At 44.2% G+C, this 144,179-nt stretch overlaps 8 protein-coding genes, 1 long non-coding RNA gene, 1 other non-coding gene and 2 pseudogenes across 20 annotated transcripts; 7 read left to right on the forward strand and 5 right to left on the reverse strand.

The window, feature by feature from the left end:
* Positions 1–1,393: 1,393 nt before the first annotated feature.
* Positions 1,394–4,814, reverse strand: LOC127310889 (disease resistance protein PIK6-NP-like; annotated as a pseudogene).
* Positions 4,815–10,978: 6,164 nt separating this feature from the next.
* LOC127308977 (dihydrolipoyllysine-residue acetyltransferase component 2 of pyruvate dehydrogenase complex, mitochondrial) lies at positions 10,979–17,091 on the forward strand. The gene is made up of 19 exons (XM_051339936.2): positions 10,979–11,124; positions 11,787–11,880; positions 12,333–12,406; positions 12,482–12,579; positions 12,844–12,884; positions 13,263–13,318; positions 13,429–13,503; positions 13,606–13,698; positions 13,820–14,068; positions 14,157–14,229; positions 14,890–14,975; positions 15,065–15,150; positions 15,236–15,311; positions 15,438–15,505; positions 15,588–15,654; positions 15,728–15,823; positions 15,904–16,006; positions 16,478–16,573; positions 16,658–17,091. The coding sequence occupies exons 1-19, from the start codon at positions 11,089–11,091 to the stop codon at positions 16,726–16,728; spliced, it is 1,638 nt and encodes a 545-aa protein (XP_051195896.1). The 5' UTR covers positions 10,979–11,088; the 3' UTR covers positions 16,729–17,091.
* Positions 17,092–17,233: 142 nt separating this feature from the next.
* LOC127308976 (uncharacterized) lies at positions 17,234–23,144 on the forward strand. Of its 3 annotated transcripts, none has more exons than XM_071821372.1 (4): positions 17,234–18,891; positions 18,990–19,103; positions 19,438–22,466; positions 22,616–23,144. In XM_071821372.1, exons 2-4 carry the CDS (start codon positions 19,092–19,094, stop codon positions 22,617–22,619), a joined length of 3,045 nt encoding a protein of 1,014 aa, XP_071677473.1. In that variant the 5' UTR covers positions 17,234–18,891; positions 18,990–19,091; the 3' UTR covers positions 22,620–23,144. The 3 variants fall into 3 exon arrangements, with proteins under 3 accessions (XP_071677473.1, XP_051195894.1, XP_071677474.1); XM_051339934.2 differs by having other exon boundaries at positions 18,999–19,103; XM_071821373.1 differs by lacking the exon at positions 22,616–23,144 and having other exon boundaries at positions 18,999–19,103; positions 19,438–22,470.
* A 5,824-nt stretch (positions 23,145–28,968) lies between these two features.
* On the forward strand, positions 28,969–35,803 carry LOC127308978 (uncharacterized). 4 transcript variants are annotated; one of them, XM_071821374.1, is made up of 5 exons: positions 28,969–29,180; positions 30,290–30,480; positions 30,585–30,728; positions 31,574–34,545; positions 35,169–35,803. In XM_071821374.1, exons 3-4 carry the CDS (start codon positions 30,717–30,719, stop codon positions 32,867–32,869), a joined length of 1,308 nt encoding a protein of 435 aa, XP_071677475.1. In that variant the 5' UTR covers positions 28,969–29,180; positions 30,290–30,480; positions 30,585–30,716; the 3' UTR covers positions 32,870–34,545; positions 35,169–35,803. The 4 variants fall into 4 exon arrangements, with proteins under 4 accessions (XP_071677475.1, XP_051195897.1, XP_051195898.1 ...); XM_051339937.2 differs by having other exon boundaries at positions 28,969–30,480; XM_051339938.2 differs by having other exon boundaries at positions 28,969–30,480; positions 30,589–30,728.
* LOC127308979 (uncharacterized) lies at positions 32,869–34,549 on the forward strand. The gene is made up of 3 exons (XM_071821994.1): positions 32,869–33,695; positions 34,115–34,330; positions 34,372–34,549. Exons 1-3 carry the CDS (start codon positions 32,869–32,871, stop codon positions 34,547–34,549), a joined length of 1,221 nt encoding a protein of 406 aa, XP_071678095.1.
* Positions 35,804–45,679: 9,876 nt separating the features above from the next.
* On the forward strand, positions 45,680–50,963 carry LOC127310834 (uncharacterized). Its single transcript, XR_011746410.1, has 3 exons — positions 45,680–47,460; positions 47,563–47,667; positions 47,989–50,963. It is a non-coding gene; the product is annotated as an uncharacterized protein (transcript).
* A 5,752-nt stretch (positions 50,964–56,715) lies between these two features.
* On the reverse strand, positions 56,716–60,230 carry LOC127308975 (uncharacterized). Its single transcript, XR_007856901.2, has 4 exons — positions 60,091–60,230; positions 59,762–60,011; positions 58,016–58,075; positions 56,716–56,920 (listed from the first exon to the last, which is right to left on the reverse strand). It is a non-coding gene; the product is annotated as an uncharacterized lncRNA (long non-coding RNA).
* Positions 60,231–81,893: 21,663 nt separating this feature from the next.
* Positions 81,894–82,815, reverse strand: LOC127308974 (RING-H2 finger protein ATL79). Its single transcript, XM_051339930.2, has one exon. It carries the CDS (start codon positions 82,624–82,626, stop codon positions 82,084–82,086), a length of 543 nt encoding a protein of 180 aa, XP_051195890.1. The 5' UTR covers positions 82,627–82,815; the 3' UTR covers positions 81,894–82,083.
* Positions 82,816–85,620: 2,805 nt separating this feature from the next.
* On the forward strand, positions 85,621–93,858 carry LOC127308971 (putative pentatricopeptide repeat-containing protein At1g68930). 6 transcript variants are annotated; one of them, XM_051339925.2, is made up of 7 exons: positions 85,621–88,143; positions 88,227–88,357; positions 88,569–88,778; positions 88,861–88,997; positions 89,351–90,065; positions 92,009–92,885; positions 93,520–93,858. In XM_051339925.2, exon 1 carries the CDS (start codon positions 85,680–85,682, stop codon positions 87,945–87,947), a length of 2,268 nt encoding a protein of 755 aa, XP_051195885.1. In that variant the 5' UTR covers positions 85,621–85,679; the 3' UTR covers positions 87,948–88,143; positions 88,227–88,357; positions 88,569–88,778; positions 88,861–88,997; positions 89,351–90,065; positions 92,009–92,885; positions 93,520–93,858. The 6 variants fall into 6 exon arrangements, with proteins under 6 accessions (XP_051195885.1, XP_051195884.1, XP_071677476.1 ...); XM_051339924.2 differs by having other exon boundaries at positions 88,245–88,357; positions 88,569–88,784; XM_071821375.1 differs by having other exon boundaries at positions 88,245–88,357.
* Positions 89,132–92,498, reverse strand: LOC127308972 (sucrose:sucrose 1-fructosyltransferase). Its single transcript, XM_051339929.2, has 3 exons — positions 92,042–92,498; positions 91,025–91,908; positions 89,132–90,043 (listed from the first exon to the last, which is right to left on the reverse strand). Exons 1-3 carry the CDS (start codon positions 92,496–92,498, stop codon positions 89,345–89,347), a joined length of 2,040 nt encoding a protein of 679 aa, XP_051195889.1. The 3' UTR covers positions 89,132–89,344.
* A 7,309-nt stretch (positions 93,859–101,167) lies between the features above and the next one.
* LOC127308973 (sucrose:sucrose 1-fructosyltransferase-like) lies at positions 101,168–104,608 on the reverse strand (annotated as a pseudogene).
* A 34,737-nt stretch (positions 104,609–139,345) lies between these two features.
* Positions 139,346–140,779, forward strand: LOC139832275 (uncharacterized). The gene is made up of 2 exons (XM_071821995.1): positions 139,346–140,055; positions 140,151–140,779. The coding sequence occupies exons 1-2, from the start codon at positions 140,007–140,009 to the stop codon at positions 140,777–140,779; spliced, it is 678 nt and encodes a 225-aa protein (XP_071678096.1). The 5' UTR covers positions 139,346–140,006.
* The last annotated feature ends 3,400 nt before the right edge of the window (positions 140,780–144,179 follow it).

The following is a 144,179-nucleotide window of genomic DNA, read 5'->3' on the forward strand; positions in this document are numbered from 1 at the left end:
TGTAAATAAAATAAAGTAAGTAAATAAAATAAGCAAGCAAGATAAAGACAATAAAAAGGATAGTTGTTTTTTGTGTTTGTGGCTGCATCTTGCCGGTGCTTGGGATCCGTCGCATCAACTGAAGATTCCATGAACTCCCTCCACCAGCTTCTAGAACTAGCAGAAGTCGAGATTCGATCTCCATCTCCCTCGCCACCATGGCTGGCCATGAGAAGAGGACAGACAGGAAAACCACATACTAGAAGCAAGCAACACTTATTGACCGAGCCCACCTCGAAATCCTTCTATGTATTCTCCCTTCTCGGAAGCACAAAAGAGAAGGTGGACGGCGACAGCGTGTTGCCGCGCCAGAGCACCAGGACGCAGAAGCTCCATCCCATAGCCTTATCGATGGAAATCCCCGGGATGTTCTTCTCCAACCCCAAGCGTGCTCGCCACCAGCACGCCGCGGAGGAGAGGAACAACCACATGACCCACCAGCTCTGGCCGGGACGATCTCGTGCCCTACTCCCATGCTCCATATAGGACCAAACTGACCTAGATCTACACCTACTATGTACACTACAAGGGTCGGCACCTCTCCTTGGCCCATCTCCGGTGGCATCACCGCCGAGAAGAGCCTTGGATCGGCCCGAGAGAGAGGAGAGATCTCCCAAGCTATTGTAGCGATGTGAGAGAAGAAAAGGGGGGAATGGGTCCCACACACTCTCTTCCAACCTCCATCTAACACAAACCACGAGGCTCTAACTTGCTATGCTTTTGCCTAATTCGATATACTGATCAACACTTGCATATACAGTTGATCAGCTGCTACTCACCGATGTTGCATGAGCTCTTCTGCAAATGATAGTGAACACGAATTTGGGGCACAAAACATAAAAGCAACTTATTTGTAACTTGTAAGCTGCTTTGTCTACAGTACTTGTTCGGTTCAGCTTTTTTTTTTATGGTCACCGGGGGAGCTTAAAATTTTGTATATATTTGATAGACCCCCAAACGGCCTAATGTTTTTTACAAGGAAGCAGGACGGGGGGGGGGGGGGGGGGGGCAGGACATCAGAGGGCCCTGGTCCAGGCAGCGCAGGCAGGCTGCCTCAGCAAGTTCCTGGTGGGGCAGGCCTGCTGCTCCCTAGAGGCACCACATAATCTAATAACTTCATAAGTTAGTTTAATAATCTAAACCAAACACGCCCCTCATTAACCAAAACTTCATGCTGCAGATACTTAAATGTGTTTATGGCAATATTCTCAATGTATGATAAAAATCTGACGTCAGCATATTATAATGTACTAAACTACTAATGAAGGCTATGAAGATTACAGATTAAATATTGAACATGTTGCACTAATGAAGATCTGGCTTGGAATAAAGGGAAACTGCAATAATCCACGCATACATAAATAACAATCTGATACACTGGGTGTTCTTTAACATCAAATGTCTCACTTATTTAAGTTACAACAAATCAAATCATGAAACGCTGGGAAGAGAAATGAACAAAAACATTAAAAGTTACATAAATAACAATCTGATGCATTCAGCTTTAATTTGAAACGAACAAATGGAAGCAAACATCGGAGGTAAACACAAACGCACAATGCAATCCAGTGATTCCTTAATAGCTGTCTTGTCCAAGAATTGCGCAACTGGCTTTAATTATCTTCGCCAGAACCATTTATTTCTTGTCCATTGTGAGTTATGACAGGTTGGTTTGGATGTGTGGAGAGTTCTTCTTTGATAGCACTTGGGTCGCAGTTGCCAATCAGCTCAAGCTGGTTGAGGCTTGGAAGGCGGCCGATTCCTTGAATTGATCTCATATCTGTGAATTTCCATACTACCTTCTCAATCTTAGGGGTCTTGTTGAAGCTGATGCCAGTAATGTTGGAACATTCAATACGAATAAATACTAGACTCTGGAATTCTTCCTCCTGAAGTGTCAACTTGGTTTCGTCATACGACCAGTGCAGCAGCCTGAGGCAGCGCAATCCACTAAGCTTGCCAAGAACTTTTATGTCCTCTTCTGTCAAACGAGTCTGACGCAGAGTTAACTTTGCAAGTAAGTGGTGCTCCTTGATCCAGCGAGGCAACCCTCTGGTGATGCCACATATGTTTAGACTCTGAAGAAACTTTGGTGGAGAGAATGCTGCAGGCTCTGCTGTGTTAATGTCAGTAGACTCGTGGCCATCTGTTATTTCAACATGGATTGAGAGAGAGAGGAGGCTTTTGTTCAGTTTCTCAATTGCCTGGAGCAAATGCTTGAAGTTGCTTTTCCTACTTCGGAATACAACACCCAACTTTCTAAGCTGTTGTAGTTTCCCAATCTCAATCAGATGATCTTCTTTGCTGGAAACATCAACATGGCAGAGTATCTGCAGATTTGTCATCCTCCCGGTTCCATCAGGCAAGCAAACTGTGGAAACTAATTCCGTGTCCTCATTTGAGCTTTGGGTGCACCCAGCAAGCATATGCTTAAGCATTGGAAGCACTACAGCTTTTGTGGCGAATGAGCTTACCGTGGTCTCCCTTATATCCAGTGTTTCCAACTGTTGAAGATTCTCAAGATGCCTGGGCAGTTTGGTAATCTTAGTTCTCCGAAGGTTCAAATATCTTAGTTGAAACATCTTACAGATGTTGTTCAGATGATTATTCTTCAAACCATCATAGCCTTCAAGATCAAGAACTCTGATCAATCCCAGTCGAGCGAAAGCAGGCAGGTTTTCAAAGAACTTCGTAAGCTCATCCAACCTTTGACCATCTTGATTTTCAGTTGACTGCTTTTGTATGTTCCAACATGAATAGTTCTGACGGGATACCCGACTTGTCGCCAAAACTTGCTGAAGTTGACTTCTATTGTGAACAGAAATCCGGCTGCCCAAATCTGGATGAAGTTCTGCATCCACAAACTTCTTCTCTCTGGCAATGTCACAAATGAAGTTTGAAATTAAACCATTTACTTTGCAACTCTTGACTTTACCAGACGCACTGATGTCGCTATGAAGAAGGAAATTTGCTGCAAGAAGCACATTGAAGCAGCTCTCAGCTTCATCCAGTGCAGATGAACCGTTTCTTCCTGTGATCAGGTTATCAGCTGTCCATCTTCTTACTAGACTTGTTCTCCTGATAATGGTACCATCTTTGGGGAAGATAGATAGATATATCAAGCAGTTCTTATAACGGAGAGGGAGGCTGTTATACCATAACAATGAGAGCTGTCGAATATTTTCGGAAGATTCACTAGAATGGATATTGAACTCAGAATTTTCCATCTTACTTGGATCAACATAGAGGACATGTAGGAAAACCTTCAGGCAAAACATGTCGGGCGCACATTTTGATAGAGCGTTCCTAATAAGCTCTGGTCTCTTAGTATCATGCCCGGGTTTACCTTGAAGAAGGGAAACCGCCTTAGCAAAGAAAAAGTCGATAAGGGGATCCAGAGGTGGGAAGACTTTATATGGAGAAAAGGAATTTGCTAGAGCATATGTCCTCGTGGTCACCAGTACAACAGAGTGACCACCACCAGCAGCAGCACCGGGGAGAGCAGATATTATTCTACTGAGCAGGGATTGATCAGAGACATCATCAAGAACAATTAGATAGTTGCAACCTTCCAGAAAATGTTGCATCTTCACTTTAATAGGCAAACTTTGGTCGCACTTTTTCAACACATCCTCCTTCATTTTTCCTCCATCCTGTAGCAAGATGGCATTTACTATGATGTCCTGAAATACCCAGTCGGGATGAGTACTTTGCCCAACACTAACCCATCACCTTATACCGAAGGACTGCCTTATAATGCTGTGGTCATACACTTTTTTTGCATGATTCAGATTGTCACCCGATCGTTGTTGGACAAGCGAGATGACCCTGGGCGGTGTTTTCTTGTTCGAATTTCCTTGCCCCGTCTTCCACTCCAGCCGCAGATCCTGCTGTGTCTGCGGTGCCTGGTTTCCTGGCTCAATCCACTCCAGTCGTAACTCTTGCTGCGGTACCTCGTTTCCGAGCTCGGCCTTCCACTCCAGGCACAATATCTGCTGCTGCTGCTGCGTCTCCTCTTGCGGCTCAGTCAGCTGCTCCGGCGGCCTATACCACGAAGGTATCTCGTCTCCTTCCTCCGTCACCAGATCCAGTAGCGGAACGCTGCTTTGTCGTGGCATCATCTCGTGTTTCGGCCAAGTCAACTGCTCTAACGGTGGCGTGTCTCCTGGTTCTGGCTCAGTCAACCACCGCACCAGCAGATCCGTGTCACCCTCCAGGATCTCCGATAGGGGTTCTTCTTCCCGGACTAGGAAACGGCGTTTCCTGTGGCATTCCTTCTCGTATGCATCGACTCCACCAGCTTCAGGAAACAGCGTCTCCGCGTGTGGCATTGACATTCCATCTCTTGATCTTGGGTTCTCGATGCCATACCTAGACCGCCGCTCGCTCACCTGTTGTGCCCTCGACCTGAGCTCCTGGAACTGTATGGCCAGATCGCGGCGTGCGGGCAGCGTCTGGATCTGCCACAACCACGACGAAGGGCCTCTGTCGCGGGCGCCACGGGCGAGCTTGTTCAAATATGTATCCATGCAGTTCTCGGAGTCGCGAGCGAGGTCTCTGATCTGCTTCACCCACACCTCCCCCCGACCATCCATAGAAAAACTGAAACTCACGTCCTTGAGAAAGCCAAACATTGTCTCCATCTCATCCTTAATGAACAGCACGTCTCCCTGCACTCCGAACAGTAGCTTCGCCTCGTCCTCAAGAATCCTGGTGAAGCGTCCCACAAGCGAGTCCGCAGCACTGTACGCTGAGCTGACAATCAAGTCGGCCATCTGTCTCCTCCAGCTGCACGTATAGATCGACAAGGAGCAAGAGTGGATATTAACAACACAAGTTACACAACGAGAGTAGTAAGTAAGACCGACGAAAGATGCATGCATGCGACAAGGACCGAGCGCGTTTCGTATCGTACCTCGCCGCCGGCCGTAAGACGATGTGTTCGCAAGGATGAAGTATCTCCCTATTTGCCTTCTACGGTCACCATGCTCATCGAAAATGCCTCTCCAACATTGATGCAAGGAAAATCAGATCTGGGTGAAACGCAGTGTTGGGGTCCGTAAGACCGAGGCTAAACTAAAGCTCTGTGAAGAAGACGTCAACTAGAATAATGACAAGCCACCTAGAAATTTGGTATGAACCTAGACTAGCAATTATTGTTCTACTAAATCTTTTCTGGCGGAACCGGTTCCTACCGGTGTCCCGTCCACCAATCAGCATGCACCACCTCCTCAGGTATCCGAGACGTATTCCCTCGTATCGGTTCATTTTCTATCATTTGATGCCTTGTTCTTTGGCCTGGGCCCACCCACGTTCGTTCTGCCTCTGCTAGCAATAACTGTTCTCAACCCACCTCAGCCCCGCACAGAGATCCTTTCTTTTCGGCAGCAGAGACGGCCTCATGATTTTTAAAAGCGCAAGTTTCTGTAGTTTTCCAATCACGATTTTGAAACCTCGCTGGTTTGAAAATAAGAACAAATATTTCAATCAAATATATGGGACACTTGGATAATTTTGCAAGTTTTCCATTTTTTTTTGTCATTCACATATGTTTAATTTATTTGCTTTGTTTTCAAATTGTTCCAGTTATTTTTTTTGAAAAACAATCAAAATGTTTATTTTTTTTATCTGCGAGCTAATTCCATAACACAAACAGAGATGTTTCAAGTATGGGTTCACTAACATTTTGGTATAGAAGAAATATGACATATTTCATATAAGGGTCATACATAATTTTCCAAGTTTTTTCACAAAAATATTTGTCATTCAAATATGTTTCAATTATAGCTTTGTTTTCAAAAAAAAATCAGTTAATTTTTTAAGACAATCAAAATATTTTGTTAATATGTGAGCTAATTCCATAAAACAAACAAGAAATGTTTCAAGTATGGGTTCACTAACATTTTGGTATAAAAGAGATCTGACATATTTAATATAAGGGTTAGTGAACCCATATATGTTCCTTTTTATGTTTAAGAATGGGTACACTTGATATGATTTTCCAAACTTTCCATAAAAAGATTATTTGCCATTCAAATATGTTTCAATTTTTATTGCTTTGTTTTCAAATTGATTCAGTTCATTTTTCGGAAAACAATCAAAATATTTTTATTTTTTATCTATGAGCTAATATTCCATAAAAGGAACAAAAATGTTTCAAGTATGGGTTCAATAACATTTTGGTATAAAACAGATCTGACATATTTCATACCAAACAAGAGCCAGTATTATATCAACAAAATATAGCATACAACATTGACATTTGAAACATTTGTTTACCAATAGTATTATACTGTATCAACAAAATATTCTCTCATTCTGGATTTTTTTAATGGATTTTGACAAGGATTTCTCAATCCGGGCTATTACACAAAAATATCAGAAAATAAAATTACAGAGCTTTGCATGATGTAGACATCACACGGAATACAAGACTTGAATTTCAGATCAGACAAAAAATAGCAACCACCTATGTAGTAAACAATTCCTACATAGAGGAAACGAATCCCAAACCTAGCCCGCACATGAACAAGATGGCGGCGGCCGCCTCGTCTTCCTCCGGTGGCTCTCATCGAGGAGGCCGAGGGCGCTGCGCTGCAGGTCAAAGCTCCAGAGTAATCCCTTGCTCATGCACGGCGCGGCCATCCTGGCCGCTATCTCGCCGTCTCGCTACAGTTTGGCGTCCGCCTCACCGCAGGTCTCGCTCCGCCGCAGCCGCCGCTTTTATTTTGGATCGATCTTGAGAGAAAGATTGGAAAGGGAGACACGGACTCACGGTGGGGGCGGCCTGATATTACTCTCTTGCTCCGTACGTATGTACCGCGTAGACTACCAACGTAGGTACCTCTCGCAATCAATACCAATAAAAAACTGCGTATACACTAAAGACGTACACGAATCTCTACGGAAAATCGGACGGCAGTTGGAGCACCGGTAGGAACCGGTTCCGCCAGAAAATCCGCGTCCCGCGGCATCCAGCGAGTATCTCATGTGCCCAACGTCATGAATCAAGACTATGTGCCCTGGTAATCATGTCCACGCGGTCTTCTGCGTTTGGAGAAGTGCCCATTTTCTTCGAAATGGAGGTTCTACTCCAGCCTCTACATTAAAATGATGTACACAAATCTCGAACAAGTGGGAGCGGAATCTTCCCGAGGTATAAAAACACCGCTCAGCCGCATCGCCTCTTCGTATCTGCCATTTCACCCCCAAATCTCGAAAGAAAACCCTACCCCGCATCGACGTCTCTGCTTATGGCCGCCCACCTCCGTCGGTACCGCCGCACAATCTGGTGCGAATCGACGGATCGAGCATTGGAGGACGAATTGGAGAAGCATGCACCGACCATTGGTGGCGATGTCGATGCAGCTGCGGTCGGAGGCACCGTGGTTGGTACGGCGCCCCCTGCTCCGATCACCGTCGCAACGGTGGTCAATCCTATTGCCGATGAGGAGGAGTAGGAGGGGGAGGAGGATGGGGTCTTCGCCCTCGATTCGGAGGCGGATCTGCTGCAGCATTTGAAGGCGAAGACTCTTAAGACGTTCTTTGCCGCCGACCCCAAGCTGCAGCCGGTCACAATAGTCTCAGAGGTCTCTTGCATCGTTCCCGACAATGATTGCGGAGACGTCGACTTGGAAGCGGATCTACGGCTGAAACTCACGGCAGAGAAGGTGACAATCACTGGTGTCGTCACCCCTTGCAGCTGCCGATTGAAGAGGTGCGTGAGGCTCGGTGGGAGGTCTACGACAGAATGTCATGATGGAGAAGGTGACGATCACCGCTGTTGTTGCCCCCTTGCAGTTGTCGGTCGACGAGGTGCCCGAGGGATCCTACCACCTTCCTGGCAACGACATGAAGCATGTACATCTCATCTTGCATGTATTTGTGTAATTTTTATTTCTAGGGTTTGATTACTAGTGTTCCATTCCTAGGGTTAGTTCACATATGTGTATGAGCAGCTGCTCAATATGCACCAATTAATTGTTAATTTATACCTAGGGTTAGTTCTCGTACTAGATTTTATGACAGTACATTCAGTGAGAGAAGCATCAAAACAAACTGGATTCTATTTATGGTATGACAGTAGATTCCTAGAAGATATTTTGATCATAAACATATGCTTTTGTGGTATGAGATTTTACAAATTGCCCAGACCCTTCTTCATTTTACTGAAGAGGATGATAATCTTTTATGTAAGCTTGAACCAAATGGCATATATAATGTGAAATCCCTATATACAGTGGTCAATTTTAGGGGGATTTTATTTGTATATATACAAAATGTGTGGAAAATAAAAACCACCACATGTTCATTTCTTCCTATGGTTGTTGTCTCATAATAGAATTCTCACTAGAGATAATTTAGTTAAGAGACAAAATATGGATGATCTGGCCTGTGTTTTTTTACAATGAACCTGAAACAAGTACACATTTGTTTTTTGAGTGTGTGATTGCTAGAGTTATATGGCATGAGATTTTGCACTTGACTAGGTTGGAATCTTCCCAGGTTTCACTAGAATCCTTGGCTGCATTTTGGGAGCAGAATAAAACTTACAAAGTGCTTAATATGATTAATGCTGCAGTATTATGGGTTATCTGGATCATTAGGAATGATTTGTGCCTCAATCTAACCTCATGGACCAGTTTACAGGTCGTATGACGCAAGACGGCTTACTTGCTTGCTCGATGGAGCATTCTGCTGGGGGGGGGGGGGGGGGGCAAAAAATGAAATAAGATTTAGCTCATGCTCCACCACCACTGTTGTGGCTAGATCCTGGCTGGTTCTGGTGAAGAAGATGATGACATCTACTGAAGTGGAGTTGATGAATCAACGATGTTCTAGGGACGAGGATATCAAGATTACATCCGCTGATACATCGAGGATTCTGGCTGCCAATGCCTTGATGCTAGTGGGTGATGGGGAGTACTTCAAGGTCATGGAAAAGGTTTAAGTCCCCCCAATCGTCACAAAAGCTTTTTGTAGTAGTTGCTTGATGGCCAGGAAATGTAATCGGTGTTTGTCAAGTGGTGGCGTGTGTGCCTTCCCTTGAAGCTACATTATGAGTTTCCCTCTGGGTAAAGTGGGTGTGTGTCTGTAAAAACCTGAATGTTGTGGTATGGTTTCATGCAATGCAGCCGGAGCGAGGCCCTTTTTATCAATAAATAGTGCTGAGACAGTTGAGGTGGCATAGCTGCATGTTTAGCGAAATATATAAGTGAGGATAAACTACTTAGTTATCTAGGATTCGTCATTTGATTGATCAAGATCATGACATTTTTTGTTGATTTTCCTATATAAGTGTTGGGTGCCAACCTGAAAAGGCATGTATACGATGTAAAATACCTGTAATTCAATTTTGTTTGTTGTCATGAGAAATATGTGCTATGCTTTGTGCGATGTCCTTGTGTAATTTTTCAAGTAACGTGAGACCTTTTCGTTAGAGTTCGACTGAGTCCTTGCCGGCCGCCACGAACGCCACGAACGGTACATCTACAGGGTAAAATACATTTGATGAGAATTTTATGATGTGCCGCCAAAAAATCCACCAATTACGAGGAGCCTTTTTTTTAGTGTTTTTGATAGTTTAGGTTATACAATTTGTGATCCTACCATTGAACCTCCGATCCGATTCAGAATCATGATTTTGAGTACCTTGTTTATACTGTTTGGAACTTACTTTCATTACACTAAAATCTAATTGAGTGTATTTTTATTAATTTGCTAGCATTAACCACGATAATTATGTTGTTGAAATATTAATATAATATTCTTGTGTCCATTTGTGATGTAATTGGTTGATTTTTTTTGCTTGCTTAACTTAAAGTATATGTTGTCACGTAAATTCTTGATTTAATATTTTCACAATTGCATAAATTATATAACACTATTGAGCAGCCAGGGCGCAGAAAAGTTAGTTTGCATTTTATGATGATTCATAAAATTATGCTTTTATATGCAATAATTACATTCATATTGCTCACAACAAGAAAATCGACATAAAAACACACTATATAAGTCATTATAATGTTAACAAAACCAAAAATACGTAGTTTACGTCTTACTTTTGTATGTCATGTAAAAAAAATGCCACGTCTATTTTTTTCCTTATATTCTTCTCGAGTTTCGAAGAAAAAAAAATGTGACGTAAAAATTATGTACCGTTGGAAAGAAATAGAGCATTAAATCACACGATGTAAAAGTCATATACCGCTAATCAAATAGCACAACATATGTATATATGTACGTATATTTGCATACATGTTAGTAGCCTTAAAAATCGTGGCGGAGATCTCTAAGACATATAAGACATAGGATCTAATACACTCAGTAGTGATTTCTGGTGTATTATTAAGTAATCAATAGAAAATTAGCTTTGTAAGTTTTCACGAAACACGTAACGAGTTCCAACGTATTGTATCTATTTTCAACACCCATACATAGCCGCCCAAAAAGCATCTCGCTTTCACCTAAAACATCAAAATTTGGTGGGACGGAGAGAGGTCAGGGCTGAGGTTAACATGATGGACAAAGCGTCGAGAGGACACGAAACAAGTGCCTACTGGTTTCCACTTTATCACACTCGTCCCATTTCGGAGAGAAATCGGAACTCCGCCGTGGAACACGGTGGCTGCATCTGCATAGCTGGATAGGAGTTACCAGGTGAATTCTAGAAATTTCAGGACAACAATTGTGCATTTCCAGTTGTGTGACTCTAAGGTGGTTAGACTCGTAGCAACAATGGCATTGTCGCATCTTGAGTTTGAATAATTTTTGATGGCCAAGAAAAAGTTTGAACATCTTTTGGAGAAGTCGTCGGTAGCATTTCCAATTTCCAAGGGGCAAAGCCGAAGCCAAAGGCAACCCTCCTACCTTGGGCTGGGCTAGCTGACGTGGACCGCATCGCCGTACATAACACAACACAACACAACAGCGACCCACACCCATCTCCATCTCCATCTCCATCCTCCATCTTCCTCACCCAACGGCCAAACCCTAGGCCGCGCCACCACCCGCCGCCGATCCCGCCTCGCCGCCGTCCGCCCGCCCGCCATGTCCGCCGCGCACCTCCTCCGCCACTCCCGCAAGGTCCGTCCCCTCCTCCCCCTCCCCTCCCCGATCCGATCCCCGTTACGTGATTGCGGCGCCCGCAATGCCGAATCCCTGCCGGATTTTGCCGGCTCTCCACGCCAGCGGGCGGCAGCAGCAGTCATACGTAGGCGAAGCTCAGATCGGAAGGGAGATCGACGCCCTAGCAGCTCGGGTACCCCGCGCCATGGGAGGAGAGGGCCTGGCGAATTGGGGCGAGAGAGTTTTCGTTTCTGCTCCGTGCGTTCGTTCGCGCGATTCCGCAAGCGTAGATCGGGCAGCTCATTTCCAGCCGTAGGGCCAGACGCGTTTACACCTCTCGCTCCACAGCGTGGCTTATTTCCTTCCCAACTGCCTGCCGACTACTACTCCGAGTCCTGACTCCTGACTAGCACTTTCGGACTCACGGTTGCTTCCCTGTTCCGTATCACTTCAGAATTCTGTTTCTGCTCATGCGAAATCGCCTTTGTCTCTGTGGGCCGGTTCACCGCGCACACCTGAACCGGTCGATGCCCCTGTGACATGTTAGCCAGTGCCTGCTTCTAATTATCGGGATACATCCCCTTGCATCTGATTATCTCTTGCTACTTGCTACATTGAGTTACGGTGTTACCTCATCGGCTGGCTCACCATGGCTCTGCCATCTGCTCTTGCTTCTGCAGCTGCGGAGCTTGCGGAACGCTATAGACTGCGAGCGCTCCGGCCTGGCGCGCTGCTTCTCCACCGGTTCCGGATCCTTCGCCGTCAAGGAAAACGGTACGCCCGTCCTTCTTTGCCGTTTTATTTCCATGGATATTTCTCGATGTGATTACAGTGCATCTGTTATCCATTTTTTTAGAATCAAGTTGGAGATGCCCTGTCTTAGGGCTTACAGATGCTGTGTTTAATGGTTAAATTATGTTGTTTAGAAGACCATCATCTATTGATACGCTTACAAACAGAAGATGGCAAAGTAGGTTAATTAAATGTGTCATTTGTTTCCAGTCATCTCACCCTCCTCTGCACTCTCCTTCTACTCCCACCAAGCGTGTTTCAGCTTACTGAGTCGACCCTGTTATTTCTATGTCAAGATGTGATGTATCATCTATCTAGTTTAGACGTGCCCCTACTGATCGAGTGCAGGAAGGAGCCACTTTTACTTCCTTTAGACTTACATACATAGAGAGAAGTATATGTCACGAAGATATAATTCAGTGCCTCTTCCTCAGGTGTTGAGAAAAGAATTGGAGGTGCCAGATTTTCTCAGTACAAGCAATCTGGGAAAAACCTTGAGACCTGCAAGGTTACGTCCTTGTAAAATGTGCTCCTTAATTGATGTCTTGTCATGATTTTCTTATTTCTTGTTTTGCCTTTTCAGGTGTCAGTAGGAGGAGTAAATGGAAGCTCCGCTTTCAGAGGAACACTCACCAACCGTATCTCAAGTGGTGTTACTGGCCTCAATGGTCCGCTGTCATGGTATAGTGTGACTTCACTGTTGTGACTTATGATGGTGCTACCTTATGTTTCTGTGTGGTAATGCATGCAAGGAGCTAGGAATATTTGCTAATTAAATCCCTCGCCAATGACTAATATAAACCATGAAAGACCCATTGCATCCTGCGAAGGTCCCTTGAACTATTCCTTGCCACTTTTCAGTTGTTCGATGGCTTTACTCTTTCTTCCAGTTACGAGAATAATGATCTGAAGGTGATTAACCTCTTCTTTGTCTTTTTTTTTCAGTGTGCGGGTAGCCTCAGCAAGGTCTTTCTCAAGTAGTGCAGGTACTCACGCGGTTGAATGTTTGTATATACCCTTGAATAGAAGGACTTCATTTGACAACCAGAAATTGTAAATCTTGTAAAACAGCTTGGTTCTTTTTGGGTAACTATTGTGCAAGGATGGTTCCCTCCATTCATATCTAAGCATTGCAACATACTAGGATTTTTGTCCACATATATTTCTATGTAAACTGCCAGGGTAGTTTTTTTGGTTCCATATTCAGGCATTCTTTTGCTACAGAAGTTTTAGTATCTTGAAATCTGGCCCCTATATCTCAACCATCGTTTTGGTTCCTGTTTTAAAATTCTCTGAGCACTCCAGTGAGTATAGCACAAGCAATGTACCACGTTAGATGTCTTAACGCACTGCACTTATTACAGACCTACCACCACATCAGGAAATTGGGATGCCATCACTTTCTCCTACGATGACTGAGGTGCTTGTTACCCAAAGTTATTAGTATGAAATAGAATAATTGGAGAACTGCAGTTTGTCTTTATTCTTTAAAATCTCACATATACAACCTGATACTTATATTGTCTGCAGGGAAACATTGCCAAGTGGGTGAAGAAGGAAGGGGACCAAGTCTCACCTGGTGAAGTTCTGTGCGAGGTTGAGACGGTAAGGTTTCATCTGTAATGTTAGCTTTGATATTTTTACTAAGTATTTTCTCACAACTGCAGCAGAAGGTAAATAACATCTGGATGCATTTCTTCTGATTAGGATAAAGCCACGGTAGAGATGGAGTGCATGGAAGAGGGCTATCTTGCTAAGATTGTTCAGGGTGATGGTGCCAAGGAGATTAAAGTTGGCGAGGTAAGTATTTTACTGTCCAAAGAATCTATATTTTTTTTACATATTAATTCATATTGTTATCCTGATGCTTGTATGTTTTACTGACATAATCTTGGTTGTATGGCTGATGCTGCTCCCTTAGATCATCTGTGTGACCGTCGAAGAAGAGGGTGACATCGAGAAGTTTAAAGATTATAAACCGTCATCTTCTGATGCACCTGTAGCTCCTTCTGAATCAAAGGCTAAAGCTGAACCTGCGGAACCAAAGGCGGAGGAGAAAGTGCCTGCCAAGGCTCCTGAGCCGAAGGCCCCAAAGACGGAAGAGGCTTCTCGATCTGGCGATAGAATATTCTCCAGCCCCCTTGCAAGAAAATTAGCAGAAGATAACAATGTGAGTATTTACTTGAGTTAGTCTAGATACTTGCTGTAGGCAGTCGCACAGTGCATTCTAATGAGTGCATGAACATGTTCTCAAACAGGTCCCACTATCAAGTGTAAAAGGCACTGGTCCTGATGGTCGTATTCTGAAGGCAGACATTGAAGATTACTTGGGTATGTTGGCTATGCATGTGCTCTTAAATCTTTATGTCAATGTTGATTTGGATGTTTTCCGATTGCTTATCTGTGCCATTGGTTGTTGACTTGCTCTTTAGTGGTGTTTTCTTGGTAGTTGTGAGTTTGTAGAGCGCTTGTGAATTGATATTTGAGTCACTACTCACTTGAGACATTAACTGACATGCATATGTTCTGAGCTCTTATGTTTCTATTTGCATGCAAAATTAGATTATTCTAGTTATGCAGAAGACAGTCTTCTCCTTTCTGACACTCCCAGACTATGATGATATTTGCAACCACATCACATGCATTCCAGTCTTGATAATGTAGTTGCAACATGCCCAGTGCATTTCATTTCATGCTTGCTTAGAAAATAGAAATCCTTAGAGCTGGGTTGTTCTCCAAAAGACTATGCATAAAGAGTGGCTATGGTGCATGGTTACACGTTTTCCACGATCTGCTAACCATCTGAATCTGAATTTTAAAGGAGAAAAAGGTTTAAATGAAATTGTAGTTAAACCTTGCATTAGAAGAACCAAGTAAAAGAAAATCATGCCATGTAGCTCATTATGTTATGCATGATTTGGCTTCTGCTAATCTTCTATTGTGTGAATTAAGTGTAATCCAACCAGTGTCTAATATTTTTGCTTAACAAAGCTTCTGCGACCAAGGGTGGCAAGAGCGAGACTTTTGCAGCTTCAGGATTAGATTACACTGATATTCCAAATGCGCAGATAAGAAAGGTATGTTTCTACATCGCAGAATGCTTGCAAGACTCTTTTTGGTTGATCTTATCTGCCTTGCAGTGTTTCTTAAGGCCTGTTCTTTTCAGGTTACTGCGAACCGCCTCTTAGCCTCTAAACAGACCATCCCGCATTACTACTTGACAGTTGACACACGCGTCGATAATCTTATCAAGTATGGATCACCATTAATTTAGTACTGCTGTACCTACATAACTTTTTTTTTCTAAAAAAGAGTTCCTCATTTTGTTCTGATACAGGCTGCGAGGAGAACTGAACCCTCAGCAAGAAGCTTCTGGTGGAAAGAAGATATCTATTAATGACCTTGTTATAAAGGTAATTGTTGTTCATCCCTTTTTGTGCCTTTATGGTGGTTATCACAGGCGCATTGTTTCTCAGATCATATTTGGTTCTTGAGCATGTGATCTGCAGTTTTAAAATTTACCTTCATGTTTTGTGCAGGCTGCAGCTTTGGCTCTTCGAAAGGTCCCCCAGTGTAACAGTTCTTGGATGAATGATTTTATCCGCCAGTAAGTTTCCAGGAGCAGTTATACCTAACACTTCAATTATATTGGCAAGAAATGTGATATGACAAATGTATTTCTCATGCAGATACAACAATGTGAACATAAATGTCGCTGTACAAACTGAGCATGGATTGTTTGTTCCAGTAGTTAGGGTAAGTTATAGTTTAAACAAGTTCAATTCGTGGAACTTTTTCCATAATCTAACTTGTTCTTATTGAATTGCAGGATGCAGACAAGAAGGGACTTGGTACAATCGGTGAGGAGGTGAAGCAGTTGGCTCAAAGAGCAAGGGATAACAGCTTAAAACCACAAGATTATGAGGTATGGATTGCATGGTGGATGATAAGCATGAAATCAACATCAGTTCCCCAGTCCTTGACGATTTTTATTTAATGTTTCAGGGTGGCACGTTCACAGTATCAAACTTGGGAGGTCCTTTTGGAATTAAACAATTCTGTGCTATCATAAATCCTCCCCAGTCAGCAATCTTGGCCATTGGTTCTGGTAAGAACTCTCGTTACATTTTCACCATGTATCGCTAATAAGTCGTTAGCTCACACGTGTAAAAGTATAACAGTAGTTCTGCATTTATCACGAAATTGGTTTGCCAAACTTATTTTTGAGTCACCACGATGGCCCGATCTGGTATTGAAATCTTCTATGTGAAATCCAGTGCTTCAACCCTTATTGCATGATCTTTACTTGCATTCTGCATTGTATCCAATATTTACTTTTGAGTAACCCTTAGTTTTGTAGGCATGACTTTTGCATATAGTTTTAAGGTCTTGTGCCTTTTGTTCCTGTATCCTACTTTGTAGTATAATTAGGTCCTCCTTATGCTATTAGATATAGCCTTTTGTTTCTGTATCCTACTTTGTAGTATAATTAGATCCTCCTTCTGCTATTAGATATATTCAGCCCGTGCTACCCCTGTAGAGGTTAATTGTTTACCTAATATATTTTTCTTTTGAGCAGCTGAGAAGAGGGTGATACCTGGCAGTGCGGATGGTCAGTATGAGTTTGGTTCCTACATGTCAGTAACAATGAGCTGTGATCACAGGGTTATTGATGGTATGCCTGAATGAATGAATGTTGACTCGCTGAATGAGCAGGGTGACAAATTAACATTTGTTGACAAAATATTCTGTGTTGTAGGTGCAATTGGTGCGGAATTCCTGAAAGCGTTCAAGGGCTACATCGAGAACCCAACGACAATGTTGCTGTAAAGTTAGGAGGATGGAAACTATTCTTGTCAAGTTCATGAATAATGCACAGAATGGTGCTGTCTCGTTTTTACATAACCTCAGCATGGTCTTGTGGGATCCAGAAGAGGCCTGAAGCAAGAGCACAGGATGACCTGATTTTTGGACTGAAATCTCATTTGTTCGTTTTCCCTTCTGTTTCTCCCCGGATTTGCGATGCAAAGTAGGTTCGGTTTACATACACTGTCTTGAGCTCATTTTTGTGGGTTTTGTGCCACTGAGAAAATCTTAGTATAGGAGTTGCCAATTTTCTATATATATACGCAAACTTAACCAAGATGCTCAGCAAATGGTTGGAATAAATAAGCCATCCTGGATGAAACATCACCTTTTTGTTGTGTTTAGTGACGCAGCTGAACTGTATTCTCTGGTGTTGTTGGATGTGGCGATTCTTTACCTTTGGTTTGGGATTCCAAACAATGCAAGAAATTGAAATCTTCCATGTTTTTTTTCTTCCATAATGAGCTAGAACCGTCTTATTCCAAATGTAGTTATGTTGGGATTTTAAAAGTTTTGCCATGTTTGCTGCATACCATTTTGGACAAAGATACCATGTTGTAAAACATCAATAGATCCGTTGGCGGAGCAGGACCAGATCGCCTGTGATCTGTTTCACGTTTCTTCTAATGATTGTCAAACTCATCTTAATGAATTTGAAGACAAGCGGTGCTCGCTCATATTCTTAAAAATAATAATCAGTCGAGTGTCTATTCTTAGTTCGTCTCCCCAGCTGGCTTTACTCGTGATACCCATGGCGACCCAAAAGGACAAAATAAAGTGTGCAGTAGAGTGTAGAGAACTCCAATGCTCAATTTTTTTTACCGGAAGTTTCTCAAATTGTGTTTGATGAAGCTTGCCCATCACCGCTCAATACGAACTCGATTGGGGGCCTAGCAGCTACACTACAACGAAGATGCGTCGAATTTCAGCACTATAAATATGAAAAACATATGAAGATGCCTCATTTCTACATAATGATAGTTCTCACACTCGGTTTCTGCATCAGGCCTTTTTATCTTATCCTGCCACCTTGGCAGCCTCTAAGAAAGCTAGTATTCACACATATCGTAAGCTACGTGTTTGACTGTACCTGGTAACCTTAGAACATTTTCGGGTGCGGCTGTTCTGTTACACTTGACTGATACTAGCAAGTTCTCTTTTGGTGAGGCTAAAATGAGTATTTCTTTGCGTACTAAATTACTAAGTTTGCTTGGACGCTTTGGAACAAGGATAAATTGTGCGGATCACGATTCATAACAGGCTCAGCGAGCACAAGGGGTTCTTTTTTTTGTTGCATGATACTAGCAAGTTCTCTTTTGGTGAGGCTAAAATGAGTATTTCTTTGCGTACTAAATTACTAAGTTTGCTTGGACGCTTTGGAACAAGGATAAATTGTGCGGATCACGATTCATAACAGGCTCAGCGAGCACAAGGGGTTCTTTTTTTTGTTGCAAGTAGTCTGCGTAATGTTTCTAGCATTGTGTAAGCATTTTCTGGTTTATATAGGTACGCCGAGCAAGTCAACCTCAGATTGCATTAGAGAGCAGGACACCCTATAGTAGGACTTATATAAGATTCAATGTAGCACATCTCTCCAAGCTATATAAATAGGATTAGAGAAATCAGCCACATTCTGCAGCATAACTAGTAGGAGTACACTTTGCCCAATAGTGTCCACCTTACTGTCAGAAAATCAAATCTGGATGCCCTACTTCAGAGTTTGGCAAAGCAAATCAATTCGGGTGGCTTGAAATACACACAACTCTTTCAATTAGCAAGAAGATTGGTCAGTGAACAACAGACAGCCTTGCAACCTTTTATCTTTATCTTTATACCCTGCAGCTAGCCAGCAACAAGCAAAGAATTGATTCTGTATTTAGTGAAATCAAAAAAGATGAAAGAGGGAACTCAAAGCAAAAGGAAAGAATATTACCAGTTTCTTTTATTCTGTAAGGCATTTGTGCACACATACAGAAGCAGGAAGGACCCAAATATTTCGGCGCAACATGTTACTTGACCCTTTTTGGCTCTCCAATCCGTCCATCTGGTAGTGGCACCTGAGCAATCTATTTGGTATCCCTCGAGCGAGATACTCTCTACATAGTCCAGTTGTTCAACTTAACCAAGGTATGAAACTAGCTCACCTTACATGTGTTCAGTATGTCTGTCTGCTTCAGATTTATGTAAGCTAGCTTTATTTGTCGCTCTTGCTGATTGTGTATCAGTGTCTACAGGAAGTCAGAAAATTGTTGAAGAGCTGATCGGATCTTAAGCCCCAAATGGAATTAATATAGATACTGCAGATCGACGGATCCAACCACTTCATTATGCGTTCAGAGGTATTTTTACACATAAAATTCACCATTTATTCCATTCATCATGTTATATATATTTACTTCCATCTTAGCTTACTTTACAAAGTATTTAATTGTGGTAGATTTTGGGATAGAGTTTATTGTCAGCGTTCAACACGTTCACTAATTAGTTTGGATCATGTCTACATTATTAGGCATGCTCAGTCAGCAGGTCCTAAAAAGCCGATTAGGCATGCGTCTGAGTATTGCCAATAGTCCAATACAATTTTTCTCACTTATTAGGTGTTTATTAGTTATTATTAATTACATAGTTTGAACTATGAACCAAGTTTCTCCTCACCGCTGCACACACAAGCAGGTTATCAAGGCGGACACCATTGATGCTGCCGTTGAAAGGATTCTCAGTGAGCTTGGGGCGGAAACTAGAAGAAGCAGCAACAGAGAGAACGCCATCTATTTTGATGGCTGGAACGGGCTTGGGGCATCTACGGTCCTGCAAGCCGTAGCCAAACACCTTGCAGTATCAGGTGACCTCTCGATGAGGCCTGCAGGGCTCGAGTTTCAGAAAATCATCCACATCGATTGCTCAAAGTGGGAGAGCAGAAGAGCTATGCAGAGGAAAATTGCAGAGCAGCTGAAGCTTACCGATTCAGTGATGGAGATATTTGACAAACAAGACGAGGAGGATGATTTCAATGGGTTAGACCAGGGTTCCCGGGCTGAGATAGCACAAATTTCCACTGAGATCTATCAAACCATGCAGAATCTCAGATTCCTGGTGATCCTACACAATGGAGGCAATCAGGAGATCGATATATTCAATTCTGGTCTTTCTCTATATGAATATGCGAATAGCAAGATGTTGTGGACTTTCAGAGGGAGGTTTCGGCTTGACCCCAAGGTGATAGACAATGTGAAGAAGAGCACAACAACAGATGTTCTTTTTTCAGCTTCAAGAGATAGGCGAGATCCGCAGGAGCTTTGGTCTTATCTAGTGCGCCATGAAGCTGCACAAGTTTCCTGGAATAAGCATGGACATGCCATCATCGATTCAGCAATTGCTGCTAAGTGTGTTTCATATATGCTGAAACAATCCTGGATTGGCTCTCACATCATTGACTACAACTGGGATATCCACGCCAGTAACTACTGGATATGTGATGGCATCATTACACTTGAAGGCATTGATCAAGCATGGAAAGTTGGCAATGCTCTGCAGCAGGAGGTGCAGTTGTTGTTGGACATGGACGGTCGGCTTAACAATGATGAATCAAGACTAATGACTTTCAGCGCTCAGCTAGCAAGCTCTGCCGAGGTCGTGCCATACTGGATGTCAACAACAACTTGTGGATTTGTACTGAGCCCCTCTGGTGCTATTCTTGATAACATGTTTCAACACTCGCACATGCTCGGCGTGCTCAAAATCTCAAGGTGTGCCTTCAGTTTCTCATCACCTCCTTTCCTCTGTTGCCACAGCCTGAGATTCCTGTGTCTTGAGTACTGTCAAGACCTCCGAACAAGGAGTTGCCAGTCAGATGCAGACAAACAGGAGAAGGAGCTGGACAAGAGCCCCATAGAGTCATGGGAATGCTTCCAAAGCTTGTGGGTGCTTGATGTTCGCTACACAGATTGGGATCAGATCTTGTCCACAGAGATGATAGATCTCATGACCCATCTCAGGGAGTTAAACGTGATTGGAGCCAAGAACTGGGACATGAGCCATCTACGGGGAAGGCTGTGTAACATTCGCAAGCTCCGTGTAAAAAAGTCCACCTGCTTCTTCAACAATGATGTGTTCTCAGAGATGGAATGCATAGAGCTTCTTGATTTTTCTGGAAATACTGTCAGACAGGGCATGACAAGCTTATCTGGGCCATCAAGCAACAGTAGCCTTAAGACTGTCACTATTGATGGATGTGACGGCTTAGAAATGATCTCTTTCAGGGGCTGCAAAGAATTGGAGAACCTGTTATTGAAAGGATCGTTGGACTGGCTCGAGGAGCTAGATCTCTCAGGCACAAAAGTAAAAACTCTCGACCTTGGAGGAGTAAAATCCACACTGCCCAAGCGGATAATCCTGATGGGTTGCGAGAGGCTCCGCGCAATATTGTGGCCAAAGGGTGTTGTAATAAAAGAGGAAACATGCCCAGAGTATGTGCTGCGGATTGACACTACCTCAGCATCATCATCAACTGACGGAGGGGAATCAACACATGCACATCCACATGGTGATCAATCCTTCCAGTGGGAGAAAGAAAAACTGTTTAAGGATGGATGGCAGATTTCTTCCACGGATGCAAGGCTCCTTAGGTCGCTTTCTCCCGTAAGAAGTTATTTTAGATTTGGACCCTTACATATTGATATCTATTCTCCAGCTATTGCTGGTGGTAGCAACGTACAAGGAACAAGCAGTGACAAACTAGTGCAATTCCAACCGCATACAAGTACCATAATGGACTCCGAGTACAGAGACGTCGCGAAGGATGGCCCAGTTGAAGAGATGATGATGTGGGAGTGCCCTAGTATATTTTCTATGTGGCTGCGCCGACCCAGAAATGTTTCTGTCATAAGGGTGATCATGCATGAGCAGGGCAACAAGCTCTTGGTGAAGGATGCTCCAAGTGCTAGTACTAGTGATTTATTCTTCCCTGATTTTATATGTGAACTGGCTAAATCGTTGCACATGCACGATAACTCGTCCATCACCAGTATCCCAGCACCTCCCAAAGGATCAGGATGGAAGTACCTAAGCTGGTGCCGGGTCGAGAGGTGCCCCAAGTTACACACAGTCTTCACTATTCCTATGGGCAGCGATGTGGACTGCTTTGAATTTCTGGAGACATTCTGGGCGTCCCAGCTCCTATCTCCATGCTACATCTGGGACAGGCCAATTAATAATACTGCTTCACGCCTGAGGTTCTTGCACCTGGACCACTGCCCCAGGCTCGTCCATGTGCTCCCTCTCTGCAGACGGAACATATACTACGCGGGTGTATTGCAGAGCCTAGAGATACTAGAGATAGTGTACTGCAGTGACCTCAAGGAGGTATTCCCTTTGGATCTGGAGCTTCAGGCGCAGAATGATATGGTTATAAAATTCCCCAGCCTGAGGTGCATCCACCTGCACGAGCTCCCCACGCTGCAACACATCTGTGGGCGGAGGATGTACGCGCCAAACCTAGAGATCATCAAGATCAGGGGTTGCTGGAGCCTCAGGCGTCTGCCGGCAGTCTGGCGCAACACCAAGCCGACCAAGGTGGATTGCGAGAAGGAATGGTGGGACAACCTAGAGTGGGACGGGCTGGAGGAGCACCACCACCCTTCCCTCTACAAGCCGAGCCACTCGTTGTACTACAAGGCCCCGCTCCCTAGAGCCAGCTTACTCAGGTGAGGAGGGGTATACATGTGTCTCTATCTACCTACTTCGCGAGCAAAGTTATTAATTTATTTTTCTACAATAAAACAACTTACTACTATATTTAGTGCCACTATGCCTAGTTACTAATCACTGCCATTGTTGGTTTACTTTGCTACAGGTAACTGATATCTTCAGGTTCCATCAACCTACATAACTCAAGCTTTCGTGCTGTGCTTCCTGCTCGATTTTTTTGTGGGTTCTCTTCTCTACGTCTGCATACTGCATTGCCATGGTGTGGCAATGAACTGGCAGTTTTGGTCTGATTTGGTTTGGTTTGGTTTGATCATCTTTGCTCTGTCGATTGGAGTACTGGTTGCATAGGTGATGGTACAATATCTGGAGCAAAATGAAAAATAAATCAGAGTGGGTATTCGACTGATGCAGCATGAGCCCCTTGGTGCTGACGTCAATGCCATGCTCCTTCTATGTGTCTATGATGTTGTTTGTTACGGTATGAATTTTTAGCTGTGGACTTATTGTAATTTTAAGCATAAACGATGATGGTGTTGAACTGATGATTGTGTATGTAGTAATGTTTGTTGCGGTGTGGCTAGTCAACTATAGACTGGTTGTATTTTTTAAACATAAAAATTGTGATGGATATGATTATGTGTGATTTGTGCAAGAGTTCCAGTCTTGCTTATTAATCCTAGTGCCAATGTTCCTCCTACCTTATAGGCTACACATGGAGTAGCATATTATCCCAATGATTTTTCCTCAAATTCAAAGATGACTGATAAGTGTGGATGAGAATATCCATATTAGATGTTCATGTTAACTCTCTTAGCTAGCTCCTGAAGGTTATGAAGGAATTCACATTGTTTATTTTCTTCTTATGGAAAGATCGGTAGCTTCCGAGGTTAGTTTTATGCTCATTGTTCCAAATCCATCCTGAACTTGTTTGTTCCGAGGTTAGTTTTATGCTCATTGTTCCAAATACATCCTGAACTTGGACTTGATTTGTGCTGCTACTTGTTAGGCTTCCTGGCTACAATTTCCTTTACCCAGTTGTATGATGTACATGATTGTAAACTCATTCACCGTCCTAAGGCCTGATAAATTATTGGCAGTGTGGTCATATATTCTGTATTACTTTTTGGGGAACTTTAAGGTACCTTTTAAGTACTCAACCGGTACGTGAGCTCCAAGGAGAGTCCATCGTCAAAACCCACTTGGTTCCGTCCCCTCCACTTAGGCTTTTTTTAGTGTCTTTTTCGAGATGGTGAGGCGGCGACCGCTACGTTTTCAAATCAGAAGGTACTCCCCGCTATATCTTTGCCCCATCAGTTTGTCTAGTGCCAGCGGAGGGTGGGTGGAGTCGTGCATCCTACTGATCTCCTATAGTCAGGTGTTCGTTGGCTCTTCCGATCTACAGTCTCATCTTTGCTGTTGGTTGCTTCTCTGGTGGACTAGTCATTCAGGGTATTAGCATGACGACTTTCCGTTTGTTTACTACATAATACGATAAGCTTTCCCCGTCTATGGCTTGGGCAGGCCTACATATTTTCACGGGTATTCAAGTGAAAACCCAATTTTGTTTTGTCAAATTTTTCACCTTATATGATACAACTATTATTTTTTATTTATATTGTGTAAAATCCACTCAAAGTATTGACTCAATCATGTGGTTGTGATGTTGGCTAGAGGGAGTTAACATGCAAAAGCACGTCCTTGGTTCAAATCCTGGTTTTCTAACTAAACTCTTAATTTTATTTGTATTTTTTATTTTAAAAACCCATTGATCAAGTCCTGGGTCTGCCCATGGTCTATGATGATGGAGAGGTAAGGACGGCGGCGCGCCTTCAGCTCTATGTAGTCATCTCTAGGTGGTCTAAAGGATTTAATTGTATTTTTTATTACTTTTGGGGTTCTTTGTAGTACTATAAATAATTATCGATAGGTTTGTGAAATTTTCGCTAAGAAAAATAGAAAATAATAAGAACAAATGGTCCAAGTATAACCTCAAACATTTGGGTCTGGCCAAAGAAAGTTTTTCAAAAATACCCCAATTTTGTAGTTTGGAAAACTGTAAAAGGGACTAGCTTAGCAATGTAAAAACTTTTGAGGCTGAAACTGAAACTGAAACGAAATAAGGTTGCTGCGAGTTATGCGATTCTAACTGCCAGTTAACGAAAGAAGGGGGTGAAATCTTTAGAAATCTCAAAGGGGCACGAGCGCTATGGAGCCTTTTTCGTGTAAAATCTCAACTTGAATCTTTTATATTCGTGGATACACAAAATAAAAAATCTAACAGATTTTATATGTTAATATAAGACATATTTGGTTGGCATTGTTTGTGTTGAAAAATTACAACAATACTTAGATCTATGCCCAGACCTCCACCTCTACGCACCCTGCCCTGACGACCTCCGGCGACCTCCACCCCTCCCTTTTTCCTCTCTGGCCGCCAACCTCCTCCTTGGTTGCCGCGCTGTGACCCTCCCTCCTCTCCGACCATGACTGTCTCTTCGGCCGCCGCCTCATCTCCGACTGCCTCCTCGGTTAGTGTTCATCGCGACCAGACCATCGGAGAACATCATAGAATCGGACAAATAAATTGAAAAAATATAACACAAAAAGAATCCAAAGAAAAATCGTAATTTTATTTTGCAATTTGTTTTCCAAAAATATACCCGTGGCGTGCGGTATCTGCTGGAAAAACACCAATAATAACTTGGCAGAACAAAATAAGACATTTACGGAGATTTTTACGTGGCTGGGCAAAGAATTTAAGTGGAAAATACAAAAAGGAGAAGGAAAGGTTGCTAAATATAATAGACTTTCTGGATATTCTGGCTGAGTCATGTCCTTTAAATGATGAGGAAAGGGCTGAACTGAGGAAGGCAAATGAACAATTAAATAAACTTAGAAGAGATGAAGAGACCAAATGGGCACAACAAGCTAAAATCAAACACATTCAGGAAGGGGGCAATACTACGAAATATTTTCATCTAATTGCTAATGGAAAACATAGAAAGAAGAAAATTTTCCAACTGGAACAAGAAGAAGGGACCATTGTTGGCGATGAGAATTTAAAAGTTTTTATTACTGAATACTACAAAAAGCTCTTTGGAGCATCTGACGAGAATTCTGTCGTTATGATGGAGGATCGTATTAATGATATCCCACAGTTGTTTGTTCAGGAAAATGAACTTCTATCAAAAACTATTACAGAGAATGAAGTTTTTAATGCTATTAATCAGATGGAACACAATAAATCGCTAGGGCCTGATGGATTTCCAGCGGAGTTTTATCAAAGGTTTTGGAATGTTATTAAAGGGGATTTGATGGCCATGTTTGGGCACTTCCAAAATGGTTGCTTCCCCCTATTTAAATTAAACTTTGGGATCATTACGTTGCTTCCCAAGAAAGAAAATGCAGTACAAATTCAACAATACAGACCTATCTGTTTGTTAAATGTCAGCTTCAAAATTTTCACTAAAGTAGCTACTAACCGGGTGTCAGATGTTGCACACACGGTAGTCAGACCATCCCAGACTGCTTTCATGCCGGGTAGACACATTTTAGAAGGAGTAGTTGTGTTACATGAAACGATCCATGAATTACATAGTAAAAAGCTGGATGGTGTCCTTTTCAAAATCGATTTTGAGAAGGCATATGATAAGGTAAAATGGCCTTTCCTTCAGCAGGTACTTCGGATGAAGGGGTTTGATCATATTTGGTGTGAGCGCATTAGAAGTTTTGTAGAACAGGGTAGTGTGGGGATTAAAGTGAATGATGATGTGGGTCATAATTTCCAAACTCGAATAGGATTGAGGAAGGGGGATCCGCTATCACCTATCATTTTTAATATTGTTGCCGATATGCTAGCTATTTTGATAGCTCGGGCGAAAGAGGAGGGTCAAGTTGGGAGCCTCATACCACATTTAGTCGAGGGAGGGGTATCGGTTTTGCAGTACGCTGATGATACCATTTTGTTTATGGAACACGATTTAGTTAAGGCCGTTAACATGAAGCTCATTCTTTGTAGCTTTAAGCAATTGTCTGGTCTTAAAATTAATTTTCATAAGAGTGAGTTGTTCTGTTTTGGTAAAGCTACGGATTTTGAATATCAATATAAAGATATCTTTGGGTGTACTTCTGGAACTTTACCTTTCAGATATTTAGGGGTTCCTATACATTACCGGCGCCTTCGTAATTCTGAGTGGAATCCGATGGAGAACCGTTTTGCCTCAAAATTAGGATGCTGGAAAGGAAAACTGTTGTCCTATGGGGATCGTTTGGTGCTTGTAAATTCTGTTCTTACGAGCCTACCTAGGTTTATGTTATCTTTCCTAGAAATCCCTAAAGGAGTGCGCAAGAGACTTGATTATTATCGTTCCCGCTTTTTATGGCAAGAGGAGAATGATAAGAAGAAATACAGATTATCTCGATGGAATATAGTTTGTAGGCCTAAGGATCAGGGGGGTTTGGGAATCGAGGTGCTTGAGTTGAAAAACCTGTGTCTTTTAAGTAAATGGCTCTTTAAATTGTTACACGAGGAAGGAATGTGGCAACAATTACTACATAATAAGTATATTAAAAACAAAACGTTGGCTCAGGTAGAGGCTAAACCTACAGATTCACATTTTTGGAAAGGGCTTATGCGGGTTAAACCGGAATTCTTTAAGAGAGGAAGGTTCAAAGTTGGTAATGGGATATCGGTGAGGTTTTGGGAGGACACTTGGCTTGGTAATTGTCCTCTATCTTTACAATATCCGTCATTATATAATATTGTCCAACGGAAAAATGAGTTGGTTTCTACAGTATTGGCAAATACACCGCTGAATGTTGGTTTTAGACGAATGTTCAATGATTATAAATATAATTTGTGGCTACACTTATGTCAGAGGCTTATGTCTATTCATTTATCTAATGAACCGGATACGTTTGTGTGGAACCTAAATGAATCTGGGCTATTCTCTGTTAAATCTATGTACCTTGATCTTATGAATGGTCATACTAGATTTTTACGGAAATACTTATGGAAGATCAAGGTTCCTCTAAAAATTAAGATTTTTATGTGGTTCTTAAGTAATAGAGTACTGCTTAGTAAGGATAATTTGGCAAAGAGAAAATGGACAGGATGTCTAAAATGTTGTTTTTGTAGCAACAATGAAACTGTTGATCATCTATTTCTTCATTGTCCTTTTGCAAGAATTGTTTGGCGAATGATATTATTTGCATATAATATTCCACCTCCTTCCAATATAACTAATATGTTTGGTAATTGGCTAAATGGAGTGAATAAGAAAGATAAAACATTTATTCGAATTGGTATTTCGGCAATTTGTTGGTCGATTTGGACTAGCCGGAATGATATTATCTTTAATAAACAAAAATGCACCAATTTTTTGCAGGTTATCGTTCGTGCGACGCATTGGCTACAACTATGGGCATGTTTGCCCCCGGTGGATCAGCGGGATACCATGGTTACTGGATGCAACCGGCTCCTGGAGGTCACTCAGGACTGTTATTTCCAGGCTACTGGATGGCGACACATTAGCAGAATTCTAGATGGATAGTTCTTTGTATACCTTCCATCGGCACTTGTTCTGTTTCGATATTTTAGTTTTCTCCGGTTACCAGACTTTCGTTATGTAATAAGTACTACACTGTGACGTTTTTATTTAATAAATGGCTGTGTGCATCGATTGATGCAGAGGCCGGGGCTATGCTCCCATATCTAAAAAAACCCGTGGCGTGCGCCACAACTATGTACACTACCCGTGGCACGTCATGGTGCACTACGGGTAACTATTAACAGTGGCGCGCTACTTGTGGCGCATACATAATGTGCCACGGGTAACCTTTTTCTAGTAGTGTTCTCGCTGACGTGCTCTAGTCCAGAGAGGATGCTCGCTCTTTGGTGAACTCGCCATCAGATTACATTACGGGTTTATTTGTCTTCGTCATGGGGAACCAAATCCGTCATGTGTTCGTGGCATGAGATTTTCTGCTGGCTTCCTCGGGTTAAAACTACATCCATGTTTCTTGATTTGTTTTATGTGCATATCATTATGATGTGGTGTGGCTCATGCTTTCTTTGTTCGTGCGATAAGCCTAGGCTCTGAGATATTTTACGGAGTAGCTCTTTTTCCAAGGGTTTGCTGGTTGGTTGATGTTTTTCAGGTAAAATTATATCCATCATATACCGTACCAGTGTAGCTGTGCCACCGTGGTCCACTACAACCTACTACCTCTGGTCTGAATTAATCGACGCGCACCGTGCCTAGCCATTGTTTACTTTTGGCATGACCCCGCGTCAATTAATTAAGAACGGAGGGAGTACATCATAACCGTCCGTCATACATCGGGCGTCAACCGTATTAGGTCAAAATGAAGAAGGAAAAAAAACTCCTCTGGTGCAAGTTGTAAATGGGCTTGACGGCCTTTAAGGGGGAAAAGGGTGAGGTTTTTTGGGCTTTATTAGCTGGGCTAGGTCAGACGGACCTCGCGCATGTTGGGCCGTCTTCATCTGGCTGAAAATGTGGCCCACACAGTCGGAGCCGCCGGCGTCCCAGCGACGCCCCTCTGCGTCTCCGTCGGCGGCGGCGCGCTCCGCCGCCCCCCCGGGGCTCCTCCGAGGGCGCCTTGTCCCGCTAGGGTAGGACCAACCAGTCGCACCCCCAACCCACGGCGCCGCCGGCCGAGCCGAGCCCTACCTCGCGCCGCGAATCAGTGTACCTCCTTGCTCACTTTGCTGTAGCTTCTGTGTCTCCATTTGCTCTGCAATTCAGTTCTTCCATGTATGCGCCGGAGTTATTCAATTAGTTCATTGGTGATGTGATAGGAACCTGAAATTTAGTTTGCTCACATTCTGCATGAGGCCTCTTTCTTATTTTCCCACCTCCTGAGCCTCTCTAAGAAATCAATTGTTCGCATATATCATTATCATGAGGTACCTGTTTTGACTATACATGGTACATGGTAAGCTAAAAACATTTTCAGGTGTAGCTGTTTCTCGAATTCAGCCGCCCTATAACTGATGTAGTAAATTCTCTTTTTCGTGAGTATAAGATTCTGTGTGTACAAAGGTACATTTGGTCGGATCGGTTAGAACAAGGATAAGCCATGCATATCAAGTTTCAGCAACAGACACAACGAGCAGAGGGGTTGTTTTTTTGCTGCGATTAGTTTTGTAATGTTGTTAGCAGTGCGTGAAGCATTTTCTGGTTTATGTAGAAACAGCCGAGCAAGTCAACCTCACATTGTATTTGAGAGCAGGAAATCCTGTAGTCGGACTCTCATAGGAACCCTTGTAGCAAGTTTCTTGAAGATATAAATAAGATTGGAGATATTGGCCACATTCCGCAACATAGTACAAGTACATTTCGCCCCCAAGTGTAAGTTAAAAACCACATCTGGAAACCCTACTTCAGAGTTTCGATAATTTGGATGGCTTGAAATACACAAAAGTTTTTAGTGTTAGCAGGAACTTTGGACAGTGAACAGAGACCCTTGCAACCATATCTTTATCTTTATACCCTGCAGCTAGCCAACCACAAGCAAAGAACTGATTTATTGTCTTTAGTGAAAGCAAAAGGTAATCCTCTCAATGAAAGAGGGGAAGTAAAGCAAAAGGAAAGGATATTACCACTTTCTTTTATTCTGTCTAAGGTATTTGTGCACATACACATGCACAAGCACCCCTAATATTTTGTCGCAGCATGTAGCCTGTCCCTTTTTTGCTCTCCAATTTGTCCCATCTTGTACTGGCACGTGGAAGTTCCATTTGGCTACAGACCCTATCACTGTTGGGGAAATCGTTAACTGGTAACTTATCGGTCAGCTGGCGAGTTGGGGATTAATGGACTAATCGGCCAGTTAATCGGCCAGTTAATCAATTTATCGGCCGGATTAATCAGTTTATCGGCTACTCGGTGGCCCTCCGAGTAGGGATTAATCGGCCAGTTAACTGGTTAATCGGCCGATTTTTGTAACAGTGCCCTATACGTACTACATATTATTCAAATTAACAAGGTATGTAACTAGCTCACATCGCACCTGTGTTCAATCTGCCTGCCTGCTTCTTCAGAATTATATGAGCTAGCTTTATTTATTGCTCCTTGTATTTTAAATGTAAGTCAGGAACAGATCAACGACTGGTTCAGAAATTAACCTGGAGATTGTTGAAGAACTGACGAGTGACGACCGATCTTATGCTTGGAATGGAATTAATCTAGCGGCTAGAGATCGGCGGATCCGACCAATTCATCATGCGAACGGAGGTATATTTATATTTGCCAGTAACATTTGATTCCCTTTTAAGTGCATCAATGGTACTCCCTCTACTCCATAATAAGTGTCGGGAGTTTAGTTCAAATTTGAGCTAATTTGTGTTAGAAATAAGCCACGGTTGTACGTAGCCGTGGCAGGTGTGTTTGGGTCGTTCTCTAGATCTAGGATTACAGTCCAGTATACGTGTGTGTTGCGGGAGGCGCCTGAGTTAGCTCGCGTTGGATTCTACCGCATACGGTTAGGTAGTTAGCGAGAGTTGGGGGCAGCCTGGGCGATCTGTTGCTGATCGCGTCGTGCGCGTAGTGGCACACCGAGAGCGCGGCCTGCAGGCGAGCGGATCGCGGGCATCGTGGGCATGTGGACGGGAGTAGAGCGCTCAGTTCGTGCGTGCGTACTCCACGTATAAATCCCCCCCTGCTGTGTACTGCTTTGTGAGCCAGCTGATTCAGAGAAAAAGGGGCGTCTGTGCGCTGAAAATCTTTGTGTTGTCTCCTTTCATTTACCTCCGTTCGTGAGCCAGAGTGAGAGAAGAGCTACCTAGTGCCAACAACCACAATTTAAACTAAAACCCCAACACTTATTATGGATCGGAGGGAGTCGTAATAAAAATATATATCATTACTTAGTTTTCATCCTGTATGTGTATCTTATTACATGGTACTATGCATGCACAACTTGTGGAGTTACAATATGCTCTGTTAGTCATGGATGAATATATTACCAATAGTCCAATGCCATCAGTCGACTTTCCTTGTGTTTTTTTAATAATATGGATATGGAATAGACACCTTGCACTTTGAAGTGATGCCCACCTCACCGCCGTACACACATGCAGGTTATCAAGGCGGACACCATTGACTTGGCCATCAGAAAAATTCTTTATGAACTTGCGGCGGATACAACGAACAGCAGAGAGAATGCCATCTACTTTGATGGCTGGGATGGGCTTGGGGCATCTACCGTCCTACAAGCCATAGCCAAACTCTTCACAATAGATGAGCTGGCAACAAATTCGGTGGGGCTGGAGTTTGAAAAAATCATCCACATTGACTGCTCAAAGTGGGAGAGCAGAAGAGCAATGCAGAGGAAAATTGGAGAGCAGCTGCAGCTTCCCACCCAAGTGATTGACATGTTCAACAAGCAAGACGAGGAGGATGATTTTAACGGTTTAGACCAAGGCTCCCGTGGTGAGGTAGCACAAGTTACCATAGCAATTTACCAAACCATACAGAATCACAGATTCCTGGTGATTCTGCACAATGGAAGCAATGAGGAGATTGATATACTCAATTTTGGACTTTCTCTATATGGATATGCAAATAGCAAGATGCTGTGGACATTCCAAGGGAGGTTTCGTCTTGACCCCAAGATGATAGACCATGTGAAGAAGAGCACATTGACACATGTTCTTCTTTCAGCTTCAAGAGATGAGCGAGATCCTTGGGAGCTTTGGTCGTATCTAGTGCGCCATGATGCTGCACAAGTTTCTTGCCATAAGCATGGCTTCATCCATCCAGCGATTGCTACTGACTGCGTCTTGTATATGCTTAAACAATCCTGGATTGGCTCTCGCATCAATGACTGCGACTGGGCTATCCACACCAGTAACTATTGGATATGTGATGGTGTCATCGCAGTGACAAACATTGACAACGCATGGCAAGTTGGCGATGCTTTGCAGGGTGAGATGCCACTGTTTAACATTTGCACCCAGCACAACAATGATGAATCAGCAGTAAGTGCTTCCCATCACCTGGAAAGGTCTGCTGAGCACACGCCGTACTGGATTTCAACAACAACTTCAAGTTCCGGTTTTGTAGTGAGCCCATCCGGTGTAATTCCTGAGAATATGTTTCAGCATTCGCAGAGGCTCGGCCTGCTCAAGCTTTCAAGGTGTACCTTCAGTTTCTCGTCACCACCCTTCCTTTGTTGCCGCAGCCTGAGATTTCTGTGGCTTGACCGGTGCAAAGACCTCCTAGCAAGAAGCACCACAAGTCATCACCCCACAGAGGCAACAAGGAGGCAAAGGGGATGGAAAACAGCACCACAACCTCGTGGGAATGTTTCCAAAGCTTGTGGGTGCTTGACTTGCGCTACACAAATTGTGATCGTATCTTGTCTGCAAGAGTGATGGATATCATGATCCAGCTCAGGGTGCTAAATGTGATAGGAGCCAAGAACTGGGACATGAGCCATCTACGGGGACGGCTTCCTAACATTCGCAAGCTTAGGGTTACAAAGTCCATGTGCTACTTCAACAACAACATGTTCTCAGAGATGGGAAACATAGAGCTTCTTGATTTTTCGGGAAATACCATCAGCCGAGGCATGACAAGCTTATCTGGGCCAGCAAACAGTAGTAGCCTTAAGACTGTCACTATTGATGGATGTGATGGCTTAGAAATTATCTCTTTCAGGAACTGCAAAGAACTGAAGAACCTTTTCTTGACAGGATCGTTCGGGAGTCTCGAGGAACTGGATCTGTCAGGCACAAAAGTAAAAACTCTCGACCTTGGAGGAGTAGAATCCACACACCCCGAGCGGATCATCTTGCTGGGCTGCGAGAAGCTCCGTGCAATATTATGGCCAGAGAGTGTAATAAAAGAGGAAAAAGGGCAGTATGTGCTGCGGATTGACACTACCTCAACATCAGCATCAACTGATGGAGGGGAATCAACACATGCACATCCACACTGTGATCAATCCCTCCAGCAGCAGAAAGAAAAACTGTTTAAGGATGGATGGCAGATCTCTTTCATGGATGCAAGGATCCTTAGGCCGCTTTCTCCTGGTTTTGCAACCTTACATCTTGATATCTATTCTCCAGCTATTCTTGGTGGTTGCGTACAAGGAACAAGCAGTGATGAACTAGTGCAAGTCCAACCGCATACAAGTACCATAATGGACTCCGAGTACAGAGACGCCGCGAAGGATGGCCCAGTTGAAGTGATGATAATGTGGGAGTGCCCTGGGATAAGTACTCGATGGTGGGACTCACGCAGAACTTGTATCATAAAGGTGATCATGCACGGGCAGAGCAACAAGCTCTTGGATGATGCTCCAAGTGCTAGTAGTAGTGCTTTATTTTTCCCTAATTTTATATATGAAGAGGCTACATCGCTGCACGTTTATGATAACTCCTCCATCACGGTATCTCCCCATGGAGTAGGATGGAAGGCTCTCAGGTGGTGCCGGGTCGAGAGGTGCCCCAAGTTGCACACAGTCTTCCCTATTCCGTGGGGCAGTCGTTCGGATTACTTTTATCATCTGGAGACCTTCTGGGCGTCCCAACTCCTCTCTGATGCTACATCTGGAACATGCCAATTAATAAAACTGCTCCAAGCCTGAGGTTCTTGCACCTGGACCACTGTCCCAGGCTCGTCCATGTGCTACCCTTCTTTAGACTGAACAAACACACCTCGTGCGCACTGATCCAAGAGATACTAGAGATAGTGTACTGCAGTGACCTCAAGGAGGTATTCCCTTTGGACCGGGAGTTTCACGCCAAGGATGAAATTATAGAATTCCCCAAGCTGAGGTTTATCCACCTGCACGAGCTCCCCATGCTGCAGCGCATCTGTGGGCGTAGGATGTATGCGCCTAACCTAGAGTCAGGGGCTGCTGGAGCCTCAGGCGTCTGCCGACAGTCCGGCGCTACACCAAGCTGCCCAAGGTGGACTGCGAGAAGGAATGGTGGGACAACCTGGAGTGGGATGGGCTGTGGAAGGACGACCACCACCCTTCCCTCTACGAGCTGAGTCACTCGTTGTACTATAAGGCCCAGCTGCTCGGAGTCAGCGTATTTAGGTGAGGCATACATATATCCCCCATCTCTTCCTACTGTGCAAGTAAACTTACCTTTATGCTGCTATACTATGTTTTCTAGAATAAGAAAACTAACCAATGCAGTCTGAATATAGATAGATAGACAGATAGACAAACAAACAGATTGATAGGGTGCAGAAAAGTTATTTTGCACTACGTTGTTACATCCATAAATTTATTTTTTGTGTACTAATATTTACGTTCATATTGACTCGTAATAAAAAAATCAACGTAAAAACATAATGGGCAAGTCATTAAATTGTAAAAAACACATATTTTATGTTGTACTAGTTGAATGCCCGTGCGTTGCTACGGCATCTATTTTTTTTCGTAATACGTAACATAATACATGTAAAGATTCATCTGTATGAAAAAGACATTCACAAGATATTCTAAACCCATAAGATTCTAACTCGTTTGAAGTATATTTTAACCACCGTTATAATTGACGTTGTTTGATATGGAATAAGCACTCGACTAATTACTTTTAACAAAAAAAATCTACTCCTCGATGTTCATTAGATATTTTCATACAAGTTTGGTATATTTTCTTCCGTTTCATTTTCATGGTATAATCACCTCTTTTCATTGTGTAAAACTCGCAGCCTCGACATCTTCTGATCCTGAGCCCCCTACACGAAGTCACATAAGCTCCCGTTGTGTGCACGACCAAGCCAGCACTGAACTCCGGCATCACTGCTGGAGCGGTGCCTGAGAGAACCTGACGATGGAGCTGATGCCGACATCACCTTATGCGAGACCCTCGTTGCTGCCACCATCGGCGTCAGCCGATCCCGCTACCCCCGATCTTGCGCATTCTCCTATGTGCGGCGTTATGCCGCAGCGGCTGATCCCCTTGTTACAGAGTGACAGGTAGACATGACAGATTAGAGGGCGCGTCATTGACGGAATGAAGGGCAAGGGATTTGGCAGCGCACCTCCACGCTCAGCAATGGTGTTGTGTGGCCTCGCATCGCCCGCGAGGAGAGGATTCATGGTGGTGTTGGATTGACGCTGCTGGTGAAGGTTGATCAGGGAGGAGAATACCAATATGACTGGTATTTGGTAGGTGTTGGAGCATACAATATTTCCTATTTCTTTTGGTACAAGATGACGTTCTTTTTATTAGCAGATCCGAGTACTTTCTGCATATATGTTTCTTTGTTAATAAGATTCTGAGATGTGCATTGTGACCATTTTGTTAAGAAAATTGCCATGGGATTAGCTTAATTCCAGTTCTTCTCCCCGTGTTATTATATATGAGTTCGTACGTTGTCAAAAATGTTTGATATCAAAGATTGGAGAAGAACGGGATTAGCTTTATGGCAAGCGGGCATTAAAAAAACCGTAGCAACGCATGGGCATTCAACGCACGGGCAAAGGAAGACGGTCAAACAGGCGGAAGATTTCACCAGCGGGGACTGAGCAGGCCAACCACGATGGCGACCAAGCTAGCCTGATCCGCTAGACTGAAATCATGTGATTGTCGTATGCTTCCCATTCCCAGGTTTTTTTTTAATTGGTGGCAAGTGGCGCTGGTTATCCCTGATTGCTTTCCATCTATGACTGATTCGGGTGATTGGTGCTTGCTGTGTGTTTTCCATGTATAACCAATGGTTGTCTCGTGATTAATTTGATTGATTTCGGTGATCCCGCGATTAATGCTCCTAATGTTGAGTTTGGAAAGTGATCAGCCCTTAAGATATTTTGACGGTATATGGTATGGATGGCTAGATATCAAGCGGGAGATGTTTAGTAAGATTGGATGGTCAAGATGTCTCCAATCTTTGACATCAAACATGTTTGACGACGTACCAACTCGAATATAATAGTGAAGATTTTTTATGTACGTCACGTAAATATTATTTTTTACATCATTTTTATTTTTTCTTATGTTCTACTTGCCTTCTGATGTAAGACAAAATTTATGTGACGTAAAAATAATGCACGGTTGCGAAGATACAAGGTGGGTGTAGAATAAATAATGTGTGTGTGTGTACACGTGCCAATCAGTCATATCACTGATGGTTTATTATGTTGCAGGTAATACATTCCTTCCATTAATTGATCTTCGGCTTGCTTCAACCAGCATGCACATGGGCGTCATCATGCAGACCTACATAACTGAAGCTTTCCTTTCCCGCTGTGTGTTCGTTGCTTGCCCTGCTTCCTGCTTGATTGGTTTGTGGGCTCTCTACATCTGCATTGCTATGGTGTGGCAGTGAAATTCCAGTTTGGTTTGATTTGATTTGGTTGGATCATCTTTGCTCGATCCATGGAAGAACTGGTCATCTGGTTGCATAGATGATGGTACAAGCTGGAGCAAATGAGAAGTAAACAGAGTGGGCATTCAGCTTATGCATCATGAGTCCTGAGTGCTCATCCGTGCCCCTGATGTGCGTATGTTTTTTGCTGTTGTTGTGGTTTAAATAGTTAGCCACGGACTGATTGTATTGTAAGGAAATTACGATGGTCTATGATTGTGGGTGCGCTGTTGTTTGTTATGGTTAGCTATGGACTGGTTCTGATTTGTAAGCAGAATAATTATAATAATGATGATTTTGTGTGTGGTTTATGTAATAGTTTCAGTCTGCTGATAAATCCATTGCTAAGGTTCCTACCCGAGAGCTTTTTCATGTATAGTACCATAACATGATACTCCTAGTCCTGTTCATTTTGTTTGTTCAATGCTGAAAGATGATTATTAAGTTTCTCTGTCCATGATAACTCATTTAGTTACTCAAAGGAACTACTCTTGAAAGGTTGTGAAAGAATTTAGTTGTTTGGACTTGGTATGTCACTTGTTAGGCTAGCATGTGCTTCCTGACTAGAATTTCCTTTGACCAGTTAAGATCAGAGATGGTGGGCCTCTTGACCTTGATAAATTATTCTCATATTGTCACGATATTTTCTATATTGCTTTTGGGCCTGGTTACTGCGTAAAGCAGCCACGTAAATAAGAAAAGCAATAGTCCGAGTGTAACGTGAGATATTTGGCCTGGCAAAGGAAACCAATACCATACAGTACTCTTTTGTTGTCTATGAAACAGAGAAAGGTTAGAGCAACTCCACTCATCCTCTCCAAAGACCTCTTATACACTTTTGGGGGCGTTGGCATAAAAAAGGCCCCCAACCGCGGCCCCCAAAATAGTTTTTATCTGGCGCGGCACAACTTTCCATCCGGCGCCTTTAGGCCAAACCCAGTAGAAAGGGAGTCTAGCGGGGGCGTCGGACGGCTGGAAAATTGCCGCGGGCTAGCCTTGGCAGCGAGACGTGCATCTTCCCACCAGTTCCGCCGGTTCCCTCCTACATCTTCCCGCTAGTTATGCCGGTTCCCGCCTACATCTTTCTGCCTTTCCTTCGCTTCCCGCTATTGTCGCCGCTATATAAAGCCAGGAAGTGGTGAAAGGGCCACATCTCATCCTAGTTTTACAGATTTCTCCCACGCATCTCACCCATGGCGTTCGGTGATCTTGCCCTCACGCACACGGAGGTGGAGGCGCTCAGCGCCTCAAAGTACCCCTGCCCGCCGGGTTCATATGACCCCAGGGCTAGCGTCTGAGCGCCGGAGGCGTGCCAGTCTCCCCCGGCCCCCAAGGTGCAACTCGGCGTGTGGTCATCACTCACCACTACTACGTCGAGTTCACTCCCGAGCAGCGCATGGATCCCCGCTGGGATCTCGACAATGCCACAACTTGGGATGCCTTCTTTTCCAATCGCCGGGACATGGAGCTCGCCAGGTACGAGGGGGACGGGCCGCCGCCCGTGGACAATAACGAGGCCAGACGGCAGATATGGTGGGGCAGCCGGGCCCTCGAGGGGATGAACCACAATTTGGCGGGCGACTACCCCCATCTGCGATACCCTCACTTCCAGCCACGGAAGAAGGGTGGCAGCGACGGCTTCGTGTTACACAGACACCATGTGCCCCCCCCCCCCCCCGCAGCTGGAGGAGCCGGAGGAGGGACCGGAGTGGAAGGCGCCGTTGGAGTACGCCATAGTCGCCAACGACTTTAGGTGCCCTGGCGACCCGAAGGATTTCCTAGGCCAATGTGTGGCCATCCGCGCCTCTCTAAAACTACCGCTGCCGTCGCCGGTGGAGGCTGGCCGGTCCTGGTGGGTGAAGGAGGAATAGGCCTACCGTGCGCGCCGTGGCGGCGACGGCCTATGCTGTAGTCGCTGCGGCCATCTGTCCCGCCGTGTGCGCCATCACAACCTCTACGGATGCAACCACCACTACCGCCGCCTCGTAGGTTCGAGCCGCGCCCGGCGAGCGACGACGACGGCTCCTCCGACAACGGCGACTACAAGTACATGTACTATAGGCCTAGATATGAGTATGACTAGTCTTTTATTTACGTATAATAGAATAAAAATAATTTTATTTAAAATGTGCATACTTTGTATGGAGGTCACGGCTGGCATCGTACAAGGTTGACCTAGGTCGGTGTACTACACCGTACCTAGAGTTATATGGGTCATGTACATGCATTCTAACAGCCTCCCTTAATCTAAGCTTCGGAGAAGATTCAGATTACGCCTAAATTCATGAAGATTTTTGACTGGAAGAGCCTTAGTGAAACCATCTGCAACTTGATCTTTACTAGACACAAATCTAATACTTAACCTCCTTGCAGCCACTCGTTCTTGAACGAAGTGGAAATCTATTTCAATATGTTTAGTACGTGCATGAAATACTGGATTAGCTGACAAGTATGTAGCACCAAAGTTATCACACCATAAGCAAGGCCTTTCCCTCAAACGACCTCCAAGTTCTCGAAGAAGTGCCTCTACCCAAATCATTTCAGCAGTTGCATTGGCCAATGTTTTATACTCAGCTTCAGTACTGGAACGTGACATTGTAGCCTGTTTTCTGGCACTCCAAGAAATCAGATTTGGTCCTATAAAGATTGCAAAACCTCTTGTAGATCTTCTGTCATCAAGGCAACCAGCCAAATCTGCATCAGAGAAAACACTCAAGAGTGTAGAGGAAGAAGGCTGGAAAGTAATACCAATATTAATTGTATCTTTAACATATATGAGAATTCTCTTAACAGCTTTCCAATGAATAGTGGTTGGAGCATGTAGAAACTGACATACTTTGTTCCCTGAGAATGAAATATCAGGCCTTGTAAGCGTAAGATATTGCAGTCCTCCAACAATACTACGATATTTTGTGCTATCTTCAGGACCAAGAGGTTCTCCATCAACAAGAGAGAGAGAATCTGTAGCGGAAAGTGGTGTGGGAGCCGGCTTGCATATGCGCATACCAAATCTCTCAAGTAGATCATTTGCATACTTCTCTTGTGTAAGCAATAACCCACGGTGAGTTTTCTTGACTTCAATACCCAGAAAGAAATGCAAGTCACCAAGATCCTTAATAGAAAAATTATCATTGAGATCACTGACTAAGACAGTTATAGCATCATTTGAAGAGCTTGCCACAATAATATCATCAACATAGATTAATATGAATATTGTGATACCTGACTTCTGATATAAAAACAGAGATGTGTCTGCCTTTGAGGGTGTAAAGCCAAGGTCATGTAGTTTGGAGTTAAGACGAGAGTACCATGCTCGAGGAGCTTGTTTGAGACCATAGAGAGCTTTATCTAGCTTGCAAACAAAACTAGGAGATTCATAATTTTCAAAACCTGGGGGTTGTCTCATATAAACATCTCTTCCAGAACACCATGCAAAAACGCGTTCTTGACATCTAGCTGCCGCAGATTCCAACCTCGAGAGACTGAAATAGCTAAGACTATCATGATAGTAGCTGCTTTAACAACATGACTAAAAGTATCTTCATAGTCAATACCATATCTTTGCTTGAAACCCTTTGCAACAAGACGAGCTTTATATATGTCAATAGTACCATCCGCACGTTTCTTGATACGATAGACCCATTTGCAACCAATCACATTTTTATTGGAACTAGACTGTACCAAGTGTCATGTCTGATTACTAAGAAATGCCTCATATTCCTCCTCCATTGCTTGTTTCCAATGTGGATTCGCCAGAGCATCAGCAAGAGAGCGAGGTTCATCTGAAGATGCAAGCATACCATAACGAACAGTACCATCCGTGTAAATTTTCGGGTGCTTTATACCTTTTTTGCAGCCTGGTGCGCACCCCTGATGCAGGAACAGCTACAACAGCAGTCACAGAAGATCCAGAGGGCTGACAAAGATCCTCCTCGGGATCAGTGCTGCCACCAGCATGCAGTAGTGGATCTCCTGGCGGGGACCTAGTCCGACCAGGTGGCGACAGGGATCGAGGCGCCTGCCGGTGCGGCAGAGAGGGCGCTGTCGAGGCATTGATTGCCGGCGGGCCCCGCGACGGGGACCGGCGACGCGTGTAGACGCGGAGTGGAGCCGGAGCGCGTGGCTGCAGCTGGCGCGCTAGTGCATGTGGCTGTAGCTCCGCAGCAGCAGTGCCGACAGGCTGACGCAGTGCAGGAGAATCCTCCCTGGGATCTGCGCCGTCAAGGGTCGGAGCAGCAGGCAAATCAGCCTCGGATCCGCTGCCCGCTTCGTCTTCTTCTGCAGCACCAGAATTGGTGCTGTTTTCACTCATTTCTTCACCATTTTCACTGAAATTTTCTCCATTGTGATCGTCTTCAAAACCATGATCTTCCACATCAGTGTGTGGTGCATTATCCTGAGCAGGGTTAGTGACAACAGGAATAACAGGCAATGGCATATGATCATCAAATTGAGTATCCCCATGAGTACATGCATTATTTGATGTGGGTAAAAGAAGAATATCTTGAGTGAGACGTCTACCAGCATTTGGATGAAGAGACGCAAAGGGGAAGACATTCTCATCAAACACAACATCTCTAGAGATATAAACACGGCCTGAGGTCACATCCAAACACTTGACACCTTTATGAAGTGGACTATCGTGTAGACCTATAAGCAAGCTTTCTTTTGTTATAGGGACGAAGATTGGGCCAACATGCACACCCAAAAATTCTAAGAGATTCATAATTTGGTTTGACTTTGAGGAGACATTCTACATGAGTCTCATTGTGGATGACTTTGCTGGGAAGGAGATTTATAAGAAATGTGGCTGTGAGGAAGGCTTCATCCCAGAATTTCAAGGGCATGGAGGCATGAGCAAGAAGAGAGAGACCTACTTCAACAATGTGTCGATGTTTGCGTTCAGCAGAACCGTTTTGTTGATGGGCATGAGGAAAAGACACATGATGTGGTGCCTATTTTCTGAAAGAAGCCATTTAGTTTCTCATATTTATCTCCCCAATCTGTTTGCATAGTGATTATTTTCTTCTCAAATTTGCGTTCAACATAAGCTTGAAATTTGAGAAAAACTTGATAAACATCAGAGCGCTTTTTTAACAAATAGATCCATGAAAACTTGCTAAAATCATCGATAAAGCTTACACAATATGAATTTTTGCCAACAGAAGCAGGTGCTGGACCCCATACAACAGAGAATACAAGTTCAAAAGAAACTATAGACACACTGGTAGACACATGATATGGCAACTGGTGGCTCTTGGCAAGTTGACAAGAGTCACAAACATAAGGATTTATTTCTGGACTATATGAGCGTTGATTTTTCCTAACAATCTGCTGCACCACAAAGGAGGAGGGATTTCCTAAGCGGCGATGCCATGTAGATGAAGACGGTTTTATTGTGATGAAGGTTTGCTTGGATGACCCAGTGGCGAGAGGCACTAGTGGATAGAGACCCCCATAGCATGGTCCCTTAAACAGAGTCCTTTGCGCTCCCCGATCCTTAATCAAAAAGAACCAAGGGTGAAATTCAATATAGACATTATTGTCAAGGCAAAGTTTATGAACTGACATGAGATTTTTGGATGCATTTGGAACATGAAGAACATCATTTTAATGCAATGTACTATGGGTAGTATGCAACATAGAATGACCAACATGTGATATAGCCATACCATTTCCATTTGCGGTGTGGACGCGGTCCTGACCCTTGTACTTGTCAGAGGTGGTGAGCTTGTTCAGTTGGCTTGTAATGTGATTAGTAGCTCCCGTGTCAGAGTACCAATTGCTCTCCACTCCACAAGATGCAGCATGTGCACTCTTCTTCCCTCCTCCAGTATCATCCTCATCATCGGTGTCATCGTCCTTGTAGCGCCACTAGCAATCGGAGGCAGGATGTCCGTGGATCGTGCAAATTTGGCATGTCACGTCCACGAACGGGGTGGGAGCACGACCGTGTCCGCGGCGACGTTGCCCACCATTGTCGCGGCGACGGTCAGGGCCGCCATCATCACGCCGCACATGACCATCATCACGCCGCACAGGGCGATGCTCTTCCCATCGCTGCCCACCATCACGACGGCGATCCTCCCAACGATTTCCATCATTGTGGCGGCGATCGTCGCAGTGTCTGCATCCACGGTCACCGCGATCACCACGGTCACCGCGGTCTGGCGAGCGTGTGCGTCCACGCCCAGCATCCTGGCCATGACGCAAGGCGGCGTTGGCGGAGGAGGTAAACCCCGCGTTCTGTCCGGCTTCAGAGAGCATATCCTGGCGCATATCATGTGCAAAAATTTGGTCATAGACTTCATCCAGAGTAATATCGTTGTTACCATTGACGGAGGCTGCAACGTCATTGTAGGAGCCATCGAGGCCGTTGACGATGTAGCCGATCATCTCATCTTCTGGGACTGGCTTCCCAGTTGCGGCGAGCTCTGACACGAATCCCTTAATCTTGGCGAAGAATGCAGAGGCGGTCAACTCCAGTTTCTTGGTGCTGCCAAGGGCGCCCCGCAACTGGTTGATCTTGGAACGGGAGCTTGAGCCGCTGACCTTGGTGATTGTGGCCCAAACGGCGGCGGTCGAATCAACGCCGATAGTGTGTGCAAGGATTTTCGGCGAGAGGGAGTTGAGGATCCACCCAAGCACCGTAGAGTCCCGTGAAACCCACGACGCATAGTCAGGATTTGGGATCTTCTTCTTCTTCCCGTCATTGTCCTCAGCCTCCAGATGTGTTGCCGATGCAGCATCGGTGCCGTCCAGAAGGTTGAGCACCTGAGCACCGCGAAGAGCAGGATGCACCAGGGTCTTCCAAAACAAGAAGTTTGCCCGGGTGAGCTTCTGGGAGGGAGGAGGACCCAAGGCGGTGGCGAGAGCCGGTACGGTGTATGACGACGACGACGCCATGAGTCAAGGAGGTGTCTTCCGATCAGATGATCGTATGAGGGTTTTAGAGGCTTTCCGATCAAGGATCGTGGGGTAAGGCTTTGGATTTCCAATCATAGATCGTGGTGTAGTTTGTGGTGGCTTCCGATCAGCGGATCGTAGAGGGGATCTTGGCTTCCGATCAAGAGATCGTGGAGATTTTTTTGAGCGGCGGCTAGGTCATGGGAGAGGAGGGCTCTGATACCATATTAAGTTTTAGGGTTTAACCGGTGTACCCGTTAGGGTCCGGGTTTCATGTTTATATTTGTTGGAAGAGCCCCAACCGTGACATCGTACAAGGTTGACCTAGGTCGGTGTACTACACCGTACCTAGAGTCATATGGGCCATGTACATGTATTCTAACATCACGGACCCACGTTCAGTGTGTGGAGATATTCTGGATGTCATAGCTCCTCTCTGTATGCTATATCTGGGACAAATCTAGATACAATCAAATTTAGAGAAAGTTAAGACATGTTTCATGGAACGAAGAGAGAACATTACTATGGTTCTTGCACGTGGACCACTGCCTCAGGCTCGTACATGTGCCCCCCCCCCCCCCCTTCTCTAGATGGAACATATACACCTTGTATATACTGGAGACACTTGAGATAGTGTACCACTGCCCTAGGCACTGCCCTAGGCTCGTACATGTGCCCCCTTCTCTAAATGGAACATATGCACCTTGTATATACTGGCGACACTTGAGATAGTGTACTTCAGTGACCTCAAGGAGGTCTTTACTTTGGTTCCTATGCTTCAATAGCAAGGTAAAGTTTTAGATTTCCAGAAACTGAGGACCTGCATGAGCTTCCCAGCTTGTAGCGCATCTATGTCTGCGCCTAAACTAGAGACCTGCAATACCAGAGGCAGAGGCTGTTGGAGGCTCAGGCGTCTGCCGCTCGTCGCACACGGCACCAAGCTGTCCAAGGTGAACTACAAGAAGGAATGGTGGGACATCCTGGAGTGGGACATGGACAGGTTGGAGGAACACCACCACCCTTTCCTTTACAAGTCAGGACATTCGCTGCACTACAAGGCCCAGCTGCTCAGAGTCAGCGTACTCATTTGCTGCATGATGGCGTTGGTTTCGGGCACCGCTTCCTTTTTGAAGGCATCGCCGAGGTGATGTTTTGTCATCTTGTCTGGGAAAGCTCCGGGGAAATCCCTAGATCCGTCGTGATCGGTCGATGGCGGCGCTCTTGTGTCGTATTCCCTCTTGAGGGCATCGATTTGGAGCTGCTTAGGTCAGAGGGATCCGTGGAAGATGGTTGGTGTTGGCGTCGTGGGCTGCGTGGCAACGATGACATTGGTGAGCGGACCGGAGCTACGGCATGTCCTTCGTCACCCCTGCCGTGATGGCGAAGTCGGAGCTGCGAGGCGACTTGTGGCAACGATGCCACCTGATTAGTGCTTGCGTCGGTGCAAGGCGTGCAACTTTCTCCTATGAAGGTCACGGTTGAAGTCGGAGCTGCCTCGTCGTCGATGTGCTTGGGGGTCGACTGTTTGGCATAGGCTCACTTGGGCTCCTATGTCGTTTGCGGCGAGGGTGGAGGAGTGACGATGATGACTCTCAATGACATCCTCAACGATGATCTTTCTTCTCGATGGCGTGTGTGCTCCGTGTGGGTGGCCAGGTTGGCTGGGGTGCTAAGTGTGTATTGTTGGTTTTCGCTCGATTTTCTCCTAAAAATTAAACACTTTCTTCTTAATTAATGGAATGAGGCAAGGCGTTTGCCTACGTTTTTGAAACAAATTGTGTTCGAGCAAGACGTCTAAATACAAACGTGTCTCTCTTCCAAATGGACACAAGGGGCTTTAAATTTTTTACCAGAAGAAGGGGCTTTAATGGGAAGGGGCGTGGCTGGGCCTTGTTCCTGGGCTAGGCATCGACGCGTGGAAGGTTGGAGAGGCCTCGTGCATGGTGGGCCGTGTTCCTCCCCTGAAAATACGACCGTCCGCTCCGTCGGCGGCGAAGCAGTCCCGCAACGGTAGAACCACGCCGGCGCCGCCGGTCTAGCCCTATCATGTAATGTGCCGCGAATCGATGTACCGGGCAGGCCCGTGTTCATCTGGAGATATGGCGGGGTCTCGGCGACGTCGCCCCTCTGCATCTCCGTCGGCGGCGACGCGCTCCGACGCCCCTCCGCATCTCCTCCGGCGTCGCAGCGTCTCGATGCCGTAGAAGCCTCTCCCTGTATCGGTGCACCTTGCTTATGCTTGCTCACTGTTAGAACTTCTTGTGATGTGATAGATAGTACTACTAGGAACCTCAAATTTAATTTGCCCTCATTCTTCAAGCTCGCTTGTGGTGTGGATTGGTTGTCTTGTCTATTGTGATGCTCGAATTTATCACCGGTGCTGGTCACTGAAGGTTCACAGCAGTACAACCCATCACATTTGAGCTCACAACTTAGCAGAAGCATACGTCTGTGTCTCTTGCTTGCTAGACCTAACTGCAGAGTGTCCTCGGCGCTGCAGAACCATCCATGTACGGAAAAATGCATATGTTCAGCATTGATCATGTAGTATTTCTGAATTCTGACCAACCATATCTGACAAATATAATTGAAGGCGCAAGCAAAAGTGTGTCGTATTTAGAAATGTTCAGACCGTGCCTTGAAAATTATAATATTTTTAACGATTCAATGTTATGCATGTACGATTTGTTTTGCTTGTTTTAACAACTTCTGTCAACGTAAAACAATTAGCAAAAGTGCGCCTCATTTCTACATAATGATAGTTCTCACACTCGGCTTCTGCATCAGGCCTATTTGTCTTATCGTGCCCCACCTTGGCAGCCTCTAAGAAAGCTAGTATTCACACATCGTAAGCTGTCTGTTTGACTATACCTGGTAACCTTAGAACATTTTCGGGTGTGGCTGATGCTAGCAAGTTCTCTTTTGGTGTGGCTAAAATGAGTATTTCTGTGCGTACTAAATTACTAAATTTGCTTGGACGCTTTGGAACAAGGATAAATTGTGTGGATCACGATTCATAACAGGCTCAGCGAGCACAAGGTTTTTTTATTGTTGTTGCAAGTAGTCTGCGTAATGTTTTTAGCATTGTATAAGTATTTTCTGGTTTATATAGGTACGCCGAGCAAGTCAACCTCAGATTGCATTAGAGAGCAAGAAACCCTATAGTAGGTCTTATAGAAGATTCCATGTAGCACATTTCTCCAAGCTATAAATAGGATTAGAGAAATCAGCCACATTCTGCAACATAACTAGTAGGAGTACATTTTGCCCAATAGTGTCCACCTTACTGTCAGAAAATCAAATCTGGATGCCTTACTTCAGAGTTTGGCAAAGCAAATCAATTCGGGTGGCTTGAAATGCACACAACTCTTTCAATTAGCAAGAAGATTGGTCAGTGAACAACAGACAGCCTTGCAACCTTTTATCTTTATATCTTTATACCCTGCAGCTAGCCAGCCACAACCAAAGAATTGATTTCTGTATTTAGTGAAATCAAAAAGATGAAAGAGGGAAATCAAAGCAAAAGGAAAGAATATTACCAGTTTCTTTTATTCTGTAAGGCATTTGTGCACACACACAGGAAGGACCCAAATATTTTGGCAGAGCATGTTAGTTGACCCTTTTTGGCTCTCCAATCCGTCCATCTGGTAGTGGCACCTGAACAATCTATTTGGTGTCCCTCGAGTGAGATACTCTCTACATACCCCAGTTGTTTAACTTAACCAAGGTATGAAACTAGCTCACCTTACATGATGTCTGCTTCAGATTTATGTAAGGTATCTTTATTTGTCGCTCTTGCCTCTTGCTGATTGTGTATCAGTGACTACAGGAAGTCAGAAAATTGTTGAAGAGTTGATCGGATCTTAAGCCCCAAATGGAATTAATATATATACTGTAGATCGACGGATCCAACCAATTCATTATGCGTACAGAGGTATTTTTACACACAAAATTCACCATTTATTCCATTCATCATTTTATATATATTTACTTCGATCTTAGCTTACTTTGCAAAGTATTTAATTGTGGTAGAATTTGGGATAGAGTTTATTGTCAGCATTCAACACGTTCACTAATTAGTTTGGATCATATCTACTACATTATTAGGCATGTCCAGTCAGCAGGTCCTAAAAATCTGAGTATTGGTAATAGTCCAATACAATTTGTCTCACTTATTATGTGTTCATTAATTATTATTAATTACATTGTTTGAACTATGAACCAAGTTTCTCCTCACCACTGCACACACATGCAGGTTATCAAGGCGGACACCATTGATGCCGCCATTGAAAGGATTCTCAGTGAGCTTGGGGCGGACACTAGAAGAAGCAGCAACAGAGAGAATGCCATCTATTTTGATGGCTGGAACGGGCTTGGGGCATCTGCGGTCCTGCAAGCCGTAGCCAAACGCCTTGCAGTATCAAGTGACCTCTCGATGAGGCCTGCGGGGCTGGAGTTTCAAAAAATCATCCACATTGATTGCTCAAAGTGGGAGAGCAGAAGAGCTATGCAGAGGAAAATTGCAGAGCAGCTGAAGCTTACCGATTCAGTGATGGCGATCTTTGACAAACAAGACGAGGAGGATGATTTCAATGGGTTAGACCAGGTTTTCCGGGCTGAGATAGCACAAATTTCCACTGAGATCTATCAAACCATGCAGAATTGCAGGTTCCTGGTGATCCTACACAATGGAGGCAATGAGGAGATCGATATATTCAATCCTGGTCTTTCTCTATATGAATATGCCAATAGCAAGATGTTGTGGACTTTCAGAGGGAGGTTCCGGCTTGACTCCAAGGTGATATACAATGTGAAGAACAGCACAACAACACATGTTCTTCTTTCAGCTTCAAGAGATAAGCGAGATCTGAAGGAGTTTTGGTCTTATCTAGTGCGCCATGAGGCTGCACAAGTTTCCTGGAATAAGCATGGACATGCCATCATCGATTCAGAAATTGCTGCTAAGTGTGTTTCGTATATGCTGAAACAATCCTGGATTGGCTCTCACATCATTGACTACCACTGGGATATCCACGCCAGTAACTATTGGATATGTGATGGCATCATTACACTTGCAGGCATTGACCAAGCATGGAAAGTTGGCAATGCTCTGCAGCACGAGGTGCAGTTGTTGTTGGACATGGGTAGTCAGCTTAACAATGATGAATCAAGACTAATGACTTTCAGCTCTCAGCTGGCAGCTCTGCTGAGGTCATGCCATACTGGATGTCAACAACAACTTGTGGATTTGTACTGAGCCCCTCTGGTGCTATTCTTGACAACATGTTTCAACACTCGCACAGGCTCAGCGTGCTCAAAATCTCAAGGTGTGCCTTCAGTTTCTCATCACCTCCTTTCCTCTGTTGCCATAGCCTGAGATTCCTGTGTCTTGAGCACTGTCAAGACCTCCAAACAAGAACAAGCACCACCGATCGTTACCAGTCAGATGCAGACAAACAGGAGAAGGAGTTGGACAAGAGCCCCATAATGTCGTGGCAATGCTTTCAAAGCTTGTGGGTGCTTGATGTTCGCTACACAGATTGGGATCAGATCTTGTCCACAGAGGTGGTAGATCTCATGACCCAGCTCAGGGAGTTAAACGTGATTGGAGCCAAGAACTGGGACATGAGCCATCTACGGGGAAGGGTGCGTAACATTCGTAAGCTCCGTGTATCAAAGTCCACCTGCTTCTTCAAACATGATGTGTTCTTAGAGATTGAAAACATAGAGCTTCTTGAGTTTTCGGGAAATACCGTCAGCCGAGGCATGACAAGCTTATCTGGGCCAGCAAGCAACAGTAGCCTTAAGACCATCACTATTGATGGATGTGATGGGTTAAAAATAATCTCTTTCAAGGATTGCAAAGAATTGGAGAACCTGTTGTTGAAAGGATCGATGTGGGATCTTGAGGAACTGGATCTCTCAGGCACAAAATTAAAAACTCTCGACCTTCGAGGAGTAGAATCCACACTCCCCGGGCGGATAATCCTACTGGGTTGCGAGAGGCTCTGTGCAATATTTTGGCCAAAGAGTGTAATAAAAGAGGAAAAAGAGCGGTATGTGCTGAGGATTGACACCACCTCAACATCAACATCAACTGGCGGAGAGGAATCAACACATGCACATCCACAGGGTGATCAATCCATCCAGCAGCAGAAAGAAAAACTTTTTAAGGATGGATGGCAGATTTCTTCCACGGATGCAAGGTTCCTTAGGTCGCTTTCTCCTGTAAGAAGTTATTTTAGAAATGCACACTTGCATATCGATATCTATTCTTCAGCTATTCTTGGTGGTAGGAACATACAACGAACAAGCAGTGACAAACTACCACATATCATGGACTCCGAGTACAGAGACGTCGCGAAGGATGGCCATGTTGAAGTGATAAGCACTCTTTGGCAGGACTCACGCAGAACTTGTATCATAAAGGTGATGATGAACAGGCAGGGCAACAAGCTCTTGGAGGATGCTCCAAGTGCTAGTACTAGTGCTTTATTATTCCCTGATTTTATCTGTGAAGAAGCTACATCATTGCACATATACGATAACTCGTCCATCACCAGTATCCCGGTACATCAGGAAGAATCAGGATGGACTAACCTAATGTGGTGCCGGGTCGAGAGGTGCCCCAAGTTACACACAGTCTTCACTATTCCCAGGGGAAGTCATGTGGAGGTGCAACTCCGCAAAATCTGGGGCAGGCCAATTAATAATACTCGTACTACTGCTCCACGCCTGAGGTTCTTGCACCTGGACCACTGCCCCAGGCTCGTCCATGTGCTCCCCTTCTCCAGAGGGAACATACTCGCCTCGTGTGCACTCCACACCCTAGAGATACTAGAGATAGTGTACTGCAGTGACCTCAAGGAGGTATTCCCTTTGGATCTAGAGCTTCACGCGCAGGATGATATGGTTATAAAATTCCCCAGCCTGAGGTGCATCCACCTGCACGAGCTCCCCACGCTGCAGCGCATCTGTGGGCGCAGGATGTACGCGCCTAACCTAGAGATCATCAAGATCAGGGGCTGCTGGAGCCTTAAGCGTCTGCCAGCGGTCGAGAGTAACACCAAGCCGCCCAAGGTGGACTGCGAGAAGGAATGGTGGGACAACCTAGAGTGGGACGGGCTGGAGGAGCACCACCACCCTTCCCTCTACGAGTCGAGCCACTCATTGTACTACAAGACCCAGCTCCCCAGAGCCAGCCTACTTAGGTGAGGAGGTATACATGTGTCTCCATCTCCCTACTTCGTGAACAAGGTTATTACTTTATTTTTCTAGAACATAACAACTTACTACTCTGTGTAGTGCGAGTATATCTAGTTAACCATCACTGCCATTTACAGGTAATCCGTCTCTCATGAACTGATATCTTCAGGTTCCATCAACCTACAAAACTCACATTTTCGTGTTGTGCTTCCCGCTTGATTGGTTTGTGGGTTCTCTTCTCTACATCCACATACTGCATTGCCATGGTGTGGCAATGAACTGGAAGTTTTGGTCTGATTTGATTTGATTTGGTTTGATCATCTTTGCTCTGTCAATTGGAGTACCGGTCATCTGGTTGCATAGGCGATGGTACAATATCTGGAGCAAAATGAAAAATAAATCAGAGTGGGTATTCGACTGATGCAGCATGAGCCCCTTGGTGCTGACTGATGTCTACGGGAGCTTCTATTCTTGTAGATAGTGTTGGGCCTCCAAGAGCAGAGGTTTGTAGAACAGCAGCAAGTTTCCCTTAAGTGGATCACCCAAGGTTTATCGAACTCAGGGAGGAAGAGGTCAAAGATATCCCTCTCATGCAACCCTGCAACCACAAAGCAAGAAGTCTCTTGTGTCCCCAACACACCTAATAGGTGCACTAGTTCGGCAAAGAGATAGTGAAATACAGGTGGTATGAATAAGTATGAGTAGTAGCAACGGCACCAGAAAAGTGCTTGCTGGCGTGTAGTAAGTAAAGATGCAGCAGAACAGTAAACAAGCAGCGATAGCAGTATTGGAAACAAGGCCTAGGGATCGTACTTTCACTAGTGGACACTCTCAACATTGATCACATAATAAAACCACTCTACACTCTCTTGTTGGATGATGAACACCGCTATTTGTGTAGGGCTACAAGAGCACCTCAATGCCGGAGTTAACAAGCTCCACAACATTCGATATTCATATTTAATTAACCTTAGAGTGCATGATAGATCAACACAACTATACCAATTACTAACATAGCATGCACACTGTCACCTTCATACTATGAAAGGAGGAATAGATCACATTAATACCATCATAGTAATAGTTAACTTCATAATCTACAAGAGATCATAATCATAAACTATGCCAAGTACTACATGATGCACACACTGTCACCATTACATCATGAAGGAGGAATAGAGTACTTTAATAACATCACTAGAGTAGCACATAGATGAATAGTGATACAAAACACATTGCAATCATAAAGGGATATAAATAAGCACTTCACTATGCCATTCATAACAGTGAATAAGTATTCTGTGAAATATAGCCTAAGAGACCCACACGGTGCACACACTGTCACCTTTACACACGTGGGACAAGGAGTCTCCGGAGATCACATAAGTAAAATTCACTTGACTAGCATAACGACATCTAGATTACAATCATCATCATCATATGGATCTCAATCATGTAAGGCAGCTCATGAGATCATTGTATTGAAGTACATAGAGAGAGAGAGATGAACCACATAGCTACCGGTACAGCCCTTAGCCTCGATGGAGAACTACTCCCTCCTCATGGGAGACAGCAGCGTTGTTGAAGATGGCGGTGGTGTCGATGGAGAAGCCTTCCGGGGGCACTTCCCCGTCCCGGCGGCGTGCCGGAACAGAGACTCCTGTCCCCCAGATCTTGGCTTCGCGATGGCGGCGGCTCTGGAAAGTTTTTGCGGGTTTCGTCGATCCTCCTAGGGTTTTCGCGACGGAGGCTTTAAGTAGGCGGAAGGGCAAGGTCGGTGGAGTCCTGGTGGGGCCACACACCAAGGCGGCGCGCCCTACCCCCTGGCCACGCCGGCCACAAGTGTGGGCCCACCAGGGCTCCCCTCTGGCGGCTCTCGGGTGTTCTGGAAGCTTCGTGTGAAAATAGGATGCTGGGCGTTGATTTCGTCCGATTCCGAGAATATTTCCTTACTAGGATTTCTGAAACCAAAAACAGCAGAAAACAGGAACTGGCACTGCGTCATCTCGTCAATAGGTTAGTTCCAGAAAATGCATAAATATGACATAAAGTATGCATAAAACATGTAGATATCATCAATAATGTGGCATGGAACATAAGAAATTATCGATACGTCGGAGACGTATCAGCATCCCCAAGCTTAGTTCCTGCTCGTCTCGAGCAGGTAAACGATAACAAAGATAATTTCTGAAGTGACATGCCATCATAACCTTGACCATACTATTGTAAGCATATGTAATGAATGCAGCGATCCAAACAATGGTAATGACATGAGTAAACAAATGAATCATATAGCAAAGACTTTTCATGAATAGTACTTTCAAGACTAGCATCAACAAGTCTTGCATAAGAGTTAACTCATAAAGCAATAATTCAAAGTAAAGGTATTGAAGCAACACAAAGGAAGATTAAGTTTCAGCGGTTGCTTTCAACTTGTAACATGTATATCTCATGGATAGTTGTCAATGCAAAGTAATATAACAAGTGCAATATGCAAGTATGTAGGAATCAATGCACAGTTCACACAAGTGTTTGCTTCTTGAGGTGGAGAGAAATAGGTGAACTGACTCAACATAAAAGTAAAAGAATGGCCCTTCGCAGAGGGAAGCAGGGATAAATCATGTGCTAGAGCTTTTCAAGTTTTGAAATCATATAGAGAGCATAAAAGTAAAATTTTGAGAGGTGTTTGTTGTTGTCAACGAATGGTAATGGGTACTCTAACTACCTTATCAACCAGACTTTCAAGAGCGGCTTCCATGAAGGACGTTATCTCTACCAGCAAGGTAGATCATCCCTCTTCTCTTTTGTTTACACATGTATTTTAGTTTCATTATTGATGACACTCCTCCCAACCTTTTGCTTACACAAGCCATGGCTAACCGAATCCTCGGGTGCCTTCCAACATTCACATACCGTGAAGGAGTGTCTATTTGCAAAATTAAGTTGCTTACTGATGAATCAGAGCAAAACATGTGAAGAGAATTATTAATGCAAGTTGTAATTAATTGGAGCTGGGAACCCCATTGCCAGCTCTTTTTGCAAAATTATTGGATAAGCGGATGAAGCCACTAGTCCATTGTGAAAGTCTGTCAAAAGTAAATGACAAGATCGAAAGATAAAACACCACATACTTCCTCATGAGCTATAAAACATTGACACAAATTAAGAAGCATTTTGAATTGTTTAAAGGTAGCACATGAAGTATTTACTTGGAATGGCAGAAAATACCATGTAGTGGGTAGGTATGGTGGACACAAATGGCATAGTGGTTGGCTCAAGGATTTTGGATGCATGAGAAGTATTCCCTCTCGATACAAGGTTTAGGCTAGCAAGGTTATTTGAAACAAACACAAGGATGAACCGGTGCAGAAAAACTCACATAAAAGACATATTGTAAACATTATAAGACTTTACACCGTCTTCCTTGTTGTTCAAACTCAATACTAGAAATTATCTAGACCTTAGAGAGACCAATTATGCAAACCAAATTTTAGCAAGCTCTATGTATTTCTTCATTAATAGGTGCAAAGTATATGATGCAAGAGCTTAAACATGAGCACAACAATTGCCAAGTATCACATTATCCAAGACATTTTAGCAATTACTACATGTATCATTTTCCAATTCCAACCATATAAAAATTTAATGAAGCAGTTTCAACCTTCGCCATGAAAATTAAAAGCTAAGAACACATGTGTTCATATGAACCAGCGGAGCGTGTCTCTCTCCCACACAAGCATTTATTCAAACAAAAACAAAAACAAAAACAAACAGACGCTCCAAGTAAAGTACATAAGATGTGACCGAATAAAAATATAGTTTCAGGGGAGGAACCTGATAATGTTGTCGATGAAGAAGGGGATGCCTTGGGCATCCCCAAGCTTAGATGCTTGAGTCTTCTTGAAATATGCAGGGATGAACCACCGGGGCATCCCCAAGCTTAGACTTTTCACTCTTCTTGATCGTAGTATATCATCCTCCTCTCTAGACCCTTGAAAACTTCCTTCACACCAAACTCGAAACAAACTCATTAGAGGGTTGGTGCTTAATCAAAAAATCACATGTTCAGAGGTGACACAATCATTCTTAACACTTCTGGACATTGCTCAAAGCTACTGGAAGTCAATGGAACAAAGAAATCCATCCCACATAGCAAAAGAGGCAATGCGAAATAAAAGGCAGAATCTGTCAAAACTGAACAGTCCGTAAAGACGAATTTTATTGAGGCACCAGACTTGCTCAAATGAAAATGCTCAAATTTAATGAAAGTTGCGTACATATCCGAGGATCACTCACGTAAATTGGCATAATTTTCTGAGTTACCTACAGAGAATTTTGCCCAGATTCGTGATAGCAAAGAAATCTGTTTCTGCGCAATAATCCAAATCTAGTATGAACCTTACTATCAACGACTTTACTTGGCACAACAAAACACAAAACTAAGATAAGGAGAGGTTGCTACAGTAGTAAACAACTTCCAAGACACAAATATAAAACAAAGTACTGTAGCAAAATAACACATGGGTTATCTCCCAAGAAGTTCTTTTCTTTATAGCCATTAAGATGGGCTCAGCAATTTTAATGATGCGCTCGCAAAAAATAGTATTTGAAGCAAAAGAGAGCATCAAGAGGCAAATTGAAAACACATTTAAGTCTAACATGCTTCCTATGAAGAGGAATCTTGTACACAAATAAATTCATGAAGAACAAAGTGACAAGCATAAGAGGATTAAACACGAGTAACTTCAAGATTCTCAACATAAAGAGGGGAAACTTAATATTATTAAGATGCCTATAACCATGTTTCCCTCTCTCATAATAACTTTCAGTAGCATAATTGATGAAATCCACAATATACCCATCACTTAAAACATTCTTATCATGGTTCATATGCATAGAAGTATCATTAATTTTGGCACAAGAAGAATTCTTCTCATTAATAGTAATTGGAGCAGGATTATTATCAAGAATTTGAACATGGTAAACAAGTTGCATACTAAGGGAATTGTTTTTGGCAATCCAATCATAACTATGACAAGTTTCATAAGGATAGTTATAACCTATATCATAGCATTCTTTATAATAATCATCAAAGGTCGGAGGCACAGTGTCATCATAAGAAATAGAATAGTTATCTTTCACGGTCGGTTTATCTGTCACCATACCATCATTGTTATTAGAAGGAGATGTATCAAGCACATAATGATCAGTAGCAAAAGGATTTTCAAAAACCTCTTCCCCAAGCTTAGAGCTTTCTATATCATTATGGGAGGAAGCATGGATAGCACTGATACTATGGCAATTATTATCATTTTCAGAATTAGTTTCCCAGAGATTTGTAATATCAAAAGTAGTGTGCTCATTCAAATCATGATCGCTAATGTATGTAAAGGGCATAGGAAGATCATCGTATTCAGATTCATTATCACAATAATCATTAGGAGCAACATACTTACGGTTACCTAGCGTTATCTCATTCACGCAGGGATACGCCGTTACCTCTTTCTTTTTATTCTCCTTCTTCTTCTTCTTCTTCTTCTTCTTCTTCGTTCCCTTCTTCTTCCTCTTCTTCTTCTTCTTCTTCTTCTTCTCTTCCTTCTCCTCGTTCCCTTCTTTAGGAGGAAGAGGCTTGAAGGGTGGCTTGTCCGCATAACCTGGTTTACTTTCAGAAACAATAGAAGAAACTGAAGCGATCCGACCCGGTACGGGTTGAATCTCTGTGCTTAGTAGTGCTAGTCCCTGGATCAATCGCTAGCACACACAGTTTAAGATGTAATACCAAGAAACAAAGGTCTTTATTACATCGCATGATCCAAATTACATAATAACTTACAAATTGCATAGCACAAGGCTAGCTCAATATCAGAGTTCACAACGAACCATAACAGCATGGAGTCCTTCGTCTTCATGTGCCACAGGCGAGCATGTCGAGTATAGACTCGTAACCCTAACCATCGAACCTCACTCGTTCATCAAAATATCTGCAACATAAAACGTTGCAGCCACGCAGGGTCAATACATTTGGAATTGTATTGGCAAATGTCACTATTTGGTGGATATATAAATGGCGCCTAAAAACTACGTGCTCATTTGGCAGGTGGAGTTTAGCATCTTTTGCGAAAAGCAATAGTTTCCCTATCTTTTATAAACAATTTTTATTTTTCAGAAACATCGTCTAGGAACATATTAGCATAACCCATGCCGTCGCAAGATGGTTAGCTTCATATGCTCCTAAACATCTACGGACATGCTAGCATAGGCCCATATAAACACAAGACAACCTAGCTTTGCATGCTCCTAAACCCATTGTTTGTCCCATCAAGTTTTATTATGAAATTGGAATGATGAGATCCTCCAAACAGTTCCAGACTCTAGTTGCTCATAATGTCCATAACCGGGGACACGGCTAAGTACTTAGTTTGACACTCTCGAGAGGCTGTACACATTCCCCACATGACCTAGTCTGTTCTTCTTCCATGATGCGCATTTTGCTCAAATGGACAGATGTCGACTAGGACAAGACCTTTCAGAAGCAATACCTCAACCACAATGGACGCGCTCCGTCCTACCAATATCTACCACCCTCTGTACATTGGGTCGAGTTCTCGCAACCTAATCAATCTAGCCAGAGCCCATATAGCATGTGGTTGTACTGGAAGCTACTAAAATCGAAACCTGTCAAATCTCTTTGTTTCTGGGTGGCCAACCACAAGTGTGATACACACGACCGCCATAGACATGACTCCGGTGTAACCACTCAACATAAACCAAGCATTACCACTTACCACCCAGATGATTCATTATCTTAGGTTGTTTTATTACATAAAATCATACTTTCACAATACCACATATCGCATCATGAGATCCCAACCACGCATCTACAATAGCAATGCTAAGCATGCTACAATACGGTAGCGACAAAGAACAAGTGTTGAACATGTGGTTGTTCTAATAGCTAGGTGATCATAGCATAGTAATATATATATATTTAAAACAATCCTACACATGAATAGCTACTGAAAATAACTACAAAGTGCATATAAAAATAGTAGGACAAGACGGTGTGTGACACTTGCCTTTTTGGTATCTGAAGAATTCTGCTCTTCTCTCAATCAAACGTGTATCTCTCCGTACAACTATACATAAAAGTAACAGAACATAAACACACATTCAAACAACAACAAAATCAAGCAAGGCAACAAATTAGAAAGATTTGTCATTCATTGTATTTTAGTTTTCATTAAATTTATGGTTAATTAGGAAATTGAAGGTATGGCAGGGTATGGCTTGCAAGATATGAACTTGAGACATTGAATGGATGAGTCAAACACTTGGAAAGGAAATCATTATCTAAGTCAAGTTCTCAGAAGGAAAATGATTGATAAGAACCTATGGTCAATGGTTGTTTGCTACTCAAGGATGGATAATTATAATGATGCTTGTGTTTTAGAAACTCTCACAAGCATCGCAAGTGCAATTCAAAATGCAACTTGACATAGTGCGAAAACACTTATCAAAGTAGCACAAATTCACACATAGACTTGGGTATGAACTAATGGTATATTTAATTATTCAAATGACTCACTTGTAATTTGAATAGCCCAAGCTTAATAAATATGATCGAATGGTATAAGATTGGATAGACATGAATGGTATTTAAGTTGTGGATCAAAGATTCTAAAGGATGTCAAGGTTTGAACACATGTGTAGAGTGTCTCCACAACATTTACACACGGAAAATCTATAAATAAGATTTTTCACAATTTACTCAAATAACTCATGTGTAGTTTGAATATGGTGAACTACAAAATATAATTAGGATAGATATGATCTCGGACATGATGAAAATATCTAAAAGATTTTGGTAGATGGGTATGATCATATGGTTCACTTTGGCAAAAATGAATTATGAGTTTAAGCTTCAAACCAATGTTTACAAAAATAAATTATGATAATGGTTTCCATGGATATTGATGAGTAACACATATTCAAAAGAAAGGATATGATCAAGTAGGGTTTATGGATTGTGTCGTATGACACATAGAAGGATATGACTTCAAATCTAAAACCATGTGAAGTGAATACAATCAACCAAACTAAGCATGTGTGCTACTGGATGAAGAGTTTTAATATAATTCGTTTGCAAAAGGAATCATCTTAAAGGGATTTATAGAATTTAAGTTATGTCGAAACTACTCAAGTTCTCATATTTAGACTTGAATACTTGCAAATTGTTTTACAAGTTTTAGGCACTGATGTTAATGGACAGGGGACATCAATAAGTTTCATTTGCAAGAGGAATCATTTGATTTAAATTTGTAGAATTTGAACCATGCAGAAAATACTCAAACTTACATATTTAAATTTGAATATTCGAGAACAGTTTAAAAGTCAAATTTTATTGCACCACTGTGTTCTCCTCATTTTTGTGAGTTCAACGACATATTATTTGTTAGAATCCGAGTTTCCAAACATTAGTTATGAATTTTACAAGATTAAACATGTCGCGATTAAATTTTGATGTTGTACGAAAAGTTGTCCGGAAAAGTTTATTAGATGGAAAATCTCTCTACAGGAAAGTCATAGAGAATTTAATTATAAACTCAATGCAAGAAGAATCATCTAAAACCAAGTTATGGATCATTTAATATGGAATTTTAAAGTTAGAGATGAGCTAGTACATTCACGATGATAACACGAACTGATTGATCGTACTGCGTGAACCGGTTAAGTGAATTAATTTAACATGGACCACCAGATTTAGTCTAACAGCCTAGGATGAAACTGAATCTAATCTAATACAGTGTATATACTGGCCTTACAGCGGTGGCAGCATTCGAGGATGTCGATCGCGCTGGTGGTGGTGTGCTCGGGCGGTGGACGACGACGACGTTCTGGTGGTTCTCCGGCACAGTCAAGGCGTGGACGTGAAGCAGCAGACGCTTTCCGTCACGTTCGAATTCTCGGCGTAGTTCAGCCAGGTTCCACGTGGTGGTTATGGGCGGCTGAAGGCGGCGGACGGTGTCGGAACTCCGGCGAACTCCGGTGGTGTTGGGTGGCATCTCCGGTGGTCTGCAGTCGAGGAGAAAGCGTCAAGACGAGGCGTCGAAGCAGGATGTGCATATTAGAAGAAATAGGAGGAGGCAGGAACTCTTGGAGGCCTCAGAATCGAGCTCCAATGGTGGCGGCGGCTTGGAACTCCGGCGAGCAAATTTGGCAGCCTGACGGCGCTAAAATTAGGGTTTTTTAGGGGCAAAATATAGAGGATATGTATTGTTATTTATAGGGCGATTATGCGTGGAAAAGGGGCACGAATTCGTTGCGATTTTCGTGGATTTTGGTTCACTATGGTTTCCGTACGCGAGATGGAACCCGGCCAGAGGTTGAAGATGCTTGATGGGTCCCACCGTCAGCAGAAAAAAAAAGAAAGAACGAGAATAGAAGTGGAGCTGCTATTGCCTGGCCGGTCGGCCGCTCAGCTTTGCGCGTACGCGCGTGCGCGGTTCCGGCTTGGCCGGCCCGGCCGGCCGGTCGTTCTGTTTTCTTTTCCTTCTTAATTCTTCTCTGGTATCTTTTGTATAAATCGATTTAGGTCAGCAAAATAACTCACATAAACCTTGTAAAATTTATAATGTGCCAGTATGATTTTGGAACACAAAGGATTACTCTTTCAGTCCAAAATAAAAAAATACAGAGATATATTTTTATGCATTTGGCCTAATGACATATTAGGAAAACTGGAAACATACTTTGGATTTTATTAAATCGGGTAACTAAAATATGTCCCGAAAATGAAACCTTTCGTAGGTTTTATTTCAACATGGATTTTGATATTGAAGTCAAAATGTCTAAATTGACTTTATAAAATTAATTTTGGTCAAAACCAATTGACAAAAATGTTATTATGCATATAACACTTTATATGGCTACTTGGGCATTGATATTTCAAAATAAGGTTTGGATCTTTCGTCTCAAAATAAAATCTTATACGATTTCAAAACCATAAAATAAAAATAGGTTTGGTTTGAAAATACTTTGAAAACAATACTTTGTGAAAACTTATTTTGGAAAAAGGCTTTTAGATAAAACTCAAAAAGTTTTAATTCCATGTGAAATTTCAACAAAGACAAACAATTCAATCACTAAATTTATTTATTTTTACATTCCAAAATTTTGAAAATTTTGGGATGTTGCAGAAACTTGGGAGGATCCCTCCTTTTCATTAATTAGTTGAAAACACACAGCGGTCCTATCATATTTTGGCAAGGTGTCATCTTCTAAAATATTTTGTATGTAAGTATTTGTATGGCTATTATCAATGCAATAAGAAAAACACCCATGCAGGACATCATCAATATCAAGATCACTCATATATAACAAAGAGATTTTTCTCGACAGTTCTTCACACCCCAAAAATAAAGTAAGTTCATCATGCTGATTAGGAGTAATTTCATCATCACAATACAAATTTGCAGCACTCATTGGGTTCAAATTATCATTGGAGGAGCATTGAAAATTAAAATGACCCACTTCATGGCAAACTTCACAAATAAAAGGATAGAGGGCACAAACTTTTTTACCAAGATCATCTAGAGCCCTAAACCACTTTCTAGTTTTTTCATTAGCATGATGGATACAATATTCATCTTTGATTTGATTAATTCCACAAGGTCTATGTATTCCACAAAAATTAACATGCTTATAGGAAATAGCATTCTTAGGAGTTTGAGCATGCTTATTGCAATCATTAACAACAATTTCATTCTTCATGCAAGCCTCTTTAAAAGGTCCATGATACTTATCAAAATTCTTTTTAGGCAATTCAAAATGAGAAGCAAAGGCTTTATAGAGATTTGCAGCAACTTGAGAGTCAAGACCATAAGTAGCACTCATATTTCGGAATTTATCAGTATCCATAAAAGCTTCAATACATTCATAATCATAATTTATACCTGACTCTTTACCTTCATTGTTCTCCCATCCTTCAGCGTTCTCCTCAATCCGATCAAGAAGATCCCATCTAGCTTCAACCTCCTTGCTTGTGAAAGATCCCTCCGAACAGGCATCCAGATAGTCCTTGTGTTGTCCTGAAAGCCTCGCATAAAAATTGTTAACAATAACATTACGGGGGAGCTCATGAATGGGACATTTGAGCATTAGTGACTTCAATCTCCCCCACGCTTGAGAAATACTCTCTCCATCACGAGGATAAAAGTTATAAATATAATTCCTATCAATATGCACTTCATAAGGGGGATAAAATTTAGAGTAAAAGAGAGATACAATTTCCTCCCAACCAAGAGAATGACTATTCTCCAACAATTTATACCAATGCGCCGCTTTACCAGACAGCGAAACAGAGAATAGCTTCTTCCTCACTTCATCCATAGAGATACCTGCACACTTGAATAACCCGCATAATTCATGCAAAAACAGTAAATGATCTCCAGGATGGACAGTTCCATCCCCTTCATAGCGGTTATCCATAACACGTTCAATAATTTTCATGGGTATCTTGAAAGAAGTACTTGCAGTAGGTGGATTTAAAATATCAGAAGCATCATTAGAGTTATCGCATATGGGAGATAAAGCATTATCAGAGCAAAATATTTCTTCAAAAGCTGAAGAGCAAAAAAGATTATTTTTATATAAACTAGCTTCCCCAAGCTTAGACTTATTCATAGCATTAGCAGTGATTGCGTTCATACTAATAACATTGCTACTAGCATGCAATTGAGGCTCCATAGATTCTTTAATTTTCGCATCACACAATTCATGTCCTAACTTAGGAAATAAATCAAAAAGCTCATAGTTGTATTCCATTGTGCCTAACTAGTGTAAACAAGAAACAAAAAGTTGCAATTGCAGGATCTAAAGGAAATAGCTTCGAGCACAAACACAATGGCGCCAGAAAAGTACTGTTACTTGGAACCGGAGTATGAGTGCCTTTTACCTTTCCTCCCCGGCAACGGCGCCAGAAAAGTGGCTAGTTGCCGGGGTTTCCAGTGTGTGAGTGCCGTTTACCTTTCCTCCCCGGCAACAGCGCCAGAAAAGTGCTTGATGTCTACGGGAGCTTCTATTCTTGTAGACAGTGTTGGGCCTCCAAGAGCAGAGGTTTGTAGAACAGCAGCAAGTTTCCCTTAAGTGGATCACCCAAGGTTTATCGAACTCAGGGAGGAAGAGGTCAAAGATATCCCTCTCATGCAACCCTGCAACCACAAAGTAAGAAGTCTCTTGTGTCCCCAACACACCTAATAGGTGCACTAGTTCGGCAAAGAGATAGTGAAATACAGGTGGTATGAATAAGTATGAGTAGTAGCAACGGCACCAGAAAAGTGCTTGCTGGCGTGTAGTAAGTAAAGATGCAGCAGAACAGTAAACAAGCAATGATAGCAGTATTAGAAACAAGGCCTAGGGATCGTACTTTCACTAGTGGACACTCTCAACATTGATCACATAATAAAACCACTCTACACTCTCTTGTTGGATGATGAACACCGCTATTTGTGTAGGGCTACAAGAGCACCTCAATGCCGGAGTTAACAAGCTCCACAACATTCGATATTCATATTTAATTAACCTTAGAGTGCATGATAGATCAACACAACTGTCACCTTCATACTATGAAAGGAGGAATAGATCACATTAATACCATCATAGTAATAGTTAACTTCATAATCTACAAGAGATCATAATCATAAACTATGCCAAGTACTACATGATGCACACACTGTCACCATTACATCATGAAGGAGGAATAGAGTACTTTAATAACATCACTAGAGTAGCACATAGATGAATAGTGATACAAAACACATTGCAATCATAAAGGGATATAAATAAGCACTTCACTATGCCATTCATAACAGTGAATAAGTATTCTGTGAAATATAGCCTAAGAGACCCACACGGTGCACACACTGTCACCTTTACACACGTGGGACAAGGAGTCTCCGGAGATCACATAAGTAAAATTCACTTGACTAGCATAACGACATCTAGATTACAATCATCATCATATCGATCTCAATCATGTAAGGCAGCTCATGAGATCATTGTATTGAAGTACATAGAGAGAGAGATGAACCACATAGCTACCGGTACAGCCCTTAGCCTCGATGGAGAACTACTCCCTCCTCATGGGAGACAGCAGCATTGATGAAGATGGCGGTGGTGTCGATGGAGAAGCCTTCCGGGGGCACTTCCCCGTCCCGGCGGCGTGCCGGAACAGAGACGCCTGTCCCCCAGATCTTGGCTTCGCGATGGCGGCGGCTCTGGAAAGTTTTTGCGGGTTTCGTCGATCCTCCTAGGGTTTTCGCGACGGAGGCTTTAAGTAGGCGGAAGGGCAAGGTCGGTGGAGTCCTGGTGGGGCCACACACCAAGGCGGCGCGCCCTACCCCCTGGCCGCGCCGGCCACAAGTGTGGGCCCACCAGGGCTCCCCTCTGGCGGCTCTCGGGTGTTCTGGAAGCTTCGTGTGAAAATAGGATGCTGGGCGTTGATTTCGTCCGATTCCGAGAATATTTCCTTACTAGGATTTCTGAAACCAAAAACAGCAGAAAACAGGAACTGACACTGCGGCATCTCGTCAATAGGTTAGTTCCAGAAAATGCATAAATATGACATAAAGTATGCATAAAACATGTAGATATCATCAATAATGTGGCATGGAACATAAGAAATTATCGATACGTCGGAGACGTATCACTGACGTTGATGTTGTGCTCCTTCTCTGTGTGTATGATGCCGTTTGTTACAGTATGATTTTTTTAGCTGTGGACTTATTGTAATTTTTATGCATAAACGATGATGGTGTTGAACTGATGTTTGTGTATGTGGTAATGTTTGTTGCGGTGTGACTAGTCAGCTATAGACTGGTAAACATAAAAATTATGATGAATATGATTATGTGTATGATTTGTGCAAGAGTTCTAGTCTTGCTTATTAATCGCAGTGCCAATGTTCCTTCTACCTTATAGGCTACACATGGAGTAGCATATTATCCCTATGTTTTTCTTCTAATTCAAAGATGACTAATAATTGTGGATGAGAATATCCATATTAGATGTTCATGTTAACTCACTTAGCTAACTCCTGAAGGTCATGAAGGAATTCGCATTGTTTATTTTCTTCTTGTGGAAAGATCTGTAGACTAGAATATTGTTTGTTTCGAGGTTAGTTTTATGCTCATTGTTCCAAATCCATCCTGGAATTGGACTTGATTTGTGCTTCTACTTGTCAGGCTTCCTAGCTAGAATTTCCTTTGCCTAGTTGCATGATGTACATGGAATTTTTGCCACAAAGGACCACTCTGCCCAATAAATTGACAAAAAAAAACACATGCGAGTATAATTGACAGAAAAGACCACCTCCGGCGTGGCGGTAGCGCCCCCAACCAACAGGTGGCACGTGCCGCCGCAAAGTGTGGCGGCAGCACTTGCCATGGGTGGCCGTGGCGGATAGTTTGCCCGTCATTCGTCGCCGTTCACCGCAGTGTGGCGTGGTGGGCCATACTGCCACGCGGGTGGCGGCAGGTCGTGCCCGTGTGAACAAATTTTCCAGTAATGCAAGGCTGCCAAGGTGTGACGGTATGTTAACAGAGAGATTATTGTAGCTCAAATTCATGGCAATCTGCAAGCTTGAGAGCAGACCCAGCTCCTTGGGTATCCCACTAGAGAATTGATTGCCACCAATCTGCAGCGCTGTCAAATGCCACATTTTACTAAGAATAATACTCACTCTGTCTCAGTTTACTAGTTTTTCCCGTATCACTAGATCATCAATTTGACCTATATAATTTAAATTATATAATATAAAAATTATATCATTAGAAAGTAGAACATCTAAACTTTCTAATGATATAATTTTTATAACATATAACTAATACTAACTTGATTAAATTTGCAACCTAGGTATACTCACACGTCTAATAAACTGAGAGAGAAGGAGTAGGTGGTATCTGACCAGATAATTTATTATCAGCTAATGAGAGAAACTCCAGCTGAGGCAGTCTACCAACTTCATTCGGTAATGAACCTTTGAAGCTGTTCTGGCTGCGGTCAAGACGTTGCAACATATCGCACGGCCTGCCACCACAGCCAGTGGAGGCAACCCTCCACGTTAACCTGCCATCCCAGCGTGTGGCGGCATGGCCCACCACACATAGGGCGACAACAGTGATGGACGGCGGGAAAACATGCCACCACGGCCACCGATGGCAAGTGCTTCCGCCACACTCTGTGGCGGCATGTGCCACGTGTCGGCTCGGGGTGCAGCCGCCATACTAGAGGTGGTCTTTTCTGTCATTTATACGCACATGTGGTCCTTTTTGTCAATTTATTGGGCAGAGTGGTCCTTTGTGCCAAAAATTCGATGTACATCTATGTAAACTCATTCACCGTCCTAAGCCTTGATAAATTATTGTCATTGTGAAATAATAATGCCAACTCTTGGCTGCTCATACTCAACTGGTACGTGAGCTCCAAGGAGAGGTGATCGTCAAAACCTATCTGGCTCTGTCTCCTCATCGGCAACGCTAGCAGTCCGCTCCACCTTCGGTGGCCTTTGGGCCCAAGAGGTGTGGCGGACCATGGCCCCTCGCTGGTGGGACTTTTAGGTATTTTCAGTGTCTTCTTCGAGAATAAGGTACTCCCCACTATATCTTTTCTCCAACAGTATGTCTAGTTCCAGCTGAGGGCATCCTACGGATCTCCTCTAGTCAGGTTCCATGTTCGTTGGCTCTCTTCGATCTACTTCTTTGGTGATGGTTGCTGCTCTAGCGGACTAGTCCTTCGAAGCCTTAGCGCGACAACTTTCTATTTATTTATTATAACAAACTCTACTACGATAAGTTTTTACCGTCTTGGGCATGGGCAAGCCTACATATATTCATGCGTATTCACGTGAATACCCAAAAAAAATTGTCAAACTTTTCACCTTATATGATACAACTATCAATTTTTTTACATTGTATAAAATCCAATCCAAGCATTGATTCAATCATGTGACTGTGTTGTTGGCTAGAGGAAGTTAACATGCAAAAGCATGCACTTGGTTCAACCCCTAGTTTTCTAAATAATTTCTTAATTTTATTTGTAATTTTTATTTTGAAAACCCATTGCCACCCAGGTCTATGGTGATGGAGAGATGAGGATGACGGCGCACCTTCGGCTCTTTGTAATCATCTCTATGTGGTCTAAGGATTTATTTTTATTTTTATAACTTCTAGGGTTCTTTGTAGTACTATGGATACTTATTAATAGGTTGGTGAACTTTTTGCTAAATAGATGGAAAATAATAAGAACAAATAGTCAAAGTATAACCTCAAACATTTGGTTCTGGCCAAAGAAAATTAATCAAGAATGCCCCAATTTTATAGTTTGAGAAACAATAAAAGGAACTAGCTTAGCCATGTAAAAAATTTAGGGGCTAAAACTAAAACAAAATAAGGTGCTTCCAGGTATGTGATTCTTACTGTTCATGTAAAATCTCAACTCGATTTTTATATATCCGTGGATTGGATGTTGGATTTTATTATTTTTGTGTAGGCCGAATATAAGACATATTTGAATGACATTTTTGTGTTGATAAAGTACAACAATTTATACATCTATGATTTTTTAGATATATGAAATCTTTAAAATGTTGTTTTTTAAATTTTCAAAACAGGGCTCCATGGAGCTCGACCCGTGTGCAAACTCCCCAAATAATTTTCTGGTGATATTTCTGCCCGGCTAATTGGTCAAAGGAAAAGATAGAATAAGATACCGGCCCAATCAGTTCTAAAGAGGGCTTGAGCGAATTAGGAACCACACCGGATCCTACGGCCCATCGGCCTCGATTTCAGCTTGTAGTTTCCTTGTTCAATTCGAAGAACTGGCATTTTTCCTCCTGCTCCTCCTTCTTCTTTGTATGTTCGGTTAACTGAGTTGTATCTACCTTAATTGTAGCTAGCTAGAAAAAACTAACAATGTTCAGAATTAATCTAGATCCGCCAGTTCAGCAACCGATCAATGTACTCGCTAATAATATCTTCGTTTCAAACCAAGCTAGGAATCTGACCAAGCTGAAGCTGCAAGAACGCAGCAGCCAGCCGACGTGGCAATGGTTCAGTTTTTGTCGACACTATGTCATGCACGGGCACCACAGTTCAATTATTCAATTTACTCCTACTACTAAAGTCTACCAGCTTGAGCTTCTGATGGACGGTATCAATCATGTGCACATCTTCTCCTTCTCTCCGGCAGCATCGTCCCACGCCGCCAGCAACGGCGCCGCGGCGACAGACGCCGGCCGTGGGGATTCCACATGGCAAATGATAATTTCACCAGGTTGAGTGAGGAGAAGATTCAGGAACCTTTTCAGCCAACCTGCCACATTCTGTTGCCAGCTTAAACCCTTCACCTCAATTCTATCTCAGATCAGACGCAGTGTGCGTACGTTGTCTACGGCATCACTGAAACACTTGTCATGCACGTATTATACGTATGTATTGTTATCGTCATAGATGCATAGTCAATCTACCGAGGAACCAAGCAATTACAGCACACTGACGATACCAAGATTTGTTAACGTAGTTTAGCAACTTGCCTACTCTATAGGGTTTGACTACAGACGCTCCTCTCCATTAATACGAGTTTTTGACGAAAGAGACCACCTGCGCGAGTGAATTGTCAAAAAGGACCACCTCCGAAAATTATTGTCAAAAAGGACCACCTGCGTCATGGCGGCACGCGTGCCAGGCGACACGTGTCGCCTGCCGCCACAGCCGGAGGCGGCAGGGCCTGCCGCCACAGCCAACGGCGGCATGTCCACATTGTCCTGATCTATGAATAGTAGCCCGTTTTAATTTTTTAAAAAATATCTCCAAAAATTCAAAAAAAATACCTACATGTAGCTAACTCTATGCACTACAATCGTGCAAAAATTCACTGTAAAATACGTTGTATTTTGGGCTCAGCAAAAAAGACAAATTCAACAAATTTTGTAGCTAATGTGCACTGTTCATCGATCAGGACACTATTCATTGATCATTGTGGACATGCCGCCATGGGCAACGGCGGCAGGCCCTGCCGCCTCCGCCTGTGGCGGCAGGTGACACGTGTCACCTGGCACGCGTGCCGCCACAACGTATGTGGTCTTTTTTGACAATAATTTTCGAAGGTGGTCCTTTTTGACAATTCACTCGCGCAGGTGGTCTCTTTTGTCAAAAACTCCATTAATACCGCTACACCGATCGCCTTGGTCCGCCGCACAAGCGGCCAGCTCCCCTTGTCAAGTTGTCATAGGTTACAACATGTGGTGCTCTCATATTATATGGAAGGTCTAGGCTAATAGAGTCCAACTCGACCACTACACTTAACCTACACACCTATTACAACTCAGAGTCCAAATATAATCCAACTCTTACACAATATTTGATACAAACACAACATATATCTTAAATGGTACCATTTATTTACCAGTTTATGGAGGAGTTCAGTTTAAGAGTGGACCCGCATTAGGAGTTCGCTACAGCGGAAGAGTCTGAGAGAACCATCGATTTCGGTTTGCTGAATTATGTGGGGGTCCCATCGAGCCTAAGTGTACCGGATGTAGCTATGCCAGCAACTAGGCACTAAAGGAAATGTCAGCCGTCGACACAACTAGGGTTGTCGTTATCATAGGCCTTTGTCGGCGGTCGCCATCGGCACAACATGGCCTCGACACAGCCAGGCTAGCCATCAGTACAATCGCAACCATCGGTACAAACCCCAGCCCGACAACCGGCCTGACCGAGCCATCGACGTAGCTGCCGCCGACACAACTATAGGTGGGTCCACGGAAGGGCTAATAGTCATTAGCACAGGGAAGACCTTGTGCCGACGGAATGCCAGACACTAGTAGGAAAAGACTCTTCTGTGGCGCACCATTTTGGAATTTTGTGGCGCACCATTTTAGAATTCAGCGTCACAGAATTCACGCAACAAAAATTTAAATTCTGTTGCGCACGGACCCATGCGCCACAGAAAAGTGACATTTATGTGGCGCACCCAGCGATGGTGCACCACACTTTTTTTGAATTTAAAAAATCTGGGGCCGCTGGAATTTTTCTGGATTTATTTTTGAAATTTTCTCGAGGTCGCTGGAGGTGGGTGGGTGGGGTGGGTGGAGGAGGAGGATGATGAGGAGGTGGAGGATGAGGATGATGAGTAAAACTAAATAATTAATGACAAATACATAATGTACACATATTTGCATTGGGATTTTATAAAACATTAAAAATAATTAAACTATAATACTATCTTATAATACTATGCAATGTGCAGGTGGTATCATAAACTAGTATCATGTGAATGATAGTTACTAGTCTTCGAAGACTAATGGGTATAGAGGTAGTATCACTATCTAGAACAATCCATCGCTCCGACAATGGTGAGTCAGCAACGTTTGCTGGAGTATGCCAGCACTCCTTCATGCATGCGGCGTGGAGTGCGGCATGCATTGCAAACGACAGGGCATTGATTGTTGCCCAATGGGAGAGGACACGGAGGGTGAGATGTGAAATATGTGATCATGTCCGATTGTCCGGTGTACTCATTCCGAAGGAGATGTGACACCAAAACTTCCTGTACCTGCTTGCACCTGGCATTCTTGCTTAACCACCCATCCAACGTGCCCCCATCCATGGATTGGTTTAGGTTTGGTGATGAGGAAAAGTTGCTTTAGTTTTGTCCAAGCAGTGCTAACGACGACAAGAGTAAGTGAAAAGTGTGAGGTGGCCGCCACTTTGCACACTCTGCTGACGGCGCAAGAGTCTGAGAGAACCATCGTTTTTTTTTGGTTCACTGAATTGTTTGCAGGGCCTCTCTCTCTATGTAACCAAGCTTCTCATTTTCATCTCCTATGTTCTTATTTACGAGCTTTTCAAAGTCTAAATTTGACGTTCAATCGATTCACGAAACATGGACTGTATGTCCCAAAAGTCGTACTCAAATAATTCTGAATCGGTAATTGTTATAACAATTTAAATACTCAAGATTTTTGTGGGTACAGAAGAAATGGTTGAAACGAAGCTAGCTATCAAACGAGCTAAGACACGAACCAAGGTTATCAACTACTATCTCGGCTCATATTTAATTGACGTGAGGCTACAAGTGAGCATTGCTATCTCTATTCACAACGGTGCGTCGATTAATTAGAACCAGAGGGAGTTGATTGGTTCTCTGTTATATTCGCATCTCGCAGAAACTTTTTGTTTTCTATACCGCGAATCCCATCACCTTCAACATAGGCAGTGTTAAGACGTAGACTCAACTCCTACAAAAACTAAGAGCTTATTTTTGTTGACATAGTACCTCATAGAAGTACATAACAAAAGCATCAGTTGATTCACAAATTTGTAGCTTGACAACGGGTGAGATGTGAAATATGTGATCATGTCCGATTGTCCGGTTGTGCACCAAAACTTCCTGTACCTGCTTGGACCTGGCATTCTTGCTTAAGGGCATCTCCAACCGCGCGACCCAAACGGACGCGCTGGGCCGTCCATTTTGGGCCGTTTGAGTCGCCGCCCGGACACGCGGACAGCGCCCCGCGTCCGCGTGTCCGTTTGGGTCGCACGCTGCGCCCAACGCGGCGACCCTAAGAGACGCCACGTGGTTCGTCTTCCTTGCGCGGCGCTGCGCCATGGCAGGCCTCGACGGGACAGCCATGGTGGGCGGTGGAACGCGCGGGAAAGTTCCCGCGCGCACCAAGGTTCCCGCGCGCGCGAAAACGCCATTGGCGCCAGCGACCGTCCAAGTTTCCCGCCAGGCCGCCGTCTATAAAAGACGGCGGCGGTCTCACACAAACCGCAACACCATCCTCTCCCCTCCACCTTCTCCGTCGCCATGCCGCGCACCCTGCAGGCCACATGGGCCAAGCTCTCCCTCGCCGCCCGGGCCAGGTTCCCGCGGACGGTGGAGGAGGAGCGCGCGGACTCGCGGTGGGTCGCCGACGACGAGGCGCTCCGCGTCGCCGCCGAGGCGGCGACACGTAAGGCCGGTGACGCGGAGATGGTGGAGGCGGCCGCGGAGGGCTGGCACGAGACCGCGGACGGCTGGTACGAGGCCGCGGAGGAGGGCGGCCGCCGCGGAGGAGCCCGTCAACGAGGAGGACCTCGCGCCGGCGAACATCAACGCCGCCATCGAGGAGCGACTCGCCGACCTCACGCGCGTGACGAAGGAGCACGAGGGCATCGGCGGGCCGGCCGCCGCCCTTAGGCGACCTCCTCGGCCGGAAGAACGAGCTGCTCGCTATGCGAGCAGCCCGTCACCTCATCCGGATGCCGTCCCCCGAGCGGCGCGCCGGGAGGATGCTGAGTCGGCGGAGCGCGGCCGGCAAGAGCGCATGCGCCGGCGGCAGGAGAACCACGAGGCCTGTGCCGCCGGACGCGTCCGCCGGGAGGCGCGCACCGCTGTGGACCGCGCCGCTCTACAGGAGGTGGAGCTATGCGGGAAGCGGATGATTCCGCCGCAGGAGGCGGAGCGCGAGCGCGCCCGAGGTGCGCGGACGGATAGGAGGCGGATGGTGGCGTCCGCCCAAGCCGCCGCTGCCGCCGCCGCGCCGCCGCCCGCGCCACCGCACCGCCGCCGCCGCGCCACCCAGCCCGTAAGCTGGAGTGGAATCCTCACGCGTACAGGCCGCCCGCGTCGAGTGAAATCCACGGCCCCGACGGCGAGCCGGCGAGGAGTCGCCGGCGAGCCCGCTGGCCCCGTACGTATTTAGGATAGAAGTAGTAGCTACAAAAAAAATGTAATGAGTTCTTTTTAATGAAAAATATTGTTCATGCCTATGACACGCGGGCCAGGGGCGGACAAGGGGCGGACGCGAGCGACCAGCCTTTCGCGTCCGCGGCCACGCAAACCCGGCCAAGATTTGGGCCGGGTTTGCGTCGATCCGGACGCCGCGGGTATCCGTTTTAGGGATGGGTGTCCGGCTGGACCCATCCGGACGCGCGGGCGCGGGATGGGTCGCCCGGTTGGAGATGCCCTAACCACCCATCCAACGTGCCCCCATCCATGGATTGGTTTTAGGTTTGGTGATGAGGAAAAGTTGCTTTAGTTTTGTACAAGCAGTGCTAACCACGACAAGAGTAAGTGAAAAGTCCGAGGTGGCCGCCACTTTGCACACTCTGCTGACGGCGCAAGAGTCTGAGAGAACCATCGGTTTTTTTGGTTCACTGAATTGTTTGCAGGGCCTCTCTCTCTATGTAACCTAGCTTCTCATTTTCATCTCCTATGTTCTTATTTACGAGCTTTTCGAAGTCTAAATTTGATGTTCAATCGATTCACGAAACATGGACTGTATGTCCCAAAAGTCGTACTCAAATAATTCTGAATCGGTAATTGTTATAACAATTTACATAGTCAAGATTTTTGAGGGTACAGAAGAAATGGTTGAAACGAAGCTAGCTATCAAACGAGCTAAGACACGAACCAAGGTTATCAACTACTATCTCGGCTCATATTTAATTGACGTGAGGCAACATAGGCAGTCTAAGACGTCGACTCAACTCCTGCAAAAACTAGGAGCTTATTTTTGTTGACATAGTACCTCATAGAAGTACATAACAAAAGCATCAGTTGATTCACAAATTTGTAGCTTGACAACAGGTTATCGGAGAAAGAGATTACCTCCCGATTCATGACGGACTTTGTGGGAAAGGCGTTGCGGTGATTCTATTTGATGGATTTTGTGGGAAAATATTTTCAATAGTGTCTTGCAAAGAAAAAAAATCCAAGAAATGAACTAATGTAGAAAATTACCATCCTCCAAATTTATTTATTTTTCTAACGAACCGCAACATGTATATATTTTTTTGCAGTGATTTTCAATTTTTAAAATTAAATTGTATATATCACTTTTGATTCAAAATTAAGGGAGCTTAGACACCATAAAATCAAACAAAACATTCTAAGTATTTCTCTATTTTACCGAATATACCAGTTTGGATAATGGGCTAGATCAGCAACATCGAGACCAGACTATACTAGTGCAGGCTTGTCCTATATTTAATGATTCAAAGAGAGTTAAGTATTTATACTAAAAACTTTTACTTACTTGTAGATCATTTCTCACTAAATTTCAATTGTGTTTGAATTGATACTTTTCATTCAATTGTCCTGGTTATAATTTAAAACTCAACGTATATTATTATGTTATCCAAACCTATAGTCCCATAATATTGCTAAACTTGAACTCTATTTTTTTCATACGAATTTTGTTACTTTTTGAATTTTAGTCTACGATTCTCCGGACACTATTCGTACGAATAAACGCAAGATGATAAACCCTAAAAATAAATTCATCAATATATTTATGTATTTATATGTGCTTGTGTTTTATTATTATCTTTGTACATTAGGGTATCTGATAGTAATGTATGAATCGAACAATCCTAAATGAAGATTCGTAGAGTGGGATTGTTTTTTTCCTTTGTTGTAACCAAGAGAAAAATACCGAGTGGATATGGTAAAAATATTCCGTTTTCATCGAATCCTCCCCAAAGCTTCACTAGTATATTATACGCATTGATAATGTATAGTACATGAAACATTATCTTCATACGGCTTCTCTATGATCAGAAAAAAAGAGGACTGTTTCGTTTCATTATTAGCCCCTGGAGCGTAGATAGAATTAGGTAAAATAAAATATATTGAAAAATCCTAAATTAGACCAAAAGAATTTTGTCTGCCGAATTGATCTCATCCTTTATAATATAAGAATTTGTTTTTTGTTCTCAACACAAGCTCCTGGAACCAAATTGCCAAGATATCAACCCTTTTTTGACAGAGTGCACTTTTATTAGTAACTCAAGGTCAAGAGACAATATGAGAGCATCTCCAGCCGCGTCCCCCAAAGCATCCCCCAAAACAATTTGGGGCGCGCCGGACCAAAAAACCGTTCCAGCCGCGTCCCCCAAAGCCCATTTTTGTCCGGCGCGGCCCGATACAGTGTCCGGCGCCCCGAGCCCGTCCCCGTCCCAGACGCTCCGGGGACGCCGGACACACCGAAAAGCGAGGCGGGCTCCCACATGTCGGCGACTATTTGTATAAACCGTTGGTTCGCGCCTCTTTTCTCGTCGCTCCTTCCTTCCCGCGTCTCCCACCCCACCGCCGCCGCTGGATTTCCCGGCCGTTTGGGCGTTTGATCTCTGCTGAGAGTCGGCACCGTTGTCGCAGCTGGGGCTCCCGCCGGTCGTTCCGCCGCCGTCGCTTCGCCAGCGCGTCCCAGAACGCGCCGTCAAATCCGCCCCACCTCCACGCACAGAAGGTGCTCGACGACTTTCCAGGTAGGCGCGATTGGCCGCTGTTTGTTGCGTCGTCTGCCTCGGCGCAATTTTAACCATTGATTTTGCTTTAGCCATGGACAGCGACGATGAGATGCTTGCCCTGCTGCTAGAGGACGAGCAAACCTTCGACGATGACCTGCGGGAGCATTTGCTGATCATCGCGTCCCTCCAGGACATGGTTGACGCTGAGGCAGAGAAGAGGAAGAGGCCACGCCGCGGAGGATCAAGGCGGGGAAGAAGGAAGTTGAAGCCCCGGCAGAGGATGGAGGGGCATGCCATGCTGCACAACGACTACTTCGCCAATGATGCAACGCATGCCGACAATTTTCGGCGCCGGTACAGGATGAGCAAGGGGCTATTCATGAATATCCTCCACGGCGTTCGAGAGTTCGACCCCTACTTCAAGCTCAAGCTCGACGCTGTAGGCGTTGTCGGGTTCTCGTCCATTCAGAAGTGCACCGCCGCCATGAGGATGCTTGCATACGGAGCACCTGCCGATACACAGGACGACTACCTTCGCATGAGTGAGTCTACTGCCATTGAGTGCATGTACAAGTTTTGCCGAGCTGTGGTGGGAATGTTTGGAAAATACTATTTGAGAGGGCCAACTGAGGAAGAGACTGCAATGATCATGGCACAAAATGCTGCCAGAGGATTCCCTGGAATGCTTGGAAGCATCGATTGCATACACTGGGCATGGAAGAACTGCCCGTTTGCTTGGCAAGGTATATACAAAGGGCGTCATGGATATTGCAGTGTGGTGCTTGAAGCTGTGGCAGATTATGACCTGTGGATTTGGCATTCTTTCTTTGGCATGGCGGGATCACACAATGACATCAACGTGTTGCAGCAGTCTCCGGTGTTCAGCAGACTAGTGGAAGGGCATGCTCCACCATGCAACTATGAGATCAATGGCCACGAATATACCAAAGGCTATTATCTAGCCGATGGTATATATCCAAAATGGGCCACTTTTGTCAAAACAATCTCGAATCCATCAGGTCTGAAGAATTCCCACTTTGCTACGTGACAGGAGGCTTGCAGGAAGGATGTCGAGCGGGCATTTGGTGTGCTTCAAGCACAATTTGCCATTGTCCGGTACCCTGCTCTAAGCTGGTCTCACGACCAAATGTGGGAGGTGATGCAGGCTTGTGTGATCATGCACAACATGATCATCGAGGATGACCGCAAGAATCATGCTAGGTCACGTACATGTTGGTCCCTATGAGTGTGAATGCCCTCTTGCGGAGGTTGATCATGAGTTGCCTGCAGATTTTGCTGATTTTCTCGACATGCACGCAGAGATCCGTGACAGCAATGTTCATGATCAACTTCAAGCTGATCTCGTTGAGCATTTGTGGAGGATCAAAGGAAATACTGTGACACCTTGATATAGCATCTAGCCCTATTTATTATATTTGTTTACTTGTTTTATTGTTTGTTAATTTGAAAACAATCCTCGCAAACATTTTTATTCATATGTTATATTTGATAAATGGTTCTGTGTTAAAAAGAAGTATTTTAAATGTTTGGGGGCGGCGTTTGGGGGACGCGGCTGGGGAGCGACGTCCTCCAAAGGCGGTGAACAAAACCCATCACCCAAACGCTCAATCCGGCGCGGTTTGGGGACGCACGGCTGGAGATGCTCTAAGCAATATAGTTCAGACCGTGCATAGCATAAGTGAGATGCACACCGTATAAGCAACCTCATTCAAACGATTCAATCTCTTCGTATGGAGGTTTGATCGATCGATTCGACATACAAAGAACTATTCCAACTTTTCTCTGCTGATTTTTAAATCTACGAGTACTTGTTTTCTTACCACACGAAACAAGATGATCACAACCAGTCGTCGCAGCAGATGCCAAATCAGTCAGATGTCGTACCTCAGCTGCCAAATCCCTGGCTAGGGACTATTCCATCTAGGTCAGATTTGCAATCCCTAGCTTATGTCCTCACACACGGAATTGTAGCGAACAAAGGATATTATTACCCAAGAAGAAAATAACAGGGCGCGCGCTTGGGAAGAGCAGAGTGCCCGACGTACACTTCAGGAGGACCGTCTTCCGCCAGGAGGGAGGCGATATTGCCCGCGAAATCCCTGGCTACGTACCGAGTAGGTCCTCTCCCCACGATCCCACCAGCTTTGCTAATGACGTGCTTCTAATTACTGGATCAGTTTGAGTGAGTAACCTGTTACTATCATTGTACACTTATTACTTTCACATGTTTTTCAGCAATCGTTCTTCACCTGACATACTGCTCTCAACCTCTGCAGTTTACTTTATTGATCATCGATCTCAAGTTTTCCCAACATAATCTCATGAATGAAATCAGCAAACAAGCAACTTGGTTTTGTAGGATCCATTCTCCGACTTCTTTTAAATATAGATATGTGATCGATCAAATGAAACAAAAACAATACTAGATCTGTCCAAACAAAAAAATAAATACTGGAGACATGCATGCGTATGCGCCACGACGGCGGCGCCTCTGCGACCACCCCTAGGTATTTTCTCTTGTGTTGCTAGAACCTCAGGAAGCATTGGAACGTTGTTGTCGAAGGAACACTGCCCTAACTTCCTTAATCTTCTTTTCAATCGTGACGAGATGATGCGTAGCTATGGCAAGCTCGTCTGCTTCACAATCGGGAGCAGGAGGCCAATGTTTCTTAATGGTTGTCCTATTTTTTAAAGATTCAAAACACGATGGAGACGATGGGGAGGGCGGGGCGAGGGGGACATATGTGGATAGTGGGATTGTGCGCTGACTGCACGATGGACATCGCACGGCTCGCCGTGTGACCACGCTAGAAGCCTGGTTTTGTTTGTTAGAGTCATGGTTCTGCTAGCCGACAACTTGATCAGGGCTTCTCCCCCACCCCTATGTGATTTGTTTCTTGTTAATATTTTAGGTTGTCACAGCTGTAGTCTCCAATCTCCATCATGAATTCTATTCATCAATTGTAGATTTTTCCTCTTGTCATCGTGCTACTAGGATGCGACCGATGAGATGTGCAGTGATAAAGTTCAGTCACTGTTGCCTATTTCTTGTTCTTTTGCCTCGACCAAGAAATCGATTTCACACAGTGGCCAAACTCAGACAGTGGACAAACTTTATGTTGCACTCTGAATAACTGTTCAACAACGACAAGACTTTTCAGATATGAGACATGGACTTTGTAAAATGAAATCAAAGAACATTTTCTAGTGTGACAGAAATAGTGTTTTCCACCTTTTGAAATATACCGATTAGACTCGTTTTGAAGACCGGACAACGAAGAATTTAATTATATAATCATATCTATACGGACACAACCCATCACGAAGTTGTGAATACATTTTAGTCTGAGATAGTATGTGCTCAAATGTTAGGTGATAGGCCACTTATAAGATTATATCCAAGGGTACAGTGTGGCCATCTTTATGTCAACGATTTGGACGGATTCCCTCCGCCCTGAAGTCAATCGTCCAACTTCGTGCACGCAATACCCCCACAACGGTGGTGCCCCTGCGATCGCCCCTATGTATATTGTTCTTGTCCTGCTAGAAGCTTTGAAAGCACCGAAATGTTGTTGTCTTAAGGTAGTCCCGGCCTTCCGTTCGTGCTTTTCTTTTTGATTGTGGCGAGATGATGCATAGCTTTGGCGCACCAATGTGCTTCACGATCGCGAGCAGGAGGCCGATGTCTGACTTTGCATTCTTAATGGTTGTACAATTTTTTGAAGATTCAAGGCACAATAGTTTCTTATATTAAACATTTTTACTTATTTATACATCAATTTTTTTCTAATTTTGAAGAATATATTAATTTATCTTTTATCATGCAATCATATATTCCTTTAAAGTTATATAACATTGACGGCATAATATACAAACTCATATTTCATTGTCATGTGATCAAAATCTATTATTACAAAATTTTACTGAACTAGAGCTCCATTTTTTTCGTGTAAGTCTTGTTTCCTTCTTGAAATGTAGATCGTTGATACCATCCAACTGATATTATTCTAACGAAAGCAAGAACAAAAACCGATGACAAAAGCACACATGGTTTGTGTCACTTATATGTAGTGTGGTGGTTATATGTGTTTATTTATTTATTAGTTTTCTACATTATGATATTTGATAGTAGTATATATGAATCTAACAAATATCCTAAACGAGGTTTGCAGAGTAGATTTGTTTTGCCATAAGTTTTCTTTGAAAATAAGGATAACCTGATAACTACACGCCTCTACATCGACTGATGCACGAAACCATGTTTATTTTAGTCATAACTAAGAGAAAATTACGAAGTGAATAACGTGTCAATATTGCCTTTTCCTCGAATCTTATACTTATTGGTCGGCTATAGTCTTTTCCAACATATGCGCGTGAACGAAACAACAAGTGAGCAACATTTCTCGATTAAGAGATTTCTAACTTAATATTGCACCAGGAAGATAAAAGGGTGAAACAAAAGGACTGTTTACGTTGATTGATGCAGATGCCAGGTTATCCCTTTATCGAAAAACAGAAGAGAGGATACAGAAAGTCGTATTGTACACAACCAATAAAAATGGTTCCTTAGTACTATACAATCTCCTTATTCATATGTTTAATTGATCAAATGGAAATATAATAAAACTGTAACAACTTGTCTCTGCTAATTTAAGCATGCTCATTCCTGTTCAGAAATATCCTCCCACCAAGAACAAGATTATCATAACCAGTCATCGCAGCAGAAGCCAAATCACGGGCCCAAGTCGGATGTTGTCCCTCAACTGCCAAAATGTAGGCAGAGATAAAAGAAAGACTGACTAAAAGAAACACATGATGGAATTGAATTGAATGGAACCATGCATCCTAATTGCTGTCTTGTTTTTGAAGATCCAAAGCACAATATTTTTTTATATTAAATATTTTTACTTACTTGTACATCATGTTTTCACTAAATCTGAACCATGTTTTAATTGATATATATCTTTTATCATACAATCATATATACATTTAAAGTTATATGAAAACATTGAGTGCATAATATGCAAACTCATAGTTCATTGTTATGTGATTCAAATCAATCATTACAAAAAAAATATTAAACTAGAACTTCATTTTTCTGTATAACTTGTGTTTGCTTCTTAAAATGTAGACTGCCGATTCCATATAACTGATGTTACTATAATGGAAACAAGAATAAACAGATGACAAAAGCACAGATGGTTTGCATCACATATAGGTAGGCCGGTGTTTATATGCAGTGGCGGACCCACAGGGTATGCCGGGTATGCCGCGGCATACCCTGGGGCCTGGTCGTTCTGTGCAGTATTAGTCGTAGGGTGGAAAAAAAAAGAGCAGATCGATCGTGCAAAACTGCTTAGCTAACCTCAAGCTGTCTGTTCCCAGTACTACTTAGTAGTAGGGGAAAAGGAAGGGCTGATCGATTCGTCCAAAACCGTTTAGCTTGAGGCCTTAAACAGTGCGTGCTTTTGAGGCCTTAAACAGTGCGTGCGGCCTGTTTGATTAATCTCATACGTCCAACTTCCTCTACCTATCATAAACCGTAAACCATATGAGTACTGTTACACATGGTGTACATAGCAAATGGTCGCACTTAAATTGTTCATTTTTTAAAATATTTTGTTAAGAAAAGTGGCAGAGACATTGCACTCCCTTTTGAGAAAAACACAACAAAAGAAGATTGCCTCTGCTTTAAATCCTTCTCTGCGACGGACAAGCACACAAGTAGTATTGTAAGTTTCTTTTATGCTTATTTAAGACTATTATTTTGGTGTGCTGAAACTATTTCTGTGATCTTTTTTTCAAACTTGCTAAGTTAATATTTTAATTGGATATATTTATTGTTTTTATATTGATTTACAACACAGCTGTGACGTTTTTATATTGAAGTAGTAAAAATTTATCACAATTGTCGTCAATTTTTTTTGGTGCGGCATACCCATCGAGAAAATCCTAGGTCCGCCACTGTTTATATGTGTTTATTTATTAGCTTTGTACATCATGATATTTGATCGTAGTATATTAATCTAACAAATATCCTAAATGAGGTTTGTAGACTAGATTTATTTTGCCATAAGTCTTCTTTGAAAATAAGGATAAACTAACCGCCTCTTCATCGATTGTTGCACACAACCATGTTTATTTCAGTCACAACAAAGAGAAAATTACAAAGTGAATAATGTGCCAATATTGCGTTTTCCTTGAATCCTCCCCTCAGCCACACTAGTATACGATACTTATTTCCAACATATGCCCGTGAACGAAAACGATAAGCGAGCAACATTTCTCGATTAAGAGATTTCTAACTTAATATTGCATCAGGAAGATAAAAGCGTGAACAGATGCCAGGTTAACCCTTTATCGAAAAAGAGAAGAGAGGAGATAGAACTAGAAGTCGTATTGTACACAACCAAGCAACATGTTTCAATCTTCTTATTCAGGTGTTTAATTGATCAAATGGAAATATAATAAAACTATGCCAACTTGCTTCTGCCAATTTAAACATGTCCATTCCTGCTCAGAAATTCCCCCCATTATGAACAAGAAACCAAATCAGGAGCCCAGGTTGGATGGTGTCCCTCAACTGCCAAAAATCAAGGCAGAGATAAATGAAAGACCGAGTGAAACAAACACATCGATGGAATGGAACCATGCACCCAGTTCAGGATTCAATTTTCTAGGTAGTATTTACAGATGAAAGGAACAAAGGAAATTCAAGAAGGGAAAAACAGGGAGCCTCTTGTTGCAAAGAAACAGAGCGGCGGCGGCATGGCATGGCATGGCATCAAGAAGCCGGCACGCAACCCGGCACGGCATGGCATGACATGGCATCAGGACGCCGCCGCGGCGGGGGCACCGGCCGATGCCGACGCCGGCGGCGTGGAGGCCGGCGCGCGGCACGTCGGGCAGGAGGACCGCCGCCCGCCGGGGGCGAGCCAGCGCTCGATGCAGCGCGCGTGGAAGCCGTGCCCGCAGGCCGGGACGGCGCGCACGGCGTCGCCGTCCGCGAACTCGGCGAGGCAGATGGCGCACTCGGACGCGGCGCCCGCCAGCTGGCCCGCCTCCGCCGCCGAGTACACCAGCTCCAGCAGCGCCGGCGGTGGCGCCACGGGCGGCGGCTTCTCCGGGTCCGGCGCCTGGGCGCCGTTCGTCTGCCGCTGCCTCTGCCGGCGGCGGCGGAGGAGGTGCCTGACGCCGGCGTGGAGCGCGAGGGCGAGCGCGAGCGCGGCGAGCAGGGACGCGAGGATGACGGCCATGTTGCCCGCGAAGTCCCCGGCGCCCGAGTAGGGCCCCCACCTGCTCTTGGCGATGGTGGTCGCCGTCGCGTTGCCGCGGCCGTGGCGCTCCGTCTGCGTCGCTGCCGACGACTCCATGGCTGCTCGGTTCTTGGCTAGTGGCAGCGCTCGATCTCTCCCTCCTGTTGCTAGTAGCGAGTGAGCAGCTAGTGGAGTGGAGATCTTGCCGAGATCGTGTTGGCTCTTGGCTGGTGGTGCAGGTGAGTGAGTGAGAATGAGTGAGACCAAATGGTAGGGAAGGATATCGATATCGATGTGTCATCAAGCACTCACTCATGCAGGGGCTAGTGTTGCATCATTTCCCGCCGTCCTGCAATAACTAGCTAGCTTATCTGCCTGTGCATTGCAATTCTGGTACTGTATTTTGAAATTTGACATGGATTATCATCTTTTTATCTTAATATCATTTTCTTTGTATTTTTTCATGTATTTATTCAGTTATATGTGCTTCTTTGGGAGAGTTTACAAATGCAGTGCTACTTTCTACTACTAGTAGGTAGGTGACCTTTCGGTTTCAAGGGATTGAATCCGTTGGGATAGGGCTTGTGGCCACCCATGCGGCGTGTGTTGTTGTCACGAGGGAATGATTGATTGTAACAGCAACCCAAGCGCTTCCTTCTCGCTAACGGCACACGTCCAATGCATGAGAGCGACCATGTTTCAACCAAATCCTGTTATCAGACGGTAATCCCCGAAGCTTCTACAGAGAAAGTTACCGTTGTACACGCCCATCTTTTTTTTTTGGAATGATCTGAAACAAGGCACAACTCTGATTAATCCATTGCAGGTGAACAAATATACACATCCAAGTCAGGAAAAAAGACAACAAATAAAAAAAATTGTGGAAAACTATGTAAATACTAAAAGAGGTCATCCTATCTGAAGTTCATCTGCGAACCTCGCGCGCCGTATGTGTTGTGCTACCCTCTGGGCACGTGTCAAACTCACAATGGTATACACCCGAGTGACCGAGCGGTCAAAAGCGATAACCTGTAGATCTGTTTAAGGATTTCCACGTAGGTTCAGTGTAGAACAAAGAAAGGGATTCAACATGACTCATACGAACAAAGAAAGGGATTCAACATGACTCATACCCATGACTCCGCGAATTGCCTCCTCGTTATGAAAAACAAGATAGCTTTGTGGAGTGGTCAATACACGCACGAGTGAGCGTCATAGCTGATATGCGGCTTTCTTGGCACATATAATATTTTCACAAAGGCATATATACCACAGAGTTTCATTCAGCCGCTCGTAGTTGATAGACATCATGATGGCTGTTAGCACCGTTGATTTACTTATTTTAGACATTTAGGAGGTGCCTCGTCTTTCTCTACGCACCCAAACTCTTGTTAACTCGGTCTCAACTATCCCTTGCTTTGTCTAGCCAAGCCAAGCTATATGGGCTTCAAGAACTTACTCTCTTTAATGATTTGATATGTCGTATACTTTAAACCTTAATAATAAATTTCAACCAATAGGGGCTGAGGACACGATACAATAGTGAGGAAACAACTAGGTCTGTTCCTCCATCAATGAGCCAGAACCTTACTTTGGTTTTCCATGTCAATTGCAGACGCGAAACGTTAAACTCTATAATACGTGCAAGGAAAACAATGTAAAAAACAAAGGGGGAACTTGTGTGGTACCTCCTCAAGGTATTAATAAATATGTTTTTTCAAATATATGTATGGTGACCAAGCTCTTTCAACTAATGATCATCCAAGTAGCTATACCGACATGCCCAAAACCATAATGCTTACCAAGGGTTGGTCCTCTAGACAATACACAATCTCCTATTTATATTAAACAATTTCACTTATTTATATACCACTTTGTCATAAATTTCAAGTTTTAAACTATCTTTAAACTGATTTTTAATAAAGTATTAAACATTATATATCTATTGTATATAACAACATTGAGCATAATTTTTAATTATATAGTTCAAAATTATCGTTGCAAATGCTACTATAATAGATCTCTATTTTTCATAGGTTATGTTTCCTTACTATTTTCACTGAATCGATATTCCAAAACCACAAATGTTTTGTGTCACTTATATGTAATATAGTTTATTTATATGTATGTGTTTTTATTTATAGTCATTAAATATCATGAGGTTCTGTAGTGCACGTGAGTGGGACGAATATCCTAGCTGAGGTTTGTAGAATAATACTGTTCACCATATTAATAACTACTAAGAATTATATATTGCATGAGGTGTTAATATTTCCTTTTCATCGAATCCTTGTCTAGCACTCTCTTGTATATTATAGTGATTACATATGCTAGTCTTTTTCAACAATCTCGTGAAGAAAATTGATATGCCAGAAACCTGATTAATTTGGATTTACTATCTATTTAATTATATAGTAATTTGATCGCGTGAGGAAAATAAATACTAGCTACACCACACCACAGATGAAGAACATCAATTTCGAAGATGGGGAGCATGATATTATGCTCGAAGTTATGAGCCATTTTCAGTATTAAATCACCTTGTACTAGATTTTAAAAAGGATATCTCATTTTCTTCCAAATGATGAATCATTTTCATTGTTGACTTTCTCGGTACTAGATCTTCAAAACTCTATCTCAATGTTTTTATATGAAGTGATTCTCCCGCAACATTTTTTTAGTGGTGGAACCTTTTGTGCTAAATGCGTTTTTTTTTGTAGCACATCAGCAATAATCACTGCCGCAATATTGTCTTCCACGAGTACTTTAACTATGTGCCTCTTTCATTATGTATGAAGGGTTGTAACCCGGAAGTCGTACCTAGGTCGCAAGTTGCTTAATGCAATAGAACCAAAAGCTTTTGCGTATATTCAAATTTACTGATTAATCTAAAAAGAACATGTTACTGCAAACTTGACCGAACCGAGACAAAGACGAATAATGAGGATCCATAACAAAACTAACAGTCGCATCAAGATTCTTCGTAATCATTTTCAGTACCTTTATTTCTCGCATCCTAACATTCCACCATGACTTCCATAAAGAAAATTTAGAATACAAAACTATTATTTTTATTTTTACAAACTATATTTGGTTGTCCAGCCTACTTTTGCCATGTGGGCTTAGGCTAGGCCCATAACTCCCAAGCTGTGAGTTTCCCTCGCCGCGCTATGAGCCGCCCGCTGTGCAGCCACTACGCCGCCCTCCTCTCCTCCGCCGCCGCCGGCAGCCGCAATGGCGCCCGCACCTCCGCCGCCGTCCACTGCCTCATCCTCCGGACCATCCCGCACCCGCCGCCCACCTACCTCCTCAACCACCTCCTCACGGCCTACACCAGGTCCGGCCGCCTCGGCCTCGCGCGCGCGCGCCGCCTGTTCGACGCAATGCCGGACCCGAACCTCTTCACCCGCAACGCGCTCCTCTCGGCGCTGGCCCGCGCGCGGCTCCTCCCGGACATGAAGCGGCTCTTCGCGTCCATGCCCGAGCGCGACGCCGTCTCCTACAACGCGCTCATCGCCGGGTTCTCCGGCGCCGGCGCCCCCGCGCGGGCCGCGGGTGCGTACCGCGCGCTGCTCGCGGAGGAGGGGGAGGTGGACGGCGTCAGGGTCAGGCCGAGCCGCATCACGATGTCGGGCATGGTCATGGCCGCGTCGGCGCTCGGCGACCGCGCGCTCGGCCGGCAGGTGCACTGCCAGACCCTGCGGCTCGGGTTCGGGGCGTACCCGTTCACGGGCAGCCCGCTCGTCGACATGTACGCCAAGATGGGGCTCATCGGGGACGCCAAGCGGGTCTTTGATGAGATGGAGGGCAGGAACGTGGTGATGTACAATACCATGATCACGGGGCTGCTCCGGTGCAAGATGGTCACGGACGCGCGGGCGCTGTTTGAGGCGATGGCCGACAGGGACTCCATCACCTGGACCGCGATGGTCACGGGGCTGGCGCGGAACGGGCTGCCGGCGGAGGCGCTGGATGTGTTCCGGAGGATGAGGGCATCAGGTGTCGGCATTGATCAGTACACCTTTGGAAGCATCCTGACAGCCTGTGGCGCCCTTGCTGCCTCGGAAGAGGGGAAGCAGATCCATGCCTACGTAATCAGGACGCTGTATGAGGACAACGTGTTCGTCGGAAGCGCGCTTGTTGACATGTACTCCAAGTGCGGGAGCATCAGATCGGCGGAGGCCGTCTTGAGAAGGATGACATGCAAAAACATCATCTCATGGACTGCAATGATTGTCGGCTACGGACAGAATGGGTGTGGTGAGGAGGCTGTGCGGGTGTTCTCGGAGATGCAGAGGGACGGCATTAAGCCTGATGATTTCACTCTTGGCAGTGTCATCAGCTCTTGCGCTAATCTTGCGAGCCTGGAAGAGGGGGCTCAGTTCCACTGCGTGGCGCTCGTATCGGGGCTGAGGCCGTACATTACGGTGTCTAATGCACTAGTAACCCTGTACGGGAAGTGCGGCAGCATCGAGGACGCGCACCGCCTGTTCGATGAGATGACGGTTCATGATCAGGTGTCATGGACAGCCCTCGTCACGGGTTATGCCCAGTTTGGGAAGGCAAAAGAAACGATGGATCTGTTTGAGAAGATGTTGTCCAAGGGTGTGAAACCGGACGGCGTAACATTCATTGGTGTCCTTTCAGCTTGTAGCCGTTCAGGGCTTGTGGAGAAAGGCCGCAGCTACTTCCAGTCCATGCAGGAGGACCACGGTATTGTACCCTTGGATGATCACTACACTTGCATGATTGACCTGTATAGCAGATCAGGGAGGTTGAAAGAAGCTGAGGAGTTCATAAGGCAGATGCCACGCTGTCCTGATGCTATTGGATGGGCGACATTGCTGAGCTCGAGCAGGTTGCGTGGTGATATGGAGACCGGGAAATGGGCTGCCGAGAATCTCTTGAAAGTTGATCCTCAAAACCCAGCGAGCTATGTATTACTGTGCAGCATGCATGCTTCTAAAGGTGAATGGAGCGAGGTTGCCCAGCTGAGGCGTGGGATGAGGGATAGGCAAGTGAAGAAAGAACCAGGCTGCAGCTGGATCAAGTATAAGAATAAAGTCTACATATTTTCAGCCGATGACCAGTCTCACCCCTTCTCCAGAACAATTTATGAAAAGCTACAGTGGCTCAACTCTAAGATGGTGGAAGAAGGGTACAAGCCTGATGTCAGTTCAGTGCTGCATGATGTAGCGGATTCTGAGAAGGTTCAAATGCTCAGCAATCATAGCGAGAAGCTTGCAATTGCATTTGGCTTAATTTTTGTTCCACAAGAAATGCAGATTCGGATTGTCAAGAATCTACGGGTATGTGTGGATTGTCATAATGCTACCAAGTTCATATCTAAGATAACTGGGCGTGATATTCTTGTGAGAGACGCTGTCAGATTTCACAAGTTCAGCAATGGCATTTGCTCATGTGGGGACTTCTGGTAATTTCGCTGTCTAACATGCTAACTTCATACATGATTCAAGTTGAAATATAAGTGAGAAGTGCCACTGGAAGAGAAACAAGAAATGTTGATCAAAGACTTCAAAGCGAAGGATCGATAACATGCTTGGGCCGCCAGCTGGCTTTGTGGGGGCAGAGCAAGAGTAAATCCTGTTCCCTGCAGGTGCAGGGTTCAAAGAGGTGTGTTTATGGCATTGTGATTCTGTACTTCCAGAAGGTTGTTTCGATTAATGCTTTGTCACATTAGCAGTCCTAAATGTTAGTCGATGTGTTTTTGACAGAAGTGCCAAACTGAATTTGCTAACAGCAGTTATAAGGGATTAACGGTTATGCACGACACTGAATTGATCCTTATCTCATGTTCAATTTCCTGTCGAGCAACCGAAGTAGAAAGGTAAGCCGGGAACTTGAATTTGGTGTACTAACTGGCAAATTTGACACATTGTAGGAGTAAATAAACCACCACACTATAATAGTTAGTGTTAGTATATTTTGTTTTTCAATTTTAGCATACTAGAAAATCTGGTGGTTTGATAAAACTTTCCATTTTAGCAGCATCTTGATATTGGACCTTTATGCATGGTCACTAACTGCAAAATATGCAGGATATGCACGTCTGCCCAATTGAAAAGAAGGCTTTATTTTCGCTGTGTTTGAGATGTGCCTCAAGTCCATGTCCATCAACGCGTTGAGCTGCCATCTACATAGTTACTACAGTATTATATTGACAGAATCCAGAAACAACATTGAGCAAGTCAATGTGAGTTCTGGACGAATATCTCGTCGGACTTTTTATGGTGTGCCTGCTCGTGCCTGTAAGGGTATATTTCCTGTGGTTCCACTTTGGCGATTTCATTTCATTTCTGTCATTGCTAACACCTCGAGAATAAGATGCAGGAATATTGAATCATGTGGAGGGGCGCTGGGAAGAACTCACTGGAGAAATGCTCCTGAAGGATAGTTATACTGCAACAGAATATCAGGAGTGTCAAAAGTCACTGACTGGATGCCCAAGAACTCCAGATCATGGCCAGGTGAGTGTATTTTGGATATCAGATATATGTCACCACAAATTTTTATGCAGTATGTGAAGAATCATATTTATTTCTATGGATTTACGTCTAACAGGTGTTGTCCTGCATTTGTATACAACATGACACAGTGAGTATACCAACTTAAAATTTGAAAGCAAAAAATTTCTGAGCAACTTGGACTGACGTTGTACATGTACAGCTCTAGCCTTGTGTCATGGCATCTTCCACTAGGGTTACAGCTACTGAAAGGCCTCGACAATGAATAGACATAATAAAGATGAAAAAGAAAAATTTAGAAAGAGAATACACATATATATGCAACCAAAAAATAATCTGTCCGTTTCTTTTTACAGCGAAGCCATGTAGGCCTGATTGTAGGAGGTGTCCATCTCATGTATCGCGAGGCTAGTGGCGGTGACTCGGGCACCGGTGGCATTGTTGAAGAGGTACACCCCGGCGTTGGCGTAGATGGCCTCGGTTGGGTACACTCGCGAAGTCACTGTCGACCTCCCGCCCTGTGCAAAGCTCTCGACAATGGAGTGGTCCACCAGTACTCTGATGGATAGCGCCTCACCATCAAGCACCGGCACGACGTTACCGACAACCCTCTTCACAATGTCGTTGGCACGCGATGACCGTGACTCATCATGGCAGAAGTGCGTGCGTAGGCTGCCGTCAAGGCCTCTGGCGACGTAGAAGTAGACGGCGGTCTGCTCCGTGTCTCCACCATGGCGCTTGGCGTCGGCAAGTACGAGCAGGCCAAATGGGCCAAGCGCGCCACGACCGGCCGCGCCACCGCTGGTGCTGCAGTTGTAGCCGACATCAGCCTCCTTGGCGGCGACGACATCGAGTGGGTCGAGGCGGAAGGAAGCCTCGATGTCGAGCTGTGTGGCACGGTGGAGGCTGAGAGGGAAGACAGAACCATGGTCGACGGTGATGCTGCCGAGGTTGGTGGAGTTGGTACGGAGTGTCTCCACCTCCACCACTGGCCACTGGATGAGGTTGCTGCCAGTCTTGGTGTCCAACACCACCGTGCGAGGGATCGACTGCAACAACGGAAAACATCAGGCAAGTATTAGCAATTGATACTAATAATTAATTAATTAATTAGTAGTTGTTAATCTTGTTTGTAGCGTGGCATGATTGTTTGTACAGCAGACAAGGCATCCCTTTTTCTTATCTAATCCCAGTTTGGTTGGTACTAGCAAAAGCTATTAAGTACTAAGTTTGGTGGTAGTACCAAATTGCCGATCTTCGCATGCCACTAGACCACATGGGCATGAAAGATTTTGCTTGTAGGGCACACACACTCAGCTTAGCTGCATTGTGCAGCGAAAGTATATATACAGTATTCCGTATCCAAATAATAAACAGTAGCAGCTGGCACTATTTAACTGAATTAAACAGGGCTTGTGTTGCTATTTTTTCCAACGTTCTATCATTATTTTTTGTTCCTTAATGAATCCTCTTGGTATCATCATTGTGATAACAAATGAATGTTACTAACTGAAGACAGTACATCCCTTTTCTTCTGTAATCAGTTAAGTTGTACTAGCTAAAACTGTTTATACTAATTCAGTTAGGTACTTGCTCCACAGTATCAATAATATTGCATTCTTGCATGCCACTAGGTCACATAGGGTGGCACATGAGTCATGAGCTTATTTAGTTTGTTTATACTAGGACACGGCTTGCCAGTTTGGCATGGTGCAGATCCAGGTATCTCAACAGTAGCTCGAATTGTAGACTGAATGAATGTAGGGACACATGACAGCCACATTGATTCACCTCCTATCTATCTATGCTTCATCACAAGCAAGAGTGCGGTTTCCACACAAGTGGCTGCTATTATTTTGCATCCATGACCATGACCCACCCGTGCCATTCCTATGTGTCTGTGGAACCCAACCAAAAGTGCATGATCACTCCTATTCATAAAAATTACTAGCAAAGCAACTTTTTTTAATGACTGATTAAGGTTAGTCAATTAACTTTGCCATGTTGTAGTAGAAGAAATGTTGAAGTACCTGTAGGGAGGCCCATCCCTTGGCCACATCGGCACGCTCGGAGTCGGTCTCGCCGACCCACCCCCACAACACACGCCTCTTCTTGGCCGGGTCATAGAAGGTCTTGGATGCGTAGAACTTTCCCCAATCGTACCTCAGCCCGATGCCGACATCAGCATCGGCATCTAGCGGCGTCCACTTGTTTGTCGCTGCAACGTACCTCCCTAGCGCGTAGTAGTCATGTCGGTCGTCGTCTGAGCTCTCCTTCATGACATGCAAAACTTCACCACCGCCGTTGTTGGATGCCGCCGCGACGGCCTCCGTCATGTCGATGCCCCTTGCGGCGCCGACAGGGTACAAGTCGATGCACTCCCACATCCCTGTTGCCGGCACCCGATGCAGCACTCCGGGTATGAGCTCAAAATCAATGAAGTTCTTGGTCTTGTAGGTCAAGGCCATGCCGGCGTGGCGGTCATCCTTGGACCCGATGACAATCCGCCACATTCCATCGGAGCCATCATACCACGCTGTGGTTGGGTCCCGGAAGTCCTTCTCCCCGATATGCGGCGGCGGGTACAGCACCGGGTTGCCCTCATACTTGGTCCAGTTTGTGAGCAGCGGGTCAGAGGGGTCGGAGGGGAAGGCGAGGCACTGGACCTGCATGGAGGCATTGGTCGAGCCGGTGTAGAGCATGACAATGCGGCCGTCAGGGAGCACGGTTGCAGAGCCCGACCAGGCGCCGTTGATATCATACCATTGGTCGGGGAACATGGCCACAGGAAGGTGGCGCCACCGGAGCAGGTCCCTGGACACGGCGTGTCCCCACGCGATCTTGTTGCCCCAGATAGCGCCGTCTGGGTTGTACTGGTAGAAGAGGTGGTACCACCCCTTATAGTATACGGGACCTGCATTTTGATAAAAAGATTTCGATGAACATTTGTCAACTGAATTCTGTAAGATTCCACCATGCACTGTTTTTGCTCTAAGGAGATTATTTGCTTGCAGGGTGTTAACGACGGAAGGAGATGTGGCCGTTACCGTTTGGGTCGTTCATCCAGTTTTTCTCGGGCTGGAAGTGGAAGCCGGTGCGTTGCCATTGGAGCATCGCATTGCTCCACGGGAACGCGTTGCTGCCGGCGGCGTCCGCCCCCAGCATGCCGCCATGCTCGGCAGGGATGCCGGACGTCTTCTCCGACACACCTGACTCAGGCCCTCTGCTGCTGCTGGTGGTGCTCATCGCCTCGTCAACCGTTGCGGGTTGGTTGGGCATGACGACGCCCGTGGCGGGCAGCTGCCCAACGAGTATGACGCCAGCCAGCGTAGCCACGGCGAGTAGCACCGCGGCCAATGCCAGCAGCAGCGCTGCCAACAGAGGCCCGGTCCGGCGACCGCGCCCAACCACGGCGGCCTCAGCATCGTCCGGCAACGGCACATAGGAGCACGGCAGCGATGCTGGCTCCAGCCTCGAGCCGCCGTCTCTTGTCTCCATTGGCATAGAATCAATCGACCGAGATCAATGCGATGGAAGAAGCAAGGTGGAGAGGCTAATCTTAACAAGAAGCTGGATTGATTAGCACGAGGGAGGGATCAGTGGAACTGATAGCTACGTCCTCCTCTGCTTGTGTATTCTTAACAAGAAGCTGTGTGTGTTTGCGGAGGAGCCCTTTCTCCGGGCGGCATTTATAGCCTCCAGTCTGCACCCGTTGCATTAGCGGCCTATCTGGCGCGGCCCCATTGGCCGCTGTGTCAGTGGGAGGCTACTAATCATCATCATCTATCCAGGGTCCAGGCCATGTTATCCATACCTGGAGCTGGAGGGTTGCTTGTTGTGATTACAATGATGAAGGAAAACAGGAACATGCATCATCGCAGCATGGGACAGGTAAAACTTGTCGCACCCATTGTTGCCAGAGATTAGATTGTAGTATATTAGATAAAACCATTAATTAGTAATTGGATGAGGCTGGATTAATCCGTGTTTTTGTTTGTCTACATCTATGAGTTGCTTTTGTAAGGTCTCTGAATTTGTACTTGCTAGGAAACTATAGGCAGTAATATAAGCGTATTTTATTTCGATTTTTTTGAGGTTTCAAAATAAGTTTTCAATATTTTCAAATAAAAGGCTACATGGCACACTCCTTTCAAACGTATATTAGGAGTTGTTTGGTATTACCTCCGTTTCAAAATATAACACATTTTTGGTATGCTAAATCAACCTACCAAAATTTCTTACATTTTCCAATGAAGGTACTACTACCTTCGTCTCAAAAAGCTTCTCACAACCTTGTCTAGTTTAGATATATCCATATATTTACAAAGCTGTGATAAGTTTTAATTTGGAAGGGATTGAGTAGTAGTAGAATTTAGATGCAAATTGGTTGAGTAGTGAGCAAGCAAATGATTGATCAATTCTGCACTGTATATATAGCTGACCATGTGCATGCCTTAGCTACTCACTGATTGATTGGTGGTTCGTGTCGCCGCGAATTGCTCTGTGCATTCTTTTTTTTTTGCAGGAATAATTTTTACACCTAATCAGGCTCCTCTCCTGGACATACCCTACCCAATCGATCGGCGCGGAATATGGAGCCGAAAAGAAAACCGATTTGGGGGGCTAGATATTCCTGGGCCCATGAATAATTCAGCGAACCGAAACCGACTCCTGCGCTGTCAGCAGGCTGCACTAAGGCTGGATTAGTTTATGATGATTGGATACGTCTGTGGGTATATTGGTTTCTTCGTACTACAGAGTGGTCTCTAGCACTGTTACCTCCACACAAATACATATTGACATGTACAGCAGGCAGGAATTTCTTGGTAAAATGAAGATGCAATTTGGTTGGTTGGTTCGTTCATCTGGGCGCCTAGTACGTGGTTTCTTTGTGCATATGCATGCTATTGCATTATTGCATGACCTCGAGAACATATACCAAATGCATCAGACTAGCCACAATGGTAGTATCATAAGTAGTACTAGTATCATGCATGCCATGTTGGCAAAAATCTGAGATGGCATACTAATTAATGAGGTGAGAGATGAGAGTGGTATCATAATATGATACTGTATCATAGCACGTAAAACAAAAAAAGTTAATAGAAAATACATCATGTACACACATTTGCATTGAGATTCTACAAAACATTAAATATGATGACGCTGTGATACTCACATATGATACTATGCATTGTAGAGGTGATATCATAAACTAGTATCATGTGCATGATACTAGTGTATGATATTTCCCATTGTAAGTTTTGCTTGGTTCCGAAACATAATTCCTTTTTTATCGTTTTTGTTCTTTGTCTATAGGTAAGCCATATGTTATTCACGGCATCAATAGAAAACCCACCATTTTTGGAGGTCCTACTTATTTTCATTGGCTTCGGAATAGTAGAATAATTGAGGTATGATACTAATGTATGATATTTCCCATTGTAACTAGTCTCAGGAGGTATAAGGTATGCTATCCTGGCCTAACTAGTCACAATTGCCGCCGGCTCTCCATGATCTTGATGACTGTACGTGTTCCCTCCATTCCTAATTACATTGTATTCTTTAGTCAAAACCAAAATTTATATAGTTTGACCAAGAATAAAAGAAAACTATCAATAGTCACAATATAAAATGCATATAATTTTAAAATATATACTTTACTAAGATTTTAATATAATATAATTTATATTATAGGTGTTGATATTTTTGCTAAATATTTGGTCAAACTTTACAAAGTTTAACTTTAACTAAACCTAGAATGCAAGCTAATTGTGAACGGAGGGAGTAGCGTACTTGTGGTAAACCAACTTTAATTCGCCAAAAAAAATATAGGGAGCTACCGTGTTTGTATTTGATCCATCACGTGCTCCAAACGAATTAAGTTGTGGGTCATCGACAAATCCCTAACACGCAAGCAAAACAAGACAAGAAGATGAAGATGGGCTATGTCTTCATCTCTCCCCCGATAGGAGGCCGAGGCGACAACGTCTCCCGCCCTAGATCTTCGCCGGCGTGAAGGCTGGTCTCTTCTCCCTCCGCTTGCCGCTCTGACGACAATAGAGATGGGGTACTCCGTTTTGGTCTAGTTTCTAGGGTTAGGGTTTGTCAGTTGTGATGTGCCGTCGGGGTGGTGGGATCGCCAGTCGAACGAATAAATCTGGGCCAACTCTACTCCCATGCCGGTGTCGACCTTCACGATGGCGTGTTAGAGTTGATGGCATTGTGTGCTTGTAGATACTTCAGATCGGCGGCTTGGTCTTCTCGTCTCTCTTCAGATCTACCGAGATCTGTTTCACGGTATGTTGTTGCCGTTTATCGTTTCCCACGGCGGCGTTGGGGGCATAGATGAGGTGGATACTCTAGAGCGTGGAGGTGGTGGATATTTATCATTATTCCACGACTTCGTCGGTGGGATGCGGTGGATCTTGATCCAAGGTAGCATGAGCATGTCCTCTGGTTGACGTGTCACAACGACATGTGTCGCGGCTTGCATCATGTTTGTTTATCGAGTCACAATTGGCGATGGTGCTCTCTAGGATCTGACATTGGCGGACGCTCGGCATCTTTTCCACCGCACATCTAGCCGGCGACCGCTGGCTTCGACGGAGTGTAGAAAGCTCTAGGGATAATTATTTACAAAGTTTTTACGTTTTCTTTACTCATGTAACTCGATTTCGTATTAATGAAATATGTGGTCGCTCGGGGAAAAATAGGCTACATGGAGAGTGGAGTCCGGCCCCACAAATAATTCAGCGAAGTGAAACAGATGATTCTCTCACACTCTTGCTCTGTCAGCATATGCATGGTGCCCCCACCTTATTAGACTCTTCGCTTCCCCATTTGGTGGTTTACACAGCCTATCATAGAACGAAAGCCTCTTTTGTTCTTGTGTATCCTCCCTCGGTCGCGTGTGTACTCCTGTGATCCTGCCCCTCGGCCAACGTAGCCGACTAGGCGCTGAGTCACCATTGTCGGAGAGAGGTGTTCTTGTTCTAGAGAAATTGGTCCACAATCCACATGTACCGGAGCCAATCAGCAGGCAACTAGGTCGATATGGGGGAGATCCATGGGCATTACTCCTGATTGTAGAGTCTACTGTATATATGAATGTATGATGCTTGCGCTAGAGCTAGCAGTTGCCAAGATATCCATCGGCATCAGTGTAGTAGGCTCTAGGATGACTTTAGCTGACATGGCATAGCTATAGAGCCCGCTTCCCTCTCTCTCCTCTCTTCTCTCTCTTTCACGCATAATTTTAGTGACGTGGTAAGTCTTATAGCCTGCTGATTAGGCTCTATTGTAATTGCTTTTAAAGTGCATTGAAAAGATATGAATACACTCTTTTGTGGATAAAATTTAGAGCAAAATGTTCACTTATTTAAGGATGGAGGGAGTAACTACTAATAAGTTGGATAAAAATAAAATTTATGTTTCTAAACTATGATAGCTTGATCAATTCAAGATCAACAAGATTGGGCGGATGCCTTGATTAAGACAACACTGGCCTCCATGCACCAATCCTCACACTGTTTTCGGAACCACACTGGACGAGGTGTTCTTGCACTCGGGAACATATGTTTCCGGTTTTTAAAATTACATTTAAACATAGTTTAAAATGTTAAAATAAAAAATTGATGTGTACATCACGACATGATATGTGGTCATCAAGTCCATTCAAAGGAAACCGACATTTTTTGTGTTGTGTGAAAAAAAAAATTCATAAGATATTTCTTAATCTTTTTCACACACGACACAAAAAGGTCAATTTTCCGTGAAACTTGGCGTGCATACATATAATGTCGACATATACGCGACAAATTTTTTTCCAGATGATTTTGAAATTTTGAAATGTTTTCTCGGGTACCAATAGCATATGCTCCCAAGTTCAAAACTGGTTTTCGGAATCAAACTCCTCTCTCTCCTGGTCTCCACTTTGTCTGCACTTTGGACTTTGGTCTCCTGGTTCTTGCTCCGTGATGACGAGGTTTGCTCCGTCCTCGCCATGGAGCCTGGGAGTTCTGCTTTGCAGGTGGAGTGAATCTGGAGCTTCCTCTCTCTCGCCAAACGATGAGGGAGTTGACTTGGTGGTGCCCCGTCCCTCTCGTGTTGGTAAGAAGAGACCGAGAATGATGACTTCCCGTTTGCGTGAAGATCGCCGGAGACTTCAAATTTGCTGGCTGAAGGATGGAGCGGTTGAGATGATGCGGCGACGTGTGCTTGCTCCGCGTTGGAGGTTGCAGAGGGAGGCTTCTCTAGGGACCCAATTGTAATTTTCAGATTCTTTGGGGGTGGGGAGTGTTGTACTACCGTGTTCGGTAACAGATCTGGGGTGTTATTCGCAAAAAACAAGTTGAACCTGCTCCTAGATGTTATTATTTCAGAAAGGGTCCATCAACATCTCAATCGCTTCTGAAAATGCATATAGCAGAACCAAAGTTGCAACTTTTTAAATCGATTAAAAATCAGGTGACAATTAACAAAACTACTCGATCTAGAAATGCACAAGACGACATGTAGGACCCCCTGCTTGCAAACATGCAACGAGGATTAATACTTTCAGAAGAGAAATAACGTAGTAACCATGTATGTAAAAAATATGTAACTATATCTACAACGAAAATTATATTTCACGATGATTCTGATAATGTTGATTTGGTGTTGTATTGCTCATCAGTGCTGGATGGAAGAGAGTTGGATTTGTGGTTAAGCGATAGCAGGTGGCATGGCAGCGTGGTTTGGGCACGACTTGGTACCGGACATGATATGACGCCGTGTCCATCATCCATCCATGGCCTCTCATTTTGCCAGCATTGCACTGCATGCCACATGCATTGCATTGGTGCGCTGTGTACTCAAACTTGATTGGATGTCCGGGCACGAGGTGCTGACTCGTCAGTGTCGGGGAGGAATCCATTTGGATTCACCGAACAGGAGTCAATCATCAGCCAAGCAGCAGGTTCCAGAGAGATCGATCGAATCAGTGGTAGAGTACGTACTGACCCTACTGCATTCATTCTGCTTAATTTCAGTTACTAGCTTCAGTTTCAAATAAGGTGAATGACCATTAATATTAATAGTCTATGGATAGAAGAAGGATCGAGGGAGGTGCACGCGCGTGTGTCTGCTGGTGTGCTGCGTAATGGTCACTGTCCAAGCTAAGCTAGCACCGTAGCACGGGTAAGCAAATTAAAATTAAGAGGTTGGGCAGTATCAAGCATCGGTAAAGTTCGATAGTAATGCAGAGCAAGAGATTTCTATGGATGTCCAATTACGTTGGATCATGTCATCCGGACTTGTTGGATTTTAAGTCGATCCACCAACTCTTGGCAATGGTTGTGTCCACGTGTACCTAGGTTGCTCTACCTGCCAGACCGGTGCCACGTCAGCCCGTGTCCTCACCTCACACGTTGTGGACAGGTGAACACGACTCGCACGTCGGCCGAACAATGTGCATCGAACCTGCAGTGTCGATGCACGGTGTCGACGACATGGAGCTTCGACTAGTTGACGATGATTGATCAGCGGCATATCAACATAAGTGCATAACCTATGGCGACACATCAACGACATGTGGGATGATGCGTTGTGTGACAGGTGGCAATAATCAAGAGAATGTGAGTAGCTTGACAGGTGGAAATCCTTGATATGAACTACAATTTATTGCAAATACATCACCATCATCAAGTACAATAATGCGATGGTATGGGATTGGACCGAGTTTGTTCAAGACATCCAAAATATTCTTGGATCCATCCAGGAAAGCAACCTCCTAGTCATGCCCATATCCAAGTGTCACGCCACTCGTTTTGTGCCACATCAGCTGCTCACTTTCTCGCTTTGTTGTGGACACAAATCCATCAACATTGTTAGGTTGGAATTTTGGCCCAGATTGCTCCATGGTTCGATGCTAACATGGCAGCTTGTGACAAGTGGTAAAGATTGGTGCAATTACTAGCAAGAGATTTCTATGGATGGCCAATTATGCCCAATCATGTCATCCGGGCTCGTTGGAATTTGAGTCGACCCAACTCTTGGCTATGGTTGTGTTGACGTGTACGAAAGGTAGCTCCACCTGGCCAATAGTTGCCACATCAGCCCTTGACACTCACCTGACAGGGTGACCATGGCTCGCGTGTGCACTGAACCTGCACTGTAGATACGCTATCTCGACGCTATGGAGTTTCGACTAGTTGATTGATTGATCGTTCGGTGGCATATCAGCATAACCATAAACTGTGGTGACACACTGACACTCAACGACATGTCGGACGAGTTAGTGTGTGACATGTGGCAATAGTTAAGATAATGTGAGTAACTTGCACGCTAGCTTAGCTCTTGCAATGGATCATTTCAACACGTGATGATACTAGCAACACACCACGAGCGATGTTGGCCAGTAACCACCTATGTACCTTGACTCCTTTCTCTGCCAGCTTGCCCTCACACTAGCACAGATACACGTAACGAAGGAAGTAGCTCAACATTGGTTCAAAAGAGAGTTTCTGCTTCTTATTTCTTTTCCTGCATATTTTTCTTTTTTTCCTTTTCTTGTGCAATTCAAAGTCTGGTTATCAACCAACTTCTGGTACCCAATTAATCGCGGACCAAACACAAATACAACGTCTATGTATTATTATGTGTAAGCACAAGTGGTCTTTTCTCGAGAGGCGGCGTGTGATTTTTTTGATCTAGCTTAGCGACGGTTGTCTTCAGTAGATGTTGTATAGTTATGTGGCAATGTCGGTGTATAGAAATATAATAAAGGTTCAGATTAAACCTTCACCAACATCAAATTATTACTCCGTTCACAGTAGCAAGAGCGTCGTGCGATAGGTCCAGCACACACGTCACATGCATTCCAAGGATGCGTGATGCATGCGTTAGTGTCACTATCCTTGCTATGATGTCGATGCTACATTCTATTGCAGGTACATCGACATCATCAAGTACAATAATGCGGCGGTACAGACTTTGATTTGACTTGATTCAAGCCATCCAAAGTTCAATGACCCATCCAGCGAAGCAAACTCCTGGTCATGGCCATATCCAAGTGTTGAACCATCCGGTTTAGGCCACATCAGCTGTTCTTTTCCTCTTTTTATTGTGGACACGTCGATCAACATTGTAAGGTCGAAAATGTTACTTACATGATTGCTTGGTTCGATGAGGACATGGAAGCCAGTGGCAAGTGGAAAAGGTTGGTGAAACTACTAGCAATGACTTGGATGGTACGAGTCATGTGCGACTCTACTACAACCACCTATCGCCACAATGAAGTTGGCCATGGAATGGACACTGAGGTTCCAACCTTGAAGCTTCGAGGTCAACGCTATAATGATTACTTGGTCCATTATGACATGGCAACATGACATGTGGCAACAACTTATGCTCTGAAGTAATGATTTAGGAACAAGAGTACACTATACGGCTGAACTGGTAGACCTGATCAACTCTACCGCAAGGCCCGGCTTACTCACTTGGCTCCACGTGTCATGCTTCTATGGGTTGTGTGAATCTACGCGCAACGTGTTCTAGAAAGATAACTCAGCCGGATTAAGGTAAAAGTGCATACACTCTATATGGATGAGTTTTAGCTTCATGCTGAAGTACATTTTATCTTTCTTTTTCGGAGACATCATCCTCTAACCTGACCAACCACAAGCAACCAAACTAGCTAGGCTTCAATAATGCAGCAGCCAGCCGACCTGGCAACTATTCAATGGTTGTCCAACCCATAACATGAGTCCATCAACGCCACATGCACACAATCTGATTCTATCTATACTCAGGAGCTTAGGGCATGCACAGAGGGGACGTTATCGCTAGGCTGATTTTCCTGGCTGTTAGTCCTCAATCTCGTTTGATCCGGAGAGTTTGTGGAGCATGGACGCAAAGTTAGATGTTGGAGCCTATGTGTTTTTTTCTCTGCACTCGCATGTTTGATAGTGTTGGTTAGCAACCGAAATAAGCGTCGCATTGGTTAATTATCCGTTTTTTTGGCATTTTTTCACCTAATTACTCACCTAAGCGGCTGCCATTGTACATGTCCTTATGTACGTGTCACCTAATCACTCTTTTTTTGCGGGATGATCACTCTTGTTTTGTTTCTTTACTTTTGTATGGTCTTCCAAAGATGGTTGAATTTAAATGGCATGTTGTCCCTTGATTGATTTCGAGCAAGCAATCCATTGATTTGAATTCATCAAAACACTCTGGGCACTTTTCCCGGTCTAATTGTGGCAGTCTATTCCGGCCTGCGTTTCGCCTCGCTCACGTATTTTTGTTTTGTTTTGGGTGGTGCCTACGGGGATGCACATTCCCCTTGGCTCGATCCAGGCTCCCTCGATGTTCAGCACACATGTTGTACGTGCAACATGCTATCACAAAAAACAATATGTACATCTTCGATTTACAATGAAGCCATCTCGGCCTGGTTCTGGTTGTAGGAGGGGTCCATCTCATGGACGACGAGACTGGTGGCGGTGACCCGGGCACCGGTGGCGTTGTTGAAGAGGTATACCCCGGCATTGGCGTAGATGGCCTCAGTCGGGTAAACTCGTGAAGTCACCACCGACCTCCCACCCTGTGCGAAGCTCTCGACAATGGAGTGGTCCACCAGAACCCTAACAGACAGCGCCTCTCCGTCGAGCACTGGCACGATGTTGCCAACGACCCTCTTGACAATGTCGTTGGCACGGGATGACCGTGACTCGTCATGGCAGAAGTGCGTGCGCAGGTTGCCATCGAGGCCCCTCGCGACGTAGAAGTAGACGGCGGTCTGCTCCGTGTCCCCGCCATGGCGCCTGGCATCGGCGAGTACGAGCAGGCCAAAGGGACCGAGCGCTCCACGACCGGCCGCGCCACCGCTGGTGCTGCAGTTGTAGCCAACGTCGGCCTCCTTTGCGGCGGCGACATCGAGCGGGTCCAGGCGGAAGGAAGCCTCGATGTCGAGCTGTGTGGCCCGGTGGAGACTGAGAGGGAAGACGGAGCCATGCTCGACGATGATGCTCCCGAGATTGGTGGAGTTGGTACGGAGCGTCTCCACCTCGACCACCGGCCACTGGATAAGGTTGCTGCCCGTCTTGGTATCTAGCACCACCGTGCGAGGGATCGACTGCAACAACAGAAAACATCGAGCATTAGCAATTGCCACTAATTAATTAATCTTAGCTCTTGTTAATCTTGTTTGTGTGGTCGCATGATTGTTTGCCCCTTGAAGAATCTTCTTGGTGTCAGCAGACAAGGCATCCCTTTTTCTTATATAATCCCAGTTTGGTTGGTACTAGCAAAAGTTAATTGGTATTTTGTTTGGTGGCACTACCAGATTGCCAATTCTTGAATTGCACAGTGATACTAGTCCACATGGGTTGGAGCTATGGCACATGACTCATGGGCATGCAAATTTTTGTTTTGCAGGGCACACACTTACCTGACGTGAAGGTATAGATAGTACTCGATATCAAATAAGCAGTAGCAATAAACCCTATTTAACTGGATCATACAGGGTTGTGATTCTTTTTATTCCATCTTTTAATCAACAGTTTTAATTCCTTGAAGAATCCTCTTGGTATCATCATTGTGACAGCAAAAGGATCATACTAACCGAAGGCAATAGACCCCCTTTTCTTGTGTAATCCCAGTTTGATTTGTGCCAGAACAAGTAGGTTGTACGTATTATTCAGTTAGGTAGGTGGATCAGATTACCAATCTTGCGTGCCACTAGGCCACATGGGTATGAAGAGTTTGTTTGTACGACACAGCTGCATTGGCGTCCTGCAGTCAAGGTATCTCAACAGTGTCTGGATTGTAGACTGGATGAAGCTAAAGGCACTTTCCAACCACATGACAGCATCATTGATTCAGCTGCCATAATCTATGATTTATCACAAGTGGCTGCTACTTATTTTGAGGCCTACCGGTACCATACTGTCTTTGGAACCCAACAATAGTTCTAATAATGCAAATTACTAACAAAGCAACATTTTCTAAGAGCTAATGGAGGTTAATTAATTAACTTCGCCATGTTGTAGAAGAAGATGAAATGTTCAAGTACCTGTAGGGAAGCCCATCCCTTGGCCACGTCGGCGCGCTCAGAGTCAGTCTCGCCGACCCACCCCCATAGCACACGCCTCTTCTTGGCCGGGTCATAGAAGGTCTTGGATGCGTAGAACTTTCCCCAATCGTACCTCAGCCCGATGCCGACATCGGCGTCGGCATCTAGCGGTGTCCACTTGTTTGTCGCTGCATCGTACCTCCCTAGCGCGTAGTAGTCATGTCGGTCGTCGTCTGAGCTCTCCTTCATGACATGCAAAACTTCACCACCACCGCTGTTGGATGCCGCCGCAACGGCCTCCGTCATGTCAATGCCCCTCGCGCCGCCAACCGGGTACAAATCGATGCACTCCCACATCCCCGTCGCCGGCACCCGGTGCAGCACTCCGGGAACGAGCTCAAAATCATGGAAGTTCTTGGTCTTGTAGGTCAAGGCCATGCCGGCGCGGCGGTTATCCTTGGACCCGATGACGATCCGCCACATTCCATCGGAGCCATCGTACCATGCAGTGGTCGGGTCCCGGAAGTCCTTCTCCCCGACGTGCGGAGGCGGGTACAGCACCGGGTTGCCCTCATACTTGGTCCAGTTGGTGAGCAGCGGGTCGGAGGGGTCGGAGGGGAAGGCGAGGCACTGGACCTGCACGGAGGCGTTGGTGGAGCCCGTGTAGAGCATGACGATGCGGCCGTCGGGGAGCACGGTGGCGGAGCCTGACCATGCGCCGTTGATGTCGTACCACTGGTCGGGGAACATGGCGATGGGCAGGTGGCGCCACCGGAGCATGTCCCGGGACACGGCATGGCCCCACGCGATCTTGTTGCCCCAGATTGCGCCCTCCGGGTTGTACTGGTAGAAGAGGTGGTACCACCCCTTGTAGTAGACCGGACCTGCATTTTTGCAATTTCAGTTTGCATTTAGATTCATCGCGGTTGTAATGGGAATCTTGTAACTGAATCGTGGGAAGCGTTGGAACATCTGAAGAGATTGTTGCTTGCAGGAGATTAATGGTGGTTACCGTTGGGGTCGTTCATCCAGTTCTTCTCGGGCTGGAAGTGGAAGCCGGTGCGCTGCCACTGGAGCATCGCATTGCTCCACGGGAACGCGTTGCTGCCGGCGTCGGCGCCCAGCATGCCGCCGCTCTCGCTGGCGGCCCCGGACGTCTTCTCCGACACGCCTGACTCAGGCCCTCTGCTACCGCTGACGTCCATGACTTCCATCGGGTGGTTGGGCATGACGACGCCCCCGGCAGGCAGCTCGCCAACGAGCCGGACGCCAGCCAGCGCGGCGACGGCAAGGAGCGCGGCGACCAACGTCAACAGCACGCTGCGAACAGAGGCCCGGTCCGGCGACCGCGCCCAACCACCGCTGCCTCGGCGTCCTCCGGCAGGGCCGCATACGAGTAGGGCATCGAGACGCCATCTCTTGCCTCCATTGGCATAGAATCTGTGGATCGAGATCGATGCGATGGAAGCAACTAGGAAGAATGCCTCGGCCGACTAGTGCGAGGGAGGGATTAGACAAGCAAAGAAGCTGCGTCTGTGCGTGTTTGCCGAGGAGTCCTTTCTCCCGGTGGCATTTATAGTCTCCAGTCTGCACCCGTTGCGTTAGCAGCCTACCTGGCGCGGCCCCATTGGCCGGCGGCGTATAGGTGCAGTCAGTGAGCGAGTGCTAATCATCATCAATCCTGGCCATGCATGTTATCCAGCTCGATGGTTTGGAGAAGAGGAAGATGCATCATGGCCCCATGGAACAACAGAGGTTGTCGCACTCTTTGTTGTGGGAGAGATTAGATTGGATGGGATTAGAAGATTAGGTTAAACCGTTAATTAGTAATTGGATGAGGCTGGATTAGCCTGTGTTTGTGTTGGATATACATCTAAGTACGATTTGGGTTAGCGAAACCTCTTTGCTTTGTGAAGCCTCTAGACTTGTAATGTAAATCCATGCAAAAGAAAAAGGATTTATAATGTAAATCTTTTCAACCGTAATTAAGGATGGATCGTCCTAGATTCCTTCGTAAGTTTGTCAATCCAGGTTCACTGGATCTGAAATGAAGGACTGAGAAGGGTGACCTAGCTTCACCAAGTCACTGAAGCTAAGTCGCATGCCATGCATACACCGGGAGCCTCTCAGTCAAATTATGATGCAACTTGGTGAGAGAGGCTCAGCAATTTGATTGGGTAATTTGGTGACCGGGCTAGTGACTGATTGATTTGTTAATTGCAAAAGGAAGAATATTCCTGCGCCGCGAATTTCTCAATTATTTCCCCCTTAATTAGGCAGAAAATTGCTCTGTGCATATGCATCATCTGGAGAATATCTGAATATGTATCCACATGCTTGGTATGCCCATCAATTATTTAACACCTAACAAAACTTATTAAGTGTTACTCTCATGAACATAACCAACCCAGTTCGATCGGCTTGGAATCATGCATGGAGGGGCTAGATTCCTGGGGCCACGAATAATTCAGCTAGCAATCCGAAACCGATCAATGGGTAGCTTGTGTACACTTGCGCTGTCTGCACTGAGGGCAGGCTGGATTAGTTTGTGACTGGATAGGGTCTGGTTGCACATCTTTGCCTTCGTTGTGTGCGTGGACTTGTACCCGATTGGCATGCTACATATGTTGGCCTGAATTATTGGTCCAGCTAGCACTGTTAGGTGAACAATATAGATATAGATACATACAATAGGAGTTTGTTGGTCGGAAACTCAATTCAGCTCATGGGTGCATATGCTCTCTCTACAGAAAAGTTCATTGGTGTCAGCTCTACTAATTATATTGTCTTCTTCCTCTAATAAACCAAGTGAAAGATTAAATTAGTAATTAAAGGTTTCATGAAATTCATTGGGTTCATCTGAACCCAACCTTTTTGTACACCACCTCCGCCACTATCTCTACCTAAAACAAATATTTGGAAGTGTCAAAAAATTTGACGAAAAAAATCTACATGTACATCTCTAAAATATATGTGCGTTAATGAAGTTTTGTAAAAAAACGATATTTCTTTATGGTGTATGTAAAAAAAGAGAAATTTTATCTTCTGAAAAACCTTACCTTCAGCACCGAATTTGTCTTTTTCGCACATGCCACATGACAATTCGGAGTTATCTGTATGTATAGAAACTCCCGTTGTATGTTTCTATCTATATTATGTTTCTTGGTGAAGCATGCATCATAACTCCTATTTTGATCCGTTCAACAGAGATGACATCCACCGACCTATAATAAGTACATACTAGTTTGCTCAAATGGATAAATAATGAAGATCTACGAATTGGGATAGAGGCCTCGATGGATCGCTGGATGCATGTTACAGTCTATATTTCAAATTTCTCGGAAAGATGACGAGACTGGGGACACCTTGAGTAACATGACGCGTCTGCAGAGACGCCGTGGAATACAAGCCTGTGAGAGTGTGAGACAATGGAGACGCAGCCATGTCACTGTTCTACATCCAACACTATACGATTTTATGGATACCAACTAAAAACATCACTATCACGAGGGACAAGGACAGTACAATAATGCGGTCACTCAACTCAGGCCATCCAAAGTTCTTGGATCCATCTGGGGAGCACGCCAAGTGTAGCACTCTCAAGTGTGTCGTGCCACATAACCTCTACCACCAGCACTTTTTTTTTTCCTTCTAGCTTTCTATTGTTAAGCCATCCGTCAGGAGGCATGTGCCATGCATGTGCTGACACTTCGTGTTATAATTTCGAGATCGTGAACATTGCAGCCTAACTAATTGCTCGAACAATGCCCACAACATCACATGTACAAATGGAAACGATTGCCGTGACTAGCACTGATTTGGAAGGCATGCGATGAACTCAGTTTAGATTAATGTTGACTTACTCAACTTTACCGGGCGTTGGCTATATGTAACTTTAACATCTTATTTGCATTATCACCGCTGTGAGACACCCACATAAGCTTGTATGTCGATTATGAGTTTATGCAGTGTGTGGTAGACAAATAACTCGATAGGATCTCTCAAATTAGGTTTTCGCCCCGCTTTATAAGTTAAGCGACCATGACCATACTTGGTAGAATTGCGGTTCTATTGTTATCTTGTCTGAACGTTTCTATTAAGGACAACCTCGATCAAACATGTAAGTAACCTAGCTGAAAATGATGCAGCTACCCACGTGGCAATGACAAGGTTTGACATATAATATGATTCGATATCTAATCACTTTGTCTTCCCTAAGCTACAATCATTTCAAGATGTCACTTACGAGCCTTGCTCCAGTGCTCCCCCTAAACGAAGTCAAAGGGTAATAGTTGGTTCTTTTTTCTGTGTTAGGTCCGTCGAAACCCATATCCACTCCATATATACCGTCTGTATTGATATAGTATGTGTATCTCGTGTAAGAAAAAAAAGATCACGTTGATCAATTAACGATCTCATTCGTCTAAGTACAGCCCTACGTCGTACAAAAAACGAGGTACAACACAACATCAGCCATACAGGCATGTACAATGTTGTATGGATGGTGGACCTACACTGAAATTATGATTGTGTCCCCGCTTACGAATAGGTATGAAAAGATCTACATCGTTGTTGTGTTTAACGCACCCAGAATTTTCCAGGGGAGGAGCACCGGAGCAGAAGTGGTCACTTATACGTACCTTGTTCAAAGAGGAAATTACTACAAAATGTTAATATCTTCATTATGTATTATATATTTTTGGTGACATCGTAAATATCAAAATGAGTTTGTACTCCACCTTTTAGAACAAAGGTGATAGATATGACATGCCACCCTAGCTGGTCTTGATTTTTTGGCCGAAAAATGTTGGATCCAGAATGTTTTTATTTGAATTTTGGAGCAAGGTAGGTTTGAGACCCTTCACTTGCTCTACCAGAGAATTACTAGTAATGAGTTGTGGAGCGGAACTAGCAAGTTGTACTCAACACTCCCTAACACATAGGCAAACAAAAAAAAAACCGAGAAGCTAGGTTAAGTGTGTAGGGAAGGGCTGGGGCCACAAATAATTGAGCGAACCGAAACCAATTGATCTCTTGGAGTCCTTCGTTGTCGGCATACATATGGTGACCCCACCTCAGACTCTTCACTTACTCCTTTTGTGGTTTACATGACCTATCACAGAACGAAAGCATCATCTGTTTCTTATTCACCATAAGACCAGAGTACCATACCATGCATGCACAGATGGAGGCTGGATGTACATGTGGTCAAGCAATAATTAGTTAACAGTAAGATGGAACCACCTAGGAGCCTCCACACTGATTTAGATCCGTCAGTCGTCGGATCTGGTCATCTGAGGGTCTGCATTTGCTCAGTTACCGAAACGTTTAGTTCGTTCAACCGCCTGAATCAGCTCATTCTCGTTGCTGGGCTGCTACTCTTCAAATTGAGCTAGCCCACTCATGATTAGTCGGGTCGCGAAATGCTCGTATGGGCCAATACCGTTTCAGCCTTTTACTGTTTTCTTCTGAGCGCAGATGAGACCCAGCATCGTTCCTAGATCTTTGACTTCTTTCCTATCCCTCTGGTCGCACACTTGCACGGCGATCTTCCTCTTCCGCCCGCGCTTTGACCGCATGCCTCTTTGCTGCGCAAGCAAATCGCGCCAGCCAAGAACCAGAGAGGTGATGGTAGCAATCCGGTGTTACCGTGGGTTGCCAGTCTCCATCTATTTCCCGTTGATTTGGAAGACCCCGCCCTAACTGATTGCTTCTTCTCTGGTCACGGCGCCGGCACGGGTCGGATGGTGGATAGTCAGCAGATCGGGCTCCCTCCATGCCGGCCTAGGATTCTTCGATTAACCTTTGGACCAGGCCCAACTTCCGAAGAACGCCTCACCCCCTTCCGTTCGTTTGGGCGTCATCGTAATCATTGCCTGCAAACTGAAACCGTCGAGTTGTAACCATGGTGGTAATTGTTTTGACCCTCTCCCTCCTGTTATTATGGTGATTAATCTTTACCGTTATTATGATTTTCTTTTCTCATTGATATATATGTGCATCGAGCTTTGCTTTTCCCCCTCCATTCTCACCTTCGGCCTCTATATGTTCCTTTCTTAAGGCTGCTTCTTTGTTCTCCTGCCATCTCATTCTCTGTATTTTCATCAGCATCAACATTAGGTAGCCAATTGACTTATTGTTCGTTCTTTCAGGTATTGCCGTGCATGTTCATCGGAGATTTTTATTCAGGGGCCGCTCACTGCAGTTATGTGACCTTCATGTATTCTAGACAGGTACACTCATTCATACAATTTGTTCTTCATTGATCCATTTTAATATGTCTTGCCTCTATTGTTTGCTTTCAATTTCTTCTGTACTGTCTGCGAGATGTTCAATTTTAATCCAAGAGGATTACTCACGCTGGAGCTTGTGAGATATTCAGAAATCTTGGTTGGTTAACCATGGTGTTGTTTATTCTGGTCACATGTTGTTTACTAGATTTCTTCTCTTTGTCGATTTGAGCCAGGGAGGGAGCGCACATATTTTGCTTGATTTGTTGAAGGCTTATGTACCTCCACTTTTCTTTGCTTGGGTGCAACCTTTCTACTTTCTTAATCAATGAGCCATCCATTCTTTGCAGACCCAACTGAGTGACTTATGTAACCCTGCGCTCTTGCAGTGCTTTGGTTACTCGGGTGAGCTTACAGTTCAGAGTTTCTTCAATTATCTCGACTTGTTATCATTGACAGCCTGAATAAGAAGATCCATATATGTTCTATACCACAGAAAAATCATAATATTTTTTTGTCTTGCAACTTGATGTGTATATTTTTGTATTGAGAAGCTAGCCTCTTGTATTTGAAGTAGCATGTGACAGAACGTGTGAGTGCTGAGTGTTAAGCTTCATGCACTAGCCACTTGAACCAAAAGTTCGAACTGATGGAAAGGGCTAGGCAATCCACATATACACTTCACAACACCCCCACTCGTGTGTGACGGGAGAAGAGAAAGTCAACACGTGAAAGAAGAAGAGCACACCGAAACAGCGGTGGCTAAAGAGGGGGGGAACATCAATTTTTAGGCTTAATTGCGAAAACCATGTGAAAGCCAGGATTTGAACTTGAGACCTGGGGCTCTGATACCATGTTAAGCTTCATGCACTAACCACTTGAACCAAAAGTCCGAACTGATGGAAAGGGCTAGGCAATCCACATATACACTTCACAACACTGAGGATGTTGAGGACATGCACACTCCATACACAACATGGAGCTCCTCCGCGGCTATGATCTAGGTGCGACTAGCATCCATTTGATGTGTTGTGCATTATCATAAATAGCAGGATTCAGTTTATCCTTGGATGTGAACTTTCTCATATCAAGAAAGATATACCTTTATGGTCATGCTTTGAAGTTTATGGTCATCTTATATAAATGCTGCATTTCATGTATTTAGTATTTTTGCAGAATTCATTTTTACAGGTTTAAAGAACAAATGCCTACAATCTGGGTAAAAGATTGCTTGAATGAATACATGTGTAATTAATTCCATATATATTATTTTGGGAACGAGTCAAATCCGTAAATGATGTAATGTTGCTATCTCAATTTTAAATTATTGGCTGCTTGTAACTGATAGTAATTCCCAGTTCTGTGCTGATCGAAATATCAATCATAAAGTTTTTTTTATTCTTTCGATGAGGTTACTAATGGTCACAAAAACTACAACTATTGTGGAGATGGCATCCATTTTGTCTGGTCCGTACAAAATCTGAATTTCATTATGTCAGTTTGCAAGTATTCTACTGAAATGATATCTTTCTTAACCCCACATGCCAATGAGGCAATTTAACCGGTTCTAATCTTAGTGAGTGAGTCCCAGCTAATAAGGAGAATGATCCGTTAATTGTTGCCAGATAAGCTATCACAGATTTGTAGGATAACGTTGCATAGAAAGCAAAAAATTTCCTACCGCGAACACGAAATCCAAGCCAAGATGCAATCTAGAAGACGGTAGCAACGAGGGGATTATCGAGTCTCAACCTTGAAGAGATTCCAAAGCCTACAAGATGAGGCTCTTGTTGCTGCGGTAGACGTTCACTTGCCGCTTGCAAAAGCGCGTAGAAGATCTTGATCACGATCGCTTCCGGCGCCACGAACGGGCAGCACCTCCGTACTCGGTCACACGTTCGGTTGTTGATGAAGACGACGTCCACCTCCCGTTCCAGCGGGCAGCGGAACTAGTAGCTCCTCTTGAATCCAGCAGCACGACGGCGTGGTGTCGGTGGTGGTGGAGAAATCCGGCGGAGCTTCGCTAAAGCTACGCGGAAGATATGGAGGAGAGGGGGGCGGCTAGGGTTTGGGAGGGGGTGGCCGGCCACTCAAGGGGGGCGGCCAGGTTGTGGTCTTGGGGTGGCCGGCCCCCTCCCCTTGGCCCCTCATTATATAGGTGGAAGCCCCAAGTGTTGGTCTCCAAGTCTTCGAATAAGACCCGAACCAAAAACCTTCCATATGGTGGGAAAACCTAGCCAAGCTAGGACTCCCACTAGAGGTGGGAGTTCCACCTCCCATATGGGGGGGGGGGGTGGCCGGCCCCCTAAGGGGGAGTCCACTTGGGACTCCTCCCCCACTAGGGTTGGCCGGCCATGGAGGTGGAGTCCCATGTGGACTCCACTTTCCTTGGTGGTTTCTTCCGGACTTTTCTAGAACCTTCTAGAACCTTCCATAGAACCTTCCGCATCATTTTAGTTCACATAAAATGACATCCTATATATGAATCTTATTCTCCGGACCATTCCGGAACTCCTCGTGATGTCCGGGATCTCATCCGGGACTCCGAACAAATATTCGAACTCCATTCCATATTCAAGTTCTACCATTTCAACATCCAACTTTAAGTGTGTCACCCTACGGTTCGCGAACTATGCGGACATGGTTGAGTACTCACTCCGACCAGTAACCAATAGCGGGATCTGGAGATCCATAATGGCTCCCACATATTCAACGATGACTTCAGTGATCGAATGAACCATTCACATACGATACCAATTCCCTTTGTCACGCGATATTTTACTTGTCCGAGGTTTGATCATCGGTATCACTCTATACCTTGTTCAACCTCGTCTCCTGACAAGTACTCTTTACTCGTACCGTGGTATGTGGTCTCTTATGAACTTATTCATATGCTTGCAAGACATTAGACGACATTCCACCGAGAGGGCCCAGAGTATATCTATCCGTCATCGGGATGGACAAATCCCACTGTTGATCCATATGCCTCAACTCATACTTTCCGAATACTTAATCCCACCTTTATAACCACCCATTTACGCAGTGGCGTTTGATGTAATCAAAGTACCTTTCCGGTATAAGTGATTTATATGATCTCATGGTCATAAGGACTAGGTAACTATGTATCGAAAGCTTATAGCAAATAACTTAATGACGAGATCTTATGCTACGCTTAATTGGGTGTGTCCATTACATCATTCATATAATGATATAACCTTGTTATTAATAACATCCAATGTTCATGATTATGAAACTAATCATCTATTAATCAACAAGCTAGTTAAGAGGCATACTAGGGACTCTTTGTTGTTTACATATCACACATGTATCAATGTTTCGGTTAATACAATTATAGCATGGTATATAAACATTATCATAAACACAAAGATATATAATAACCATTTATTATTGCCTCTTGGCCATATCTGCAACAGTCTCCCACTTGCCCTAGAGTCAATAATCTAGTTTACATTTGTAAAGATATAACACCTTGGCCTTCTGGTGCTTTATCATGTTTTGCTTACGGGAGAGGTTTTAGTCAACGGATCTGACACGCTCAGAAACGTATGTATTTTGTAATTCATTTGCATCTCAACGCATCACTCATTTTCTAAATGAGTCGGCATTAAATATGTTTGGTCTTTTGGTGGAACCTTAATTCCGCGGTCTGAAATATGTCACCAATATTGTCACACACAATATAGCTTCAAAGTTCTGACACTATCGGAACTACACCAAGTTCTTAAAGAACTTCTTGACTTAACATCCTCAATCATTGTCAAAACAATGATATACTGTGCCTTCTTCTGTAGAATCCGTCACAATATTTAGAACACATCTAAATCTAGCATAGACTTATTCTAGCTCATTGTGTTACTTTTTAAACAACACTTAGTCTAATTTGAGATTGAAATTTTATTTTCATATGTGACAAAACAAATATCGGTGCAACACCTTACATCGATTTGTTTGTCATTTCTCCATACAAAACTATATATATATCCTTGCTTCTTCTTAAGTACTCAAGGATATTCTTACTGTTATCCAATGATCATCACATGAATCATTCTGGTATATGCTCATAACTCTTTAGAGCACAGGACATCTGATTTTTGTACATATAATTCGTGATCTAAAATCACTCATGTGGTTTTACTCATTTAGTGTCAAAAACACTCAAGTCTTGTTAAACCTTGAAAAGAACACCTTCTTAATATTTTATATTGAACTACTTCAATATTCATTCTATGTACTTTTAACTTAAACTTATTATGTGTTTCAATCTATCTTCATAGATCTTGACACTAAATATTTTTCAGTTCATATCCTTTCATTGAAGTTAATTATCAATGAAACCTTTTTAATCAATTATATAATTACATTATTTATAATCAACGATATGTCATCTACATAAAGTATTATAAATATGTCTTAGCGCTCCCACTTAATTTCATTCGGTGAAGATTTCAACTCCGCGATACTCACTTCATCCAATTGAAGTTTGTATACCTATCTAGTATTCCACGGATTAGCAAAACTCTTGGTTTGTATCTTGTATACACCTTTAATACACACTTCTGTTAAGTAATGTATTTTGCCATCCTACTAGCATAATCCACATAGATTATAAGCATTGCTACGGAAGATCTAATCTTATCGTAGTCAACTCTTTGAACTTTGTCGTAAATAACTTTTCGACAAGTCAAGCTTCTTCAAGGATATTCCATCCAAGTCCATCAATTTTATAGATCCATTCACTTTCAAAAAAAGTATTCATCTATCTTGGATTTCATGGCGTATAGCCATTTTAACGGAGTCAGGGCCCATCATAACTTCTTTGTTTGTAGTTGGTTTATTATTATTCAAAATCAATCCTTTGTCCACAAATCATTTATTTGATCACAAAGTAAACCATACCTACAAGGTTCAATATGTACTTCGATCTCCATGGCTAAATCACTTTGTAGTCATGGGAGCCATGATCGTCGTGGCCGCTTCCAGAACAAATTTCCGATGCTGCGCTACTCTGATCATATTACTCAGGTTCATAAACCTTATCAAGTTCTATTGTCCTCCCACTCAAATACTTCGCTAGAAAACAATTTCTTGGAAATAAGCAAGTAACATTGACAAACACTTTTGTCTTTTACTTCATAGTGGAAAGAATTCCCAATCAATTCTTTGGGATAACCAACAAAGACATTCATCCGATTTTGGTTAAAAACTCTTAGACCAAAATTTAAAGAAAGGACTATTAGGGTTTATACCCATGCCATAACTTGTATGGTGTCATTTCAACGGATCATGATGATGCTCTTATTTAGTGTAAAAGCGGTAGTCTCTAAAGCATAATCCACAAAAATATAATGGCATCAATATTTTATCTCATCATTGACCCAACAAGGTTTGGATACATCTCTTGGATACTCCATCATCACTATGATACTCCAAGAAATGTGAGTTGTAGAACAATTTCATAACTCTCTTAGATGTTCGCTAAAACTCGTAATTCAAATATTTTCCCAATGATCAAATCATAGATATTTGACTACGATGATTTCTACTTCATGCTGAAATTTATTTGAATCCATTCAAATGTTTCAAAGTTCTTCCTTATTGAATATATCCACATATATACTCAATTCATTGTTAGAAGTTTTCATGAAGTAGAAAAATCTCCCGCACACAACTATGCCCAGTGAACCACATATATCATGTATGTTTTCACTAAGTTAGTTGCCCGTTCAAATCTTGGCCTATGAACGGTATTTTAGTCATTCTCTTTAGAAAATATTTGCAAGCGCCAAATGATTCAAAAATCAAATGACTCCAAAAATCCATTTGCATGGAATTTCTTCATGCGTTCCTCTACAACATGACCTAAATGGCGGTTCCACAAATAAGTGGAATTCAAATCATTTGCCTTATGATATTTTAGCGTCAGTGTTTATGTATGTGTGTTTCACCATTAAGATTTATAATAACTTATCCATCGTATATGGAGTAACGTCATAATTTGAACAACTCATTGTTTTTATTTGACTAGAGCAAAATAACAATTATTAAGTTCTTTATTATAAATTCTAAGGGTTAGATAGAATGCCAACGATGAACATAATAACACTTTATTTTTGTTCCAGACGTGCATTCCTATCATATTCCTTGTCAGTCACTTAGGCCATTGTATTCTTGTATTGCGTTTGTTTTGTATGACACTTCATACCAACCAATATGGTACAAATACCCAAGAATTTTATTATGTGACTAAGCAAGGAATACATCCATAACATGTATATCATTTATATACACCTGAACTAGACTTTCTAGTATTTTCTTTCTTTCTGCCAAAATATCTTTTGTAGTTTATCTTTTAGATTTCCTCATTCTCAGAAAACACTTCACCTTTTAATAACTTCTAGGTTTGTTGGTCAAATATCAATAACCTTGAGGTTGAAGTTGATCATCATATGACAAGTGTTTCAGATTTCACTATTAGTAACTTTGTAATATGATGAACAATTTTCACTCATAATTTTATCCATTTATATCATGACGACTTTCTGAGACCATGTCTGTACATGTTAGGCTCGTAAAGTTTAAACCTTGGTATTCGCATGTGCAAATCTAGCTTGCACCCGTTGTATGCACTCGTAGAATCTATACCTCAGTATTCGAAACGACGAGTCTTAGCAACGGTGCATACTAAGGACGATGACTTCATGGATATGCGAATATCGTTAGTGCCCCAATAGTTGGAGGATTGGGACGCCTTGCGTCTTCAACCTTCGTACATTCCCATAAAACTTATGAGTTTATGTAGTCTCACCAAATTATATTCTATCATCTTGCAATAAGGTCTTAGATATCATATATATCTCATACCTTGATTATTTCTGAAAACTAAATTTTCAGCTCCTTACTTTTCAAACAGATTTGAACTTCAAGTTTCACGGAGACAAGATAACTTTAGGTACTAATTGAAACCATAGTTCTTTGAATCAACAATGTGAGGTTTACTAAAAGTTTGCAATAGGACTTAATCATTTCTTGATTCTTTAACAATACGGTACCAATCCGTAAAGTTTATTTTCAGATTTTAACAGTATTTCTATCTCAATAATAAGACTAGCGCTTGGTATAAAAATGGATGCCAATACTACAAATTAATTCAAAATACTACTTAGACTATGTTTATGATAATTAGTTCATGTTTTAATCTAATTACTAATGAACTCCCACTTAATACAACATCCCTCATAGTTGTTAAGTGGTACACGATCCACATCCACTACACCAAAACCGATCATCACGTGAGATGATGTAGCTTCAATGGTGAACATCAACATGTTGATCATATCATCCATATGACTCGTGTTCAACCTTTCGGTTTCCGTTGTCCCGAGGCCATGTCTGTACATGCTAGGCTCGTCAAGCAAACCCAAGTATTCCGCGTGTGCAACATGGCTTACACCCGTTGTATGTGAACGTTGAGTCTATCACATCTGATCATCACGAGATGCTTTGAAACGACGAACTATACAACAGTGCATACGAGGGGAGAACACGTTATTATCTTGATATTAATGTGAGGGATCATCTTATAATGCTACCGTCGCGATCTAAGCAAAATAAGATGCATAAAGGATTAACATCACATGCAATTCATATGTGATATGATATGGCCCTTTAGTCTTTGTGCCTTCGATCTTCATCTCCAAAGCACGGACATGATCTCCGTCATCAACGGGCATGATCTCCATCATCGTCGGCGTAGCGTCAAGGTCCATGGCGCCGTCTTCATGGTTGTCCACCTCATGTAGCAACTATTACAACTACTTTGAAATACTACTCAACATGAAATTTAAAGACAACCATAAGGCTCCTGCCGGTTGCCACAATACAATAATGATCATCTCATACATATTCATCATCATATCATGGCCATATCACATCACCAACCCCTGCAAAAACAAGTTAGACGTCTCTAATTTGGTTTGCATATTTTACGTGGTTTAGGGTTTTCGAGAGAGATCTAATCTACCTACGAACATGAACCACAACGGTGATACTAGTGTTGTCAATAGAAGAGTAAATTGAATCTTCACTATAGTAGGAGAGACAGACACCCTGATGGCGTGTAACTCACACGTTCGTTGGGAACCCCAAGAGGAAGGTATGATGTCGTATAGCAGCAGGTTTTCCCTCAGTAAGAAACCAAGGTTTATCGAACCAGTAGGAGCCAAGAAGCACGTTGAAGGTTGATGGCGGTGGGATGTAGTGCGGCGCAACACCAGAGATTCCGGCGCCAACATGGAATCTGCACAACACAACCAAAGTACTTTGCCCCAACGAAACAGTGAGGTTGTCAATCTCACCGGCTTGCTGTAACAAAGGGTTAACCGTATTGTGTGGAAGATGATTGTTTGCAGAAAACAGTAGAACAAGTATTGCAGTAGATTGTATTTCAGTAAAGAGAATTGGACCGGGGTCCACAGTTCACTAGAGGTGTCTCTCCCATAAGACGAACAGCATGTTGGGTGAACAAATTACAGTTGGACAATTGACAAATAAAGAGAGCATGACCATGCACATACATATCATGATGATTATAGTGAGATTTAATTGGGCATTACGACAAAGTACATAGACCGCCATCCAACTGCATCTATGCCTAAAAAGTCCACCTTCAGGTTATCATCCGAACCCCTTCCAGTATTAAGTTGCAAAGCAACAGACAATTGCATTAAGTATGGTGCGTAATCTTTTATCTCTAAATAGGAGCTCCCCACTACCCTATTTCTCTCAACATGCAAGCATGCCACATCACTTGGTCAGTTTCAGATTTGTTGGCATGCTACGTCACCTACCAATTTTCTCTAGCGACCGAACAAATCTCACCTGTAAAAAGAACGCACCCACTATGGCTTGATGCTGATTTGCATTTCCTCTTCCGAATCAATCCTGCGCACTCCCTCTTCCCACACTCTCCTCGAAAATAGGAAACTGATTGAGGCATCCGACGCCTTCACCAGATTTGCTCTTGCCACCGACCGCTTCCTCTTCTCTGGGAGATCAAAAGGCATCCATTAATCCTCTTGCGCGAAGAGAAGCGATCGATCTGCATTATATCATCTTCAGTGGTACTATCCCATTCCCGTGAACCTCAATTATGTATCTGGGAGACCGTGAACCTCCTCTGATTGGAATACCAACTGCCCCGTGAGCCATCCTCTTCTCTTTCCAACCTCATGTTTCTCCAGCGTGGGCCTTATTTTTATTTACAGGCTTTCTCCTTTAGAAAGCTAATTTGTTGGATGATTTTCTAGCTCCGGACCTCCGATCATCCACGTTCGTCGCCTGCTGGATGGGAAGGATCTGAAGTAGCTATCGCCACCTGCATCCCATTACAATCCCTTGATGATTATCAGGTTAGTCCAGATTTCTAGATTATCCCATCCCATTCCTTGACTCATATCTTCTTGAGGCTGGTATGTTGATTATTCTAATATTCTTCCATATATCTCTACCCTGTTGACTATTTTCCAATGCATTTGCACTTCTTTTTGATAGAAACTGGAAGTATGATATGGGAGAAATCAAACTTAACACTATACATTTCGCAAAATATAAATCCGTATCAAAACTATAACTCTTGTGAGTTGCAGGAAATTGTTTCCTTTTTTCAGCAACGGAAACTTCCTTTCCTGCAGCACGTCTTTATGTATTTGAATTACGAGGTGTAGATATCTTGACCTTGGTTGCAGGTTATACAAAAGACATGGCAGTACAGCGTGGGACCTTTTTACAGGCTGACATGGGTATCATATTCTATATTGGTGTTCAAGGCATCTTCTTCCGATTTTTCTACATCAAAGCTCATCTCTTCGAATTTGAGAAGAAACAAATAAATATATACTGGCATTCAATCTTCTAGCTTCACCACTTTATCTAATGCAATATTGTTTATTCTACGTGGCTTTTCATCAAAATTTTGACATTGATGACACTGAAGTACAAGACTCGGTAATTCTAACCTCATGATGATATATTTATATTTCATTAATATTAATTTTTATTTGAAAGTACTTGGTGTAGTAATTGTTGTGGAACATGTTGACAACGTGTCATTTTACATGATCATGCAGGCCAGATCAAAGCTATTCTAAAAACTAGATCCATTGGAGCGGAAAGTACTCAAGATGTAGAAGCGGACTCAAGCAGGTTTGGTCCTCTTTCTCTCTGCAGTTTGGCATGCTATTGTCCCCAGCAAGGGAGCTCATCTAACTATACAAGTACTGCTGGATAAACTACAACGAATTCTCGCAGAAACACGCATTACACTTAAAATTCCAAGTCTCAGCACTAATATTTCCTACCCGTTCAACATCAGTATGAATCTCAAGAAAGGCTATTTTGAAGGAAAATATTTAAAGGGTATTGCTTGGATCATGTTTGTATGCCTCAAAGCAATGAATTTTATTTGCTCATGTAGCTTTCTTGGGAGATCAGGTGGGATGCCGTCTCCTAATTCTCAAGAGCAGGAACAAGGGAGCGGTTGAGTGGCGCTTTATGACGCTTGATTCACCAATGACCTTGGTCACAGAAATCGTCCATGATATCAGCACCTTGAAATATGTTTTATGTAGTACAGATTTGAGACCTCAAGTCAACAACAGCAATGGCCACTGCTAAGCAAAGAGTATATATGAATATGCACCGTCAATTAATCTTTAGGATTGTGGCTGTTGTCCGTTGATCACTCCATCGAGTCTGGCATATATTCTTATTTTTCTTATTCCAGATCATGAAACTGATGCTCCACTATGCATGTGTTGAGTGTTGCAAGCATGCTGCCATAGAAAATATGTACTTTGACCAAATATTCTCAACATTCCAATATGGTGTTAACTCCTAAGATTCTCTTTATTTTGTTAGACCTATAAGATTTTTTGTTACTGAAGACATGTCGTAATGTGCATCCTGCTATCAAATTATTTCTTACCTTAGTTTAACTTTTTCTTTCTTCTTTTAGTCTGGCATTTCAAATAAACTATTAATGAATAGATATCCCGCAGCAACCGCGCGGGGTATCATCTAGTGTAATCAACAACTACATCCTTAGACATAGCATCAATGTTTTATCCCTAGTGGCAACAGCACAACACAACCTTAGAACTTTCTGTCACTGTCCCAGGTGTCAATGCAGGCATGAACCCACTATCGAGCATAAGTACTCCCTCTTGGAGTTACAAGCATCTACTTGGCCAGAGCATCTACTAGTAACGGAAAGCATGCAAGATCATAAACAACACGTAGATATAACTTTGATAATCAACATAACAAGTATTCTCTATTCATCGGATCCCAACAAACGCAACATATAGAATTACAGATAGATGATCTTGATCATGTTAGGCAGCTCACAAGATCCAACAATGATAGCACAATGGGGAGAAGACAACCATCTAGCTACTGCTATGGACCCATAGTCCAGGGGTAGACTACTCACTCATCACTCCGGAGGCGACCATGGCGGTGTAGAGTCCTCCGGGAGATGATTCCCCTCTCCGGCAGGGTGCCGGAGGCGATCTCCTGGATCCCCCGAGATGGGATCGGCGGCGGCGGCGTCTCAGTATGTTTTCTCGTATCGTGGCTCTCGGTACTGGGGGTCTCGTCACGGAGGCTTTAAGTAGGCGGAAGGGCAGGTCAGGAGGCGGCACGGGGGGCCCACACCATAGGGCCGCGCGGCCAGGGGTGGGGCCGCGCCGCCCTAGGGTTTGGCCACCCCGTGGCCCCACTTCATCTCTCCTTCGGACTTCTGGAAGCTTCGTGGAAAAATAGGCCCCTGGGCTTTGATTTCGTCCAATTCCGAGAATATTTCCTTACTAGGATTTCTGAAACCAAAAACAGCAGAAAACAGCAACTGGCACTTCGGCATCTTGTTAATAGGTTAGTTCCAGAAAATGCACGAATATGACATAAAGTGTGCATAAAACATGTAGATAACATCAATAATGTGGCATGGAACATATGAAATTATCGATACGTCGGAGACGTATCAGCATCCCCAAGCTTAGTTCTGCTCGTCCCGAGCAGGTAAAACGATAACACAGATAATTTCTGGAGTGACATGCCATCATAATCTTGATCATACTATTTGTAAAGCATATGTAGTGAATGCAGCGATCAAAACAATATATATGACATGAGTAAACAAGTGAATCATAAAGCAAAGACTTTTCATGAATATCACTTCAAGACAAGCATCAATAAGTCTTGCATAAGAGTTAACTCATAAAGCAATAATTCAAAGTAAAAGCATTGAAGCAACACAAAAGAAGATTAAGTTTCAGCGGTTGCTTTCAACTTGTAACATGTATATCTCATGGATATTGTCAACATAGAGTAATATAATAAGTGCAATAAGCAAGTATGTAGGAATCAATGCATAGTTCACACAAGTGTTTTCTTCTTGAGATGGAGAGAAATAGGTGAACTGACTCAACATAAAGTAAAAGAATGGTCCTCATAGAGGAAAAGCATCGATTGCTATATTTGTGCTAGAGCTTTGATTTTGAAAACATGAAACAATTTTGTCAACGGTAGTAATAAAGCATATGCATCATGTAAATTATATCTTATAAGTTGCAAGCCTCATGCATAGTGTACCAATAGTGCCCGCACCTTGTCCTAATTAGCTTGGACTACCGGATCATCACAATGCACTGTTTTTACCAAGTGTCACAAAGGGGTACCTCTATGCCGCCTGTACAAAGGTCTAAGGAGAAAGCTCGCATTGGATTTCTCGCTATTGATTATTCTTCAACTTAGACATCCATACCGGGACAACATAGACAACAGATAATGGACTCCTCTTTTATGCATAAGCATGTAACAATAATTAATAATTTTCTCATTTGAGATTGAGGATATGTGTCCAAAACTGAAACTTCCACCATGGATCATGGCTTTAGTTAGCGGCCCAATGTTCTTCTCTAACATATGCATGCTTAACCATAAGGTGGTAGATCTCTCTTACTTCAGACAAGACGGACATGCATAGCAACTCACATGAAATTCAACAATGAATAGTTGATGGCGTCCCCAGTGAACATGGTTATCGCACAACAAGCAACTTAATAAGAGATAAAGTGCATAATTACATATTCAATACCACAATAGTTTTTAAGCTATTTGTCCCATGAGCTATATATTGCAAAGGTGAAGAATGGAATTTTAAAGATAGCACTCAAGCAATTTACTTTGGAATGGCGGAAAATACCATGTAGTAGGTAGGTATGGTGGACACAAATGGCATAGTGGTTGGCTCAAGTATTTTGGATGCATGAGAGGTATTCCCTCTCGATACAAGGTTTAGGCTAGCAAGGTTTATTTGAAACAAACACAAGGATGAACCGGTGCAGCAAAACTCACATAAAAGACATATTGAAAACATTATAAGAATCTACATCATCTTCCTTGTTGTTCAAACTCAATACTAGAAATTATCTAGACCTTAGAGAAACCAAATATGCAAACCAGATTTTAGCATGCTCTATGTATTTCTTCATTAATGGGTGCAAAGCATATGATGCAAGAGCTTATTCATGAGCACAACAATTGCCAAGTATCACATTACCCAAGACATTTATAGCAATTACTACATGTATCATTTTCCAATTCCAACCATATAACAATTTAACGAAGGAGAAACTTCGCCATGAATACTATGAGTAGAAACCAAGGACATACTTGTCCATACGCTACAGCGGAGCGTGTCTCTCTCCCATAAAGTGAATGCTAGGATCCATTTTATTCAAACAAAACAAAAAACAAAAACAAACCGACGCTCCAAGAAAAAGCACATAAGATGTGATGGAATAAAAATATAGTTTCAGGGGAGGAACCTGATAATGTTGTCGATGAAGAAGGGGATGCCTTGGGCATCCCCAAGCTTAGACGCTTGAGTCTTCTTAATATATGCAGGGGTGAACCACCGGGGCATCCCCAAGCTTAGAGCTTTCACTCTCCTTGATCATGTTGCATCATACTCCTCTCTTGATCCTTGAAAACTTCCTCCACACCAAACTCGAAACAACTCATTAGAGGGTTAGTGCACAAAATAAATTGACATATTCAGAGGTGACACAATCATTCTTAACACTTCTGGACATTGCATAATGCTACTGGACATTAGTGGATCAAAGAAATTCATCCAACATAGCAAAAGAGGCAATGCGAAATAAAAGGCAGAATCTGTCAAAACAGAACAGTTCGTATTGACGAATTTTAAAATGGCACCAGACTTGCACAAATGAAAATGCTCAAATTTAATGAAAGTTGCGTACATATCTGAGGATCACTCACGTAAATTGGCATAATTTTCTGAGTTACCTACAGAGAGGTGGACCCAAATTCGTGACAGCAAAGAAATCTGGAACTGCGCAGTAATCCAAATCTAGTACTTACTTTTCTATCAACGGCTTAACTTGGCACAACAAAACACAAAACTAAGATAAGGAGAGGTTGCTACAGTAGTAAACAACTTCCAAGACACAAAATAAAAACAAAGTACTCTAGGTAAAAACATGGGTTGTCTCCCATAAGCGCTTTTCTTTAACGCCTTTCAGCTAGGCGCAGAAAGTGTGTATCAAGTATTATCAAGAGACGAAGTGTCAACATCATAATTTGTTCTCATAATAGAATCAAAAGGGTACTTCATTCTCTTTCTAGGGAAGTGTTCCATACCTTTCTTGAGAGGAAATTGATATTTTATATTACCTTCCTTCATATCAATGATAGCACCAACAGTTCGAAGAAAAGGTCTTCCCAATATAATGGGACAAGATGCATTGCATTCAATATCCAAGACAACAAAATCAACGGGAACAAGGTTATTATTAACGGTAATGCGAACATTATCAACTTTACCCAAAGGTTTCTTTGTAGAATGATCAGCAAGATTAACATCCAGATAACAGTTTTTCAGCGGTGGCAAGTCAAGCATATCATAAATTTTCTTAGGCATAACAGAAATACTTGCACCAAGATCACATAAAGCATTACAATCAAAATCTTTAACCTTTATCTTAATGATGGGCTCCCAACCATCCTCTAGCTTTCTAGGAATAGAGGCTTCACGCTCTAATTTCTCTTCTCTAGCTTTTATGAGAGCATTTGTAATATGATGTGTAAAAGCCAAATTTATAGCACTAGCATTAGGACTTTTAGCAAGTTTTTGCAAGAACTTTATAACTTCAGAGATGTGGCAATCATCAAAATTCAAACCATTATAATCTAAAGCAATGGGATCATCATCCCCAATGTTGGAAAAAATTTCAGCAGCTTTATCACAGGCAGTTTCAGCAGTTTTAGCAGTTTCAGGCAGTTTCTCACGCTTTGCATTAGAAGTGGAAACATTGCTAACACCAATTCTTTTATTAATATTAGTAGGAGGTGCAGCAAGATGTGTAGCATTAGCATTACTAGTGGTGGTAATAGTCCAAACTTTAGCTATATTCTTCTCTTTAGCTAGTTTTTCATTTTCTTCTCTATCCCACCTAGCACGCAGTTCAGCCATTAATCTTATATTCTCATTAATTCTAACTTGAATGGCATTTGCTGTAGTAGTAATTTTATCATCTAAATCCTCAGGTTTAGCAGCCATTTTATTAATTAAAGAAGATTGTGATGCAGACATGTATGAGATTCGGGTTTCAGCATTAGCAAGTTTAGTTTGCAACCCCGAGATCTCTCTATTCAAATTTTCAAGTTGATTCCCTATATTCTTCAACAAGGTAGATTGCTCATTCATAGTTTTAGTAAACAATTTATTTTGCTCATATTGTGATTGCATAATGCTCTTAGTGGATCTTTCAATTTCTAGCATCTTTTCTTCATTAGATGAAGCATATCTACCATAAGAATTACCATTAACAGGGTATGGCCTAGAATCATTGTTGTTGCTATTTTTAATGAAATTCACATCAACATATTCTTTTTGAGCAACTAATGATGCTAACGGAACATTATTAGGATCAATATTAGTCCTATCATTCACAAGCATAGACATAATAGCATCAATCTTATCACTCAAGGAAGAGGTTTCTTCGACAGAATTTACCTTCTTACCTTGGGGAGCTCTTTCCGTGTGCCATTCAGAGTAGTTGATCATCATATTATCAAGAAGCTTTGTTGCTTCACCAAGAGTGATGGACATAAAGGTACCTCCAGCAGCTGAATCCAATAAATTCCGTGAAGAAAAATTTAGTCCTGCATAGAAGGTTTGGATGATCATCCAAGTAGTCAGTCCATGAGTTGGGCAATTTTTAACCAGAGATTTTATTCTTTCCCAAGCTTGAGCAACATGTTCAGTATCTAATTGTTTAAAATTCATTATGCTACTCCTCAAAGATATAATTTTAGCAGGGGGATAATATCTACCAATAAAAGCATCCTTGCATTTAGTCCATGAATCAATACTATTCTTAGGCAGAGATAGCAACCAATCTTTAGCTCTTCCTCTTAATGAGAAAGGGAACAATTTTAGTTTAATAATATCACCATCTACATCTTTATATTTTTGCATTTCACATAGTTCAACAAAATTATTAAGATGGGCAGCAGCATCCTCAGAACTAACACTTAAAATTGCTCTCGCATAACAAGATTCAGTAAAGCAGGTTTAATTTCAAAGAATTCTGCTGTAGTAGCAGGTGGAGCAATAGGTGTGCATAAGAAATCATTATTATTTGTGGTTGTGAAGTCACACAACTTAGTATTTTCAGCGTTGGCCATTTTAGCAACAGTAAATAAAGCAAACTAGATAAAGTAAATGCAAGTAAACTAATTTTTTTGTGTTTTTGATATAGCAAACAAGATAGTAAATAAAGTAAAACTAGCAACTAATTTTTTTGTATTTTGATTTAGTGCAGCAAACAAAGTAGTAAATAAAATAAAGCAAGACAAAAACAAAGTAAAGAGATTGAGAAGTGGAGACTCCCCTTGCAGCGTGTCTTGATCTCCCCGGCAACGGCGCCAGAAAAACTGCTTGATGGCGTGTAACTCACACGTTCGTTGGGAACCCCAAGAGGCAGCAGGTTTTCCCTCAGTAAGAAACCAAGGTTTATCGAACCAGTAGGAGCCAAGAAGCACGTTGAAGGTTGATGGCGGCGGGATGTAGTGCGGCGCAACACCAGAGATTCCGGCGCCAACGTGGAACCTGCACAACACAACCAAAGTACTTTGCCCCAACGAAACAGTGAGGTTGTCAATCTCACCGGCTTGCTGTAACAAAGGGTTAACCGTATTGTGTGGAAGATGATTGTTTGCAGAAAACAGTAGAACAAGTATTGCGATGATTGTATTTCAGTAAAGAGAATTGGACCGGGGTCCACAGTTCACTAGAGGTGTCTCTCCCATAAGACGAACAGCATGTTGGGTGAACAAATTACAGTTGGGCAATTGACAAATAAAGAGAGCATGACCATGCACATACATATCATGATGATTATAGTGAGATTTAATTGGGCATTACGACAAAGTACATAGACCGCCATCCAACTGCATCTATGCCTAAAAAGTCCACCTTCAGGTTATCATCCGAACCCCTTCCAGTATTAAGTTGCAAAGCAACAGACAATTGCATTAAGTATGGTGCGTAATGTAATCAACAACTACATCCTTAGACATAGCATCAATGTTTTATCCCTAGTGGCAACAGCACAACACAACCTTAGAACTTTCTCGTCACCGTCCTGTGTCAATGCAGGCATGAACCCACTATCGAGCATAAGTACTCCCTCTTGGAGTTACAAGCATCTACTTGGCCAGAGCATCTACTAGTAACGGAAAGCATGCAAGATCATAAACAACACGTAGATATAACTTTGATAATCAACATAACAAGTATTCTCTATTCATCGGATCCCAACAAACGCAACATATAGAATTACAGATAGATGATCTTGATCATGTTAGGCAGCTCACAAGATCCAACAATGATAGCACAATGGGGAGAAGACAACCATCTAGCTACTGCTATGGACCCATAGTCCAGGGGTAGACTACTCACTCATCACTCCGGAGGCGACCATGGCGGTGTAGAGTCCTCCGGGAGATGATTCCCCTCTCCGGCAGGGTGCCGGAGGCGATCTCCTGGATCCCCCGAGATGGGATCGGCGGCGGCGGCGTCTCAGTATGTTTTCTCGTATCGTGGCTCTCGGTACTGGGGGTCTCGTCACGGAGGCTTTAAGTAGGCGGAAGGGCAGGTCAGGAGGCGGCACGGGGGGCCCACACCATAGGGCCGCGCGGCCAGGGGTGGGGCCGCGCCGCCCTAGGGTTTGGCCACCCCGTGGCCCCACTTCGTCTCTCCTTCGGACTTCTGGAAGCTTCGTGGAAAAATAGGCCCCTGGGCTTTGATTTCGTCCAATTCCGAGAATATTTCCTTACTAGGATTTCTGAATCCAAAAACAGCAGAAACAAAGAATCGGCACTTTGGCATCTTGTTAATAGGTTAGTTCCAGAAAATGCACGAATATGACATAAAGTGTGCATAAAACATGTAGATAACATCAATAATGTGGCATGGAACATAAGAAATTATCGATACGTCGGAGACGTATCACACCCGCAAAGCCACTTATGCAATACAAGTTGAATGTAGAGCGTGGAGCAAATCTCATGAACGCGGTCATGTAAAGTTAGCCCGAGCCGCTTCATCCCACTATGCCACAAAGATGCAAAGTACTCAAACTAAAGACAACATAAGCATCAACGCCCACAAACCATTGTGTTCTACTCGTGCAACCATCTATGCATAGACACGGCTCTGATACCACTGTAGGATAACGTTGCATAGAAAACAAAAAATTTCCTACCGCGAACACGAAATCCAAGCCAAGATGCAATCTAGAAGACGGTAGCAACGAGGGGATTATCGAGTCTCACCCTTGAAGAGATTCCAAAGCCTACAAGATGAGGCTCTTGTTGCTGCGGTAGACGTTCACTTGCCGCTTGCAAAAGCGCGTAGAAGATCTTGATCACGATCGCTTCCGGCGCCACGAACGGGCAGCACCTCCGTACTCGGTCACACGTTCGGTTGTTGATGAAGACGACGTCCACCTCCCGTTCCAGCGGGCAGCGGAAGTAGTAGCTCCTCTTGAATCCAGCAGCACGACGGCGTGGTGTCGGTGGTGGTGGAGAAATCTGGCGGAGCTTCGCTAAAGCTACGCGAAAGATATGGAGGAGAGGGGGGCGGCTAGGGTTTGGGAGGGGGTGGCCGGCCACTCAAGGGGGGCGGCCAGGTTGTGGTCTTGGGGGGGCCGGCCCCCTCCCATTGGCCCCTCATTATATAGGTGGAAGCCCCAAGTGTTGGTCTCCAAGTCTTCGAATAAGACCCGAACCAAAAACCTTCCATATGGTGGGGAAACCTAGCCAAGCTAGGACTCCCACTAGAGGTGGGAGTTCCACCTCCCATATGGGGGGGTGGCCGGCCCCCTAAGGGGGAGTCCACTTGGGACTCCTCCCCCACTAGGGTTGGCCGGCCATGGAGGTGGAGTCCCATGTGGACTCCACTTTCCTTGGTGGTTTCTTCCGGACTTTTCTAGAACCTTCTAGAACCTTCCATAGAACCTTCCGCATCATTTTAATTCACATAAAATGACATCCTATATATGAATCTTATTCTCCGGACCATTCCGGAACTCCTCGTGATGTCCGGGATCTCATTCGGGACTCCGAACAAATATTCGAACTCCATTCCATATTCAAGTTCTACCATTTCAACATCCAACTTTAAGTGTGTCACCCTACGGTTCGCGAACTATGCGGACATGGTTGAGTACTCACTCCGACCAGTAACCAATAGCGGGATCTGGAGATCCATAATGGCTCCCACATATTCAACGATGACTTCAGTGATCGAATGAACCATTCACATACGATACCAATTCCCTTTGTCACGCGATATTTTACTTGTCCGAGGTTTGATCATCGGTATCACTCTATACCTTGTTCAACCTCGTCTCCTGACAAGTACTCTTTACTCGTACCGTGGTATGTGGTCTCTTATGAACTTATTCATATGCTTGCAAGACATTAGACGACATTCCACCGAGAGGGCCCAGAGTATATCTATCCGTCATCGGGATGGACAAATCCCACTGTTGATCCATATGCCTCAACTCATACTTTCCGAATACTTAATCCCACATTTATAACCACCCATTTACGCAGTGGCGTTTGATGTAATCAAAGTACCTTTCCGGTATAAGTGATTTATATGATCTCATGGTCATAAGGACTAGGTAACTATGTATCGAAAGCTTATAGCAAATAACTTAATGACGAGATCTTATGCTACGCTTAATTGGGTGTGTCCATTACATCATTCATATAATGATATAACCTTGTTATTAATAACATCCAATGTTCATGATTATGAAACTAATCATCTATTAATCAACAAGCTAGTTAAGAGGCATACTAGGGACTCTTTATTGTTTACATATCACACATGTATCAATGTTTCGGTTAATACAATTATAGCATGGTATATAAACATTATCATAAACACAAAGATATATAATAACCATTTATTATTGCCTCTTGGGCATATCTCCAACAAGATTTACTTATCATTCTTAATTTAAGTATAAGAAGCTATATTATTTTACTCACAGTTTCTACATTGAGCATAATTCCTTACTGCCTGATCCTTTTTCAAGAAGGAATATTGCATTTTGTTCAGTTGAATTTATTCCCCAAATTACATGATGCTGACTGACCTTTGAAGAATCATCTTTAGTGAACTTTGAAACAAAATAAATGGGTGTGTGCATCGTTTCGATGCAGAGGCCGGGGCTTCGCTCCCCATTTCGAAAAAATGTGAACTTTGAAACAAATCATCTTTAAGCCATAGCCATCACTGGTTCTTAGCCTTGAGAGTTTTCTGAAAATTGGTAACCCTGACCTACAAGCAATATAAATTTCAGTTTTTATTTACGACATTGAAGCAGCTCCTATTGCAGTAAGGCATACGAAATTAATTTTTTGAATGTTGCACATGAAAGATGCATTTTCAAAGCTATGTGTCTCCGGGGAGTCATTGGCATGGCCATCCATATGATGCTTGCCTGGTTTTCTAATTTTAATGGTTGCATTTTCTCAAAACAAGGCCTAAAGCATATGTTTGTTGAAACTATTGTGAAGTTAGGAACATTTTTGCCATTGATTTTACTTTACCCGACGAACTTTACTGCCTCCGCATCCTTCTCTGTTCCTGACCAGTTTTCTGTTGATGTATGCCCAAGAGTATGAAATCTAAGACCCACCATAATCATCCGTCTTCACTGCAAACTTCAGGAGCAGCAGCTTCTTCGCGGAAGAAGAACACGGAATCACAGTCATCCAGTCCGAGAGTAACAACTCACTGGACCCTGGACCCCAGTCAATGACCAACACGCGATACAGTTACCTTGTCCTGGAGGAAGAGGAAAGGATGGACAATCATATGCATCGAGTTGGAATATAAGCCACAATTAACAGCTTATGTGTGATCAGAGAGAAATTTGACATTTGTATTATGTCATCTCAAATTATACTACCGTAATAGTATAAGGAGATACTGTAAAGTTTTGGCAACATAACATTTTTGTTGTAAAGAGCTGTTTGTACTCGATTAAATCATCCACCTATTTGTTGGTGAGGTAAGTAGTTTCATTATATGTCTACTAGGAAAATAATTCTTAGGTATGTGAACAGGACGCATTTGCTTTTTTCGTTTTATGATCACTTGCATAAGTGTTTCAGTGAATGATGGAACATGCTACTAACATAAGTTCCTTAGATATTTCCACCAATTTTACTTCAAAATGGACAAGCACCTACAAACGAGTTAAAAATCTCTTTTGACTATTGGCCTACCCATTGGGGATTATCTAAATTTATTTTTTTCTATATTTTGGTGGGAATCGTACAAGTTATCATAATATCGTGTTAATGGACGGGCGCAGCAAAGCGCACTATCATGGTCTAGTATATGTTAGGTGGCAATAGCTACGGTCTTGGTCATGCCATCGCATGCTTCCTTGATCATGTACTCATGTCACGTCTCCTTGGGCAACCATTCATGGCCTCTGGTCTGCAATGAATCGTGATGGAGTGCTCGCATACTCCATCCAGCGATGCTGACTCACTATTGTCGGATAAAGTGATGTTAGATCTTTCTAGACTCTTGATAGGCTGAAAATAAATAGATTCATCTGTACCGAAGCTAATCAGCAGCCACCAATAGCATCCGTTCAGCTTTGTCAATATATGGATGTACCTATACACAAAATCGTTTAGATAAATCTATATCTAAACAATGCGAGTCACTAATTTCCGAACATATGTGATATTATAGAAGAAGGCAAATGCACCTGGTGAATGTGATGGGTGCTAACTACTAATTAGTAATGGATAGATCGACCGAGAGATCAACCGAGAGCTAGGTGTGTGTGGTCATTGTACGTACTAGGTAGCTAGGCTTAGCTGACTAGAAGTTTTTTCTTCTTAGAGAAGCTAACGAGAAGTTCCCGATTCAGCATCATTGCACGTACAATAATGCAGAGAAACTGAGAGTCTGAGACAGACCATAGATCCATCCTACCTTTTTCTTCAAAGATTTCTAGAGTTGAATGGAACTCCTGGCGCTGGTCCTGTTCACGTGTACGCCGCTCCACCTGGTGGTCGGGTGCCATGTCGTAATTAACACATGATCTGCTCTCTCTGCATGCCACCATAGTGACAGCTTCACATAACAATTAGCCATAACCTCAAAAATCAATTACAGACTAATTAATCAGCAATGGGTACAGGAAAAGAGATCAGGGACCTACGGTATCCACATCCAAGACCGACGAGAAGATGCAGATGTGTGTGTGTCACCATCCATTCATTTCCTTTAAATAATTTTGCATCAAAGTTATGTGTTAAGTAGGATCCCGTCTAAGTTAGTGCAAAGCTTTTCTAAGTTTAGATCGCACAGTTTCTTGGGGATGCATCAACAGTGACAGGAATATGAATAGGGTGATTGTCACACAACCTGATTTTTTCCGATCCATCCATATTATCCATTGAGAACCAGATCACATGTACAAGTGGAAACGATTGGCCCGACTAGTATCTATCACCTCAGTGTCCGCTACTAGCCCATGGCACACATGCCAAGTGTCGTCCTGTCATCACAAATTATTCCGCCGATCAAAACACTTCCTCGGATTCTTGCATTGCGCTATCAGCAAGTCGGTGTGCATGCTGACCTACACCATACACTGATCTCTTGCATAATGAACGGATAAACAAATTGTATTATTGGCGATTGGTGCACTCATTCAGACAAGTGTCAAGGTTCTACATCTGAATATTCAAGGGAGAAGACTACAGAAGAAATTTTTGAGCTGGCAACGACGTGTGCCGGTGAGGCCACGATGGCTTATGATATGATTTCGAATCTTCTCCTCACTGACAAGGTTGTGGCCTGCGGGGCCCTACACACCATATAATAGGATACATCTGAAGGTCGGGAAGTGGTTAATTGGTTTTGCAGTATTAGAATCAAATTGAGTATTCAAAGAGCACCCAATTAGCCATAATCAGCTGGCGCCTAGCGATGTAGTACTTGAGCAGAAAAAACCGATCGAATGGTGTGCTCATGGATCATGGATGGTATAGTGTCGACACAAAAAAATCATTCACACTTCGGTCAGCTTCTGCGTTATTGCAGTTTAGTTTGCTCCCTTGCAGGCCGATGTCATGTCAGCATCGACTATGTCGAGTATGCAACTTCAAGGTTGTAACATCGACATCCATTTTTCATAGCTTGAGTAGTCTCTCTCTCAGCTGGTGTGACTCGTGGCATGGCGCCTTCGAAATCACTTGGTGGTAGTAGCTTGCAGTGATCTTTCGCAACTTTTGTTTTAGCAATATATATTGATTATATTCAGTCACACCGTAAATATCTAAATAACATAGTACGATTTGCATTTTAACACAAACTGATAGATACTATGAATCTGTTTCATAATGTAATATGGTTTGGCAAGCTGTGGAGCGGACTTGGCAAGCTGTCATCGTCAGTCCGTAACACACAAGCAAACCAAAATTTAACGAGAACCGAGGTTGAGTGTGTAGGGAGGGCCTGGGGTCACAAATAATTCAGGGAACCGAAACAGGTGGTTTGCTCGGACTTTTGTGTTGTCAGATTATGCATGGTGACCCCACCTTAGACGGGGGAATTTTACAATTTGCCACACTTTTCTTTGCACTTCTATCATTTGCTATTTTGTGTCTCACTGACATGTGATGGTCATGTGGCAAATAATAGACACTTCAAAGAAAAGTGTGGAGGTACTCTACCTGTACACTTTCCGTGGTTTACATGGGCTATCATAAAACGAAATCCTCATTTGTTTATTCATCACCAGATAATTAGACCATGCACAGATAAGGGTGTGAAAACATGGTTTGCCGATTTAAGCGGTTTAGGCTTAGTTTATTTATTTTTTAAGAAGTGGGAGATTGAAAATGTGAAGTGAAATAAAGTAGAATTCACTAGCAGTTTCAACCGTTTTCTATGCTTTGGTATTTTGCCCACCCCTATGCACAGCTGGAGGGAGGATCGATCGATGGACCTGTGGTCAAGTGATAATATATGCGAGATGGCAACAACAACGGTATGGGTCATGACATGACATCGCATCCTCCCTCGATCATGTACTCATGTACTGTCTTCTTGAGTCACCATTCATGGTCTCTAATCTAGTCTACACGCTGCACGGGACATGCATGAAACGTAAAGGAGTGCTCGCATAGTCCATCTAACGGTGACGACCCACCATTGTCGGGAAAAGTGATGTTTGGTCTTTCTGGACCTAGAGAGATCTACGACACATCCATCCAAGCATGAAATTTCTAGAAGCAAATGCAACAAGTGGTTGCTTCACGTAACAACAAGCGATAACCTCAGGAACCAATTATGTATACTAATCAACAATGAATACGGGAAGAAATACTAGGGACCTACGGTAAGATGCAGATGTCTATGTGCCACTGTCCATTAATTGATGTCCTTTAATTAATAAGTTTGCATCAAACGCTACTACAGTTTCTTGCGGACACATCATCAGGGATTGGGTGATTTTCAGACCACCCAAATTTCTCCGACCCATAATCCATCCAGGAACCACGCTCCTGGCCGTGGCACACGCCAAGTGTTGCCCTGTCATCACAAATAATGCAGCCACTCGAAACCGATTGCTTCCTCGTACTCTAGCGCTGTCAGAATCTCGGCATGGATGCTGGCCCACACTTACACTGATCTCCTGCATAAACGAAAAAAACAGATGGTATTATTGGCGATTCGTACACTCATGCAGACAAGTGTCGAGGTTCTGCATCTAATCTGAATATTCAAGGAGAAGATTATATGAGGAACATGTGCCAGCCGGTGAGGCCAGAGGGCAAATGAGTGATTCCGAATCATCTCCTTGCTGTTGCCTGCACACAAACCTGCCACATGGGACTCCAGTCGCCGCGGTTAATTGAGTAATTGACACCCAATTAGCTATGACCAGCTGGCGGGCGCGTACGTGATGTGCTTGAGCAGACAGGACCGGTTTGTGTGGTTGCCCCTGCATGGAATAGTGTCCACCAAAACTGAATCATTGCCACGTCGGCTGGCTCTGCATTATTGTACCACCTTGGTTAATTTGCTTGCTTGCTTGCAGGTTGGTCAGAGGATGCTGTCTTCGATAGAGATTGGTGCTATACGGACTGGAGCGGTGCAAGGAGTGAACATACCTAGGTGCATGCAGGGTTTAATCTTAATCCCCCCGAATACCGATTGATTGTGGCCATGTAAGCATAGTTACAATTCAAAAAAAAAAAAAAAACGCGAGCACAGTACCTATATGTAGAGCCGCATTATTGGACGTTCTGATGTCGATTAACCTGGAATAAACTATGGTGTCTGGTGCACCAGTACGTGTAGCTGCATATCTTAAAAAATAACAAGTACATGTAGCTAGCCAGGATTTTTTTTTCGAGAGTACGTCAAAGACGTACCATATCTTTATAGAAGGCAACATATAGAATACAAGATGACTACAACTCATTGCAAACAACAAGCGTAGTATGAACTCCACTCCACTCCACACCGGTTAGTCCGAAGACAACCACCACCGAACTACAACTACGACACATAAAAGCCTATCCAAAGCCGAACATCAAAGCCACGTCTCGAGCCACTCCGGTCACCTCCAAAGAACAAAAGCTCCACAGAACTCTCCTTGTCAATGCACCACCAAAGTAGAAGATGGCGGGACTTGGTCGGTCCCGAGAGAGGCGTCGTCTTGGATTCTCCGGTGATGTCGTACATAGTGCCCCGGACGATCAAGCTTGGACAACGACAAGCACCAGAGGGCGCAACGAGAAACAGCAGGCCATGTCTCCTGTCGTTGCCTAATCGACGGTACCTCGGAGGAGGGATCCTCACGAGGGGGAGAAGAAGTAGGGGCCATAGGGCGGAGTGCACACGGGACGGTGGTACGCGAGTTACCCAGCTTCGGAACACCTGCACGATGACAGGGCCTACTGCTGCTTGTCTGGAATTATCTGGGCGCTTTCGCGTTGTTACAATGAGTTGTGGTTGTGCCTCTAGGGCTCCCGGGATCCGGCTTATAAAGGCGCACGGATCTAGGGTTTACATGGAGAGTCCTAGCCGGATTACAGATAGCCTAGCTACGGTACAATATCTTGCCGTGCACGTCACGGATCCGCCTTCCATACACGTCGTACTGGATCCGGGTTCCTCATGGGCCTCCCTGGATCCGGGTCACTCCTAGGTCGGTACGGATCCGGCCTGCTGATCCTGGGCTGGACTTCTTCCTTCACGATCAACAGCAACTGGGCCGCCCGATGGGCCACATGCCTCATCACCGTCTGTGGGCCACCCGGGCTTGCCGGATCTAGGCACTGTCGATGGTACACCCATGAAGTATACCCACAACAGTAGCCCCCAGAGTTCTCCGAGTTTCCCCTGCAGTCTCCGTCTTGCTGGTCCATCATGATCTCCGGCAAACGTTGGTAACGCGGAGAAACTTGAAGAGCTCCAACTTTGCATTTTCTTCTTTTTCCAACTTATAGCCGGAAAATGCTCCCATCCCGAGGGACTTCATCCATCGACGTTCCAAAGAACATTTCCGGGTTACTCCCTGCTTGAACGAAAGCCAATCTTATCTTCACAGAATCACCCGGAATCTTAAAAGACTCTAACGGTTTCGGAAATCCTTCATCTTCAGATCATGCTTAACAACGGAAGTTCCGTATTTCCCGCGCACAACTTCCTCATTTCCCGCTAAAGTTTCGCAGATGCAAATCTTCAACCGGAATTTTCGGGAGTGCATGGTTAAGTTACCTCCACGTCGTTTTACCGCATTTGACCTAAACACGTGTCATCCATCCAACGGCGCGACCGTTCAGTTTCCACCGTTGGATCCGGATCCCGAATCTCCGAGCGCGGCCTATAAATACCCCGCGGCCCGGTAAAAATTCATTCTTTCACCCCTCTCACCACATCGTCTTCCTCCTCGCGCCGCGCCGCCCGCCAGATCTTGATTCCGGCGAGCTTCGCCCGGTGAACTTCGAGTGCCGCCGAACCAAGGCTTCCTCGCTCCAAGATTCTCACGTTTGATCGGGAAACTTACTCCGCCGCCGATTCGTGGTCACGCGGGCCGATTTCCTTCAAGTTCGGCGACCTCATCTTCCGCCGGAGCTCCGTCGCACCACCGCGCCATTAGCGGTAAGTACGCCGGACTTGTAGAAGACAACCTAGTGTAGAAGATAGGCTTAGTGATCCGGTACTCGGACACTTTGTATGGGTGCAGCCGGAAGCATGCCACTCGAATCGTCACTTTGCACTGGTAGCTCTTCGAGTAGCCCGGATCCCAACCAAATAGAACCCATATGCCCGGATCCTATATCATTCCTGCCACCGTATGTTTCCGACATCAGACTAGCTCAACCTTTTTCCGCATCTTCCAAAGACCGCTCCAAGCCGGATCCCTACCCTCCAAGAGCTCCAAGAAGAACTCGAGGGACAAGCTCGGATGGCGGCAAAGGTGCAGGAGGCGGAAAACAAGAGGGCGTCCAAGGCCCGGATCCGTGAAGGAGAACGAGGTCAATGGTGGCCTTGCGCAACCACCGACGTGGAGCTTAGAGAGCTCCAGAACGAGGGAATGATCTCCACACACTGGAGTTTCGTTCGTGACTCGACGCCCCCAAGCCAGAAGCCGGAGAAGTTGTCATGACCAAGGCTTGGGTGGAACGCGGTCTTTCACTCCCTTGTTCGGAATTTTTTCTCTCCATCCTCAACACCTACGGGCTCCAGCCCCACAACATTTGCCCCAATTCATACCTTCTCTTGTCCAACTTCGTGACTCTCTGCGAAGGACATCTTGGGATCCGGCCAGATGTCAAGTTGTGGCAATTCTTTTTCCGAGTGAAGAAAGAAACTAAGGACAAAGCAATGGTGAACTGCGGAAGCATGACGTTTATGCTCCGCCCTAATCGTATGTATCCTCCCCATGATTCACACGAGTCCGTCCGGTACTGGAACGCCGGATGGTTCTACGAGAAGAATGCTCCTGTTCCGGATGTCCACGAAGGCCTTCCCCAGTTCGTCAACGAACCTCCGGAAGAACTTGCAAGCTGGAGCTTCGTCCCTCCACTCGCCCTGACTCCAACCTTGGAGAAAGCTGCGCGGAGAATCTCCTGGCTAGTCCATGACGGACTTACCGGAGCCCAGCTTACACTTAGCTGGTTTACCCGGAGAATCCAGCCCCTTCGCTACAACGCGCGGTTGATGTGCGCTTACACCGGGGCGGATGATCTTCTCCGGGTTACCCGCCATGATCTTCCGGCTGACTCTCTGAAAAGAAGATTCAAGACGCTGGTGAAGATTCCGAGGGGCCAACAGGTCCCGGAACTGTTCAAGGATATCTACACGAACGATCAGTGTCCTCCGGTAAGCTTCGTTCTTTCCGTTGCTTCAAACTTCACAAGGATAACTCTAACTTCTGTTCATTTTCCTTCCAGCTCAATACTTTGGCGGAGGACAACTTCCGCACCATCATTCGCGTCCCCGTTACCAGCGACACGGCGGAGGAGGCTCCGGAAGACGACGAGGAGGAAGAGGACCAGGCACCCCGCAAGGCGGCCCCTCGACCTACAAAGCGTCCCCGCGCCAAGGCTTCCGGCTCTGAAGCCGGAGCTAGCGGCGAGGCCTCCGCCAAGAAGCCGAAGACGACAAAACCACCTCCGCTAGACTCAAGGAAAGCGGAGCGTGCGCGTCTAAGAATGCTCTCGACAGCTGGCCAGGGCACACGCCCCATCATTCCCGGTGCCCCGTGAGTTTCCGAGCATGATGCGATTTTTACTTAGCGAAATTATTTCTTGTCTAAACCCTTTCACTTGTTTGCAGGAATCCGAAAACCGCTGCCACGCGGACCACCAGCCAGGAGCCCATCACGAAGTACATGAAGAAATCTCCGGCTGTTGGTCCCTCTACTCCAGTTCCACCCAGCGCTTCCCACCCAACTCCTCAACCGTCGCCTCCTCTGGCTGACCCATCTCCCCCGCCTGCCGCAAACACTCCACCGGAGATAATTCCGGTTAGCAGCGGGCACCTGGAGGAAGAAGATCCCAAGGCCAAAAGCCCTGCCCAAGAAGAGGCGGAAACACAAGGCCAAGGAGATGCGGAAGTCACTTCCGAGAAGGCTGGAGAGGGTGCTGGCGACATAGTCGTTTTTCCGAAGAACTTCGGAGATCCGGCGGACACCACTTCCACCCCCAAGGCGTATGCCACCAAGTTTTTTAACAAGCTGACTGAGGCGGAGAAGTGGGAACTTGAACAAGACCTGCTCAACGCCATGCTGAACAACGCCTGGGGGAAGCCGGATTCCAGGACATCGGAGATTCAGGACTTCAAGAAAAACATTGGCCAGTTCTGCGATCAACTTATCTGCAAGCAAAAGGTACTCCCCAGTAGCCCCCAAGCATGTAGGCGGAAACTCAAAAAGTAGTTAGCGCTTAGATGCTTAGAGAAAGATTACTTCCGGGAAAGTTTTTTAGAATGGACCAGTAGCCCCCAAGCATTATGGCGGAAAAGTTCCGGCAATGATGCTTTAAGAGAAACCACTGCTACAGGCGGAATTTTTACTCCTGCACTGTTTAAATTTTACAGGAACAGCAGGCGCTGCACTACGAGCTGCACAAGAACATTGCCCTGCAGCGCCGCGTTACTCTGAGTCAGGCGGAAAATATCCGGACCCTGAAGGATGAAAATGCAGAACTGGCTAAACAACTGGCGGACGCCCAAGGTTGGTTTCCGCCTTCTTCGTCATTAACCAAATTCCGACTTTAGATTTGCTGTTAACTTATGTTATTATAGGCGCATCCTCCTCCCTTGCAACAGCTTCGACTGAACTTGAGAACCTGCGCTCCTCGTACCAAGAATTGGAGACGAAGCTAAAGGAGGCGGAACTTAAGAGGGAGCAGGCCGAAAAGCAGCTGGCGGAGAAAAACTCCGAGCATATCAGGGAGAAGGGCGAGCTGGAGCTGAAAAAGAATGCTGACAGCGAGACCATCAGGAGGCAGCAAAAGGAGCTCAACGGACTCCGGAAATTCATGGAGACAGCGGAGCAGCACTGGGACTTGCTCAATGAGAACATCTTGGGTATGATATCGGAACCTTGTCAAGATATTTGCTCCGATTCTTTTTTACTTTGCGCTCAAATTGCATGCCTATATCCTGATTATCTTTTTATGTAGAGCCGCTTGGGTACCCGGAACAGCGCCGGAATTTGTTCCCACGAGACGATCTTCTGCAACTCGCGGGTGATGACTGCAAGGATCTCATCTCCGCCTCCCGCAAAATATGCCATAATTTGAACATCAAAAGGAGCCGCACTTGTGACGTGCGCAAGCTTATTGGTAAGATGGACGTTCTGCCGGAGCTGGTGATTGATCTACAAGCATCTTCAGCCCGAGGCGCAGCTGCAATGGCCTTGACCATGTGCCTAGCACATACTCCGGGTCTTGATCTTGATGAAGTGACCACGGGCGTTCCTCCGGATGCGGACGTCGGCGAGCTGCTGGATGCAGTGAGCGGCTACGACACCCGCATCGCGCGCAGGATCCGGCACGAGGAATTCTACGACAAGGTCGTCCTCGCTGCTGACGAGGCCTTAGAAGCGGAACTTTTGAAGGATCTCGACGCCCAGGCGCGACCTGCGGAATCCGGAGCCGAGTTTACCTGGACCAGCTCCAAGGATGCGCCCCAAGAAGAACCCAAGACCAGCACTGCTGCTTCCGAAGAAAAGGAAAGTGAAGAAGACGTATCTTCTCCGGCCGAAGGCGCCAAGGAACAAGATCCAGAGGGCAAAACTTCTCCTGGCTAAGGGGGAGTGAGAACTTTTATTCCTGCGGGAAAAGCAATGCATCATTTTGGCCCCAGCGAGGGTTTGTAATAAGACTTTAAATTCTTAAGTAGCTAGGAACGAAACAATTATGCATGGGGCGGAAACACTTATCCTGCTATCCGTTAAATATTGTGTGCATGTTTCGTTTTATGTCGGAAAGCAAGTGCTGACTTCGTTATTTTCCGGCTTGCTCGCTTGACCTTCCACGAGCCGGAAAACCTTAGCCGGAAACGCTCGCCAGCGGCGACGAAGCCCAATGGCAGTCCGTCCATAACCGTGGAAACAAGCCCCCAGGCATAGGTGCCGGAAATCGCTACTAGGAATCCACGAGTTCGCAACAGATAACAACTTTATCAGAAAACTTAAGCTTACGTCCTAAAGGACGATTTTGAAAATCACAACTTTCATACACGCCTAGGCGGAAAAAATCCAGCTCTGCGGTTTTAGTTGGAAAAAACATACACGATCTAAAATGAACAAGTAAAGGAGGTAAAAGACTCAAAAGAGTGAACCAGAAGCTTTATTTCATTGATCATGTATAACTATTACAGAGTTTAGAACTCGGAAAATATATGCTAAGTGTAGAAAGGACGTAGCTGTGCGATATTCCAAGGGCGATCTGTTTCATCGTAGATGTCATCCGGATCCTCACGCTTGCGTTTCCGGTGCCGGTTAGCAGGTCTATCCCTTAACTCGCGGAAATCGACAAGGTAGTACGACCCGTTATGAAGCACTTTGCTAACGACGAAGGGTCCTTCCCATGGAGATTGCAGCTTATGGTCTTTCACTGTCGAAGGCGGAGGACCAGGTCTCCCGCCATAAAGGAGCGTTTCCGAACTCGACGATCGTGATAACGTCGGAGCTTTTGCCGATAGATGGCGGATCTCTGATCTGCTAAGTTCCGAGCTTCCTCGATCAGGTCCACAGATAGCTGTCTTGCCTCGTCAGCTGTTTCTTCATTGTAGGCGGAAACTCGCGGTGAATCGTGGATGATGTCGGAGGGAAGTACGGCTTCGGATCCGTATACCAGGAAAAAGGGGTAAACCCTGTTGATCTGTTAGGGGTAGTTCGTAAACTCCACGAACAGCCTCCAACTCATCAGCCCAAGCTCCGGCTGCTCGTCGCAGCGGTCCTTCAAGGAGTGGATTAATTCCAGATAATATTAGGCCGTTAGCCCTTTCAACCTGACCATTGGACTGTGGATGAGCCACAGATGAGAGGTCCAGTAGTATCCCCATTGTCTCACAATAATCCCTCAATTCTCCTTGAGCAAAGTTCGTGCCATTATCTCGTGATTATGCCGTGCGGGATGCCGAATCTCATCACGAGGCTGCAGACGAATTTTAGTGCCGTAGCACCGTCGGCTTTTCTCACTGGCTTAGCCTCGATCCATTTGCTGAACTTGTCAACAGCGACCAGGAGGTACTCAAAACCGCCAGGAGATGATTTTTTTAACTTACCAACCATATCAAGCCCCTGCACCGCAAATGGCCAGGTGATAGGTATGGTCTTCAGCTCTTGGGCTGGAGCGTTTGGTTGAGTAGCGTAGTACCGACAACCTCGGCAGGTCTTGACTATTTTATCAGCGTCTTCTTTAGCTGTAAGCCAATAGAAACCTAACCGAAAAGCTTTTGCAACGAGTGATCCGGGGAGCGGCGTGATGCCCGCAGTCCCTCGCGTGGATCTCTCTCGAGGATTTCAATGCCATCTTGATTGGAGACGCATTTAAGAAATACCCCTGCTTGCACTTCGTTTGTAGAGCTGTCCATCAACTATTGTGTAGGTTCGTGCTACGCCGACGATCTGTCGTGCGAGGACCTCGTCCTCGGCAACTTCGATCGATGAGGTAGTCCAGAAAGGCTGGGTCCAGGCCGGAATGATAGCCATCACTTCCCTAGCCGGAGACACTGCCACCTCTGGGTTTTCCGGGTTAGCGCCCTTAACTGAGGGTATCCGGAGATGCTCCAGGAAAATGCCAGGCGGAATTGGTTTCCTGCCGGATCCGAGCTTGGATAGCATGTCTGCCGCCGTGTTATCGTCTCTTCGACGTACTTGACTTCGTATCCGAGGAAGCTCTTGGCAATCTCGTCAACTTCGTCTCTGTAGGCCGCCATGACGGAATTTCTCGGCGTTCCAGGTTCCGGCTACTTGTTGTGCCACCAGGTCGGAATCTCCACAGCATATGATGTGCTTGATCCCGATTTCCTTAGCGATGCGCAGACCGTGTAGTAGAGCCTCATATTCCGCCATGTTGTTAGTAGCTTCGAAGTGGATCTGCAGAACATACGCAATTCTTCTCCGGTAGGGGACTTCAGGGTGACTCCGGCTCCCGAGCCTTGATGCTGCTTGGATCCGTCGAAGTGCATGACCCATGTTTCTCGGTTCCGGCTCCGGACTTGCATCCGGAGCTTCGTCCAATCTGCAACGAAATCTGCCGTAACACGAGATTTTACCGCAGTCCTTGGCTTGTAAGCGATGTCGAAGGCGGATAATTCGATGCCCCATTTAGCCGTACGTCCTGTTGCGTCAGCGTTGTTGAGAATTGTTGACAGCGGAGCCTTGCTCACGATCATTCTTGGATGCTCTTGGAAATAATGCCTCAACTTCCGGCTGCCTAGGAACACGCCATAAGCTAGCTTCTGAAAGTGAGGATATCTCTGCTTTGATTCCGTCAGCACCTCGCTAATGTAGTAGACAGGTCTCTGGACGTCATATTCATGACCTTCTTCCTTTCGCTCCACCACGATGACGAGGCTGACGACTTTGTTGGTAGCTGCCAGATAAAGGAGCATTGGCTCTGACTCTACTGGAGCTGCCAAGATAGGCGGGGAGGTGAGTATCTCCTTCAACCCTCGAAGAGCTGCATCAGCTGCGTCGTCCCAGACAAACTTGTCTGTTTTCTTCAGCAGCTTGTACAGAGGTAGTGCCTTCTCGCCAAGACGGCTGACAAACCTGCGATTGCTGCAACACAACCAGTTAGTCGTTGCACATCTTTGAGACAAGTTGGCCTTTTGATGCACAGGATTGCCTTGATCTTTTCCGGGTTAACCTCAATGCCTCTGTGAGAGACTATGAAGCCAAGGAGTTTTCCGGCTGGCACGCCAAAGACGCACTTCAGCGGATTCAACATCATCTTGTACCTGCGGAGGTTGTCGAAGGTTTCTGTGAGATCGCTGATCAAGTCGGATCCTTTCCGGGTCATGACCGCGATGTCGTCGACGTAAGCGTGCACGTTCCGGCCAATTTGGTCCTTCAGCACCGCTGCATCGTACGTTGGTAAGTAGCACCTGCATTTTTCAAACCAAAAGGCATAGTAACATAGCAGTAAGTACCAAAGGGGGTAATGAATGAAGTCGCCTTTTGGTCGGATTCCTTCATC

This window comes from Lolium perenne, chromosome 6 (assembly GCF_019359855.2).
Source record: "Lolium perenne isolate Kyuss_39 chromosome 6, Kyuss_2.0, whole genome shotgun sequence".
NCBI classification, from domain to species: Eukaryota; Viridiplantae; Streptophyta; class Magnoliopsida; order Poales; family Poaceae; genus Lolium; species Lolium perenne.

Coding starts and splice junctions, on each gene's coding strand:
- LOC139832275 (XM_071821995.1), top strand. CDS start 140,007: ATGGAGACAGCGGAGCAGCACTGGGACTTGCTCAATGAGAACATCTTG. Junction 140,056..140,150: donor GCTCAATGAGAACATCTTGG/GTATGATATCGG, acceptor CTTTTTATGTAG/AGCCGCTTGGGTACCCGGAA.
- LOC127308977 (XM_051339936.2), top strand. CDS start 11,089: ATGTCCGCCGCGCACCTCCTCCGCCACTCCCGCAAG. Junction 12,580..12,843: donor CTCAATGGTCCGCTGTCATG/GTATAGTGTGAC, acceptor TTTTTTTTTCAG/TGTGCGGGTAGCCTCAGCAA. Junction 16,007..16,477: donor AATCTTGGCCATTGGTTCTG/GTAAGAACTCTC, acceptor TCTTTTGAGCAG/CTGAGAAGAGGGTGATACCT.
- LOC127308974 (XM_051339930.2), bottom strand. CDS start 82,626: ATGGAGTCGTCGGCAGCGACGCAGACGGAGCGCCACGGCCGCGGCAAC.
- LOC127308979 (XM_071821994.1), top strand. CDS start 32,869: ATGGATATCATGATCCAGCTCAGGGTGCTAAATGTGATAGGAGCCAAG. Junction 33,696..34,114: donor CCAGTTGAAGTGATGATAAT/GTGGGAGTGCCC, acceptor CCACTGTCCCAG/GCTCGTCCATGTGCTACCCT. Junction 34,331..34,371: donor CGCATCTGTGGGCGTAGGAT/GTATGCGCCTAA, acceptor CTGGAGCCTCAG/GCGTCTGCCGACAGTCCGGC.
- LOC127308971 (XM_051339925.2), top strand. CDS start 85,680: ATGAGCCGCCCGCTGTGCAGCCACTACGCCGCCCTCCTCTCCTCCGCC.
- LOC127308972 (XM_051339929.2), bottom strand. CDS start 92,498: ATGCCAATGGAGACAAGAGACGGCGGCTCGAGGCTGGAGCCAGCATCG. Junction 91,909..92,041: donor CTGGATGAACGACCCAAACG/GTAACGGCCACA, acceptor ATCAAAATGCAG/GTCCCGTATACTATAAGGGG. Junction 90,044..91,024: donor AGGGATGGGCCTCCCTACAG/GTACTTCAACAT, acceptor CCGTTGTTGCAG/TCGATCCCTCGCACGGTGGT.